The sequence below is a fragment of the Bufo gargarizans genome, chromosome 4 (genome assembly GCF_014858855.1).
Source record: "Bufo gargarizans isolate SCDJY-AF-19 chromosome 4, ASM1485885v1, whole genome shotgun sequence".
Classification (NCBI taxonomy): Eukaryota; Metazoa; Chordata; class Amphibia; order Anura; family Bufonidae; genus Bufo; species Bufo gargarizans.
The window spans coordinates 514,195,643-514,339,821 of NC_058083.1; the positions used below are offsets into that span (position 1 = coordinate 514,195,643).

At 45.5% G+C, this 144,179-nt stretch overlaps 1 protein-coding gene and 1 long non-coding RNA gene across 7 annotated transcripts; both read left to right on the plus strand.

Moving 5' to 3' along the window:
• Positions 1 to 15,999: 15,999 nt before the first annotated feature.
• LOC122934328 (gastrula zinc finger protein XlCGF57.1-like) lies at positions 16,000 to 117,373 on the plus strand. Of its 6 annotated transcripts, none has more exons than XM_044289713.1 (7): positions 16,000 to 16,069; positions 25,074 to 25,223; positions 86,180 to 86,359; positions 86,429 to 86,552; positions 86,636 to 86,718; positions 88,658 to 88,760; positions 114,738 to 117,373. In XM_044289713.1, the coding sequence occupies exons 2-7, from the start codon at positions 25,146 to 25,148 to the stop codon at positions 116,609 to 116,611; spliced, it is 2,442 nt and encodes an 813-aa protein (XP_044145648.1). In that variant the 5' UTR covers positions 16,000 to 16,069; positions 25,074 to 25,145; the 3' UTR covers positions 116,612 to 117,373. The 6 variants fall into 6 exon arrangements, with proteins under 6 accessions (XP_044145648.1, XP_044145647.1, XP_044145649.1 ...); XM_044289712.1 differs by lacking the exon at positions 16,000 to 16,069 and adding an exon at positions 18,553 to 18,698; XM_044289714.1 differs by lacking the exons at positions 16,000 to 16,069; positions 25,074 to 25,223 and adding exons at positions 81,862 to 81,949; positions 85,920 to 86,069 and having other exon boundaries at positions 86,429 to 86,547; positions 86,634 to 86,718.
• LOC122934347 lies at positions 25,695 to 55,372 on the plus strand. Its single transcript, XR_006388657.1, has 3 exons — positions 25,695 to 25,706; positions 25,790 to 25,872; positions 52,543 to 55,372. It is a non-coding gene; the product is annotated as an uncharacterized LOC122934347 (long non-coding RNA).
• Positions 117,374 to 144,179: the final 26,806 nt, after the last annotated feature.

A 144,179-nucleotide genomic window follows, 5' to 3' on the forward strand; every position in this document is an offset into this window, starting at 1 on the left:
CCCCAGCTGTTGAGTGGGCATCTGCGACTCCTTGCTGCCTTGTGGTTCTCCAGCTTGGAGCTGTAGGTACTTGGTGGGCAGAGGCCGACTGCGCTCTGCCCAGATGCCAGCTCTTCCGCGGGGGTAGCCTGTGGAAAGTCCGGCTCTGAAGAAGAGGGTAGGGGAGGGCAGAGGCCGACTACGCTCTGCCCAGATGCCAGCTCTTCCGCTGGGGTAGCCGGTGGGGAGTCCGGCTCTGGAGAAGAGGATAGGGGAGGGCAGAGGCCGACTGCACTCTGCCCAGATGCCAGCACTTCCGCTGGGGTAGCCTGTGGGATGTCCGGCTCTGGAGAAGAGGATAGAGGAGGGCAGAGGCCGACTGCACTCTTCCCTGATGCCAGCTCTTCTGCTGGGAAGAAATCAGTGGGTAGCGCAGGCTCATCTCCTGCCCCCAGAACTCTGTTGGGAAGTAGCTGGGAAGGGGAGGGCTCGCTTACCTCCTCCTCCTGGTATCCCTGCGGAGATGGATGGGGATCTGGACCGACTGTCCAGCATCCCTGTAGGACTGGCACCGAGCCCCCGGTCTCATCTGCGCCCATGCAGAGGGGCTTGTGTTCCCCTTTTCCCGGTATCTCCGGCTGCTGGTGGAAGGTGAGGCCGGTTGCCTCTCCTCCCCAGGACTCTGGTTGCTGTAAGGCAGAGGGACCCCGCATCTCCTCCCCCTGGAACTCAGGTTGCCGCTGGGGAGAGAGACCGGTTGTCTCCTCTCCCTGTGATATGCACTGCCGCTGGAGATCTGGGCAGGCGGCCCAGCATCCCTGTAGGGCCAGTAGAGAGACCTCGGTCCCATCTCCACCTGCCATCTGTGGGTCCTCCCAGGACCAGTCTGTGAGGTCCCTCAACATTTGCGAGTCAGGATCACCTGCGTCCGCACCTGGCAACTCCGGCTGCTGCTGAGGGTCTGGGCCAGCATCCCGGTGGAGAGCCCTCGGTCCCGTCTCCACCTGCCTTTTGTGGTTCCTCACAGGACCAGTCTATGAGGACCCCTACCTCTGTAGCTGGTACTGAAGCAGGGGATACTTCAGTCGGGTCTTCCCAGCTGTAGGGTTGTAGGTCTGGGACTGCCACCCAGCTCTCTGGCAGTGTATATTGGGACCGAATTGAGCTGAAGAAGTATTGGTAGTCCTGCTCCAGCTCCCACTCCTTTGTCACTAGAGATGCCAGGTCTTGTCTCACCTCTCTCGCTGTAGCCCAATCATGCATAGCCTCTCTGTAGTCATAGATATCCCAGAACCGGGACCCTCCAGCATCTCCGAACTCCGGTTCTGCGAAGGCCTCAAACAACAGGCCAGGGCCATCATAATCCTCACCCTCGGGTCTGTCGTGCTCAGCCATCCAGGGAGAGTGCCGAATCACATACCACCAGAGTGCCTGGTAGGCGTCATCTAGCCAAAGCTCCTTCCATACCAGGCTCTCCAGTTCTGTCACCCACTCATTCAGGGGCTCCTCTCCCAGAAGGGGCATTCGCAGGGCCACTCGCATCCGCAACTGCTGCTCCTCACTGGGGAGACACTCGCCCCGCCGACGCTGTACATCTTCCAGGGCCTCGTGCCAGACGCCTTTCCGGACTGCATCCCTCCAGTCCGGGTCATCATCCTCCTCGTAGTGGAACGCTGTTCGAAGACTAGCCGATTCCATCCTGCTGTAGCCAAGGGAGCTGTACGGATACTAGCGTTGCCCTCAATATACTCCACGAACGGTGTCTCTGAGCTGCTTCTCCTCACACTAGGACGCCATCCCACTGCTGCCACCAATGTAACGGAACGCCTAGCACCCCGACCGGGTACCTCCGTCGCTAGATGCTCCTAGTGCTTTCCGAGGACTCCAAGCACTCCACTTGACACCGTACGCCCTGCAGACCCCACGAACCGCCGCAGCTTGGTTGGGGTCTCACCGTCCTCCACCCACGCTGGACCTACGACAAGGCTCCAGGCTCCAGTGGGTGAACCTCTCCTACAGCCAGAGAGCAGGAACAGCTCTTACAAGAGCTAGTAGTTATGCCAGGGGAGTATAGCAAATCTTCAGCGTATAGCAATCCCCCAGTTTGATCAGTTATCCAAACACCAGTCTCAACATGATGAAGGACAAAACAGGAACACTTTATTGAGGGCTACCCGCCTGTATTTATGCAGGTCTCCATCTGGTGGACACGCCCCCAGGGGACCAGAATGGAGACTGCGACACACCGAACAGATCCCCACAATGCATCATGGTTTCCTCCTCTCTGCCCCAGAGACAACCGAGGGATAATCCAATTATCTCTCAGGACAAAGGGGAGATCGCCAATACACACGTGGGGACAACAGGACAGAAATCACCATTTAAACACACAATGTCACACCCTCCCAGCAACCACAGACATTTAACATATTCCCAGATAGCTCAAGTCTGAGTGCATATCATTAGGCGAATGGCACTCAGACCACACGAATACAATTAAACTAGCCATCTGGGTACCCTCACATAACAAAATACAATTCCAAAGGCAGATTTAAGCTGTGCGGCCGGCCTGTCTTCTTTAAAGTTAGTATGGGCCATAATCCTGAGGCAGGAGGCTGGCAACCAGCCCCCTCCAAAACACCGTGACGAGGTTGGTTTCGTCACAGTTTCTATTATGTAAGCCTCACAAAGTGACTTCAGAGCTGTAGTGGTCCCTAAAAATTGGGTTTTTGTAAATTTCTGAAAAATTTCAATATTTGCTTCTAAAGTTCTAAACCTTGTAACATCCCCAAAAAATAAAATATCATTCCCAAAATAATTCAAACATGAAGTAGACATATGGGGAATGTAAAGTCATCACAATTTTTGGGGGTATTACTATGTATTACAGAAGTAGAGAAACTGAAACTTTGAAATTTGCAAATTTTTGGTAAATTAGGTATTTTTTTCTGCAAAAAAAAATATATTTTTGACTTCATTTTACCAGTGTCATGAAGTACAATATGTGACGAAAAAACGATCTCAGAATGGCGTGGATAAGTCAAAGCGTTTTAAAGTTATGAGCACTTAAAGTGACACTGGTCAGATTTGCAAAAAAAGGCCAAGTCCTTAAGGTGAAATAGGGCTGAGTCCTTAAGGGGTTAACCCAGAAGTAATTCACCTTGCTAGCACAGCTCACAGATCAGAGTCAATTAGCACCTCTGTGCCAAAAAAATCTTCCTGGACAGAGGAGCACCCCCTGCCAGGTTATACATCCATCACTCTGATATCATCTATCTCCGGGCTTTTCCAAAGAAAGATTCTGGGATTTGAAGAGGAAGGGTTCTAAAGAGGTAGAGGAGCTTGGGTAGGAGCAGCATTTTGTATGCTGCCACCCTACCAAACCAAGAGATCAAGCATGGCTTCATGTCCGTGATATCTTTCTGCAATTCTTCTAGCAGGATGGGGGGGGGGGGGGGTGGATTGGTGTGGAACGTCTTTGACGTGGGGTAGGTTAATTGGATACCTAGATATGATATGCTTTCCTGTTGCCAGTCTAGAGGGAAGAGGCTATTGAGTTGTAATAGTTGGTCAGGAGGGATATTTATAGGTAGGCTCTATGATAGTTCAGTTTATAGTATGAGACAAAGCCAAATGCTTCCAATAAGTTAAATACTTTTTGGAGAGAAGTCCTGGGATTTGTGCAGACGACAATAATGTCGTCCGCAAAAAGCGCAAGCTTGTGTTCTGTGGGTCCCATTCTGAGGCCAGTTATATCCGCGTCCCGACGAATCACCTCCGCCAGGGGTTCAATAGATAGTACGAAAAATAAGGGAGACAATGGGCACCTGTCACGGAAGGTGTACAGGAAACAAGACAATGCAAAATGAATATATGACTCACTGGATCCAAAACTAAGAAACAAAAGGGAGACCCCTGCATAAGACCTGGCACTCTCCCTGTCTGCTCAGCCTATGCGAAAATCCTAATGGTGGATGATCGCATATCCACGTACCTCGACTATATACCACCTGAACACCCTACAATAGTGAGGGGACACGACCACCGGCTCCCTACACTAGACACGGAGGGAGTCAGGGTCACCTGGGATCCAGCAAACAGAAAATCACAAATAAACGTACAGCACTTATCTTGTAGAAGGCTGGAAAATAGGATCAGCATGCACACACACTCCAGGAAGTTGTATAAGCCGCACACTAATGCATTATGGGGAGGAATTTAAAGGGATGCAATCAGTCCAACTACATGACAGCTGAGAGAGGCTAACGAGATGAGGAACTGAAATTCAAAACAAAGAAAACTCAAGGAAGAGGTTCTGAAAGGCTTCTGTCAGAGCTTCTCAGCTGTCTGGTTGTGACAGTACCCCTCCCTCTACGAGTGGACTCCGGACACTCAGAGCCCACCTTCTCAGGATGGGACCTATGGAAAGCCCTGATGAGACGAGTGGCCTTAATGTCCGTCACTGGGACCCACATTCTCTCCTCAGGACCATAACCCTCCCAATGAACGAGATACTGGAGAGAACCGCGGACAACACGAGAATCCACAATCCTAGAGACCTGAAATTCAAGATTCCCATCAACCATAATCGGAGGAGGAGGCAAAGGCGAGGGGTACAATGGGTTGAACATAAGGTTTCAATAAGGACTTATGAAAAACATTATGGATCTTCCAAGTCTGAGGAAGATCAAGACGGTAGGCAACAGGATTGATGACAGACAGGATTTTGTAAGGCCCAATAAACCTAGGACCCAACTTCCAGGAGGGAACCTTCAATTTGATATTCTTGGTAGACAACCACACCAGATCAACAACATTCAGGTCCGGACCAGGCACACATCTCTTATCTGCCACACGCTTATATCTCTCACTCATGCTCTTTAGATTATCCTGAATCTTTTGCCAAATAGAAGACAAAGACGAGGAGAATCTGTCCTCATCAGGTAAACCAGAAGACCCCTCTCCCGAGAAAGTCCCAAACTGCGTATGAAACCCATATGCACCAAAAAATGGTGACTTATCAGAGGACTCCTGACGACGGTTATTTAAAGCAAACTCCGCAAGGGACAAAAAAGAACACCAATCCTCCTGATTCTCCGCCACAAAACAGCGCAGATATGTCTCCAGATTCTGATTGACGCGCTCTGTCTGGCCATTCGACTGCGGGTGGAAAGCAGAAGAGAATGACAACCGAACCCCTAAGCGAGAACAGAAAGCCTTCCAGAATCTGGAAACAAACTGCGTGCCCCTATCAGAGACTATGTCTGAAGGAATACCATGCAATTTGGAAAATGTGATCAATAAATGCCTGCGCCAGCGTCTTAGCATTGGGCAAACCAGGAAAAGGGATGAAATGCACCATTTTGCTAAAACGGTCCACCACCACCAGAATCACAGTCTTCCCCGAGGAACGAGGCAGGTCCGTTATGAAGTCCATGGACAGATGTGTCCAAGGACAGGAAGGAATGGGTAAGGGAAGGAGAGGCCGTGAATGAGGGACTTTGGCACGAGCGCAAGTCTCGCAGGCTGCCACAAAACCCTCAACCGACTTACGAAGCGCAGGCCACCAGAATCTCCGAGCGATGAGATCCACTGTGGCTCTTGCCCCCGGGTGCCCAGCAAGGACCGTATCGTGGTGTTCCTTAAAAATCTTGTGTCTTAAAGCGAGAGGCACAAACAACCTCCCAGGAGGACAAAGATCAGGAGCCTCTGACTGGGCTGCCTGCACCTCTGCCTCCAATTCAGGAAAAGGAGCAGAGACCACCACACCTTCAGCCAAAATGGGACCCGGGTCTTCAAAATTCCCACCTCCCGGAAAACAACGTGACAGGGCATCTGCCTTCACATTCTTAACCCCAGGGCGGAACGTGACAACAAAATTAAACCTTGAAAAGAACAAAGACCATCTGGCCTGTCTCGGGTTCAGACGCTTGGCTGACTCCAAGTAGGCCAGATTTTTAAGGTCAGTAAACACGGTAATAGGGTGTCTGGCTCCCTCTAGCCAATGGCGCCATTCCTCAAAAGCCAACTTGATGGCCAACAATTCCTTATCTCCCACATCGTAATTTCTCTCTGCGGAGGAGAGTTTCTTCGAGAAAAAGGCACACGGTCGCCATTTGGCAGGAGAGGAACCCTGAGACAAGACCGCACCCACACCCACCTCAGAAGCATCAACCTCAACTATGAAGGGTAGAGAAATATCAGGTTGTACCAAGATGGGAGCGGAAGCAAAACTCTCCTTGATATTAGAAAAGGCCTTACGCACCTCTACCGACCAGGAAGAAAAATCTACCCCCTTTCTGGTCATATCAGTGAGTGGTTTAACAATAGAGGAATAATTCAAAATAAACTTCCTGTAATAATTGGCAAAGCCCAAAAAACGCATCAGCGCCTTCTGATTCTCAGGAAGCTCCCACTCAAGCACAGTGCGGACCTTCTCGGGGTCCATGCGAAAACCAGAAGCGGAGAGAAGAAACCCCAGAAATTGAATTTCTGGAACCGCAAACACACATTTTTCCAGTTTCGCGTATAATTTATTCTCCCGCAGGATGAGCAAGACCTGACGTAAGTGTTCCTTATGAGTTTTGAAATCAGGAGAAAAAAATCTAAATGTCATCCAAATACACTAATACAAATTTTCCCATTAAATGATAAAAAATGCTGTTCACGAAATGCTGAAAAACGGCTGGGGCATTCATCAAACCAAAAGGCATAACCAAATTCTCAAAATGGCCCTCAGGGGTATTGAAGGCCGTCTTCCATTCGTCTCCTTCTCTGACCCTGACCAGGTTGTATGCCCCTCTTAGATCTAATTTGGAAAAGACTTTAGCCCCAACAATCTAGTTAAACAGGTCCGGGATCAGAGGAAGCGGATAAGGGTCACGAATAGTGATACTGTTCAGCTCCCTGAAATCCAGACAAGGTCTTAAAGAACCATCTTTTTTCTTAACAAAGAAAAAAACTGCGGCAACAGGTGACTTCGAGGGTCGTATGTGTCCTTTTCTCAGACTCTCCGAGATATAAGCACGCATAGCGACCCTTTCAGGTTGGGAAAGATTGTATAAACGAGATTTAGGGAGCTTGGCGCCTGGGATGAGATTAATAGGGCAATCGTACTCCTTGTGCGGGGGCAAATCCTGAACTCCACTCTCAGAGAAGACATCCGAAAATTCAGAGAGAAAAGGTGGTACAGTCTTAGTAGAAACCTCAGAAACAGATGTCGTGAGGCAATTCTCTCTGCAAAAGTCACTCCAACCATTTATTTGCCACGCTTGCCAATCAATGGTGGGGTTATGTTTAGTGAGCCAGGGTAGCCCCAACACAAGAGGAGTAGGTAATCTGCTAAGGACGAAACATGACACATCCTCAACATGAGCATCACTCACAATTAAACGAATATTGTGAACTATGCCCTTTAATGATTTCTGAGAAAGTGGAGCGGAATCAATAGCAAAAACCGGAATATCCTTTCCCAAAGTGCACACCTGGAAACCATGAGTTATCGCAAAATGATTATCAATGAGATTGACAGCTGCTCCACTATCTACAAAAATCTCACAAAAAATGTTCTTGCTCTCTAGCGCAGGACAAAACGGGAACTACAAGCAAATGGAAAACCTTCAATTTCCGCCTCAACCCTGGCAATAGTAACAGATGGAACATTTTTAAAAGATTTTTTCCTTTTTGTTTCTTTATTGCTCCCAGAAAACTGCCTGAATCTCCTAGAGGGACAAACATTTGCCAAATGATTTATACCTCCACAACAAAAACAAACCCTCCCATGCGAGCTGAATCTTCTATTGTCAGAGGCAATCAACCCCAGCTGCATGGGCTCCTGCTCAGAAGGGGCTGACAGCGACTGAGACCCCTGCGCATAGAATGAGACCGCTGCACTGTCCTGGGACTGAGTATGACAGGAAGGAGAGATCTCTCCTCTCTCTCTAAGACGCCTGTCAATACGAACAGCCTGAGACATAGCACAGTCCAAGGAGATAGGCCTCTCATGAAAGGCAAATGCATCTTTCAATCCCTCTGAAAGACCATGGCAAAATTGACTTCGGAGTGCAGCATCATTCCAACCAGTATCAGCTGCCCATCTCCGAAATTCTGAGCAGTATAGCTCTGCGGATTGTTTACCCTGGCATAACAGACGTAGTCTAGACTCAGCCAAAGCAACACGATCCGGATCATCATATATCTGACCCAGGGCTAAAAAGAAATCATCCACTGAACGGAGGGGCCGTGCCCCCACCAGCAGCGAAAAGGCCCACGACTGAGCGTTACCCCTGAGCAGCGATATAATGATCCCCACCCTCCGTGCCTCATCACCAGAGGAATGGGGAAGAAGGCGAAAATTGAGTTTGCAAGCCTCTCTGAAACGCACAAAATTCTCACTACCCCCGGAGAACGTATCCGGGAGCGAGATCTTAGGCTCAGAACAAACTCCATGAACGCCAGCAGAACCGGTCACTAGAAACTGAGAAAGAGTCTTACGGAGATCAGCTACCTCCAATGAAAGACCCTGGAAGCGTTCAGTTAAAAGTGAAACCGGATCCATGCTTGAGACGGTTTTGGCGGCTTATAATGTCACGGAAGGTGTACAGGAAACAAGACAATGCAAAATGAATATATGACTCACTGGATCCAAAACTAAGGAACAAAAGGGAGACCCCTGCATAAGACCTGGCACTCTCCCTGTCTGCTCAGCCTATGCGAAAATCCCAATGGTGGATGATCGCATATCCACGTACTTCGACTATATACCACCTGAACACCCTACAATAGTGAGGGGACACGACCACCGGCTCCCTACACTAGACACGGAGGGAGTCAGGGTCACCTGGGATCCAGCAAACAGAAAATCACAAATAAATGTACAGCACTTATCTTGTAGAAGGCTGGAAAATAGGATCAGCATGCACACACACTCCAGGAAGTTGTATAAGCCGCACACTAATGCATTATGGGGAGGAATTTAAAGGGATGCAATCAGTCCAACTACATGACAGCTGAGAGAGGCTAACGAGATGAGGAACTGAAATTCAAAACAAAGAAAACTCAAGGAAGAGGTTCTGAAAGGCTTCTGTCAGAGCTTCTCAGCTGTCTGGTTGTGACAGCACCCTTGCCTAGTGCCATTTGTCAAGTGGAAAGCAGTAGATAGGGCTCTGTTGGCAAAGACTTTGGCACAGGGGTTGGAATATAGTGCGGAAATGGCCAGTAAATTCGAACTTTCTCAGTACTTTGAAGGTGTAAAGGCAGTTGATGAGATCAAACGCCTTCTCGGCGTCCAGTGTCAAGAATGTGGTCGGAATGCCTGAGGATTCTGCTGTTTGCAGAAGTGACCAAGAGTCTCCTTGTCTGGAGCTTGTCTTCCTGATACAAACCCAGTCTGATCTATTGAAATTAAAGAGGGGATAATTGATAAGAGCCTATTCGCTAGTATCTTTGCATAGATCTTTACATCTCAGTTCAACAGCGAGATTGATCGATAACTGGTTTTTAAAGGGTTTCTACCACTTTGATTTCACATAATTAGGTGTCAGACACTAGCGATCCGCTAGTGTCTGCTCTGCCAAACAATCCTGCTATAATAGCTTTTGGGGCAGCCGTTTACCTAAAAAAAGAACTTATATTGATATGTTAATGACCCTCTAGGCGCTATGGGGGCGTCATTAGCACCTAGAGGATCGGTCTACCTTCTCAAGATGCCGCAGCCCAGCGCCTCCCTCCAGCCCGCCCATCTCATCCGGAATGCGATCAAACGGACGACTTCACGCGCATGCATTCGGCGCATGCGGAGTGAATGTCCGACCGCTTCCCTGCTCAGACATCTCCACTGCGCCTGCGCCGATGGAGCACTATGACGTCATCGGCGCAGGCACAGTGGAGATGTCTGAGCAGGGAAGCGGTCGGACATTCACTGCGCATGCGCCGAATACAGCCGCGCACGGCGCATGCGCGTGAAGTCGTCCGTTTGATCGCATTCCGGAGGAGATGGGCGGGCTGGAGGGAGGCGCTGGGCGGCGGCATCTTGAGAAGGTAGACCGATCCTCTAGGTGCTAATGACGCCCCCATAGCACCTAGAGGGTCATTAACATATCAATATAAGTTCTTTTTTTAGGTAAACGGCTGCCCCAAAAGCTATTATAGCAGGATTGTTTGGCAGAGCAGACACTAGCGGATCGCTAGTGTCTGAAAGCTAATTATGTGAAATCAAAGTGGTAGAAACCCTTTAAGGGTGATTTACCTGATTTTGGAATAGTCACTATGAGAGCCTCCAGCATTTCTGGCGGGAAGGAGACAGTTTCCATAGCTGTGGAGTACACTGGAAGGAGAAATTTAATGAAAAGGGACATATTTTTGTAATATAGGGAGGAGAATCCGTCGGGACTCGGGGCATTATTTAGGGGGAGTGAGCAGATCACTGCAGTTATTTCTTCAGGGGATATTAGTTTGTTGAGGGCTTCCAATTGGTCTGGAAGCAGTTTTGAAAGGCTAATCTGTTCCTGTTGGGTGGGGTGGGCAGTATTTTTATCCTCTCTTAAGCAGGGCCGCCTTTAATATTGATTGGACCCTGGACCAGAGGAAGAACACAAGTGCCGCTGCAGCATTCATGGGTCCATACTTTATTAACTAAGTAGCAGGACATGTAGGGCATACATGGGGGATGTGTCACGGAAGGTGTACAGAAAACTAGAAGACACAAAATGAACATCCGACTGACTGGATCCAAAATTAAGGAACCAAAGGGAGAGCCCTGCAACAGACCTGGCTCTCTCCCTAACTGCTCAGCCTATGCAAAAATCTCAATGGTAGATGATCGCATATCCTCGTTCCTCGACTGTATAACACCTGAACACCCTATAATAGTGAGGGGACACGACCACCGGCTCCCTACACTTGATACGGAGGGAGTCAGGGTCACCTGGGATCCAGCAAACAGGAAAACACAAATGAATGATCAAAACTTATCTGTAGAAGACTCAGTAGTAGCATCCAGCATGCACACACTCCAGGAAGTTGTATAAACCGCAAAGTGATGCAGTATGGGAAGAGATTTAAAGGGATGCAATCAGTGCAACTACATGACAGCTGAGAGAGGCTAACGAGATGAGAAAACGAAAGCAAAACAAAAGGAACCTCAAGCAGGAGGTTCTGAAGAACGTCTGACAGAGCTTCTCAGATGTCTGGTGGTGACAGGATGTCCCTGCACTTACTATTATTTCTGGGCGCCGTGCCGCTGTGGCCCCTGTTACATTCCCCCGCGCTGTATGCTAAGTAACAGCAACGGAACACCAGGGAGGAGACATCAGCTTTTCTTCCTGGGCGTTCCCTGGCTGTAGCTCTGTCGCTGTAGCGCTTTTTTCTCCCTGGCTGTGACGTTCTGCGCTGCGAATAGACATTGCTATTAGAAGGAACTCCCAGGGAGAAAAGCTGATGTCTCCTCCCTCGTTTTCTGATGCTGTTACTTAGCATACAGCGCGGGAGACTGTAACAGGGGCCACAGCGGCGCCCAGAAATAATAGTAAGTGCAGGGACATCCCCCATGTATGCCCTACAGTGTGTCCTGCTACTTAGTTAATAAAGTCTGGATCATGAAAGGTCCTCCAGTGGCCAGCGGGTCTCAAGAGGCAGTTGCCTTAGGCCCGCCAGGAGCAACTGGGCCCGGGCCAGCTGCCTCTTTTTCTCCGCATTAAAGACAGCCCTGCGCTTAAAGGGAACCTGTCACCGGGATTTTGTGTATAGAGCTGAGGACATGGGTTGCTAGATGGCCGCTAGCACGTCCGCAATACCCAGTCCCCATAGCTCTGTGTGCTTTTATTGTGTAAAAAAACTGATTTGATATATATGCAAATGAACCTGAGATGAGTCCTGTCCCTGACTCATCTCACATACAGGACTCATCTCAGGTTCATTTGCATATGTATCAAATCAGTTTTTTTACACAATAAAAGCACACAGAGCTATGGGGACTGGATATTGCGGATGGGCTAGCGGCCATCTAGCAACCCATGTCCTCAGCTCTATACACAAAATCCCAGTGACAGGTTCCCTTTAAGTTATATAGATGAGAGTAGTAATCTCGAAAGGCATTAGCTATGTCTCTAGGAGCGAAGACTGAGTTCCCTGTTGTGGGGTGGTGGAGACATTGTATTCTCGATTTTAACGTTAGGTACTTGAGCCGTTTCGCCAGAAGACAAAAAATATTTTTTTATATGTTAAAAAAATAAAAATGCAATACAACCTAGCCCCTGTTGACGTTGATGTGGATATCACAGTTATGGGGGCCACTGTGGATGTCACTGTTATGGGAGCACTGTTTATGACTCTGTTATGAGGGGGCTGTGTATTAGAGATGTCCCGAACTATTTGTCGGCGAACAGTTCCCAACGAACATCGCTTGTTCGCCGCGGCGGGCAAACATATGCAATGTATGATCCGCCCCCTATACGTCATCATTGAGCAAACTTTGACCCTGTACCTCACAGTCAGCAGACACATTCCAGCCAATCAGCAGCAGACCCTCCCACCTCCTATCAAAAAGCAAGGACAGCATCCATCTTAGATTCATTCGGAAGCTGCAGTGTTAGTGAGAGCAGGGACAGTGCTGCTGCTGCTGATTTAATAGGGAAATCGATGGCTATGCCAGTGTTCTGTGTCCACTCCAGTCCTCAAAGACTCATCTGATCTGACCTTTTTAGGGCTAGTACATCAGTCTGCTTTTTTTTTTTTTCTTTCTCTGTAATATAATTGAAGTTGCCTGCCAGCGTGTGTGTCAGGCCCACAGTGTATACTGTGCCCAGTGCCACCACTCATGTCTGGTGTCACAGTAGCTTGCATTTAAAACAGTAAAACAATTTTTTCACTGTAATATTATTGCAGTTGTATAATTGGTGTTGTACGTGGCTGGGTGGAGGAAGAGACCTTCAATGACGTCAGTGAGGACAAGGAACGGCACATGGCTAGCTTGGTATCCAACCTTGTGCAAATGGGGAGTTTGCGGTTGTTTGCGGTCCGTTAAACGGGGAGTTTGGTCTGTCACTGTGAAGCGGGCGTAACCCTTACACTACCAGATAGATACCTGATCGTATACACACACTGGATGTTTTAAAGCACGTTATTCCAAACAATTTAGGAATGTAAGGTGATTTATGCTCTTTATGGATTAAAACCTAACTCTGCGTCAACTACGTAATTTTCCATGGGAGTTTTGCCATGGATCCCCCTCCGGCATGCCACAGTCCAGGTGCTAGTCCCCTTGAAACAACTTTTCCTTCACTATTGTGGCCAGAAAGAATCCCTGTGGGTTTTAAAATTTGCCTGCCTATAGAAGTCAATGGCGGTTCGCAAACATTTGCGGAAATTCGCGTTCGCCGTTCGTGAATGGAAAATTTTATGTTCGCGACATCTCTACTGTGTATGTGACAGTTATGGAGTCAGCTGTGTATATCACTGTTATGGGGGTTGCTGTGGATGTCACTGGTATGGGGGGGCTGTGGATGTCACTGGTATGGGGGCGCTGTGGATGTCACTGGTATGGGGGTTGCTGTGGATGTCACTGGTATGGGGGCGCTGTGGATGTCACTGGTATGGGGGTTGCTGTGGGTGTCACTGGTATGAGGGCGCTGTGGATGTCACTAGTATGGGGGCGCTGTGGATGTCACTGGTATGGGGGCGCTGTGGAGGTCACTGGTATGGGGGCGCTGTGGATGTCACTGGTATGGGGGCGCTGTGGATGTCACTGGTATAGGGGGCGCTGTGGATGTCACTGGTATAGGGGGCGCTGTGGATGTCACTGGTATGGGGGCGCTGTGGATGTCACTGGTATGGGGGCGCTGTGGATGTCACTGGTATGGGGGCACTGTGGATGTCACTGGTATGGGGTTGCTGTGGGTGTCACTGGTATGAGGGCGCTGTGGATGTCACTGGTATGGGGACGCTGTGGATGTCACTGGTATGGGGGCGCTGTGGATGTCACTGGTATGGGGGCGCTGTGGATGTCACTGGTATAGGGGGCGCTGTGGATGTCACTGGTATAGGGGGCGCTGTGGATGTCACTGGTATAGGGGGCGCTGTGGATGTCACTGGTATAGGGGGCGCTGTGGATGTCACTGGTATGGGGGCGCTGTGGATGTCACTGGTATGGGGGCGCTGTGGATGTCACTGGTATGGGGGCGCTGTGGATGTCACTGGTATAGGGGGCGCTGTGGATGTCACTGGTATGGGGGCGCTGTGGATGTCACTGGTATGGGGGCACTGTGGATGTCACTGGTATGGGGGCGCTGTGGATGTCACTGGTATAGGGGGCGCTGTGGATGTCACTGGTATGGGGGCGCTGTGGATGTCACTGGTATGGGGGCGCTGTGGATGTCACTGGTATGGGGGCACTGTGGATGTCACTGGTATGGGGGCGCTGTGGATGTCACTGGTATGGGGGCGCTGTGGATGTCACTGGTATGGGGGCGCTGTGGATGTCACTGGTATAGGGGGCGCTGTGGATGTCACTTTTAGATACACACTTCAGCAGGTAGTATCACACAGGATAGGGTTAGATTATGATACACAGTTTATCAGGCAGTATAAGGGTACATGCACACGTTCAGGATTCATGTGCGGAGAATCCGCACTGAAATCCGCAGGTGTTCACAGGCAAATCCGTGCGGTCAATCCGCATTAATTGGTGCGGATTTGCATGCGGATTTGCATGCAGATTTTTTCAACATCTCTCTAGAACAAAAATACACCCTTTTTTAACATCATTTCCTGTGACATCATTTGAGAATCGGATTTGAGAATTAATGTACGTTGAAATCGTGATGCGATTAATTTAACACGAAATAATCGCATGGCGATTTCAACTTAAGCACTGTTATGTTCCATATTCGTTAATTCTAGCCTACTATGGAATATAGCAGTGCTAAGTAGAAATCGCCATGCGATTATTTCGTGTTATATTAATCGCATCGCGATTTCAACGTTTCAAATCCGACAGTACATTCTAGTATATGGAGACGTTCCCATGGTGATGGGGACGCTCCATTAGTACTGCTATATTCCATATTCGGCGAATATGGAATATAGCAGTACTAAGTTGAAATCGCCATGCGATTATTTTGTGTTAAATTAATCGCATCGCGATTTCAACGTACAGTAATTCTCAAATCCGACAGTACATTCTAGTATACGGAGACGTATATTGCGTCTCCATATACTATATGTAGTATATTGCTTCCTTCTCTTGCTGCAATGAACAGACACAAAATGGTGGCTGATTCCCCTTCCTATTACATACATGCGGATTTTGATGCGGATCCGCATCAAAATCCGCACTGTGTGCGTGTACCATCCGGATTTTAGCCTCTCCATTGAAGTGAATGGAGAAAATCCGCAAGATATCCGGACAGGAAAAAAAAAATTAATTGACATGTCGCGGATTTTAAAATCCGCACGCAGGTCAAAATCCGCGCGCGGAAAAATCCGCATCGTGTGCATTGAGAATTTCAAATTCTCATAGAATACAATGGACATGACCTACGGTGCGGATTTACCGCACGCAAATCCGCGCGGAAAATCCGCACGCAATCCTGATCGTGTGCAGGGGGCCTAACAAGGTCAGATTAGATACACACTTCAGCAGGTAGTATCACACAGGATAGGATTAGATACACAGCTCAGCAGGCAGGATCACACATCCTTGATACAGGAACAGTAGACTGTAGATGATAGATTTAGATACAGAGACACAGTAGACCGTATATGACTTCAGTGGTGTAAGCTGCTTCGGGGCCCGGGCTGACAAGGGGCCCAGCACCCGGCAGAATGCCCTGTCTATCCCTGCAGAGCTCAACAGTCACAGACAACATATGGGGGTCCCTCAGCTCCGCACCCCCCTCCCAGTATACCAGACATAGGGGCTACGTGGCCGTGCCCTGCCGCTCAATGTAGATGCTAGATCCTTCTAAGCTACAGGACCTTTGATGATGTCATGACCATGTGACCAGTCATGTGGGTGGGAGGAGCCAGGCTGTGGGCTGGTAGTGCCACTGCCTTTATGATCCACAGCCGCTCCTGACTTGGGCTTGAACATGAGGTGAGCACCCTAAGACTTCGAATTCCGGGTACTTAGAGGTTAATGCCGGGTTGTGTAGAGGACTGTATGGCCTCATTCACACATTGCAGATTTAGTCAAATCTGCAAACAACATGTACAGCGGATAGCGTGTGTGTCTGCTTACCTAGAGCAGCTGTGTGTGGAGTGCATTCAGCAGTGCTGAGGTTGCTTCATGTGTATAATGCAGCAAAGAAGTGTGTGTGGTGTATGTAGCAGAGCTATATGCGACAGAGGAATGTATAATGTGCACAGCGGTGTATGTAAAATGTGAAACAGTGATATATAATGTGCCACTCGGAGCTGTGTGTGCGTGTGCGCGCGCATGTAGCAGAGTTGTGTATGTAAAATGTGCAAAAACCCTGATGCTCTCAAAAAGAGCAAGTAATATAAAACATTGTAGTTTGATACCTTTTACCCCTTAAAGACCGGGCCCATTTTCATTTTTACATTAGCCATAACCTTTTTATTTTTCCATTCACATAGTCAAATGAGGGCTTTTTTTGTGTGGGACAAGATGCATTTTTTAAAGGTCGCCACTTAATTTACCATGTCTAGTATCAGAAAGCAGGAAAAAAATTAATTCTTTGTGGGTTAAAAAACAAACAAAAGAAAAAACACACACAATTCCGCCAAGGTTTTTGAGGTTTTGACATAACGGCGTTCACTAAAAATGACGTATTTATTCTGCGGCTCAATACGATACAAAACTTGTATACCGTATTTTTCGCCCTATAAGACGCACCGGCCCATAAGACGCACCTAGGTTTTTGGGGAGAAAAATAAGAAAAAAAATATTTTTAACCAAAAGGTGTGCTGTGTGTTTGGTGGGTTTGGAACTAATGGTGGTCTGTGGATGGCACTATTACTGGGGATCTGTGGATGACGGACACTGTTATGGGGGATCTGTGGATGACGGACACTGTTATGGGGATCTGTGGATGACGGACACTGTTATGGGGGGATCTGTGGATGACGGACACTGTTATGGGGGGATCTGTGGATGACGGACACTGTTATGGGGGGGATCTGTGGATGACGGACACTGTTATGGGGGGGATCTGTGGATGACGGACACTGTTATGGGGGGGATCTGTGGATGACGGACACTGTTATGGGGGGATCTGTGGATAACTGACACTGTTATGGGGGTGGGATCTGTGGCTTGCACTGTTACAGGGGGGGGGGGGTCTGTGGCTGACACTGTTACAGGGGGGATCTGTGAATGGCACTGTTATGGCCTGGGGGGGTCTGTGCATGGCACTGTTATGGACTGGGGGGGGTCTGTGGGTGGCACTGTTATATATGTGCCATCCACAGACCCCCCAGCCCATAACAGTGCCATGCACAGACCCCCCCAGGCCATAACAGTGCCATCCACAGATCCCCCCCCCCCCCCTGTAACAGTGCCATCCACAGATCGCAATCCGAACCGCCCCCCCTCCTCCCGCCCGCCCGCCGCACAAAATATAAGTTGTCATATTGAATTAATAGTTATTAAACATGCCCCCCAACTCCTATTACTACCTTTCATCCTAATCGCTTCTGTAGAAATCAGGCAGGCAGGACGGCCGGCCGGCGCGTCTCACTGACGTCACTTGCCTGCGCCGCCTACTACATTCATAAAGAAGGCGGCGCAGGCACGTGACACGAGTTACGCTGCCGCCCGCCCGCCTGGCCTGAATTCTACAGCAGCGATTAGGAGTTAAGGTAGTAATAGCAGTTGGGGGGCATGTTTAATAACTATTACTTCAATATGAGATCTTATATTAGCATACCGTAGCGGCGGGGCGGTGCTATACTACAGTGACTGCACCGCCCCGCCGCTATTGCCGGCCCCCAGCTCCTCCCAGTCCCTCCCCGAGTCCCCGCTCTGCTCATACATCGCTGCCAGCGATGTAAAAGTGGCAGCATTCGCCCCATAAGACGCAGGGGCATTTCTCCCCCATTTTGGGGGAAGAAAAAGTGCGTCTTATGGGGCGAAAAATACGGTAGTTTTTATTTGGTTTAATTACCTAAAAAATTACTTTTCTATATTTCTGTCTATGTGAGGGCTTGTTTTTGTGTAACGATCAGTAGTTTTCTTGGGGGGGGGAGAGGGGGCCCCATACAAAAATTGCTTTGGGGCCCAGTCACTTCTAGTTGCGCCCCTGTATGACTTAATAAGCTTAGATACAAAGCACAGCAGACAGTATCATACAAGATGGAATTAGAGCCACATATCAGCAGGCAATATCGCACACAGGAGCTTGTGTTTAGGCTAAGCAGGCTGTAAATGATAGGATTAGATACACATGTGATTGGATGTGCATAGGATTAGATACACATGTGATTGGAGGTGCTTGCTGATTCACGTGGACGGTCAGTGATGGGAAGTACATTCCTGTCTGGCTGTAGTAACATGGACACAGGGGTTGTAGTGGGAGCAGCTGCTGCAGGCAGAGCAGTGGGGGGCGTGGCCAGCCTGTGACTCATCACTCTGCAGTGCACACAGGCTTCTGTATCAATAAAGTTATGTATTCAACAAAAACAAGAAGGGGAGAAAGTGAAGGGATCTGCCAGGATAATGTGATGTCTTCCAGTGCAGAAGGAAAGCTCCGACAAGAAACCAGGTATTGGGGCTTATGTCTGCATGGTGAGGGGGGTTAGGAGCACGGAAAAAGGATTTTGGGATCAGACAACCTCTTTAAAGGGGTTCTCCGAGCACAGACCTCCTGGGAGTATTGTCTCTACGGTGTACAGTGGGATGACTTTTATATCGCAGCCGTGATCTATGTGCTATATGGCGGTATTATTCCTGTACTGTGTGATGGACTTATATAAGGGGCCACATGACCCTGAGGCTGGTCCTGCTCCTGTGTGTGTCCTCCTGCCCCTTTCCCCATCCTAGTGGTGGTCCCAGCCCTTCTGTACCTTGCTGCCTCCATTGCAGCACCTGCGTTTCAGTGTGTCAGCACGCTGAGAGCCACGCGCAAAACCTGCTGACTGTCTTCATCTAACATAAGCTTTCCCAGGTCCTTCTTTCAGCCAGATGTTCTCCATGATTTCTGGGATCTGTCTACAGACGAGCTGTCGGGGCCGTAATCCGTGAGAAACTGCTCCTTTCTGATCAGTGGTAATAGGACTTTTCCTACCCAAAATGTCCTGGGAAAAGGGTTGACGTGGGCGCCTTATGTATGCAGCACTACTCATGTATTACCCCAGATAATAGTCCAGGATTCTGGAAACAGATTCCCTTTAGCACTATAGGACATATCTGTACGTCCTATGTATTCAGAGGGTTTCTATGGAGTGGGCAACGCTCGGAGCGCCCTCCATACTCGGCAGGTGCCAACTGTATAATGCAGCATCTTAAGTGACTGGGAGCAGAGATGACTCTGATCCCGCTCATTTAACTCCTCAGATGCCATGATTAATAGGGGTTTAAACAGTAGGAAGGGGATCCCTCTTTCCTCGGATCGGAGACCCACCGGGAAATAGCGGCGCTCCGATCTTTGACAGACTGGGGCCTTGTGAAGACACTTAGGACTGTCATAGGGAGCTGCCTGAAAAGCCCTGACAGGCAGCCTGTGAAAATCCCATATTTCATTAAAGACAGAGGCCACATAGCTCAATGTAGATTTTCCATTAAAGGGGTTATCCAGGAAATGATAACGATGACCTAGAGCAGTGATGGCGAACCTATGGCACGGGTGCCAGAGGCGGCACTCAGAGACCTCTCTGTGGGCACCCGTACCCTGGAGAAAGTCTATGGTGTACTAATATGCCTTAGACTTTTCCTGCCATTCATCAGTGCAGGACGTGCTATGAACAGCACAGGCAGCGCACTGAATGTAGGCAGGTTTTTATAGCTAAATGATAAAGTACATGGAAGATATATGATATTGGTGTTCAGGTTAAATTGCCCTGTTGGCACTTTGCGATAAATAAGTGGGTTTTGGGTTGCAGTTTGGGCACTCGGTCTCTAAGAGGTTCTCCATCACTGACCTAGAGTGAAGCAAGCTTTGGATCATAGATCCGAAGTCACTTTGTTTGAATGCTGTACAGGGACCTGTCCCCATACAGCATTCAAATGTATGGGCTTCGCAGAGGTGAAGTTCGTTATCTCCAAAGTCTCGTGAGACTTCATTACATAACTTTGGACTTATTCTACTTGATAACTATTTTAAAACTGGGATCCGAAGTTGGCTTTGGTACCCAGGTATTACCCGGTACCGAAGCTGTCTTTGAATCCCAGTTTTAAAATGGTTTCGAAGTTGAATAATCAAAGTCTGACGTTTTTCACCGAAGTCTCGCAAGACTTTAAAGATAACGAATTTCACCTCCGCGAAGCCCATAATTTCAGTTTACCTGGTCCTTGATTACGGCCTAAGTAAATATATAGAAATATATAGAAACAAAATAAAATAAAATAATATTCTGAGGATTAGATATAATGTTATGTTACCTTGTGTTACCAAATTCCCTTACTGGGCCAGCGCTGTGCTCCTCTGTCTAAACAATTTGTGGGCATTTCCCGGATCCGGTGCTGTACATTCGGCACGTGATCTTAGCCCGGTTACAACCCGGGTTGTGTATGTGCAGTCCGGCAGCTTTGGGTGCTGACTGCTCATGGCGCCTGAGTCTGCCTGACTTTGCATGCACAACGCAAGTACATTGCAGGTTGTAACCAGGTTAGGATTATGTGCCGAATGTGTGGCACGTGATCCTGGAAGTGCCCACAAACTGTTTAGGCCGGGGAGCGCAGTGCTGGCCTGGTAAAGAAATTCTCATCATCAATGGGGTAGATGTGGAAGAGGTTGGTAGTATGGAGGATCAGGAAGGTGAGGTAGCTAGCTGGGTAACAGTTAAAAAGCGGAGTAGAGGGAAAAGTGCCAGGGAGGCTAGCCCTGATCGGACACACCCCAACAAGTTTGCAGGGTTGGCAGATGAGGGGGATGTCAGTTCAGGGAGAGCACTGCTGCAGCCGGACACTTCCTCTGCCAGTCAGGGGAATGTCGGCTCCAGTAAGCAGGGGACCAGGAAAGCAGGGCAGGACAGACAGGTGCTGGTAGTGGAAGACTCAATTATTAGGGGTACAGATAGGGCAATCTGTCACAAAAACCGGAATCGTCGAATGGTCTTAATGGCGCTCGAGTTCGACACATCGTGGATCTGGTTGACAGATTACTGGGAGGGGCTGGAGAAGATCCAGCGGTCATGGTCCATATCGGAACCAATGACAAAGTTAGAGGTAGGTGGAGTGCCCTTAAAAATTATTTTAGGGATTTAGGTCACAAGCTTAGGGCAAGGACCTCAAAGGCAGTGTTTTTCGAAATACTGCCTGTACCACGGGCCACACAAGAAAGGCAGCGGGAAATTAGGGAGGTTAACAAGTGGCTCAAGAACTGGTGTAGGAAGGAGGGGTTTGGGTTCCTGGAGAACTGGGCCGACTTCTCTGTCGGCTACAGGGAATATCGTAGGGATGGGCTGCACCTCAATGGGGAAGGGGCAGCTGTTTTGGGGGAGAAGATGGCTAGAAGGTTGGAGGAGTGTTTAAACTGGGGTGGGGGGGGGGGGGGCAGGCAAATTACATTATAGGATGAGAAGATAGCGCAGATAGAGACCAGGGGCAAGGTAATGGGATTGGGGGAGGAATGGAAGGAGGGACTAGAACAGTTCAGAAGGAAAGATGTAGAGTAAAAAATATACATAAACGTCTTAATTGTATGTATACTAATGCCAGAAGCCTGACTAATAAAACTGGGGAACTGGAAGTACTGATGTGTGAGGAGGACTATGACATAGTGGGAATAACAGACATGGCTGGATGATGGCTATGACATAGTGGGAGTAACTGCTACATGGCTGGATGATGGCTATGACAGTGGGAATAACTGAGACATGGCTGGATGATAGCTATGACTGGGCAGTTAATGTACAGCAAGCATGTCAAACTCAAAGGCTAACATGGGCCAAAAAAACAAAATTTAAGTTTATGTGGGCCGCATCAAAAAAATGGAGAATCGCGCAGTTTTTATTTATTTTTTTCTGTTCCGGCGTTCACCACCTAGATTTTTTTTATATTTTAATAGTTTGGACTTTTCTGACGTGGCGATATGTAATATGTTTATTATTTATATATTTTATATATGTGAAATTGGGAAAAAGGGGTGATTTATACTTCATATTTTGGTGGGGGTTTTTTTTACTTTTTTTTTTTTTACACTTTTTATTTAATAACTATTTCCCCCCTTAGGCTACTTTCACACTAGCGTTCGGGTGTCCGCTTGTGAGCTCCGTTTGAAGGGGCTCACAAGCGGCCCCGAACGCATCCGTCCAGCCCTAATGCATTCTGAGTGGATGCGGATCCGCTCAGAATGCATCAGTCTGGCGGCGTTCAGCCTCCGCTCAGCAGGCGGACACCCGAACGCTGCTTGCAGCGTTCGGGTGTCCGCCTGGCCGTGCGGAGGCAAGCGGATCCGTCCAGACTTACAATGGAAGTCAATGGGGACGGATCCGTTTGAAGATGACACAATATGGCTCAATCTTCAAACGGATCCGTCCCCCATTGACTTTCAATGTAAAAGTCTGGACGGATCCGTCTCAGGCTACTTTCACAGTTAGAATTTTTTTTACAATATAATGCAGACGGATCCGTTCTGAACGGATCCACCGTCTGCATTATATGAGCGGATCCGTCTCAGACGGATCCGCTCTGAACGCAAGTGTGAAAGTAGCCTTAGGGGCGAGAACCTGGGATCTTTCATCCCTTGTCCTATTCAGCTCTATCAGGGTGAATAGGACTTCACACTGTCCCTGCTGCTCTGTGCCTTGTGCACACAGCATCAGGGATGTTACCATGGCAACCAGGGCTTCTGTAGCGTCCTGGCTGCCATGGTAACTGATCGGAGCCCCAGGCTTACACAGCTGGGGCTCCGATCAGAAGCTGCCACTGCACCACCAATGAGGGGGAGGGGAGAGGTCCCTGTGGCCACTGCCACCAATGATTTTAATACTGGGGGGGGTTGAGAGGGGCTGGCGCACTGTGCCACCAATGATTTTAATGGGATGGGGGGGTTGAGGGGGGGGGGCACACTGCACCACCAATGATAAATTACCCCTTTATACAGGAGGCTGGTACTGGCAGATCAGCAGTTAACCCCTCAGGTGCGGCACCTAAGGGGTTAACTGCCTCTGATCGCAGCTCCCTGTCAGCGGCAGGGTGCCGGCAATGCGATTCTGCTGCCGGCACCCGCCTCCTGTATTGTGTTAAACTTCTTTCACTATCAGGCCACACAGAGCGGCGCCCAGCGATGTCTCAGCACTCACCATTAGTCCTGGGCGCCGCTCCGTTCGCCCTGCAGTGCTCCATTACTGTCTCTCCTGCTCCACATGCTGCTGATTACTATCGGAGCGATGGGAGGAGACATCAGCTTCACTAGTGGGCGTTCCTTCTTCCTGGCTGTAGCGCTGTCCAATCGCAGCGCAGGGAGAAGGAACGCCCACTAGTGAAGCTGATGTCTCCTCCCATCGCTCCGATAGTAATCAGCAGCATGTGGAGCAGGAGAGGAGACAGTAATGGGGCACTGCGGGCGAACGGAGCGGCGCCCAGGACTAATGGTGAGTGCTGGGACATCGCTGGGCGCCGCTCTGTGTGGAAATAGTCCTATCATTGGTGGCTCAGTGCGCCCGCCCCTCCTCCCCCCCCTCTATCCTCATTGGTGGCGCAGTGCGCCCGCCCCTCCTCCCCCCCCTCTCTTCTCATTGGTGGCAGCGGCAGCAGCACAGGGGGAGGGAGGACAGCTTCCTTCTCCCTGTGCTGCTGAGAGAACATGAGCGCGCCGATAGCAGCGCGCTCATGTTCAGAGATACTTGCCGGGCCGCAAAGATATTCATTGCGGGCCGCATGCGGCCCGCGGGCCGCATGTTTGACACCCATGATGTACAGGGTTACAGTCTGTTTAGAAAGGATCGTCAAAACCGGAGAGGGGGAGGGGGGGGGGTCTGCTTGTATGTAAAGTTCTGTCTAAAGCCCACAGTCCGAGAAGATATAAGTGAGGGACATGAACATGTGGAGTCACTGTGGGTAGAAATACATGGAGGAAAAAACAATAATAAAATACTAATTGGAGTTTATTATAAACCACCTAATATACCAGAGTCCACAGAAAATCTACTTCTAAGGCTACTTTCACACTAGCGTTCGTCGGTCCGCTCGTGAGTTCCGTTTGAAGGAGCTCACGAGCGGACCCGAACGCAGCCGTCCAGCCCTGATGCAGTCTGAATGGAGCGGATCCGCTCAGACTGCATCAGTCTGGCGGCGTTCAGCCTCCGCTCCGCTCGCCTCCGCACGGACAGGCGGACAGCTGAACGCTGCAGCGTTCGGGTGTCCGCCTGGCCGTGCGGATCCGTGCGGATCCGTCCAGACTTACAATGTAAGTCAATGGGGACGGATCCGTTTGAAGATGCCACAATATGGCTCAATCTTCAGGCGGATCCGTCCCCCATTGACTTTACATTGAAAGTCTGGACGGATCCGTACGAGGCTATTTTCACACTTAGCTGTTTTTATGCTAAAATAATGCAGACGGATCCGTACTGAACGCTAGTGTGAAAGTAGCCTTAACAAGATAGACGAGGCGGGAAATCATAATGAGGTCATCATTATGGGGACTTCAACTACCCAGATATAGACTAGGAAACTGAAACCTGTACATCTCATAAAGGAAACAGGTTCTTGGCAATAACCAAATTCAATTACTTTTCCCAACTGGTTCAGGACCCGACTAGTATTAACAGACCTGACAGAACAACAGACGTGCAGGTTGGGGGACACCTGGGAAATAGTGACCATAAAGTAATACTCTTTTGAATGACAATTGGAAGGTTGTTTCTTCTTCTTCTTTACACTTTATTATCTTCTGTAATGTTTCCTTTTATTGCCAGTAGTTGTATTATATAGTATTTTATATGATTTTACATTGGCTCATCTTCTCTCCATTCAGGTTGCTACAATATAGGATCTGCCAAGTTGATATATTCTATATAAGGTTGTGGTCCTGATTGACCCATCAAGGATGGATAGGGATGGGGACAAGATAGCAGAGAGTATAATAAATCTTACCCTAGAGATCCTTTTCCAGGTTACTGGAGAGGTGAGATATTCTGATGTCACATTAAGTCATCTCTATGTTACAAACTGGAGAGGTGAGGGACTCTGGAAATGTGTAGAGTGATATTTATTACTGTATTTGTCCATAACCAGGAATACACAGTAGTGAAGAAGACCTCTAGTGAGCGCTGTCAGGCCCGTGTGTTTGAAGGATGGGGAAGAACCTGGGACACAATCTCTGGGAGAACACATCACCTCTTGATACATGAGAAACTCAAAAATGAGAAGATCCTAGAATTCACCAAGAAGATATTTGCGCTTCTGACTGGAGAGGTGACATTACCGGTACATTATACTATAACACTGATGTTGCCTTGGTAATTACTGTCATTGTGTTGTCAGGTTCCTATAAGATGTCAGGATGTCGCCGTCTATTTCTCCATGGAGGAGTGGGAGTATTTAGAAGGACACAAAGATCTGTACAAGGATGTCATGATGGAGGATCACCAGCCCCTCACATCATCAGGTAATAGACATGACTAAATACACACAACCTCTCATTATTTGTATGTAAAGAATAATTTTAGTCACTGTACGTGTTTCCTACAGTTAAAGAAGAGAGAACAACACTGGAGAGATGTCCTAGTCCTCTTGTTCCACAGGATGGTTTAGAAGAACATCACAATGATCAGGTAGATGGAGATAAGGTCTCCTTAAATGTTCCCTATGATCTGTAGAAGGGCTGTGAAGGTCTTGTGTTAGTCTTGTTTTATCCAACAGTAGGGATCGACCGATTATCGGATTTACCGATATTATCGGCCGATATTCAGGATTTTGAACACTATCGGTATCGGCATTTATTTTGCCGATATTCCGATAGTGTATGGGGAACACAGATCGCGCTGCTGACAGCGCTCTCCGTGTTCCCTCAGCAGCAGCACAGGGGAGAAGGAAGCAGTGTCTCCTCCCCCTGTGCTGCTCCTGCCGCTGCAGCCAATGAAAGTACAGGGGACAGGAGGAGGGGAGGAGCTATGGCCACTGCTCCACCAATGAAGATTAATCTATCATTCATTCATATACAGGAGGCGGGAGCTGCAGGATCACATAGCCGGCTCCCGGCCTCTATGAGCTGTAGCTGCGATCTGCGGTAGTTAACTCCTCAGGTGCCGCGGATCGCAGCTACCGCTCATAGAGGTCGGGAGCCGGCTATGTGATCCTGCAGCCAGCTCCCGCCTCCTGTATATGAATAAATTAGAGATTAAGCTTCATTGGTGGCGCAGTGCGCCCCCCCTCCCCCCCAGTATTAAGCAGTGGTGGCGCATAGGGCCCCCCACCCCAGTCGCAGTGCGCCCCCCCACAGGATCCCCTCTCCCCTGCTCCTCCGATCGGAGCCCCAGCAGTGTAATGCTGGGGTTCCGATCGGTTACCATGGCAGCCAGGACGCTATTGAAGCCCTGGCTGCCATGATAAGCTCCATGCTGCTGTGTGCACAAAGCACACAGCAGCAGGGACAGTGTGAGCTCCTATTCACCCTGATAGAGCTCTATCAGGGTGAATAGGACAAGGGTTCTAGTCCCTAAGGGGGCTAAAAGTTAGTTAAAAAAAAAAGTTACAAAAATAATAATAAAAACTCCAAAATATTAAATATAAATGAAAAAGAAAGATTTACAAAAAAAAAATACACATTAACAATAAACATTAATTTTCAGCAGATTTGTGGGAATTTTTTTTTTTTTTTTCAAGAATGAAAATTCCCAGAATATCGGTATAAATTATCGGCTATCGGCCTGAAAGTTCACAAATTATCGGTATCGGCCCTAAAAAATCAATATCGGTCGATCCCTATCCAACAGTATTATATTTTTTATAATTGTATAATTAGAAAGGTGGAGATAGTAGGAATACAGCTGACCATAGACCTTACATGTTGTCTGTATCGTCTTACAGTTTTCTGGCTGTAGAGAATGCTGGTTGGAATAAGGAACTAAAAGGTTGGATGTATACAAGAGACCAGCAGATATTTGAGTCAGATAATGAAATATAGTAGATGTGGATCCACTATGTCTTTTGAACAGATTCGACTTGGTGCTACTCCTGAGGGCATTATATAAATGTCTTTAACCGTTATCCTCCATATATGGATCTAGACTATGCTGCAGGGAATCAACCAGGCCGCTACCTCTTGTAGTTGTTTCTGTACGAGTGTCAAGAGACACCAAGTGATCAGGCAGAACTGTAGGCAGAACAAGGTCAGGACAGGCAGAGTACAGTCCGATGTGACTACAGGCACCTCTGGGTCAAAACGGTGGTCAGGTAGCAAAGAGTCAAATCCAGAAGTCATGCAAAAGTTTATACACAGAACAGGCAAACAAGCTAATTGAACACCTTTGCATGAGACTGGCATTCTAGAATCTATTGCTCAGGCACTTTCCCAAGGCTGGGAGAGATTAAGGGGCATGAAGACCCTTTAGAGCTGGAGAGTGTGTTGCCCTACAGGCAAAGTGAGCCATTGTCAGCTGGAAGCAAGCCTCAGCCTATATGGGAGGACCGCATTATTCCAGCAGCCGGGACCACTGGGAAGGGAGTGAGGTACACCAGGTGAACCAGGCAGGCAGCGTGCACACCAGCAGGAAGGAGAAAAGCTGGAGGCACAGATCCCCGCCATAGCAGACTGTTATCGAACCTTAATTAGGTTCCACTGATTATCATGTGAAATTCAAATTAGTAGAAAGTTACCGAGCTCGGAGAATGATTTGAGACACAAACAGTATGTGTCCAACAAGATCATTCCACTTTAAAGGGGTTGTCTCACTTCAGCAAGTGGCATTCATCATGTAAAGAAAGTTTATACAAGGCACTAACTAATGTATTGTGATTGTCCATATTGTCTCCTCTGCTGGCTAGATTCATTTTTCCATCACATTATACACTGATCGTTTCTTTGGTTATGACCAACCTGCAATCCATCAGTGGTGTTTGTGCTTGCACACTATAGGAAAAAGCGTCGGCCTCCCTGGTGGCTGGCACTGCAGGATTGCACATAGGCTGGTGCTTTTGTCCTATACTGTCCAAGCACGACCACCACTAATGGATTACAGGGCGGTCGTAACCATGGAAATGAGCAGTGTATAATGCGATGGAAAAATTAATCCAGCCAGCAAGGAAAGCAATATGGACAATCACAATACATTAGTAAGTGCCTTGTAATAACTTCCTGTACACGATAAAGGCCATTTGCTAAAATGAGAGGACCCCTTTAATGAAACAGTGTGCAAGATTATATACTAGTTACAGATAATGTGGCGGATACATGCCAAACTTCATAAACATAACATTTGACATTTACACTGATTGGTATAGAAGAGGGATGATCTATGCTTATCTATGTTGTCTGTTTATTTACTCTTTGGCTGCACGCCCAGAAATGGCGCTCTTTCCAGAATCATGACTAGATAGTCTGCCGAGCATCTGCAGACTATCTCAAGGCCAAAGAAGACAGTTGAATATAATTCTAGAAGGAAGTTAATACTAACACAACATATAATGTAATGCACTTATAATGCATTGCAATAACATTGTTGCACTCACACAGATAACTCTGCGGCCATTTCATCACTTTTTGTCATGGTAAATAATGGCCACATGGCCTCTCTGTCAGTCTGCTGACTTTTACAATATTTTTTTCATAGCCTTTAAATCCAGGTAAAGATCTGACCAATATTAAGGCTGAAGATACATATGTGAGGAGTGATGAGCAGATCATAGAGGACATTCCTACAGATAACCACCCAGGTGAGTAGTAACCACTACATAAAGCAGAGAAGACTCACAGATTCTTCAACCTTCACTGGCTACTAATTACTCATCCCATAGTCAGGTAGTGGTGGGGGTTTGCTGGGCACTTGCTTTCTGACAGGTTTTCCTTTACTAGCACACAGTTGTTGCCATTATTTGGTGTCCCACAGTATTGATCAGAAGCTTGGGGTTATCGCCTATGTTTCTATCTTCTATAAACGTTTTTTAGTAATACTAAGAGGCTTCAGTTACATTTGCCAACTTGTATGAGGGCACTTTGAGTCTGGAGTTTCTTGACGAAAACCAGACGTTGTCCCCAAGAGAAAATTGCGGTGAAGCCCTGTGCTTGTGATCGGCGAAATTCTTCATGCGAATGGAAGCCTGTAGTAGAGATGTTTTTGTTTTCTGCCAGATGTGGCTGACACTACTGACAGCAGAGTAAGCCAGAGGGGACAGGTAAAAAAAAACAGCCATAAACTATGAAAAAAGGGGTCTGAACGGAGGAATCACTAGAAAATTTGTAAGCAAAGTGATTCAATGATAATGATGTGCAGACATGAAATGTCGCAGGTAGTTGACCAGGATCTGATTGATACACTCCACCTGATGACTGGACTGTGGGTAACATGCTGAGGAAAAATCCAGTTTGATTTCCAATAGTTTGCTGTCACGGATGAGAGTGGGGGAAACCCTCATCTGTACGATGTTAAGGAATAAGGAAGCTGCTCGGCCAGGACAACAGAATCAGGGAGCAAGTCACTTCCTACAGCGTCCCTAACTCTGACCCTGACTCCTAACTGTATGAGCCAACCCAGATGGTTGGAGGGCTCATACTCAGGAACCTCGGGTCCCTACTAGCCCTCAAGAGATCCCTGAGCTAGTAACAGGGTAAGACGACCTGTTCCTCCTAGACACGGACGAACAGGAGTCTAAACTGGTCAAGCTGCAAGGAAAGGGAAACATAAACAGCCTATGGATATGGCAGGTGAGTGAAAACGACTTCCACACCTACCTGCCACAGACACACTGACTGGAACCCGTGCTCAAATGCTGAATGTCCACACCAAACATAGAAAGGACACAGCATACACACACAGGAAAGCAGATCCATAGCTGCAGTGAGGTTAAACACCACACAAACATAAAATATTACATCACGCATAACTTTTATGACCACAAGGGTGGCCCTCACTGGCAGATGGTATAAGAGACCAGGAGGATGACTCCAGCATACAACAAGGCTGGAGTACCCCTCGGCTTCAGATCTCAGCAGAGGCTAAATAGCCCAACTAGCCACACCCACACAGACACACACTGGAAAGGGAATTAACCCTTCCAACACCAGACAGGGTAGTGAAGCCACTTAAAGGGGAAGTGCACACACACATAAACCCCATGCACACCAAACAGGGAAAGTGCACACATACATAGACAGGTTGCCAGGTGCAACTGCATGCACTTGACAGCAAGCTGCCTAGCAACAGCTCAGGCTGCTATACTGCCAATAACATCATGTTGCCAGCGGCAACCACATGTGAGGCAACATACTTCAGCCCTCACCTGTGATTGACAACAAGACCAGACCGCGGGCAACTGCATGCGGGTCCAGGAGTCACAACCATGACCATGGTCGTGACACTCCCACCCCTCAAAGCCCCCTCCCACCAAAAAAAAAAGGGGGCAATTAGAAGGAACTCAAAACAGGGATGGGAGAAGGGAAAAAGTAGGGGAATCAGCGTCAGTGCATGCGAGTCTCCCCAGGACTGCTGCCAGCCCCTGGAGCAACACACAGGAACCAGGGCGTCGACAGCCTGGAGAGACCGCACTGTCACTGCGTCCACTCTCTACTCACGTTCCCACTCCAGTCGCTGCCAACAGCCACTCCAAACCAGCACACAGCCGGAACACCAACGGAATGCTGCCAGCAGACGACCAGAGATAAGAACATAGAGAGGGACAAGGGATCACCAACACGGACACGGAAGTCAAGGTGGCGGGGAATAAGCCACCAACCGCGCCGTTAACGGTGAACCCCATAACGCTCTCCCTCCGGAGAACGCGCATGCATCCCATCAACAGATGGCGATACATGCTGCACCCTCTTTCGAAGGTCACCACGTAAGGAGCCATTGTGGTCATACTGTCACGGATGAGAGTGGGGGAACCCCTCATCCGTGCGATGTTAAAGGATAAGGGAAGCTGCTAGGCCAGGACAACAGAATCAGGGAGCAGGTCACCTCCTAAAGCGTCCCTAACTCTGACCCTGACTCCTAACTGTATGAGCCTACCCAGATGGTAGGAGGGCTCATACTCAGGAGCCTCGGGTCCCTACTAGCCCTCAAGAGATCCCTGGACTAGGAGCAGAGTAAGACGACCTGTTCCTCCTAGACACAGACGAACAGGAGTCTAACCTGGCCAAGCTGCAAGGAAAGGGGAACATCAACAGCATATTGATATGGCAGGCGCGTGAAACCACTTCCAACACCAGTACCTGCCATAGACACACTGACTGGAATCCGTGCTCAAATGCAGTTGTCCACACCAAACACAAAAGGACACAGCACACAACATAACTGACACAGGAAACCAGATCCACAACTGCAATAAGGTGAGACATCACAGGAACATAAACTTAACATCACAACATTTGTTTATGACCACAAGGGTGGCCCTCACTGGACAGATGGTATATAAGAGCAGGAGGATGGCTCCAGCAAGGCATGGCTGGAGTACCCCTCAGCTACAGGGAACCAGCAGAGGCTAAATAGCCCAAGTAGCCACAGACACACCCAGTGTTCACACACTAAGAAGGGAGTTAACCCTTCCTACACCAGGCAAGGAACGGAAACCACTTAAAGGGAAATACACCCATAAACATCACACTCCACCTGTTACCGCCGGCAATGGCATGCGTGGCAACCATGTCCTGGGAATCAGCTAGAAGGCTGAGACACTGCCACCACATGTACACAAACAACACGTTGCCTCAGGCAACCGCAAGTGAAGGGAAAATGTCACAGTGCACACCATAGGCCGTGACACTTGCAGTTGGTTCTCCAAACCTTAGAGGTGAACTGTACTCCCCAGTCAAAAACAATGGGCAAGGGCAACCCATGAAGCTTGATAAATGTGTTCCAGAAATTACTTGGCCAGTTGACTGGCAAAATGGAGAACAGGCATAGGCACGAAGTGGGCCATTTTTGAAGATCAATCATCTACCATCCATTACCACGAACCCAGAGGAAGAAGGCAGTTCAGTGATAAAATCCTTGACAATATGCTGCCACAGAACCTCAGGCTCAGACAGCGGAAGAAATAGTCTTGCAGGCTTTTGTTTCAGAGACTTGTCCTGGACTTGTAGGCTACCAGTAATTTTCAAGAATCAGATTAATAGTATTGTGAAAACCACAGTGACCAGTAACTTTGGACCGATGTCCCTTGAGTAGGACCTTGTTCCTCTTGGCCACAGGGAAAAAAAGACTTGCCTGGCGGAATGTCTTTAAGCTGTACAGTAGTGACTAGTATGATGCTGATGGGATCTATGATGTGCTGGGGCTCCTCTGCTCAATCATTAGTGTCAAAAAAGCAGGATAGGCAATCTGCCTTGGTGTTTTTGTCAGATGAGAGTTTGCGCTGACTGGAAATAAGTTAGGTTCTTGAAGTTGGTGTAAATGATGACAGGGTGGCAAGCACTGTCCAGCAGATGCCATTTTTCAAGGACTAACTTAAATGTGAGCAACTCCCTGTCATTAAAGGAATAATTTTGTTCAGCCGATGAGGAGGCTTTCGAGAAGGAGGTACTGTAAGCATCTTGGCGGAAATTCCATTTTGAGTAAAGACGCACCAAGTCCGACTTGAATTTGGGGAGATATGGCTAAAAAAGTTCAGATTGGATTGTCGGTAATAATTTACAAAACCCAGGAATTGTTGAATAGCCTGCAGACTTGTAGGAGAAGACCAATCCAGCACAGCAGACAACTTCTGGGGATCCATCTCTATGTCTCTTTAAGATAAAACGTAGCCCAGGAAGGAAATTTTCTTCAAAGATGCACCTTTCAAACTTAGAGTAAAGTCAGTTCTCTCTCAGGGGCTGGATGACTGTGTATACATATCTCCAGTGTGAAGTCTGGTCAAGAGAAAAGATCAAGATGTCATCCAAGGAGGCCAATACCCAGGTGTAGAGAAATGAACATACCTGAAGGCCTAATGAGTCCCTTCTACTCTCTACGGAGTCTGTGATATCTTTGACAGATAAATAGCAGTCTTATTTTCACTCTAATGCAATGTTTCCCCCAGGTACTAAGAGAGGCTCATAAAACGTATGTAAGAGGTGAGCTTATAGCACTGGGTGCACATGTACATAAACAACGATCTAAGCAGATCTCCTCCCTGCTTTCTCAAATGCAGATACAAATGGTTCCTGGCTCTTCAAGACCAGAACAGACTGGCCACTTTAAGATATGATCTTCAGGCCGTGCCAAACGTTAATGCAGCACAATCTTTCTTACATATTAGGCATAAATATTTCACTCATGTAGATAAATGTGGGAGGGTCATGTCCAATTTTGTCAAGAAAGCCAGGGACAGGGCTTGGATAACCAACATTTGTGGTGCCAAACACAAGATCCACACGCACATTGGTTCTATTGCCAAAGCTTTTTCAGCCTTTTTTAGGGATCTTTATAATATTTGTCCCACTGAAAATACGAGCCTTTTTGGATAAATTAACACTCCCCTTTCTGACGGCAGATGAGAACCTTTCTCTCTTACAACCAGTCACTTTGGGGGAGATAAAATGTGTTATTAAAACAATAACTGTAGGGAAATGTCCAGGGCCTGATGTATTTCCAGTTGCCCATTATAAGAAATTCTTACTTGATGTCCCTGTTTAATACCTTGCTCACTGGCAGTAGTCCAGAATTTCACACTCTAGAAGCTCACATAACATCACTGTCGTTCAGGAAGAGGGCAAAGAACCCTCAGCAGGTAGCAGCTACGGGATAATTGCATTACTCAACACAGACATAAAGCTCTGGGCAAAGATTGGCCAACTTTATTCCCAAATTAGAGAGAAGAAAGAGACAACTTTATAAGAATCCTACAAATTATACAATATGCAGTCACTAATAAGATTGAAGAATCGACTATTTATGAAGCATGACCTTATGAAATTCGGACTCTCGCCACAACTTATCGAAGCAATACACTGTACACTTACAAAATGCCAGGGTCTGGGTTAATGGAACATTGTCTCCCACCTTTAGGATTTACAATGGTACCCACCCAGGATATCCCTTTTTCCAAAGTCTTTATCCTTGTTTTGGAGTTGCTTATCCAGGCAATCAGACAGAACCCCCCATATTATAGAAGTGCTTATTCAAGGCAGAGACCATTGTGTGCTTCCTCTATTAGACAATGCCAGTAATCCTTTCCCGGAGCTATTGGTGTTATTGAAAACCTTTTGGGGATCTGTCTAATTTTAAAATAAACTATACCAAATGCGAGGCCCTTGGTGTTTTAATATTCCTCACAACTCCAAATTGGCCCTGCAAGGAGTTTATCGCTTTGGCAGGGCTCAGGACCATAATACATATCTAGGAGTTAAAATAAGTGTTAGGGCAAGCAATATCTTTACCCTCAGTTATACTCCTCAAAGAGATACAAACCCAACTCAAAAAGTTCAATTTACTGGTGGTTTCTTGTATAAGCAGGAAAAACTTCTTAAAATCATATATCCTGCTGAAATTTTATGCTTAATACAAACCGCTCCTATTTTCATAACATTGAGTGACTGTTGGCTGTTGGAGTGACTCGCAGACTAATTTCTGCCTTTCTGTAAAAGATGCAGGCCCAAGCTCTCGCCCTCTTGAAGGAACTAGGTAGTTTTTGTTTACCTGATCTTGCACGGTATTATCATTCTGTGCACTAAGCACTAAGGTCTGGAAGCAGATAGCTCTGCAAGATCTATCAGGGTCTGAACTGGCTGGTTTATGGGGAGCTCTGCATGTCACTACTAGGAGTCCAGGTACTAATCCCTTGCTGTAAGCAATTCCACATGTTGCTGTCTATCAGTATATTTCCTTCTTCTAGAATGTCTGTTAACCTATTCCCCGACTGTCTTCAGAGACAGTTGCAAACCACACCGGAAGCAGGACTGAAGGATGTCAAGATAAGGACCTTTTTGGCAACTTGCCTTGACTTACTGATCTTAGGGATACATATACATCACAAAATTGGACAATATTAAACTATGCTTGCTTTACTAAATTATCCCAGGAGTTTTTAAAGATTTTACGTACATGGTTGCAACAGTGGTTACACTCTTAGGCAGGGCGGCGATGACAGATTCTCATTGCTTTATTCTTTTATAACACTCCAGCAATACAGGCAGACCCAGTTATAACTCACTGGGTAAAGTGAAGGTCCAGCACCACAAAACATAAACCAAACCAAAATAAACACCTGCCCGTCTGGGCTCTGGCTAATACAGTGAAGATCCTAGCTCACCTATTGAACACAGGTCACACAGAGAATTCGGCTTCTCTAGCCAGCAGCGCAGCCATCTTCCCAGACTTTCTCCAGGCATCACTCTCCCCAGACTGACAGCCTGGACTGTGCTTTATATCCCCTTTACAAACCCAGCTGGCTTCAGCTGGGGATCCCTCAGACTAGGGGAAAACCTGCCCCGGAATAGGGTGGACTGGGGAGGTCCCTCTACCAAGCCTACCTTCTCCCAGTCCAATAAAATCCAGCCCATAAACTTAACAAAACTGTCTCAGCAACCTACACATTGCTGAGACCATTTTAACCTTCTGGATTTTATTTACCTCACCCAGTTGAGGAAGCTGGGTGAGATGTACACTCCTTCCAGGACTTTACCATACACTTTTCTGTTCACCTTACCACACTAGTTTCAAAACCCCCATACCTCTCTGCATGAGAAACAGATTTTGAAATATCGCCTAGATCAGAGGAGATCAAATGTATTTTATACACATCCCATGGCATTTCCAGATGTGTTAGAATCCAAGAGAATGACTTTAAGCTTTTAAGACAATGGTACCGATCACCAGATGTGGTCTCCACACTGTATCCCCTCTCCCCAAATGTGTTTTGAAGGTTTGACGATCCCCTTGATCTCTGTTCCATATCTGGTGAGATTGTCCCCAGATCTCCTATTGGAAAGAGATCTAGTTGCATGTCAATAAAATCTGCTCATTGAATGTCGTGTCCACTCCTAAATTCTGAACCTCTCTGTACCAGGCCTCACATTTTCTAAACGTAACCTTCAGTCCATCTTAATTACCGCAGCCAAATTGTTGATACGTTTGAACTGTTTAAACATATACATATACAGACTGAAAGAAGTATCTATCTAGGAATCTAGAACTCATGAAAAGTTTGAAAAACTGTGGGCACCATGGAGGGTCTGGGTGTTGTCTACACCAACTGATACCAAAACTATCCTTTGCTAGTGTTATTTTTTTAGCTTTTCCTAATATTAGCCTAGCTCTTGTGCCCCCAAAGATATGTCCAGTAGCTTTTCGGCTTAATTAGATGACCCATGGTCTCCTATCTACTAGTTGGAAGCATACACTGCTCAAAAAAAAAATATCTCAATACAATGACTTTCCTAAAATTCAGTGAGTAAGCTAATATGAACTTGATCGAGTGTGGTTCTTCAAATTTTTCATGATAGACGTTTTATATTTCTCCTGGCTCCACATTTAAAATATAGACTTATAATAGAGATTGTTTTGATTGACAGGGCCAGGGTCCCCTAATTGCACCAGAGGAGTAAATTGTCATATTAAGAAAAAGTATCATAACTTGGGAACATAGCCTTGGATCAACAGAAGAAAAGCTGCGTTTTAGACTACTTTCACACTTGTGTTAGCCTTTTCCAGCAGGGCACCAGCCTGCTGGATCCGTGCTACTGCTAGTCCACCGTGTCGGCAAAAGTCTGCTCCGACCCCATTCACTGTAATGGGGGTGGGCCGGAGGTCTGGCTGTAGCAATGCAAATAAGCCGAGAGGCGGCCAGACAAAAACCGCAGCATGTTGTAGTTTTTGTCCGGCCAGCTCTTGCCGGACCTCCGGCCTGCCCCCATTATAGTGAATGGTGCCGGAACGGAGTTCCAGCGGCACGGTGGACTAGCGATAGCACGGATCCGGCAGGCTGTTCCGCCGCCGGAACAGCCTGCCAGAAAAGGCTACCACAAGTGTGAAAGTGGCATTAATCAGGCGAACCACAGCTACGTGTCCGTGTAAACAGTTAGATAGGGAGGTCACTGGTGACAGATTTATTTTTTAGATAAAAAATAAATCATGGAATAATTTTGTTTGACAAAATTGAATCTAGATTTTTGACTCTGCAATTGAATTCAAGGTACTTTGCTTTCACACTTCTTTTCAGTTAATCCCAAACAAGCCCAGTGGGGTTTAGGTCTGGAGGCTTTGCAGACCATTCCATTCTTTGAAGCCTACTGCCTTGTTCCTGTAATCTAAGACAGTTCTGAATTAACGTAGAAGTATGTTTTGGGTCTTTGTCTTGCTGTAATATGGACCCCTAACAACTAGGCTAAACCAGAGGTTATTACATGGAGCTTCAAAATGATGGTGTAACCCTTTTTGTCCAGTGTGTCAAGATGCCAACTCTGGATCCAGCAAAAGAGCCCCAAACCATCACCCTTCCTCCTCCATGTTTGACAATTGGCATCACACAGTTTCATCTTCTTAATGCCACACAAAAACACTGCATAATTTACCGGATATGTTAAATTTTCATTTATCATTTCAATAGACCTTCTTCCAATCTTTAATAGTCTTCTGGAGGTGCTGCTTGGCCCAGACAAACCTTTTATATTTTGCAATGCTAGCAGTGGTTTTCTTACTTCTACTCAACATGTCAAACCTGCAGCTTGAAGTCTTCTCTTCATAGTTGAAATGGAAATTTCGACCTGCATTAAGTTGTGCACGCAAACTGTTGACTCTCAAAAACTTGTCTTTTGATTTTGTGTGGCCTTTGGTCTATCAGACCTCTTCTCTCTGACACCATGGTTTTCTTTGCAATTTCTCAATAGTATAGACTACATGCCTAAGGGTTATAATAGTCTGTCTTATTTTGTCAATTGCCTTTTTCTTGCCATTATGATAGCATAGGACATTCCAACCTCATTCGGCTGGCAATTTGACAACCTGTCGGACACAAACCGCTGCATCTTGCCAATCCTCCGCTTGCCTGCAGGAACAGTGTGCTGGATTGTAACTTCAAGAAAATTTCCAAAACCCACTTTTTAAAAGACTAATTCAGTTATGAAGTCACTTTAACCACTTTACAACCGCCCAATGACTATAAACGTCCTATGGGCGGTCGTTTATATCTGAATGGACTTTCTGGAACGTCCATTCAGAGATGGCAGCTGCACGCTAATCGTGCAGCTGCCGAGCGGGTGGGCCCACTGTCAGTGACAGCAGGGCATCCCAGAGAGAAAGCAGAGACCGTTCCTCAATGTCCCTTCCTTCTAGATCGCTGTATACACAGTGCCCAACGAGCGCTGTGTATACAGATCAGAAGCGCTATGCGCTTCTTGTCCCGGCCCAGTGGTCATATGACCGCCGGGCCGGGAGAGTGCAGGAGCTCACGGATCTTCCACATACCTCGATCAGCCCTGCACTGAGGCTGTACAGGACTGTACAGCCTCTTTGTGGGGTCTATTTACCCTGTAACTGGGGCTACTATGTCAGCCCCAGTTACAGGAGAAATCAATAGTGAAAAAAAAAAAAACATTCAAGTTAAATGCCCCCCAGAGGTCTTGTATGACCTTTATCGGGGTCGCAAAGTGTAAAATAGAAAATACAAAAATAAAGTGTTTTATAAAAAAAAGTTCCCCAATTAAGTAATATATTTTTTTTTTAAATGGATAAAATAAATAAAATAGACATGTTTGGTATTGCCGCGTCCCTGACAGCCGACAAGTGATCAAAAAGGAGTATGTCCCACAAAATGGTACCAATAAAACCGTCACCTCATCCTGCTACATAAGACAATCGGTGAAAAATAAAAAGAAACTATGACTCTCAGACAATGGAGACACTAAAATATGATTATAGGTATTGCCACGTCCGTAACAACGTGCTCTATAAAAATATCACATGACCTAACCCCTCAGATAAACGCTGTAAAAATAAATAAATAAAAACTGTGTTAAAATAACCAATTATCTGGTAACCTTGCTCCATAAAGTGTAATAATGAATAATAAAAAAAAAATCATATGTACCCAAAAATGGTACAATAAAAAACGTAAACTCTTCCTGCAAAAAACGAGCCCCTTCAAAAGACGATTGGCGGAAAAATATGGCGTTCAGAAAATGGAGACACAAAAGCATAATTTATTTTCAAAAGAGTTTTATGTAAAACTGAAACAAACAAAGAAAGTAGACATATTTGATATCATTGCATCCGTAACAACCTGCTCTATAAAAATAGCACATGATGTACCCTGTTAGATGAATGTTGTAAAAAACTGTGGCAAAGCAGCCATTTTTTGGTTACCTTGCCTCACAAAAAACGTAATATAGAGCAACATAAAATCATATGTACCCCAAAATAGTACCAATAAAACTGGCACCTTATCCCCTAGTTTCCAAAATGGGGTGACTTTTTGGAAGTTTCTACTGTAAGGGTGCATCAGGGGGGCTTCAAATGGGACATGGCATCTAAAAAGCAGTCCAGCAAAATCTGCCTTCCAAAAACTATATGGCACTCCTTTTCTTCTGCGCCCTACTGTGTGCCCTTGCATCAGTTTACGACCACATGTGGGGTGTTAATGTAAACTGCAGAATCATGGTAATAAATATAAAGTTTTGTTTGGCTGTTTAACCCTCGATGTATTAAAGATAAAAATGGATTAAAATGGGAAATCTGCCAAAAAAGTTAAATTTTGAAATTTCATCTCCATTTTCCTTTAATTCTTGTGAAACACCTAAAGGTTTAACAAAGTTTGTAAAATGAGTTTTGAGTAACTTGAGGGGTGTAGTTTCTACAATGTGGTCATTTATGGAGGGTGTCCACTATGTAAGCCCCACAAAGTGACTTCAGAGCTGAAATGGTCCTTAAAAAATGTCTTAAAAATGTCAAACATTTATTAAAAAATTTGAAACGTCTTAAAAAAAAATAATAATTACATTACCGAAATGATGCCCACATAAAGAAGATACAGGTAAAACTCAAAAAATGTGAATATCGTGCAAAGTTAATTTATTTCAGTAATGCAACTGAAAAGGTGAAACTAATATAGGAGATAGACTCATTACATGCAAAGCAAGATATTTCAAGCCTTTATTTGTTATAATTTGGATGATTATGGTTTACAGCTTATGAAACCCCAAATTCACAATCCCAGAATGAGAATATTGTGAAAAGGTTCAATATTCTAGGCTCAGTATCACACTCTAGTCAGCTAAATAATCCATAACACCTGCAAAGGGTTCCTGAGCCTTTTAAATTGTCTCAGTATTTCAGTTGCATTAGGCCTCCTGCACACGAACGTTTTTTTACACGGTCCGCAAAAACGGGGTCCGTGGGTCCGTGATCCGTGACCGTTTTTTCGTCCGTGGGTCTTCCTTGATTTTTGGAGGATCCACGGACATGAAAAAAAAGTCGTTTTGGTGTCCGCCTGGCCGTGCGGAGCCAAACGGATCCGTCCTGAATTACAATGCAAGTCAATGGGGACGGATCCGTTTGATGTTGACACAATATGGTGCCATTTCAAACGGATCCGTCCCCATTGACTTTCAATGTAAAGTCTGGAGTTCTTTTATACCATCGGATTGGAGTTTTCTCCAATCCGATGGTATATTTTAACTTGAAGCGTCCCCATCACCATGGGAACGCCTCTATGTTAGAATATACTGTCGGATATGAGCTACTTCGTGAACCTCAGATCCGACAGTATATTCTAACACAGAGGCGTTCCCATGGTGATGGGGACGCTTCAGGTTAGAATACACTACAAACTTTGTACAAGACTGCCCCCTGCTGCCTGGCAGCACCCGATCTCTTACTGGGGGATATGATAGCACAATTAACCCCTTTAGGTGCGGCATATTCCCCTGTAAGAGATCAGGGCTGCCAGGCAGCAGGGGGCAGCCCCCCCCCTCCCCAGTTTGAATATCGTTGGTGGCACAGTGTGCCAACCACCATCGGCCCCCCCTCCCTCCCTCTATTGTATTAAATCGTTGGTGGCACAGTGTGCCAACCACCATCGGCCCCCCTCCCTCCCTCTATTGTATTAAATCGTTGGTGGCACAGTGTGCCAACCACCATCGCCCCCCCCCCTCCCTCTATAGCAGTAACATTGGTGGCAGTGTGCGGTCTCAACAGTAGAAGATTCATACTTACCGGCTTGCTGCTGCGATGTCTGTGTCCGGCCGGGAGCTCCTCCTACTGGTAAGTGAAAGGTCTGTGCGGCGCATTGCTAAAGAACTGTCACTTACCAGTAGGAGGAGCTCCCGGCCGTTCACAGACATCGCAGCAGCAAGCAGGTAAGTATGAATCTTCTACTGTTGAGACCGCACACTGCCACCAATGTTACTGCTATAGAGGGAGAGGGGGGTGGCGGGGGGGGGGGCGATGGTGGTTGGCACACTGTGCCACCAACGATTTAATACAATAGAGGGAGGGAGGGGGGCCGATGGTGGTTGGCACACTGTGCCACCAACGATTTAATACAATAGAGGGAGGGAGGGGGGGGGGCGATGGTGGTTGGCACACTGTGCCACCAACGATATTCAAACTGGGGAGGGGGGGGGGGTCTGCCCCCTGCTGCCTGGCAGCCCTGATCTCTTACAGGGGAATATGATAGTACAATTAACCCCTTTAGGTGCCACACCTGAAGGGGTTAATTGTGCTATCATATCCCCCTGTAAGAGATCGGGTGCTGCCAGGCAGCAGGGGGCAGTCTTGTACAAAGTTTGCAGTGTATTCTAACTAGAAGCGTCCCCATCACCATGGGAACGCTTCTGTGTTAGAATATACTGTCGGAAATGAGTTTTCACGAAGTGAAAACTTAGATCAGAAAAAGCTTTTATGCAGACGGATCTTCGGATCAGTCTGTATGAAAGCAACCTACGGCCACGGATCACGGACACGGATGCCAATCTTGTGTGCATCCGTGTTCTTTCACGGACCCATTGACTTGAATGGGCCCGTGAACCGTTGGCCGTGAAAAAAATAGGACAGGTTATATTTTTTTCACGGCCTCGAAACACGGGTCACGGGCGCGGTGTAAAAACGGTGCACAAGCCGAGTTTTCTACGGCCCCATTGAAAGTCAATGGAGCCGCAGAAAAAAACGGAAAACGGCACAACGGCCACGGGTGCACACAACGGTCGTGTGCATGAGGCCTTACTGAAAGTAAATGAACTTTTGCAGAATATTCTAATTTTTCGAGTTTCGCCTGTATATGGGGAATGTTAATGAATTTTTTGAGGCATCACTATCTGTTTTAAAAGCAGATAGATTCAAATTTAGAAAACACTGAATTTTGTTTTCAAATTTTCATTAACTTTTGGAGTTTTTTTAAATAAATAAAGGTAAAACATATTGACTCAAATTTACCATTAACATGAAGTATAATGTGTCATGAGGAGACAGGCTCAGAATGGCTTGGATAAGTAAAAGCGTTCCAAAGTTATTACCACATAAAGTGACACATGTCAGATTTGCAAAATTAGGCCTGGTCAGGAAGGGGGTAAATGGCCCGGTGTGGAAGTGGTTAAGGGGCTTACGTAATAGAAACCACCCATAAAGTACCCCCATTTTGGAAACCACACCCTTAAAATTATTTAAAACTGATTTTACAAACTTTTTAACACTCTAGGTGTTCCACAAGAGTTAAAGAAAAATGGAAGTGAAATTTCAAAATGGCACTTTTTTTTTTAAGATTTTTCATTTTAATCAATTATTGAAAGGCTTAACAGCCAAAGAAACCTCAATTTTTATTACGCTAATTCTGCAGTTTACAGAAACACCCAATATGTGGTCATAAATGGAGATGGCCTTGCGGTTTGCCCGGCGGTCGTTTCACGGCAAACTTTGCTTGTTTCGCGATTCGCCGAACTGGCGAACATATGGGATTGTACGCCGGCGCCAAATTCTTTTACATTGTGAAGAACTTTGACCCATGACAAATCCATCAGGTGGTACAGGACAGCCAATTGAGACGTTTCAGCACATGGACATACCCCCTACCTTATAAATAAACCTGATCTGGCAGCCATTTTACATTCAGTCTTTTGCCAGTGTAGGGAGAGGTTGCTGTGTGGAGCAGGGACAGGCTGTTAGGGACACCAAACGCTAGCTAATAGGGCCACAAAAGTCCTTTTAAGGACTGGTATAGGTGTGCTATCGATAGGTGTGACTTAGTGAGGGGTGTAATATACTTATAATATACTTTCTAACATAGAAAGTATATTATAGTGCATTTGTATTGTACAGCAGTTGGGTGCGGTTCTGCTGCGATACTGCAGCTATATAGAGTGCCAAACGCTATTGGAACAAATAATTTCTACTGGTGTTATATACCAGTTGCCCCCCGAAAAAACTGATTGAAGCAGGGGTGTTATATACTAATTGTATACTTTCTATATAGTGCAGTTGGGTAGTGCAGCATTTGTTTGCGGTTTAGCTGCGTTACCTCAGCTACACAGAGTGACAAACGACATTGGAACAAATCATTTCTACTGGTGTAATATACCAGTTACCCCCCCAAAAAAGTGATTGAAGCAGGGGTATGATATACCTTCTTCCACAAATACTGCTCTTCTATAGGGACTTTTGTCACAAGGTCATTTTGAAAATGACAGGCAGAGGAAGAGGTAGGACATTCCACAGAGGTGGTAGGGGTCAGGCAGGTACACCAGGCCGGAGCCTATGTGGGAAGTTGCAGAAGGTGCGTGCGATTACATCAAAGGACGCACCAGACTTGGTTAAGTGACTCACTCAGCCTTTCGCTTCTGCACCCTCCTCATCCTCTCTATCTGCCCCTCTTCACTCTCTGCTGTGTGCATCCCCAAAGACTCCACCACCATATTTTCCCATCCATTACAATACCTTACCCATACACAGCCATTCTTGGCATCTGATCAGAAAGAGGAGGTAGCAACGGTCACCACCCAGCAGTTTGACGACAGTACCCAGATCAGCCCAAGAAGGGTGGTCCCTGCCGTTGCTGGCTACTCCGAGATCTGTCAGTGATGGTGAAGGGGACGATGATGACGTGTCTATCGACATCACGTGGGTGCCCACAAGAGAGGAAGAGGAGGGGAGTTCAGAGGGAGAGACGGAGCAGCAGATAGGGAGAAGAAGGAGGAAAAACAGGCAGAATTTGCCTTTTGCCTCCTGTGCACTGTAAACTGCTAATGTATCTGAATCTGGCTCCGCAGTGTAGGCTTTTTTTTTAACGTGTCAGCTGCTGACAATAGTGTTGCCATCTGCAGTCTGTGCTGTCAATGCATAAGTCACGGTAAGCACAACACTCACCTAGGGACGACTGCCTTAAGAGGCACCTGGCCTCCCATCACCGAGCCCAGTGGGAGGAACACCGTGAGAACCCACAAAGACACACTCCTGCTGCTCGACGTCCTGCCTCTTCCCCTTCTCCTCTCTCCTCCCATTTGTCGTCCACTCCACCTTTCACTGTGCTGTTGTCGCGTTCATCTGGCAAAAGGCAGGCTTCCGTGGCCCAAATGTTTGAGCGTAAAAAGAAAATGAAGCTGGATAACCCTCTTGCCCAAAAGCTGACCGCTGGCTTATCCGAACTGCTAGCCCGCCAACTACTGCCATATAAACTGGTGGACTCGGAGAAAATTTGTGGCCATTGGCACACCGCAATGGAAGGTACCCGGAAGGAAATATTTCTCCCAGAAAGGCATCCCGGAGCTATATGGCCACGTTCAGCGGCAAGTTAATGTATCTCTGGCACACAGTGTCGGTGCCAAGATACATCTGACCACAGACACGTGGGTCTAGCAACACACAGGCAGGGAAGGTACATAACTTTTACTGCCCACTGGGTGAACCTTCTTACTGCCGTCAAGCAAGCAAACCCGTGGCACCCATGTGGATTTGGTGTTACCGCCACAGATTGCATGCAGGCCTGCCTCTTCTTCTCCTGATCCTACTCCATCCTCCACCTTGGCTGACTTATCCTTTTTCACTGCTACTGCCTCTTCAGCTGCGCCCCCCAAGCTCCCCAGAATCTATTCGACGTGCCAGGTGAGACGTTGCCATGCTGTGCTGCGGCTGTTGTGCCTGGAAGCCAAGAGCCACACTGTTCCTGCACTCCTTTCAGCTTTGCGGTCACAGACTGATCAGTGGCTAACCCCGCTTAATTTGACAGTTGGTAAAGTGGTGTGTGACAACAGTGCCAATCTGCTGAGCACGCTGAAACAGGGCAAAATGACACACGTGCCGTACATGGCACACATCCTGAACTTTGTCGTACAGCGATTCGTGATTCGAGAAGATCTTACACGGCCATGGCTCGCATTGCTGATGTTTAGCGGCGACAACATCTGCATGTCAGACGTCTGATTTATGACTCCCTGATGCGCTGGAACTCCACCTTGTATATGCTTGATAGGCTGCTCCAGCAGAAACGTGCAGTTAACGACTACCTGTACGAACTCTGCGGCAGGACAGGTTCTGGGGAGCTTCTGCGGCCATTTGATGAGATCACCAAACTGGTCAGTCGCAGCCAGGGCTTCATCAGTGACATCGTACCTTATGCCTTTTTTCTGGAGCATGCATTGCGTCGTGTCATTGAAGCAGGAGCAGGAAGATGAGGAAGTCGCAATGCTGGATAAATTCCCAGGGTGGGCTACTCCATCTGAGACAAGTCAACAGGAGTCTGAAGAGGAATCGGAGGAGGATGGTGCCGGGGCGGAGGAGGAGCAAGAAGAGCATGCTTTAAACGTTTCTGGGATCCCTGGTGTTGTCCGTAGCTAGGGGGAGGAGACAGAGGACGACATTATCCTGGACGATGAGCAGGAACCAGGCCACTCCACCTCTTCCAGTTTAGTTCAAATGGGGGCCTTCATGTTCCAGTGTTTTGAAGAGGGACCCCCGTATAAAAAGCTTAAAGGCCAAGGACCAGTACTGGGTGGCAACGTACTTAAATCCCCAGTAAAAACACAAAATGGCGGACATGTTACCACCATCACAGAGGGCTGTCAGAATGCAGCACTTCCAGGCCTTGCTTCGAGAAATGCTGCATTCTGCTTTTGCGGGCGCTGGCAGAGGAATTTCCACTCACAGAGAAACAGTTGCGGGTGTGTTGGTCACTTCGGATATGAGATCATTCTTGCAGCCAACCCATCGACAGCTGCCCTCCGAATCCAGCCTCACGGAAAGCCTAGACCGACAGGTGTCAAACTACCTCGGGTTAATGGCCGATGTGGACGCTCTGAGAAGCGCGGAACCTTTGGACTACCGGGTGAGCTGGCAGAATTTGCCATGGAACTGTTGGCTTGCCCCTGGTCCTGTCCGAAAGGACGTTCAGCACAGCAGGTGGGATCGTGACCGATAAGCGCACTCGCCTGGCTCACGACTCAAATGAATGAGGCATGGATCTCGAAGGAATTCAACACCTGTGACGACCATGTTTAATTGAATTTCCTCATGCCAGCCCACAAATATCTGCCACCACCCAGAACAAATATTGGTCCCTGTCTTAGGTAAATGCAGCCGCATAAAAAGCCTTTTCTGTCCGTTAAATGCCTAATGTTTTGGGCCTCGGAGGAATTCAACAGCTGTGACGACCACGTGTTTCAACTATTATCATTAGGAGTTTTTTCAAGAGGGGGGATTTTGTTGGCCATGTTTTTAATCCAATTTTATATTTTTAGTTTTTTTAAACATATGTATTTGACCTGTATTTGTACTGGCCTTTAGTAAAATTGATATCCTTTGACCATCTAATAGACCTCCAGCCACATACTTGCTTGTTCTTTTATGTACGCTGAATGCATACATTTTGGGGCCTGTAGTACACTGGCCTGCTGGAAAATTGATATCCAATGACCGTGTAATCTACCTTCAGCCACTTACTTGATCTTTTATGTCCGCTGAATGCATAATTTTTGGGGCCTGTAGTACACTGGCCAGCAGGAAAACTGATATCCAATGACTGATTAATCTACCTCCAGCCACATACTTATTGTTCTTTTATGTACGCTGAATGCATCATTTTTAGAACCTGTAGTACACTGGCCTGCAGGAAAATTGATATCCAATGACTGATTAATCTACCTCCAGCCACATGCTTACTTGTTCTTTTATGTACGCTGAATGAATAATTGTTTCAGCCTTGGAGGAATTCAACACCAGTGACGACCACGTGTTATCGAATTTCAACTATTATCATTAGTTTTTTTTTTTCAAGAGGGGGGATTTCGTTAGCCATGTTTTTAATCCAATTATTTTGTTTTTGTTCTTTTAAACATATGTATTTGACCTGTATTTGTACTGGCCTGCAGTAAAATTGATATCCATTGACCATGTAATGTACCTCATAATCACATAATCACATAATCACTTGATCTTTTCTGTCATGTGAATTGCCTAATGTTTGGGGCCTGTAGTCCAGTGGCCTACAGTAAAATTTGTATCCATTGACTGCATAATGTACCTTGAGTCACATAATCAGAATTTCTTTTATGTAAGGTGAATGCCTAATTTTTAAGGCCTGTACTCCTGTGGGCTAAAATAAAAAAATTCTAGTCTCCAAGAGGGCACATTTCAGAGAATTTCCCTTGAGGACGCATTAAAATGTCCCCTGATTAAGATACATATTTTTTGTTGGCATTTTTGTCATTGATCCCCCTCTAGTATATCACTGTCCATGTCGTGGTACTATTTGTACACTTCTACTAAGTATTTGGTGGCTGCAAATATGAGCTGAAGGTTTTTCAGGTTCACCTGCCATTAAAGTGAATGAGGCCCGCCGCGAACTTGCGGTTCGCAAACATTTGATCGCGTTTGCGAACCGTACAGGCCGATGTTCGTCCATCACTGGTCATAAACTGTTGTATGGTCACATGGCAAGGGTCAGAAGGAAAGGAGCACCATATGGTGTTTGAAGGGTAGACTTTGCTGGAATGGTTTTCGAGAGCCATTCTGCATTTGAAGAGACACCAAGATACCCCTGCAGTGGACCCCCCCAATATGTGACCCCATTTTGGAACTATACCCTTTATGTAATTTTTTGAGGGGTGTAGTGAGTGCTTTGATCCCACAGTTGTTTCATCCAATTTAGCAACACCTGGCCGTACAAAATTACATATTTTACAAGAAAATGTCACTTAAGATCACTTAAGAAAAAGTACCCCACATTTTGTTACCCATTTTCTCCTGAATTTGGCAACACACCACATATGGTGTAATAAACAGATTTTTTGGCACATGGCAGAGTTCAGAAGAAGCACCAAATGGCTTTTGTTACGAGGGTGTCACGACCTATCGCTGACCCTGTGGTGCCTGGGGTCAGAAGGTCGTAGCGGGTGGCTACTCGCTCGATTTCAAGGGATCGCTCCATGACCTAGTTGTGGGAATGGATTCCGGTCCAGGTTTTCCTGTTTTGGTTTGCGATCAGTTTTGTCCTATCTTAGGTATCCGTAGTTTTCCTTTCAGCTGTTCTTTGTCTGCCACTCCCAGCTACTATATATTCTCTCTTCCTACTTCCCTTGCTCCCATATATAGACCTTTCTTCCAGGTTATCTATTCTGACCTCTGGTGGTGTTGGAGTTGCTGTGGGGCTGCTGGAGCAGTTGGAACTGATGCTGTCGGATCTCCGGTTCTCTCCAGTTTGTTGTCTACTGTTTGTTGTCTCCCTTTGGGTATTATATGTTGTGTTTGTGTTGTTTGTCCACTCCCTGTTGTTACCCTGTGTGTCAGTGGTGAGGACTAGTGCTCCCACCGCCCTACTCACTACGTAGAGCTTCATTCAGGGTAAGCCGGGGACGAGGCACGTGATCGCGTATGGATTAGCAACCCGTCTACGGACGTCAGGGCATTCCAGGTGCCAGTGCTAGGTGAGTTAGGGGTCACCACTCCTCCCTCTCCCTTGCGAAAGGGCACCCTCCTTCCCTCATCTGTGCGCCGCACGTCTGTTACCTGCCATAGCAGACGTGATAGCTTTTGGAGTGCAGATATCACTGTAATAATTTTCAGGTGCCATGTTGTGTTTGTAGAGACTGTGGTACCCTTACAGTGGACCCATCATTTTGGGAACTGCACCCCTTAAGGATTTTCTTAAAGGGGTGTAATGAGCACCTTGGTCCAACAGGCGTTTCATAGAAGTTAGAAAACCTTGGCTGTGAAAATGGAAAGTCCCACGTTTTTCACTCTACAATTGGTAATCACCCCATAATCTGTTACCCATTTTCTCTAGAATATGACAACACCTCCATATGGGGTCAGAAAGTGCTGTATAGGCACACTGCAAGGCTCAGAAGGGAATGAGCATTTTAGGACTAGTTTGGTGATTTTTTAAAAATATTTTTTACAGCATTGATGCAGAGGCTTTGACGTTAAATGAAAAAAAGAACATTTTTTAGAATCCACACCCTTCACAGTATTTACCAATGGTCCTAGTGAGTATTATGACACAACATTTGTTTTGCTAAATTAATTCACAGTAGATGGTGCAAAGTGAAAAATTGAAATTTTTTCACAGATTTTAGTGCCCAATATGTTGTGCCCAGTGTATGCCAGTGAAGCCGTGCTTTCTGGTTTTATAAACACCCTTCATGTGACCCTAATCTTTTGCCTATACATACAACAGGGCACAGGAGTAAAATAGCATCATGCACATTTGAGGCCCAATGTAGTGATTTATGCATCTTTTGCTGTAGAGGCTCTGGGGTGAAATAAAAAATTTAATCCCCTGAGAAGTGACCGTATATCAGAAGCTACACCCCCAACGTATTTTATTGAGAAGTGGGGTGTGCATTTTGACCCCACAGGTGTTTTGCAAAAGTTATGCAGTTTTTTTTATTTATGACTTTTGCACAATGTATATTTGTAAACAAAAATCATGTTTTTGCATCACCATGTTCTGAAAACCATAATTATTTTATTTTTCTGGCAATGGTCTTGTTTGAGGGCTTGTTTTTGCGCGATGAGGCGACAGTTTGATTGGTACAATTTTGGAGTACATACGACTTTTTTGATTTGTCACAGTTTCATTTCATATTTTTACAGCATTCACTTGAGAAGATGTACCATGTGATATTTTTATAAAGCAGGTTGCTACAAATGCGACAATACCTACTATGTGTATTTATTTTATTTTTTTCTACACAGTAAAAGCATTTTTTTTTTTATCTTGTTTTTGTGTTGCCATTTTCTGAAGGTCATATTTTTTTTTTTTTCGGTGATTGTCTTATGGATGTATTGATCCCCAATACGGGACAGGAGCTTTTTTTTACTTAAAACTTTTACATTTTTAGTATTTAAAAAAAATATATTCCCCTTTTTCACTAGTTTTTTTTTGTTCCACTATGAGACTTAAAGGGCTTCTGTCAGCCCACTAAACCGTTTTTTTTTTTTTTTTTGGTTAATAATAATCCCTACACTGCAAGCTCCCTATACATAAGCTAAATATTCATTTTTGTTCAGTAGATTTTGTTAAAAAGCAATTTTTATAATATGTAAATTACCTTGCTACCAGCAAGTAGGGCGGCTACTTGCTGGTAGCAGCCGCATCCTCCTCTCATAATGACGCCCCCTCTGCTGTGTGATTGACAGGGCCATGGAACGGGATCGTTCTCTGCTGGCCCTGTTTGAATTCAAAATATCGCGCCTGCGCCGTACCTGTCTTTAATCGGCGCAGGCGCACTGAGAGGCGGCCGCTCTGTCGGCCGCTCCATCCTCAATGCGTCTGCGCCGGGTGTAGATGTGACGTCATCGGCGCAGGTGCATTGAGGATGGAGCGGCCGACAGAGCGGCCGCCTCTCAGTGCGCCTGCGCCGATTAAAGACGGGTACGGCGCAGGCGCGATATTTTGAATTCAAACCGGGCTAGCAGAGAATGATCCCGTTCCCTGGCCCTGTCAATCACACAGCGGAGGGGGCGTCATTATGAGAGGAGGATGCGGCTGCTACCAGCAAGTAGCCGCCCTACTTGCTGGTAGCAAGGTAATTTACATATTATAAAAATTGCTTTTTAACAAAATCAACTGAACAAAAATGAATATTTAGCTTATGTATAGGGAGCTCGCAGTGTAGGGATTATTATTAACCAAAAAAAAAAAAATGGTTTAGTGGGCTGACAGAAGCCCTTTCAGCTTTTGAGGTGTCTGATCCTTTTATAATGCATTACAATACATTGTGTATTGTGATGCATTGCCTGTCAGCTTTTACACTGACAATATGCCTATGAGACCCAGCCGGCTGGATCTCATAGGCTTCTGTAGCAGGCAGGCTCCGATGCCTGTGCAAGGCATCGGCTGCCATAGTAGCCATCTGGTCCCCATGACCACAGAGCGGGGACCCAATTAGGTCAGAGAGGGTGCCTGTACCTCTTCAAACTCTGTGCATGCCGCGTTGACCTTGCATACAATAGGTTAATATACCGACATTGATGTATTCATCGATGCTGGTGTATACAGCGGGGTCTCTGACACCGATTAAGCTGGCTCAGCTCCTGCACCCCCCTGATCAGAGGCTGTTCCCCCGTCTGGATCCGTGCTAACGCTAGCCCACTGTGCCACCAGAAGTCCGCTCCGGCCCCATTCACTATAATGGGGACAAGCCAGGGTCCGGCCACAGTACGGCAAACAAGCCGAGAGGCGGGCGGACAAAACCTGCAGCATGCTGTACATGTACAACAGGTATATACTACATGTATACTGTATACAGTATATGTATGTAATTTATGTATCTGTCATGTAGATGTGTCTGTCTATATAGCAAGTATTGACATGTTTTAAATGTATGTGTTATGATGTATCTTTGTGTGAATAAACATATTATTATATAGATTGGTTTTGAATCATGTTTGGTATTTATGGTATTTTTCGTTTTATAAGACGCATTTTATTCCCCCCCCAAAAGTGTGGGGGTGTGTGGTAATGGCAGTGTGCCTTATGAAGCGAATACTAGTGAGTGCTTCAGTTATGGAAGCGCTCACTAATATGCAGTAGGTGTGGGGAGTGAATCGCTGCCAGTACTCACCCTTGATGGTCTTCCTTCCTGGGGCTGCGCTGCACTGTCCTGAGTGCGTATAGCGTTTTTTTAAATTATTTTCCTCCTCTAAAACCTGGAGGTGCATCTTATCAGGTGCGTCTAATAAATTTAAACTGATGGCATGTTTAGCATGAACTTATTGATCTACTGGTCTACTGTTGGATTGTGATCTGTTTTCACTCCACAGTCAATAATTTAATTTTTCTCCATGTCATCTTCATTTATTAGGAATTTTTAAAAGACATGGTACAAAACATCAATAAAGTGCTATGTTTATATTATAAAAAAAAATAATAATCTGATTTATTCTTGGCAGATGACTGTACCAGGAGCTCAGAGGAACATCTAATATATTCAGATTTTAAAACAGATGAGTCTGGTGTCACAGAAGATACACGTGAAGAGCATGGCATTATCTCAGATGTATCCTCAGCCTTTCACAGCAAAGATCTGTCATCTGATCTTCTGGATGGATTTAAATCTTCTGATTTATCACAGATTGTTAAGCAAAATAAAAGTCACAGGAGAAGTGTTCAACATGAAAAAACTCACACAGGAAAGAAGACCTTTTCGTGCTCAGAATGTGGGAAATATTTTAAATGTGAATCAGCTCTTGTTAACCATCAAAGAGTTCACACAGGGGAGAAGCCATTTTCATGTTCAGAATGTGGGAAAAGTTTTAGAACTAAAGCACAGCTTGTTCTGCATGAGAACATTCACAAAGAGGAGAAGCCATTTTCATGCTCAGTATGTGGGAAATGTTTTAAACATAAATCATATCTTGTTCTGCATGAGAGAATTCACACAGGGGAGAAGCCATTTTCATGTTCAGAATGTGGGAAATGTTCTAGCACTAAATCAGAACTTGTTACACATCAACGAATCCACACAGGGGTGAAGCCATTCTCATGTTCAGAATGTGGGAAATGTTTTAGAACTAAATCGCAGCTTGTGCTGCATAACAGAACTCACACAGGGGAGAAGCCATTTTCATGTTCAGAATGTGGGAAATGTTCTAGAACTAAATCGGAACTTGTTACACATCAACGAATCCACACAGGGAAGAAGCCATTCTCATGTTCAGAATGTGAAAAATGTTTTAACTATAAAACAGAACTTGTTAAACATGAGATAATTCACACAGGTGAGAAGCCATTTTCATGTTCAGAATGTGGAAAATGTTTTAATCGTAAATCACATCTTATTAGACATGAGAGAATTCACACAGGGAAGACACAATTGTCATGTTCAGGAAGTCAGCTCTGAGAATGTACCTTTACTTCTTTACTGACAGCCAGGCAAGATGAGTATGCAGGAATCTGGCCCTGTTAATCAAAGAGGAGAGGGAAGGGCTGACAAAGGAAGCAGGGGAAGCAAGAATGCACAGAATATTTACGCCCCTCCCTCACTGCACTTAGAGTCCCATTTTCTCTCTATTTGGCCCCACAGATTGGAAAAGAAATCCAACGTACAGGATTGCTGAGTGAGCGTAAATGAACTGCCTTACCTATGACATGGCAGCTCCCTATCTGATAGAACGTGGCAGCCTTCGATGTTCAGGCTAAAGGAGGCACTTAGAGATTTATATATATATATATATAGGCTAGAGCCATGTGACCACTGACATCACACCTCCTAACTCCATTCTACATTAACCCTCCTGATAGGCACTCCATTCAGCAACTCCATTCTAGCATTCTCACCAATGATCTCTGTACGGTGGAGCTGCTGCACTACCACCAGCAACTCTATTCTAGATGTAACTATGCTGATTGTGATCGATGCTGAATGATCTCTAGTCTTTGTGTAGCAGAGCTGGTACTGTGTGATGTGTATTCAGCAGATCTGTCTGATGTGTATGTAGCAGAGCTGTGTCTGTTGGTGTGTATGGAGCAGTGCTGAATGTGTAGCAGGTGTGGTCACTTTTTTTTTTCTCTTCCACCACTGTTTCCCCCCCCTGATCCACCCTCTGTGGTTCTGGAGATCCCATGTTCCTGACCCTCTTCAGCTCGGAACTATTCTTAAGGCGGACTTACACGGCCTGATTATCGGGAATAAACGTTATTACAGATGTATTAATATGTAGAGGAAACGGTCAGCACTACTGTAGGTGTGGGATTTAATTTGGTGCTGCACTGATCGAATGTGAGTAGTGGTGGTGCTCAGCATAAAAAACAAGTAGTATTTGCAACAAAGGAGAGAAAAGAAAAAAGAATGCGGCACTCATCAAAAAATACTCTTTGCGTGCAGTACTTTTTATCCGGGCGCCTCTCGGCGTGTGCTGCCGTGCTGCCACCGGAACTCTGCCCCCACCCCCATTATAGTCAATGGGGACAGAGCGGCAGTCCGGGGGCACACATGAACTAGCGTCAGGACGGATCTGACAGGCTGTTCACCCGCCGGAACAGTCTGCCGGACTCCCCTGCCGCTAGTGTGAAACTAGTCTTAGCGAATTGATTTAACCTGAATTAGTGTAAAAAACTAAAAAAAAATCATAGCTCCTCTATTTGCTCGCGACTGGCCGCCAGCCGTCACCTCTGCGTGGTGACGTAAGCAAGATGGCAGCGGCCGGCCTGTCGCAAGCAAATGGAGGCGGTAAATTTGATTATCTTTTTTTCAATGTCAATTTTACACTGTTTGTACACTCAGATGCCGCTATCGCAGCTCCGTGTAATTGCAGCCGCTACTTACAAAACTAATGCGCTTCGTGACGAAGTAATTCGTCACAAAGCAATTTTTTTTTATTCGGCGAATCAGCCGAATCAGACTTTTCAAAAAATCTGCTCATCTCTAGTAGCCGCCATAAGGATCCACATTCATGCTATGTGTTACATCACAGTAAACTCATCCCTGTATATGAACATGTAAAGCCTCATTCACACATCAATGTTCCACACGAGGGTGCTGTACGTGTTCTCCACAGACAGCACACGTCCCCATTCATTTTAATGTTTGTATTCAGACATCAGTGTTTTAGCATGGTCCGTGGGTCTGTGTTTTTAGCATGGATGCATGCTCTATTTTGTCTGTGTTGGGGGAGCAGGAAAGTACGTTTACCTTTGGAAGTCTACTTGGGCGGGGGGTTGGCCATTGACAAAAAGTCCCCTTTAATGATGACATCAATTAAAAAAACTTTTAAGTTTTAATGCATGGTTTGCTGGAATACCATCCTAAGTCAAGAACGAAGCAGGACTGGTGCATGAGAATCCAACGGTATATTGTAAAACAAACTATAGGAATAAGATGGATGGAAAGAGACTCCTTCGCCTGCCTCAGTGGTGTAATATGGTTAATATGAAAGAATCGTCCTAAAACAAATTCCACAAGTTTGGAATCCATGGTGGAATCCCCCCCTCCCCATTTATACACACAGTGGGGCACATTTATCGAGAAATTAGACTCTGTATTTGATTCAGCTGTCAGTCTTTTTCCACTCAAAACTGTCGAATAAAAATAAGCCAGCCATGGATGGGAGTGTTGTTTCGCCTGAATTATGCATAAAAAAAGGTGCACCAACATAAATAGATTGAAAAGAAAAAGAGACAACTCCTAAATAAGTCGAATACTTCAAAATAGTCAAACAAGGTGCAAAAGCCTCCAAAGCAGAAGCAATTTCAGTATTAAATGCCACTAATAAAATGTGACTGTCTAAAACAGCATTTTTGAACGAAAAAAGGATGCGAACACTATAGTAAATGTACCCCAGTGACTACCAGCTCTCTCTTAACTCTGTAGGTTCTGGCAATGTCTTATCAGCTAAAGCAGTGATGCCCAACCTACCAAATGCGGCCCGCGAAGCCGTGTTATGCGACCCGCGCAGTGATCGGACTTTATCAGCGCACTAGCGCAGGACACGCTGCGAACGGCACAGGCAGCAAAGCGATGCTGCCTGTACCTGCAATCTCCCTGCCCAGCGCCGCCTCCTAGCTAATTTATTCACTGCACTTGCCTCTGTGAAATTGAAGAGAAGCGCTGTAATCTCGCACAGGCGCAATGGCAGAGGCATCGAAGTGCACGTGCACTGTCTTCCTGGCCTCTGCCAGTGCAAGATTACGGCGCTGTGCAGTGAATAAATTAGCTAGGAAGCGGCTCTGGGTGGGGGGGGATATCTGTGGACGACACTGAAGGGGGGGATATCTGTGGACGACACTGAAGGGGGGGATATCTGTGGACGACACTGAAGGGGGGGATATCTGTGGACGACACTGAAGGGGGGGATATCTGTGGACGACACTGAAGGGGGGGATATCTGTGGACGACACTGAAGGGGGGGATATCTGTGGACGACACCGAAGGGGGATCTAGGGAGGGATGTTGGGATGTGAGGTCCTGGAGGGGTGTTTGAGTGGGAACTCTGGAAGGGGTGGGAGGTCCGGGAGGGGGGGCCCATAAATTTTTGGGCTATGGGGCCCAGTCATTTCTAGCTACGCCCCTGATTGTTAAGATTGGGCGGGCACTGGAGCGATAGAGCGCCAGGCTGTAGGAGAGGCCGGTGGGAGATGAAAGGAGGAAGGGCCAGCTTCTGGTGGTGTCGGGCACACAGCGCAAGCATGTTGGTGGAGGATCTGACTGAAGCCTAAAGACCAGACATCAAGGTAGACCTGCAGAAGAAGGTGACAGCGCAGTATGTGATGTATACATGTGTGTAATGTATGTAGTGCAGTGTGATCATCATATACTTCACTACATACATTACACACATGTATACATCACATGCCCCCTCACAGTAATAATGCCAAGATATGTGCCCTCTTCACAGACGTAATGCTCACACATGCCTCCTCACAGTAGTTATGCCCAGATATGTGCCCCCTCACAGTAATAATGCCAAGATATGTGCCCTCTTCACAGACGTAAAGCTCAAACATGCCCCCTCACAGTAGTTATGCCCAGATATGTGCCAAAAACTCACAAATAAAAGTGGCCTAAGTGGGTGGAAATGCTCCAAACCCAGACACTGTAGCGCGTCTATAGCTCTGCATGCGGTCCGCAGACAACAGCAATCCCCAGCAAAAAATGCATACAATGGAGGATGCCGATGCAGACCGCATGCACCACAAGAACATCTTTACACAAAATGATACATTGTGCAGATGAAAAAATATATATACACACAAATCACTGAGGAAATGCACCAAAATCATACGCAACTGACAATACTAGCTAATTCCTGTGTGCCCCCTCACAGTTGTTATGCCCAGATATGTGCCCTCTTCACAGTAGTTATGCCTGATATGTGCCCTCCTCACAGTAGTTATACCCTGATATGTGCCCCCTCACAGTAGTTATGCCCAGATATGTGCCCCCTCACAAGTAGTTATGCCAGATATGTGCCCTCTTCACAGTAGTTATGCTCACTCGTGCCCCCTCACAGTAGTTATGCCTGGATATGTGCCCTCCTCACAGTAGTTATACCCTGATATGTGCCCCTCACAGTAGTTATGCCAGATATGTGCCCTCTTCACAGTAGTAATGCTCACATGTGCCCCCTCACAGTAGTTATACCCTGATATGTGCCCCTCACAGTAGTTATGACAGATATGTGCCCTCCTCACAGTAGTAATGCTCACACGTGCCCCCTCACAGTGTTTGCATTTCTTTCTGGCAAAGCTACCTGGTTCCGGCCCGCAAAATTTATACCAAGTCTAGTGCGGCCCTCAGACGAAAAATGGTTGGGCACCACTGAGCTAAAGAATAAGGTGACATAGGATCAAAATGCAAATATTTATTAATGACTGGAATCTACATGTTTCACAGAAACTTATATAAACGTTGTGAACTAGTGACATCCCATGATTACAGCACAGGGTCATTTACTTTGTTTCAAGCAGTAGTTTTTTTTTTATAACTTAGAACCCAAGAACACATGCATTACATTTAGGCCAAGCACAGATAAGCGACTTCACTGCAAGAAACAAGCTCTGTGCGAGAGCGTGATTTCCCATCCTGGACTCTGCTCTTGTAACAGGACCTCGTGGTATTATAATGATCTATAAGGGCTCTTTCACACGAGCAGATCCTGTGCGGGTAATCCGCTGCGTGAAAGACAACCAAGCCCTGTTCTGGACAGCAGAGACACGGAGCATTAACATGATTGATAATGCTCTGTGCCGCTCTGTGATCTTTTTACTACAAAAATCACGATGACAACTTTATCTCACTGTGATTTTGTAGTAAAAAGATCACAGAGAGGCACAGAGCATTATCAATCATATTAATGCTCTGTGTCTCTGCTGTCTGGAACGGGGCTTGGCTGTCTTTCACGCAGCGGATTACCCGCACGGGATCCGCTCGTGTGAAAGAGCCCTAATGCTGTGTGTCTTTGCCCGAGATCAGCTGTAATGAATCGTACTGACATAATGCTGTCAGTACAAATCATTGCAGCTCATGCCAGGCAGAGACACGCAGCATTATAAATCATTATAATGCCAAGAGGTTCTGTTACAAGAACAGAGTCCAGGATGAGAAATCACATTCCCACATGGCAGTGGCGTACATAGAGAAGTAAGGGCCCCATAGCAAGGATCAAACTGGGCCCCCCACACAGGGCAGAAGCGTTTCCACCTAAACCCCTTTCAATGACTCTTGGGCCATTTTTTCCACTGCCTCGTTTGCTGAAAGTTGTTCCTTTAGACTTAGAGAGTAGAGTCCTGACCAAGTTTTCACCTCCAGTAGAAGAGGAGATAATGCAAACTAGGACTGGGCCCCCTCTTGCCCTGGGCCCCATAGCAGTCCCACAGTCTGCCGCTATGGTAGTTACGCCCATGTCACACAGAGCTTGTTTTTCCACAATGAACTCGGTCATGTGAAACTGGCCTTAGTGGAAGAGCTTGTAAATGAATGACAGAATAGCTATAAACCTGGATTCTTTATTAACCCCTTAAGGACCCATGACGTACATGGCCGTGACTTAAGGACCAGAGAAGTACATGTATGTCATGGTGATCGGGCGGGTGCAGGAGCTGCGCACGCTTGATCCGCGGCAGGGGTCCGGCAGTCGCTGATAGTTGGACCCCTGCTGCATGTGCCGGCATCAGTGAAATCACCAATACCGGCGCATTAACCCCTGCAGAGCCGTGGTCAGCGTTGACCGCGGCACGTGCGATGTCCGTGCAGGGAGGAAGCAGCCGAGTCCCCATGCTGCTGTGACGAGGACCTGATGGCATGGAAGGCCGCACAATGCCTTCCTTAGGCATCGTGGTTGCCTTCCGTAACAGGAAGCTGTAAGTGTATTACAGTGTGTAATACACTTAAAGCCAATGCATGACAATACAGAAGTATTGCCATGCATTGTAAAGGGGATCAGACCCCCAAAAGTTGAAGTCCCAGAGTGGGACAAAAAAATAAAGTGAAAAAAGTTACAAAAATAAAGTTTTCCCCCCAAAAAGTAAAAGTTTCAAGTAAAAAAATTAATAAAAATATCCTTTTGCCAAAATAAAGGGGGAAAAAATTAGGGGAAAAAAGAAAAGCAGACATATTAGGTATCGCCGTGTCCATATCGACCGGCGCTATAAAAATATCACATGACCTAATCCCTCAGTTGAACACCATCAAATTTTTTTATAAAAACTGCTGAATAAACTATTTTTTTGTCACCTTACATCACTAAACGAGCAACACCAAGCGATCAAAAAGACATATACCCCCCAAAATAGTAACAATCTAACCGTCACCTCATATCGCACAAATGAGCCCCTACCTAAGACAATCACCCAAAAAATATAAAAAAATTATATTATTGTGTAAAACTTACATAAATAAAAATAAGTAGACATATAAGGTATCGCCGCGTCCGTAAGAACCTGCTCTATAAAAATATCACGTGATCTAACCTCTCAGGTGAATACCGTAAAAAAAAAAAAAAAACTGTGTAAAAAAAGCCATGTTTTGTCACCTTACATCACAAAAAGTGTGATAGCAAGCAAACAAAAAGTCATACGCACCCCAAAATAGTGCCAATCAAACCGTCATCTCATCCCACAAAAATGATACCCTACCCAAGACAATCACCCAAAAACTGAAAAAACTATGGCCCTCAGACTATGGAGACGCTAAAACATGATTTTTTTTGTTTAAAAAATAATATAATTGTGTAAAACTTACATAAATAAAAAAGTTTACATATTAGGTATTGCCGCATCCGTAATAACCTGCTGTATAAAAATATCACATGACCTAAACCCCCCAGGTGAATACCTTAAAAACAATCAAAGAAAACCGGTGTCAAAAAAGCAATTGTGTAATAGCAAGCGATCAAAAAGTCATATGCACCCTATAATAGTACCAATCAAACCGTCATCTCATCCCGAAAGAAATGAGCCCCTACACAAGACAGTCACCCCAAAAAAAAAATACGGCTTTCAGAATGTAGACACTAAAAATAATTTTTTGTTTCAAAAATGCTTTATGTAAAACTGAAACAAACAACCCAAAAAAGTAGTCATATTTAGTATTGTCGCGTCCGTAAAAACCTGCTCTATAAAAATACCACATGATCTAACCTGTCAGATGAATGTTGTAAATAACAAAAAATATAAAACTGGCCAAAACAGCTATTTTTTGTTACCTTGACTCACAAAAAGTGTAATATAGAGCAACCAAAAATCATATGTACCCTAAAATAGTACCAAAAAAACTGCCACCTTACCCCGTAGTTTCCAAAATTGGGTCACTTTTTTGGAGTTTCTACTCTAGGGGTGCATCAGGGGGGCTTCAAATGGGACATGGTGTAAAAAAACAGTCCAGCAAAATCTGCCTTCCAAAAACCATATGGCGTTCCTTTCCTCCTGCGCAATGCCGTGTACCTGTACAGCAGTTTATGACCACATATGGGGTGTTTCTGTAAACTACAGAATCATGTGTTTTGTTTGGCTGTTAACCTTGCTTTGTAACTGGAAAAAAATTTAAATCTGCCAAAAAAGTGAAATTCTGAAATTTCATCTCTATTTTCCATTAATTCTTGTTGAACACCTAAAGAGTTAACAAAGTTTGTAAAGTCAGTTTTGTATACCTTGAGGGGTGTAGTTTCTAAAATGGGGTCACTTTTTGGGGAGTTTCTACTCTAGCAGTGCATTAGGGGGTCATCAAATGTGATATGGCAGCTTAAAATTATCCCAGTGAAATCTGCTTTCCAAAAACCATATGGCGTTCCTTTCCTTCTGCGCAATGCCGTGTGCCCGTACAGCAGTTTCCGACCACATATAGCGTGTTTCTGTAAACTACAGAATCAGGGCAATAAATATTGAGTTTTGTTTGGCTGTTAACCATTGCTTTGGTAGTGGAAAAAAATTGCTTAAAATTGAAAATCTGCCCAAAAAGTGAAATTCTGAAATTTCATCTCCATTTTCCATTAATTCTTATGGAACACCTAAAGGGTTAACTAAGTTTGTAAAATCAGTTTTTAATACCTTAAGGGGTGTAGTTTCTAAAATGGGGTCATTTTTGGGTGGTTTCTATTATGTAAGCCTCACAAAGTGACTTCAGACCTGAACTGGTCCTTAAAAAGTGGGTTTTGGAAATTTTCAGAAAAATTTCAAGATTTGCTTCTAAACAAACTCCTAAGCTAACGTCCCCCAAAAAATAAAATGGCATTAACAAAATGATCCAAACATGTAGTAGACATATGGGAAATGTAAAGTAATAACTATTTTTGGAGGTATTACTATCTATTATAAAAGTAGAGAAATTGAAATTTGAAAATTTGCTAATTTTTCCAAATGTTTTGTCAATTTGGTATTTTTTTTATAAATAAAAATATTTGTTTTGACTCAATTTTACCACTGTCGTGAAGTACAATACGTGAAGAGAAAACAATCTCAGAATGGCCTGGATAAGTAAAAGCGTTTTGAAGTTATCACCACATAAAGTGACATATGTCAGATTTGCAAAAAATGGCCTGGTCCTTAAATATCAAAACAGGACTGAATCTCAGCCCTGTAACACCGGCACTTCCATTATTTTAATTGTTCTCCTATAACGGACGGTTTTGTGTTAATTGTAATTTAATATGTGCCATCAAATTTTTTGCACTCACCAAAAAATATAAAATGATATTTCTACTATATATGAATACATACTATGAGGGAACAGTCTACTCAGCTTTTTTACTGGAAAACATTTCCCATCTTTAAATGTGAAGCTCTATTACTCAGTGTGACGACCACCCGCCAATCCCGTCGTACTATGCCACAGTTGCCATACAGGTCTCGTCAACTAGAGACTCCTGGAGGCGAATCCACTGTGAGCACAGAAGACGTTTAAGATTGGTTGGTGGGCCCAGAAAGGATGCAATCACGATTGTATGTACAATCGGTAAAAATAAAATGACTGATTTCACGCTGGAAATCAAATTAATTTGCTGCCACCACTCTTCGTATTGAATCGGGGCGAAGAGACCCCGGCTAGCTAATCCTAAAGGGACGAAACGGTTATTTGCAACCTAGCTAGTACATTAACAATTTATAAAAATAACACAATTTGGTAGTATGTCTTCTGAGGACAGAGCTCTTAGCATAGATCAGGTCATCAAGTAACAAGGGCAAAACTGGAACGATGAAATCGTTAGTTTTTATTCTAAAACTACACACAAAATATATATATTAAAGCTGACAGATAAATATACCTGCCAGGTGAACAGATTGGTTTGGATAGAAATAGTTAGAGGTGGAAGGGAATAGAATGTCTGTAAGTTCAGAATTACCGTGGTAGTGTCCAGTAATAGGCAAAGTCTTTGAAATAATAATCCAAGATGGTGGGGTGCCCGTGTCCCTGCGGGCGGTCGAGATGTTAGACGACGTCAGATGGTAGGTGAAGGACCCAGGACCTGAGTGTGTCACTGTTTTTACCTACTCTGAAGCGGGGAGTGGTTATGACACGTTCAGGTCCAGCCTTGGGTAATTGGAACAGGGGCAGTCCTTTGCCCCATAGGGAGAAAACCTGGCAGCATCTTTGCTTTGCCCATTTCTCCATATCCCGTAAGTCCAATCAAGAAATATAGTAGATATTGATAATCAGTACAATTTTACGCATCATCTGATAACAAATACGACTAGAAGATAATACCGGGTGCCCGAGAACCTTTATATCTCAGAGCGGGAATCTCTGATTTGTCCGCGGGTTTCCTAGAAGGTGGGTTAGGAGATCCAAAACCATCTCTGAAAAGATGGTTCCTTTCCCATTTCCATAACCCATGAAATATTAGGAAAATATGGGAAGAATATGAAGTTTATGGATTGGAGGTGACTTTCAGGTCATTTTCCCTCCTGTACCAGCCAGCTGTGTGATAAGGATCTGTCCTTTTCTTCTGAAGCTCGCTGCCCAGGCTAAAGGTGTGAGACCCCTGCTGGTATTGGAGACACTATGGCTGCAGAGAGACAGTTTTTATGAGGTTCTGTCAAGAGAATACCAGATTGATGGGTACCTAAACCTGGCATGGGGCAGGAAGATTCTTTGGCAAGAAGGTGCTAATTGTACCTCTGATCTGTGAGTTACTCCTTTAGTGAAAGAGAAGATTCTTAGTGAAGGCTCTTTTGTCTTTGTGATTGAGAAATATGGCGCATTTGTGATTTCCTAGTATCGCTGTGGATCGCAAAGCGTCACACCTCCCCCCTTTGGAAGATTGGGGAAGGAGTGGTCAGCAAGACTGGGACTGAAGCAATCCCAACTCCCTATTTGAGCTAGTTACAGCGGGAAAGTCCGTCAGCATTCTGATGGCGACTTCCCGGTTTGTGCTGAATCGTGAAATCGTACTGTTGGAGCGCTAAGCTCCAGCGGAGAAGTTTTCCGTTGGTACCAGAAGTACGTTTCAGCCAGCTGAGAGGGTTGTGATCTGTGATGACCATGAAGGATCGTCCGTATAGGTACGATTGAAGTTTCTGTAGGGCCCATACGATCGCTAGGCACTCTTTCTCAGTGGTGCAGTATGCGGTTTCCCGCGGGAGTAGTTTTCGGCTCAGGTAGAGGACAGGGTGCTCATGCCCGGTTGCGTCCACCTGACTAAGGACGGCTCCCAGACCGTGGTCTGAGGCGTCAGTTTGTACTAGGAACTGACGGGAGAAGTCGGGAGCTTGAAGGACAGGAGCGCTAGCTAGCGCTTCCTTCAGGGCCCGAAATGCCTGTTCTAGTTCCGAGTTCCATGTGACCGTGTTGGGTTGTTTTTTGCCCGTTGCATCGGTCAGCGGTTTAGCCAGAGTACTATAGGATGGAACAAACTTCCTATAGTACCCTGCCGTTCCCAGAAATGCCTGTATTTGTTTTTTGGTGTTAGGCCGTGGCCATGCTACAATGGCATCGACCTTCCCTATCTGAGGTTTCAGGGTCTGGCTGCCTACTCTGTGTCCTAAGTACTGAACCTCTGTCATGGCAATCTGACATTTGTTGGGCTTAATGGTCAGATTGGCAGCGGACAGTCTTCCCAATACCTGTGACAGATGATCAAGGTGATCTTCCCAGGTTGGACTATATATGGCTATATCGTCCAGATAGGCTAGGGCATAACCTTGCATTCCTTCCAACAGTTCATTCATGGCCCGCTGAAAGGTGGCGGGCGCATTCTTCATCCCAAAGGGCATACGAGTAAACTCATAGAGGCCAAAAGGGGTGATGAATGCGGATTTCGCTCTCGCCTCTGGCGCAAGCGGAATCTGCCAGTATCCACGGCTCAAGTCCATGATTGTTAGATAGCTGGCGGACGCCAGCTGATCCAGCAATTCATCAATTCGAGGCATGGGATACGCATCGGTTATGGTGATGTCATTCAGTCTCCGATAGTCGACACAGAACCGGGTTGTCTTGTCCTTTTTGGGGACTAAAACAACCGGGGCGGCCCATGGACTAGAGGATTTCTGGATGACCATTAACTGTAGCATCTCATCAATCTCTCGTTTGATTTCAGCCTGCACTTCGGGTGAGGTGCGATAGGGGCCCTGCCGTAAGGGCTTGTGGGTCCCTGTATCAACTCGGTGAGCTGCTAGGTTGGTTTGGCCAGGGATGCCTGAGAATGTGGCGCTGTGCGCACTCAGGAGAGTGGTGAGCTGAAGCTTCTGTGGGTACGAGAGGTGGGGGTTGATGTTCCAATCATCTGCCACGTCTCGTAGCTCTGCTAGCAAGTCTATCAGTGGATCTGGCTCTTCGGGTTCTAGCTGGCTACACACTGCTAATACATACTGCTCCCTTTCCTCGTGTGCTTTTAACATGTTCACGTGGAACAGTTTCTGTCGCTTACCCCCGAGACTCACTAGGTAAGTGACTGGGTTCACCTGTTTCAGAATGGTGTATGGCCCGTCCCAGGCAGCCTGCAATTTGTTCTGCCTGACAGGGAGTAGGGCGTATACCTTCTGACCTGCTGCGTATGACCGCTCTCTGGCATGCTGATCATACCAAGCCTTCTGTTTGGCCTGTGCCTTTGCAAGGTTTCCCGTCACTATGGTCATGAGGGACTCCATCTTGTCCCGAAATTTTAGGACATATTCAACCACAGAGACTTCTGAGGGGTCACCTTTTCCCTCCCAGGTCTCCCGAATCAGTTTTAAGGGCCCTCGGACGTCTCGTCCATATAGGAGTTCAAAGGGCGAGAACCCAGTGGACTCCTGTGGCACTTCTCTGTAAGCGAACAGCAAATGAGGCAGGTGCCGCTCCCAGTCCTTCCCCTGCGATTCCACGAACGTGGCCAGCATTTGCTTTAACGTTCCGTTGAAACGTTCGCAAAGGCCGTTGGTTTGCGGGTGATACGCACTGGAAGTGGTGTGCTTGATTTGCATCCTCTCACAGAGGGCTTCCATTAGCTCCGACATGAAGCAGGAGCCCTGATCAGAGATCATCTCGGCGGGGAAACCTACACGCGAGAAAATCCCGATCAAGGCGTCCTGCCACCGTGGCCGACCTAAGGGAAGACAGTGCTACTGCCTCTGGGTAACGGGTGGCATAGTCCACGACCGTTAAGATGTAGCGCTTGCCAGAACTGCTAGGAATGGGAAGGGGACCAATTATATCCACTGCCACTCGCCTGGAAGGGCTCTGTGATCACGGGCAGTGGCTGCAAAGGAGCTTTGCGGGGTCCTCCAGCCTTCTTAACCCTCTGGCAAGTGGTACACGATCGGCAGTACTTCGTTATGTCCGTTCCCATCGTGGGCCAGTAAAAATGGTTCTGAACACGTTTGTGGGTCTTTCTGATACCCAAATGTCCTGCAAGTGGAATGTCGTGGGCTGCTTTGAGCACCTGTGCCCGAAATTCCCTAGGGAGTACCAGCTGTCTCGTGTTCTCACCTGCGCCACCTTTTGTAGGCTGTACAGCTTCACAGTACAGTCGGTCGTTCTCCCAATAGATTTTATATGGAGTGCCCTCACCTGGAGGCTGGCCAGGCTCGGGCCCTAAGTGCCCCCAGACTAGGGTCACCCTTTAAGGCCTGCACGAATGCAGCGCCACCGGTCTCCTCCAGCTGACCAGTGACGTATGAGGTCAGCTGTGGAGAGTTACCTTCAATGCTGGGGTCAGAGGTGGGTGGAGGGACGGCTGGTTCTGTCCCCGCAGCCCCATCTGAGCCCAGGTTACTGGCGACACTGGAAGCGTCTACCAGCGCAGTGACACAATCATCATCATCATCACATGAAAAGGTCTTTCTCGCATTGTTATCCACCTGAGGGTCAGAATCGCCCGAGGGGGTCCCTTCGGTCGGTTCTGAGTTCAGGCGGCTGGCCATAGAACGTGTAATGGCCAGAACAGGTACAGCATCATTTATATCACCATTGCTAACACTAACACACGCATTCGGATCAACAATGACAGGTGCAGAAGTAGGCAAATGACATTCGGTTGCTTGTACATTTAAATCTGATACCTCCCTAGGTGCGTTAGGGACAGTAGAAATAGCAGGCAAGGTGTCCCCGTCTCCCTGTTTCCCCAAAGGGCTGTACAGTACCTGGTTTTGGTCAGGGAGTCCTGCTTGGGCCTCCTGCGCGCTTGCAGGGTATTCGTAATGGGAAACAAGGGTGCCCAAATCAGTGCCAAGCACTGTGGCAACGGGAATATCATCCAGGACCCCAACAACTCGCTTTTGCCGTCCCATTCCCCAATCAATGGTGACTTGGGCTTGGGCCACATGAGTGCGAGTGCCCCCAACTCCGGTCAGAGCGAGGTACTTTCCTGGAAGGATATCCTTCTCCGTAACAAGATGTGAACGGACCAAGGTTACATCTGCACCGGTATCACGGAATCCGATGACAGTCTGGCCGTTCACAGTGACAGGCTGGTGATTCTGGGATCCGCGGTGCACCTCGGGTCCTCCGACCAGCAATACAGCAGATGAGGTAGGTGAGGAAGCGTTGGCCCCCTTAGGGCTTGGCGTCGTCGCGATGCTAGGAGGTTGGGCCGGCTTCCCTGCGTAACAGGTTTGCTTGGTGTGACCGGGCCTGCGACACAGCTCACACCAGGGCCTGGTTGTCTCACGGTTCACAGGGCCAGTGGGCCTGCCTTCTCTCCAGTTCTGGGACATGGCTCTGTCCTGGTTGGGTACTGGAGTTTTGCGGCTGTCAGGTACCAGGGGTTTGCGGATGTCTGATACCACCGGCCTGCGGATGTCCGTCATCACAGGTTTGCGAATGTCCGGTACCCGGGTTGCGACAAACATGTCTGCCAGCTCAGCAGCTTCTTTCACAGACTGGGGCTTGCGCTCCAGCACAAACTGTCTCACATCTGTAGGGCATATCGCAAGGAGTTGGTCATGGATCATCAAATCCTCAAGGGTAGCATAAGTCTTTTCTTTAAGAATTCTAGTCCATTGGCGGAATGTGGTGCATAAGCGGCTAGCCACATCCGCGTAAGAGTCTGTGGATCCTTTCAGGATGGCACGGAACTTTCTCCGGTAAACCTCAGGGGTTAACTGGAACTTAGCAATTATGGCATCCTTGATAGTCTGATAATCGCAATCTTGGTCTGTGGGTAGTTCCGCAAAAGCATCCAGCGCTTTACCAGTCAGCTGAGGCGTCAGGTGTAGAGCCCACTGATCCTCAGGGATGCAGAACTGGCGGCACGCTCTCTCAAACGAGCGTAAATATAAATCAATGTCCCCGTTTTTCTCCATAACTGGAAACCTTGCTTTGGGGACCCCGGGTAGAGGAATGCCTCCTGCAGCAGGAGTGTTAGGAGAGGCAGACCGCTCGGCCTGTCTCACTTGGGCCAGTTCTAGTGCACGCTGGTGCTGCAGCACTTCTCTCTGAAGCTGGAACTGCCGCTCCTCTCTTTGCTGCTGTTGCTGTATCTCCAGGTAAAAACGTAAATCCGCGCCAGTCAGGCCTGGTATCAACTGCTGGCTCATAGGGCCCAAGGCAGTGAAGTTCAGTCCAGAGCTGCTTGTTCCTTGCTGAGGGTTAGCAGGAGCTGTGGACATAGCGTAATCCAGGGTATCCACATCACCCGGAGCTAAAGTAGCAACATCAGCACTCCCATAGCTGGCGATGCTGGGTGACGTTGAACGAAGGGGCAGCGAAGCCTCCCGCACGGGATTGGAATCCTCCATCGCTTGGCCGTCTCTCTCCGTCAAAGCTTTGATCAGCTGTGATCGATTTTTGTTCAGAATGGCAATGCCTTGCGACTCACACACGGCTTGTAAGTCGGCGACAGACCAACTTAGGTAATTTGGAACTGAATCAGACATTCAGAAAAGAAGAGAAAAAGAATAGGATATAGCAAGGAAAAGGTGGAAAATGTAAACCAATCTATTCCTATCAATGTGTACCGTTTTGCACCCGGAACTCAAGTTCCGCAGGACAGGATACTAAGTAACCACTGTCCTATTGTTATGATTGCGCAAAAAGCTGCACTTGTCAGTTCTTTGTGCTCTGATCTCCCAAAAGCTGACTTCTGCCTGGTTTTGGGTTCTGCTATCCCACTAGCTGCCAACAATGTGACGACCACCCGCCAATCCCGTCGTACTATGCCACAGTTGCCATACAGGTCTCGTCAACTAGAGACTCCTGGAGGCGAATCCACTGTGAGCACAGAAGACGTTTAAGATTGGTTGGTGGGCCCAGAAAGGATGCAATCACGATTGTATGTACAATCGGTAAAAATAAAATGACTGATTTCACGCTGGAAATCAAATTAATTTGCTGCCACCACTCTTCGTATTGAATCGGGGCGAAGAGACCCCGGCTAGCTAATCCTAAAGGGACGAAACGGTTATTTGCAACCTAGCTAGTACATTAACAATTTATAAAAATAACACAATTTGGTAGTATGTCTTCTGAGGACAGAGCTCTTAGCATAGATCAGGTCATCAAGTAACAAGGGCAAAACTGGAACGATGAAATCGTTAGTTTTTATTCTAAAACTACACACAAAAATATATATATTAAAGCTGACAGATAAATATACCTGCCAGGTGAACAGATTGGTTTGGATAGAAATAGTTAGAGGTGGAAGGGAATAGAATGTCTGTAAGTTCAGAATTACCGTGGTAGTGTCCAGTAATAGGCAAAGTCTTTGAAATAATAATCCAAGATGGTGGGGTGCCCGTGTCCCTGCGGGCGGTCGAGATGTTAGACGACGTCAGATGGTAGGTGAAGGACCCAGGACCTGAGTGTGTCACTGTTTTTACCTACTCTGAAGCGGGGAGTGGTTATGACACGTTCAGGTCCAGCCTTGGGTAATTGGAACAGGGGCAGTCCTTTGCCCCATAGGGAGAAAACCTGGCAGCATCTTTGCTTTGCCCATTTCTCCATATCCCGTAAGTCCAATCAAGAAATATAGTAGATATTGATAATCAGTACAATTTTACGCATCATCTGATAACAAATACGACTAGAAGATAATACAGGGTGCCCGAGAACCTTTATATCTCAGAGCGGGAATCTCTGATTTGTCCGCGGGTTTCCTAGAAGGTGGGTTAGGAGAACCAAAACCATCTCTGAAAAGATGGTTCCTTTCCCATTTCCATAACCCATGAAATATTAGGAAAATATGGGAAGAATATGAAGTTTATGGATTGGAGGTGACTTTCAGGTCATTTTCCCTCCTGTACCAGCCAGCTGTGTGATAAGGATCTGTCCTTTTCTTCTGAAGCTCGCTGCCCAGGCTAAAGGTGTGAGACCCCTGCTGGTATTGGAGACACTATGGCTGCAGAGAGACAGTTTTTATGAGGTTCTGTCAAGAGAATACCAGATTGATGGGTACCTAAACCTGGCATGGGGCAGGAAGATTCTTTGGCAAGAAGGTGCTAATTGTACCTCTGATCTGTGAGTTACTCCTTTAGTGAAAGAGAAGATTCTTAGTGAAGGCTCTTTTGTCTTTGTGATTGAGAAATATGGCGCATTTGTGATTTCCTAGTATCGCTGTGGATCGCAAAGCGTCACACTCAGCGGTTAGAGAACTGACTTATTATACAGATGGTTATAGGTTTACGTCCCCACAAAAAATATATTTTTAAACCAAGAAGTTTTTTTTATTGTTTTTCAATAAAGCAGTTACAATCATCCATCAGTTTCATACCAGTACATCAGCAGAGTAATCCAGATCACACAGGTGTTGCATTACAGGGTGAAGTTACATTTAGGCTCCATTCACACGTCCGCAACGGATCTGCAAAACACGGACAGCTGCAATGTGCATTCCACATTTTGCAGGCGGCACATTGCCGGCACTATAGAATATGCCTATTCTTGTACGCAATTGCGGACAAGAATAGAGGACATGTTCTATTTTTTTCGTGCTGCCCCATAGGAATGAATGGGTCCGCAACGGACGTGTGAATGGACCCTTATATGTTTACTCCAGGATCAGGCAGTGATGTATAAAGTCAACACTGAGGTAGTGGGTGAACCAAGACCCACAGTGTGGATTCTGTTAAATATGTAAATAAGAACAGAAACAGAAACAAAAGTAAAGGGTGTCCAAGTAAATGATAACAGCTCCCAAATATATAGAGTACCAATGTATAAGATCTTGCTGGCAATCAGCGTAAGGGCCTCCAGGGGGTTGGTTTCCCATTAATGGGTTAGCTAGGTCACATACCAGCAGCTAGACATCCATACTGTCCATATAGCGTGGAATTTTAACATGGAGGGTTGTTGTGTGTAGATTCAGAAAAAAATTTCATACATATAGGTGGAATTCACCAGGGCAATCACTTTGGGCAGAGTAGGAGTTGCCGTTGCCATAAGTATATGAGTGGCCACTATTCTACGCGAGCACACTATATAATTAATACCAATGAAGAGAAGTGTCACCTCTGGGGTTAATACTAAGCTGTTGGGGATAAAAACAGCTATCAGATTCTGGACGCTGCTCCACAAAGGAGAGATCTTAGGACATGACCATAATGTGTGAAGGAGAGACCCCCTGCCTCCACAACTTCTCCAGCAGTCAGGAGATGAGGTAGGAAACATTATGTGAAGTCTGGTGGGTGTGTAATACCATCGTAGACTGGTTTAAATATCGCTTCCTGATGTGTTACACAACGGAAAGCCGTGGTAACAGTGCGGAAGGCAGTATGCCATTGGTCCGCTGAGAAGGATTGTTGAAGGTCTCCCACTTTATCAAGGGAGGTGGCTTGTTCCACTCCTTGCCCTGGACTAGGAGGTTGTAAAAAAGGGATATACCTCCTCTTTTGGGAAATCCTTCATGGAGCTATCTTAATGCTATTTTGGGAATGTGTAGTGAGGTTCCCTATTTTCTTCTCAGTAAGGATCTAATCTGCAGGAATTTGTAAAATTCCTTATGGGAAATTTGGTAGGTTTCATGTACAGGTCCTTCTAAAAAAATTAGCATATTGTGATAAAGTTCATTATTTTCTGTAATGTACTGATAAACATTAGACTTTCATATATTTTAGATTCATTACACACCAACTGAAGTAGTTCAAGCCTTTTATTGTTTTAATATTGATGATTTTGGCATACAGCTCATGAAAACCCCAAATTCCTATCTCAAAAAATTAGCATATTTCATCCGACCAATAAAAGAAAAGTGTTTTTAATACAAAAAAAGTCAACCTTCAAATAATTATGTTCAGTTATGCACTCAATACTTGGTCGGGAATCCTTTTGCAGAAATGACTGCTTCAATGCGGCGTGGCATGGAGGCAATCAGCCTGTGGCACTGCTGAGGTGTTATGGAGGCCCAGGATGCTTCGATAGCGGCCTTAAGCTCATCCAGAGTGTTGGGTCTTGCGTCTCTCAACTTTCTCTTCCCAATATCCCACAGATTCTCTATGGGCTTCAGGTCAGGAGAGTTGTCAGGCCAATTGAGCACAGTAATACCATGGTCAGTAAACCATTTACCAGTGGTTTTGGCACTGTGAGCAGGTGCCAGGTCGTGCTGAAAAATGAAATCTTCATCTCCATAAAGCTTTTCAGCAGATGGAAGCATGAAGTGCTCCAAAATCTCCTGATAGCGGCTGCATTGACCCTGCCCTTGATAAAACACAGTGGACCAACACCAGCAGCTGACATGGCACCCCAGACCATCACTGACTGTGGGTACTTGACACTGGACTTCAGGCATTTTGGCATTTCCCTCTCCCCAGTCTTCCTCCAGACTCTGGCACCTTATTTCCAAATGACATGCAAAATTTGCTTTCATCCGAAAAAAGTACTTTGGACCACTGAGCAACAGTCCAGTGCTGCTTCTCTGTAGCCCAGGTCAGGCGCTCCTGCCGCTGTTTCTGGTTCAAAAGTGGCTTGACCTGGGGAATGCGGCACCTGTAGCCCATTTCCTGCACTCGCCTGTACACGGTGGCTCTGGATGTTTCTACTCCAGACTCAGTCCACTGCTTCCGCAGGTCCCCCAAGGTCTGGAATCGGTCCTTCTCCACAATCTTCCTCAGGGTCCGGTCACCTCTTCTCGTTGTGCAGCGTTTTCTGCCACACTTTTTCCTTCCCACAGACTTCCCACTGAGGTGCCTTGATACAGCACTCTGGGAACAGCCTATTCGTTCAGAAATTTCTTTCTGTGTCTTACCCTCTTGCTTGAGGGTGTCAATGATGGCCTTCTGGACAGCAGTCAGGTCGGCAGTCTTACCCATGATTGCGGTTTTGAGTAATGAACCAGGCTGGGAGTTTTTAAAAGCCTCAGGAATCTTTTGCAGGTGTTTAGAGTTAATTAGTTGATTCAGATGATTAGGTTAATAGCTCATTTAGAGAACCTTTTCATGATATGCTAATTTTTTGAGATAGGAATTTGGGGTTTTCATGAGCTGTATGCCAAAATCATCAATATTTAAACAATAAAAGGCTTTAACTACTTCAGTTGGTGTGCAATGAATCTAAAATATATGAAAGTCTAATGTTTATCTGTACATATAAAAAATAATGATAAACACATGTTAAAAGCATATAAATAACAATACGGATGTAATAATTATAAGAAACGCACAAAAAACGCATATGCGGTCACATGCGTTTTTGATGTTTTTTTTTTTTTAAATGCTAAAATCCTCCTTTTAGGAGGTCCAGATAGCATACCAGGGAGTTTACCTTCATTTTATCAAGATTTTTGACATACATTTTTGCCAGATTTCTACTACAGCCTAGCAAGAAGGAAGATAACCTTAAAGTCACCTCCAATCCATAGACTTCATATTTTACAGAAAATAATGAACTTTATCACAATATGCAATTTTTTTTAGAAGGACCTGTATATGGAAGAAAGACAGTATGTTGTCCGGGCCCATCATATCCCATGCTTCTCCTATGCCCCGGGCAGTCCAGGTCTGGAGAGCCAGCCTGGGATGTGGTCAGTAAGACAAGCTGCGGATATAGTGGAGGCAGGTATAGTGCCTTTTGTCATTTGACATCCCTAAGTAGTTCTTCCAGGCTGTGATAGATACTTGCACTGCGGATAAGGGGGATACATATAGACCTAGTTGCGTCACTTCACAATCTCAGCAATACGAAGAAATCGCGAATGCGTCCGGTTTTAAAATCACAAGAGCCCTCTCCTGCACACAAAGAGTTAAAATCTTTTTTTTTTTTTAAACCCAGAAGTAATTCACCTTGCTAGCACAGCTCACAGATCAGAGTCATTAGCACCTCCGTGCCCAAAAAATCTTCCTGGACAGAGGAGCACCCCCTGCCAGGTTATACATCCATCACTCTGATATTATCATGACAAAACCTCATAAAAAGTGCATCTTCCCAGTTTGTGTGGCTCCTGGGCAGCGAACTTCAGAAGAAAAGGACAGATCCTTTTCACACAGCTGGTTGGTACAAGAAGGAAGATAAATAAGAAGAACCAGTGTAAACAAGTGACTCGACCTATAGACCGAATGGATAAGGGTGCTCCCCTCTCGGTCCACCCAGACCGCACGAATAGACCAGAGAAAATAGTAGATAAATGAGGGGCACGCCGTATAAGGGAATACAAACAGCAAATGAATAATGGCTAAGTTTTATTAATCCTATTATAAAAAGCCAATGCATCAAACAACCACAATGTTAAAAACATCCATAAAATATAATAAAATTAAATGAATACCCAATAGAAAAGGGCCCTGAAAAAATTAGCCAGACAATCGTGAAAGTCCAAAAATTCGTATTCGCGAATAATCAGCAGTCCCCACAATAAGAATAATTGCACCGGGTCTTTATACACTTGGAAAGTTCGTTCTTAACTCAGGCCTGTATCAGGCTCCAAATGAATCGCATACACGATCTGACTGTATCAGAAAAATCGTATTGTGTACTGTCCGATTTAAATCCTCCAGTAAATTCGAATAGTCAGATATATTAACAATCGTGAAGGGAATCTCTTACCCTGTTCCGTCACTGGCTCGATATAATGGATCGCAAACACAGCCGATCTTACCCAAACGCGGCGTCCCACGTGGTATGGAGTTTTGAACGTCACGTCTGATGTGACTCCTCGGCTGAAGTAGTAGTGAGATAATCGATCCTTCTTAAAAATGCAGCCTCTAGTTCGAGACAGGGTAGTGCTCCAGATGCGAAAGTCACCCCGATTGTAGTTGTTTCCTCCTCGTAAATTCAGATTTCTTGGGGAACGGCTCACTGTCCCAACTGGCACAGACGCGTTTCAGGGTATACACCCCTTCCTCAGTGGTAAAGACAGTGAGTACTTTGCAACATTTTATACCTTCCCAAGAGACCAGCCATGTGTGGGACTGATCTAATTGGAACATCATGAAAACCCGATATGGCATCCTATTGTCCTTTATATCTCTATAGGAGCCATATAAAACCCTATTCTTAAAGCAAAAGTCACTTTCAGCTCCTGAATTATATCATCAATCCATAGAGTATTCAAATATGCAATATAACACCATATAAAAAATAATTATAAACACATGTTAAAAGCATATAAATAACAATACGGATGTAATAATTATAAGAAACGCACAAAAAACGCATATGTGGTCACATGCGGTCACATGCGTTTTTGATGGGGTTTTTTCAAAAATGCTAAAATCCTCCTTCTAGGAGGTCCAGATAGCATACCAGGGAGTTTACCTTCATTTTATCAAGATTTTTGACATACATTTTTGCCAGATTTCTTCTACAGCCTAGCAAGAAGGAAGATAACCTTAAAGTCACCTCCAATCCATAGACTTCATATTTTTCCCATATTTTCCTCATATTTTATGGGTTAGAAAAATATGAAAGGAACCATCTCTTCAGAGGTTGTTCGAGTTAGAGTCCATTCACGCATTCGCATGTGTTTTGCGGATCCGCAAAACACGGACACCGGCAATGTGCGTTCCGCATTTTGCGGACCGCACATCACCGTCACTATAGTAGAAAATGCCTAATCTTGTCCACAATTGTGGACAAGAATAGGACATTGTCTATTTTTTTCGGGAACTGAATTGCGGACCCAGAAGTGCGGATCTGCATTTCCGGATCTGGACAGCACATCGTGTGGCCCCATAGAAATGAATGGGTCCTCCATTCCGTTCCACAAAATGCGGAACAGAATTGCGGACGTGTGAATCGAGCCTTATTCTAACACACCTTCCTGGAATTCCACAAACAAATCGGAAATTCCCTCTCTGAGATATGATGGCTTTCAGGCACACTGTATTGTCTTCCAGTCATATGTGATATCAGATGATGCGCAAAATTGTCCTGATTATAAATATGAACTTTATTTCCTAATTTGACCGACAGGTACGGAGAAACTGGCAAAGCAATGATGCTGCCAGATTTTCTCCCTCTCAGGGCAAGGACTGCCCCTCTTCCAATTACACAAGGCTGGACTTGTGCGTGTCACAGCCACTCCCAGCTCCAGAGTGGCTAAAACAGAGTGACCCACGCAGATCCTAGTCCTTCATCTACCATCTGACGTCGACTAACATCACGACCACCCGCTGGACACGGGCACCCCGCCATCTTGGATTATTCCTTCAAAGACTTTATCTTTTACTGGACTTTACCACGATAATTCTGAACTTACAGACATTATATTCCCTTCCACCTCTTACCTATTTCTATCCAACCATTCTGTTCAACTGGCAGGTATATTTATCTGTCAGTTTTAATGTATATATATTTTTTGTGTATAGTTTTTAGAATAAAACTAACGATTTAATCGTTCCAGTTTTGCCCTTGTTACTTGATCATCTGGTCTATGCTAAGAACTCTGTCCTCAGAAGAGACATACTACCGCATTGTCCTATTTCTATAAATTGTTAATTGGTTAGCTAGGTTGCAAATAACCGTTTCTTCCCTTTAGGATAAGCTAGCAAGAGTGTCTTCGCCACGATTCAATACGAAGAGTGGTGGCAGCAAATTCATTTTATTTTACCGATTGTACATACAATCGCAATTCTATCCTGTATGGGCACACCAACAAATCTTAAACGTCTACTGTGCTCACAGTGGATTCGCCTCCAGAAGTCTCTAGTGGACAAGACCTGTATAGCAACTGTGGCATAGTACGACGGGATTGGTGGGTAGTTATCACACTAGTCTCCATGCCGTTCCTACCAGTGGGGAGTGAAGGGTAGAGAGGTTAAGCGAGGTCCTCTCCATAGATACCCAGTGTTTGTCTATAGAATCTTTCTTTCCACCAGTGTACTAGTTGGTCTAGCAAGCATGCTGTGTAATAGTGTTTAGGTTTGTGACTCCAAATCCTCCCTTGTTTTTATGCATAGTTAAGATCGAGTATGCTACCCTAGGATGCCTGGAATTCCAAATGAAATTCATCATCTATCTCCTGGCTTTTCCACAGAAAGATTCTGGGATTTGAATGGGAAGGGTTCTAAAGAGGTAGAGGAGCTTGGGTAGGAGCAGCATTTTGTATGCTGCCACCCTACCAAACCAAGAGATCAAGCATGGCTTCATGTCCGTGATATCTTTCTGCATTTCTTCTGGCAGGATGGGGGGTGGGTGATTGGTGTGGAACGTCTTTGACGTGGGGTAGGTTAATTGGATACCTAAATATGATAATGTGACGACCACCCGCCAATCCCGTCGTACTATGCCACAGTTGCCATACAGGTCTCCACTAGAGACTCCTGGAGGCGAATCCACTGTGAGCACAGAAGACGTTTAAGATTGGTTGGTGGGCCCAGACAGGATGCAATCACGATTGTATGTACAATCGGTAAAAATAAAATTACTGATTTCACGCTGGAAATCAAATTAATTTGCTGCCACCACTCTTCGTATTGAATTGGGGCGAAGAGACCCCGGCTAGCTAATCCTTAAGGGATGAAACGGTTATTTGCAACCTAGCTAGTACATTAACAATTTATAAAAAATAAAACAATTTGGTAGTATGTCTTCTGAGGACAGAGTTCTTAGCATAGATCAGGTCATCAAGTAACAAGGGCAAAACTGGAACGATGAAATCGTTAGTTTTTATTCTAAAACTACACACAAAAATATATATATTAAAGCTGACAGATAAATATACCGGCCAGGTGAACAGATTGGTTTGGATAGAAATAGTTAGAGGTGGAAGGGAATAGAATGTCTGTAAGTTCAGAATTACCGTGGTAGGGTCCAGTAATAGGCAAAGTCTTTGAAATAATAATCCAAGATGGTGGGGTGCCCGTGTCCCTGCGGGCGGTCGAGATGTTAGACGACGTCAGATGGTAGGTGAAGGACGCAGGACCTGAGTGTGTCACTGTTTTTACCTACTCTGAAGCGGGGAGTGGTTATGACACGTTCAGGTCCAGCCTTGTGTAATTGGAACAGGGGCAGTCCTTTGCCCCATAGGGAGAAAACCTGGCAGCATCTTTGCTTTGCCCATTTCTCCATATGCCGTAAGTCCAATCAAGAAATATAGTTGATATTGATAATCAGTACAATTTTACGCATCATCTGATAACAAATACGACTAAAAGATAACACAGGGTGCCTGAGAACCTTTATATCTCAGAGCGGGAATCTCTGATTTGTCCGCGGGTTTCCTAGAAGGTGGGTTAGGAGAACCAAAACCATCTCTGAAAAGATGGTTCCTTTCACATTTCCATAACCCATGAAATATTAGGAAAATATGGGAAAAATATGAAGCTTATGGATTGAAGAGGACTTTCAGGTCATCTTCCTTCCTGTACCAACCAGCTGTGTGATAAGGATCTGTCCTTTTCTTCTGAAGCTCGCTGCCCAGGCTAAAGGTGTGAGACCCCTGCTGGTATTGGAGACACTATGGCTGCAGAAAGGAAGTTTTTTATGAGGTTCTGTCAAGAGAATACCAGATTGATGGCTACTCAACCTGGCATGGGGCAGGAAGATTCTTTGGCAAGAAGGTGCTAATTGTACCTCTGATCTGTGAGTTACTCCTTTAGTGAAAGAGAAGATTCTTAGTGAAGGCTCTTTTGTCTTTGTGATTGAGAAATATGGCGCATTTGTGATTTCCTAGTATCGCTGTGGATCGCAAAGCGTCACAGATATGCTTTCCTGTTGCCAGTCTAGTGGGAAGAGGCTGTTCAGTTGTAATAGTTGGTCAGAAGGGATATTTATAGGTAGGCTCTATGATAGTTCAGTTTATAGTATGAGACAAAGCCAAATGCTTCTAATAAGTTAAATGCTTTTTGGAGAGAAGTCCTGGGATTTGTGCAGACAACAATAATGTCGTCCGAAAAAAGCGCAAGCTTGTGTTCTGTGGGTCCCATTGTGAGGCCAGTTATATCCGCGTCCCGACGAATCACCTCCGCCAGGGGTTCAATAGATAGTACGAAAAATAAGGGAGACAATGGGCACCCTTGTCTAGTGCCATTTGTCAAGTGGAAAGCAGTAGATAGGGCTCCGTTGGCAAAGACTTTGGCACAGGGGTTGGAATATAATGCGGAAATGGCTGAGTATATTGGGCCAGTAAATTCGAACTTTCTCAGTATTTTGAAGGCGTAAAGGCAGTTGATGAGATAAAACGCCTTCTCGGCGTCCAGTGTCAAGAATGTGGTCGGAATGCCTGAGGATTCTGTTGTTTGCAGAAGTGACCAAGAGTCTCCTTGTCTGGAGCTTGTCTTCCTGATACAAACCCAGTCTGATCTATTGAAATTAAAGAGGGGATAATTGATAAGAGCTTATTCGCTAGTATCTTTGCATAGATCTTTACATCTCAGTTCAACAGCGAGATTGATCGATAACTGGTTTTTAAGGGTGATTTACCTGATTTTGGAATAGTCACTATAAGAGCCTCCAGCATTTCTGGCGGGAAGGAGACAGTTTCCATGGCTGTGGAGTACACTGGAAGGAGATATTTAATGAAAAGGGGGACATATTTTAGTAATATAGGGAGGAGAATCCGTCGGGACTTGGGGCCTTATTTAGGGGGAGTGAGCGGATCACTGCAGTTATTTCTTCAGGGGATATTAGTTTGTTGAGGGCTTCCAATTGGTCTGGAAGCAGTTTTGAAAGGCTAATCTGTTCCTGTTGGGTGGGGTGGGCTGGGCAGTATTTTTATCCTCGCTTAAGCAGGGCCGCCTTTAATATTGATTGGACCCTGGACCAGAGGAAGAACACAAGTGCCGTTGCAGCATTCATGGGTCCATACTTTATTAACTAAGTAGCAGGACATGTAGGGCATACATGGGGGATGTCCCTGCACTTACTATTATTTCTGGGCGCCGTGCCACTGTGGCCCCTGTTACATTCTCCAGCGCTGTATGCTAAGTAACAGCATCGGAACACCAGGGAGGAGACATCAGCTTTTCTCCCTGGGCGTTCCCTGGCTGTAGCGCTGTCCAATCACAGCGCAGAAGGGAGAAGGTCATTTTTTGTTTCTCCCTGGCTGTGACGTTCTGCGCTGCGAATAGACATCGCTATTAGAAGGAACTCCCAGGGAGAAAAGCTGATGCCTCCTCCCTAGTTTTCTGAGGAGGCAATAAAAATGCAATACAACCTAGCCCCTGTTGACAATAATATCACAGTTATGGGGGCCCACTGTGGATATCACTGTTATGGGAGCACTGTTTATGACTCTGTTATGAGGGGACTGTGTATGTCACAGTTATGGAGTCAGCTGTGGATATCACTGTTATGGGGTGCTGTGGATGTCACTGGTATGGGGGCGCTGTGGATGTCACTGGTATGGGGGCGCTGTGGATGTCACTGGTATGGGGGCGCTGTGGATGTCACTGGTATGGTGGCGCTGTGGATGTCACTGGTATGGGGGCGCTGTGGATGTCACTGGTATAGGGGTTGCTGTGGATGTCACTGGTATGGGGGCGCTGTGGATGTCACTGGTATGGGGGCGCTGTGGATGTCACTGGTATGGGGGCGCTGTGGATGTCACTGGTATGGGGGCGCTGTGGATGTCACTGGTATGAAGGGCGCTGTGGATGTCACTGGTATGGGGGCGCTGTGGATGTCACTGGTAAGGGGGCGCTGTGGATGTCACTGGTAAGGGGGCGCTGTGGATGTCACTGGTATGGGGGCGCTGTGGATGTCACTGGTATGGGGCGCTGTGGATGTCACTGGTATAGGGGTTGCTGTGGATGTCACTGGTATAGGGGTTGCTGTGGATGTCACTGGTATGGGGGCGCTGTGAATGTCACTGGTATGGGGCGCTGTGGATGTCACTGGAATGGGGGCGCTGTGGATGTCACTGGTATGGGGGCGCTGTGGATGTCACTGGTATGGGGGCGCTGTGGATGTCACTTTTAGATACACACTTCAGCAGGTAGTATCACACAGGATAGGGTTAGCTTATGATACACAGCTTATCAGGCAGTATAACAAGGTCGGATTAGATACACACTTCAGCAGGTAGTATCACACATCCTTGATACAGGAACAGTAGACTGAGTGTAGTTGATAGATTTAGATACAGAGGCACAGTAGACCGTATATGACTTAATAAGCTTAGATACAAAGCACAGCAGACAGTATCATACAAGATGGAATTAGATCCACATATCAGCAGGCAATATCGCACACAGGAGCTTGTGTTTAGGCTAAGCAGGCTGTAAATTATAGGATTAGATACACATGTGATTGGATGTGCATAGGATTAGATACACATGTGATTGGAGGTGCTTGCTGATTCAGGCCGTTTATCACACTCCGGAGACGTGGACGGTCAGTGATGGGAAGTACATTCCTGTCTGGCTGTAGTAACATGGACACAGGGGTTGTAGTGGGAGCAGCTGCTGCAGGCAGAGCAGTGGGGGGCGTGGCCAGCCTGTGACTCATCACTCTGCAGTGCACACAGGCTTCTGTATCAATAAAGTTATGTATTCAACAAAAACAAGAAGGGGAGAAAGTAAAGGGATCTGCCAGGATAATGTGATGTCTTCCAGTGCAGAAGGAAAGCTCCGACAAGAAACCAGGTATTGGGGCTTATGTCTGCATGGTGAGGGGGGTTAGGAGCACGGAAAAAGGATTTGGATTTTGGGACCAGACAACCTCTTTAAAGGGGTTCTCCGAGCACAGACCTCCTGGGAGTATTGTCTCTACGGTGTACAGCGGGATGAATTTTATATCGCAGCCGTGATCTATGTGCTATATGGCGGTATTATTCCTGTACTGTGTGATGGACTTATATAAGGGGCCACATGACCCTGAGGCTGGTCCTGCTCCTGTGTGTGTCCTCCTGCCCCTTTCCCCATCCTAGTGGTGGTCCCAGCCCTTCTGTACCTTGCTGCCTCCATTGCAGCGCCTGCGTTACAGTGTGTCAGCACGCTGAGAGCCCCGCGCAAAACCTGCTGACTGTCTTCACCTAACATAAGCTTTCCCAGGTCCTTCTTTCAGCCAGATGTTCTCCATGATTTCTGGGATCTGTCTACAGATGAGCTGTCGGGGCCGTAATCCGTGAGAAACTGCTCCTTTCTGATCAGTGGTAATAGGACTTTTCCTACCCAAAATGTCCAGCAGATTCCTGGGAAAAGGGTTGACGTGGGCGCCTTATGTATGCAGCACTACTCATGTATTACCCCAGATAATAGTCCAGGATTCTGGAAACAGATTCCCTTTAGCACTATAGGACATATCTGTACGTCCTATGTATTCAGAGGGTTTCTATGGAGTGGGCAACGCTCGGAGCGCCCTCCATACTCGGCAGGTGCCAACTGTATAATGCAGCATCTTAAGTGACTGGAAGCAGAGATGACTCTGATCCCGCTCATTTAACTCCTCAGATGCCATGATTAATGAAGTTTAAACAGTAGGAAGGGGATCCCTCTTTTATCGGATCGGAGACCCACCGGGAAATAGCGGCGCTCCGATCTTTGACAGACTGGGGCCTTGTGAAGACACTTAGGACTGTCATAGGGAGCTGCCTGAAAAGCCCTGACAGGCAGCCTGTGAAAATCCCATATTTCATTAAAGACAGAGGCTACATAGCTCAATGTAGATTTTCCATTAAAGGGGTTATCCAGGAAATGATAACGATGACCTAGAGTGAAGCAAGCTTTGGATCATAGATCTGAAGTCACTTTGTTTGAATGCTGTACAGGGACCTGTCCCCATACAGCATTCAAATGTATGGGCTTCGCAGAGGTGAAGTTCGTTATCTCCGAAGTCTCGTGAGACTTCATTACATAACTTTGGACTTATTCTACTTGATAACTATTTTAAAACTGGGATCCGAAGTTGGCTTTGGTACCCAGGTATTACCCGGTACCGAAGCTGACTTTGAATCACAGTTTTAAAATGGTTTTGAAGTTGAATAATCAAAGTCTGAAGTTTTTTACCGAAGTCTCGCAAGACTTTAAAGATAACGAATTTAACCTCCGCGAAGCCCATAATTTCAGTTTACCTGGTCCTTGATTACGGCCTAAGTAAATATATAGAAACAAAATAAAATAAAAATATATACTGAGGATTAGATATAATGTTATGTTACCATGTGTTACCAAGCAGAGGTTAGTAGTCCACATAGAAAACCTCCATGGGATCAACTACGGATTAACTGCAGTAAACGAGAAACTAAAAAGAAAATGCGAACACAAAAATGGCAGTTTTTTAAGGGGTTAATATCCACGCAGGATGGCATCTTGCTTTTACGTTTCCAGCACAAAGCTCATAATGGATGCAGAAGACAGCAATTCTTATCTAACCCCCAGACTGACAGTCCTTTATATACTCACCACGTCCCAATTTACCCGGCCACCTTATGACTCTCCGCTTCTGCTCCTATTTTGATCGAGACTTCCTCCTTTAAATACTTTTCTAGACTGTACGACATCAGAGTTTTAAAGCGATTTTCCATATTTATTTATTTTTTTCAGTTAATATATCTTCTAACGCTATTATATATGATGATGAAAATTCCCTTACTGGGCCAGCGCTGTGCTCCTCTGTCTAAACAATTTGTGGGCATTTCCTGGATCCGGTGCTTTACATTCGGCACGTGATCTTAGCCCGGTTACAACCCGGGTTGTGTATGTGCAGTCCGGCAGCTTTGGGTGCTGACTGCTCATGGCGCCTGAGGCTGCCTGACTTTGCATGCACAACGCAAGTACATTGCAGGTTGTAACCAGGTTAGGATCATGTGCCGAATGTGTGGCACGTGATCCTGGAAGTGCCCACAAACTGTTTAGGCCGGGGAGCGCAGTGCTGGCCTGGTAAAGAAATTCTCATCATCAATGGGGTAGATGTGGAAGAGGGTGGTAGTATTGAGGATCAGGAAGGTGAGGTAGCTAGCTGGGTAACAGTTAAAAAGCAGAGTAGAGGGAAGAGTGCCAGGGAGGCTAGCCCTGATCTGACACACCCCAACAAGTTTGCAGGGTTGGCAGATGAGGGGGATCTCAGTTCAGGGAGAGCGCTGCTGCAGCCAGACACTTCCTCTGCCAGTCAGGGGAATGTCAGCTCCAGTAAGCAGGGGACCAGGAAAGCAGGGCAGGACAGACAGGTGCTGGTAGTGGGAGACTCAATTATTAGGGGTACAGATAGGGCAATCTGTCACAAAAACCGAAATCGTCGAATGGTCTTAGTGGCGCTCGAGTTTGACACATCGTGGATCCGGTTGACAGATTACTGGGAGGGGCTGGAGAAGATCCAGCGGTCATGGTCCATATCGGAACCAATGACAAAGTTAGAGGTAGGTGGAGCGCCCTTAAAAATTATTTTAGGGATTTAGGTCACAAGCTTAGGGCAAGGACCTCAAAGGCAGTGTTTTTCGAAATACTGCCTGTACCACGGGCCACACAAGAAAGGCAGCGGGAAATTAGGGAGGTTAACAAGTGGCTTAAGACCTGGTGTAGGAAGGAGGGGTTTGGGTTCCTGGAGAACTGGGCCGACTTCTCTGTCGGCTACAGGGAATATCGTAGGGATGGGCTGCACCTCAATGGGGAAGGGGCAGCTGTTTTGGGGAGAAGGGACGGGGGGACGGGGTGGCAGGCAAATTACGTTATAGGATGTGAAGATAGTGCAGATAGAGACCAGGGGCAAGGTAATGGGACTGGGGGAGGAATGGAAGGAGGGACTAGAACAGTTCAGAAGGAAAGATGTAGAGTAAAAAATATACATAAACCTCTTAATTGTATGTATACTAATGCCAGAAGCCTGACTAATAAAACTGGGGAACTGGAAGTACTGATGTGTGAGGAGGACTATGACAGTGGGAATAACAGACATGGCTGGATGATAGCTATGACATAGTGGGAGTAACTGCTACATGGCTGGATGATGGCTATGACATAGTGGGAATAACTGAGACATGGCTGGATGATAGCTATGACTGGGCAGTTAATGTACAGGGTTACAGTCTGTTTAGAAAGGATCGTCAAAACCGGAGGGGTCTGCCTTTATGTAAAGTTCTGTCTAAAGCCCACAGTCCGAGAAGATATAAGTCAGGGACATGAACATGTGGAGTCACTGTGGGTAGAAATACATGGAGGAAAAAACAATAATAAAATACTAATTGGAGTTTATTATAAACCACCTAATATACCAGAGTCCACAGAAAATCTACTTCTAAACAAGATAGACGAGGCGGGAAATCATAATGAGGTCATCATTATGGGGACTTCAACTACCCAGATATAGACTGGGAAACTGAAACCTGTACATCTCATAAAGGAAACAGGTTCTTGGCAATAACCAAAGACAATTACTTTTCCCAACTGGTTCAGGACCCGACTAGTATTAACAGACCTGACAGAACAACAGACGTGCAGGTTGGGGGACACCTGGGAAATAGTGACCATAAAGTAATAACCTTCCAATTGTCATTCAAAAGAGTGTTTCTTCTTCTTCTTTACACTTTATTATCTTCTGTAATGTTTCCTTTTATTGCCAGTAGTTGTATTATATAGTATTTTATATGATTTTACATTGGCTCATCTTCTCCCCATTCAGGTTGCTACAATATAGGATCTGCCAAGTGGATATATTCTATATAAGGTTGTGGTCCTGATTGACCCGTCAAGGATGGATAGAGATGGGGACAAGATAGCAGAGAGTATAATAAATATTACCCTTGAGATCCTTTTCCAGGTTACTGGAGAGGTGAGATATTCTGATGTCACATTAAGTCATCTATATGTTACAAACTGGAGAGGTGAGGGACTCTTGAAATGTGTAGAGTGATATTTATTACTGTATTTGTCCATAACCAGGAATACACAGTAGTGAAGAAGACCTCTAGTGAGCGCTGTCAGGCCCGTGTGTTTGAAGGATGGAGAAGAACCTGGGACACAATCTCTGGGCGAACACATCACCTCTTGATACTTGAGAAACTCAACAATGAGAAGATCCTAGAATTCACCAAGAAGATATTTGCGCTTCTGACTGGAGAGGTGACATTACCGGTACATTATACTATAACACTGATGTTGCCTTGGTAATTACTGTCATTGTGTTGTCAGGTTCCTATAAGATGTCAGGATGTCGCCGTCTATTTCTCCATGGAGGAGTGGGAGTATTTAGAAGGACACAAAGATCTGTACAAGGATGTCCTGATGGAGTATCACCAGCCCCTCACATCATCAGGTAATAGACATGACTAAATACACACAACCTCTCATTATTTGTATGTAAAGAATAATTTCAGTCACTGTACGTGTTTCCTACAGTTAAAGAAGAGAGAACAACACTGGAGAGATGTCCTAGTCCTCTTGTTCCACAGGATGGTTTAGAAGAACATCACAATGATCAGGTAGATGGAGATAAGGTCTCCTTAAATGTTCCCTATGATCTGTAGAAGGGCTGTGAAGGTCTTGTGTTAGTCTTGTTTTATCCAACAGTATTATATGTTTTATAATTGTATAATTAGAAAGGTGGAGATAGTAGGAATACAGCTGACCATAGACCTTACATGTTGTCTGTATCGTCTTACAGTTTTCTGGCTGTAGAGAATGCTGGTTGGAATAAGGAACTAAAAGGTTGGATGTATACAAGAGACCAGCAGATATTTGAGTCAGATAATGAAATATAGTAGATGTGGATCCACTATGTCTTTTGAACAGATTCGACTTGGTGCTACTCCTGAGGGCATTATATAAATGTCTTTAACCGTTATCCCCCATATATGGATCTAGACTATGCTGCAGGGAATCAACCAGGCCGCTACCTCTTGTAGTTGTTTCTGTACGAGTGTCAAGAGACACCAAGTGATCAGGCAGAACTGTAGGCAGAACAAGGTCAGGACAGGCAGAGTACAGTCCGATGTGACTACAGGCACCTCTGGGTCAAAACGGTGGTCAGGTAGCAAAGAGTCAAATCCAGAAGTCATGCAAAGGTTTATACACAGAACAGGCAAACAAGCTAATTGAACAGCTTTGCATGAGACTGGCATTCTAGAATCCATTGCTCGGGCACTTTCCCAAGGCTGGGAGAGATTAAGGGGCATGAAGACCCTTTAGAGCTGGAGAGTGTGTGTGCACATGCCCTACAGGCAAAGAGAGCCATTGTCAGCTGGAAGCAAGCCTCAGCCTATATGGGAGGACAGCATTATTCCAGCAGCCGGGACCACTCGGAAGGGAGTGAGGTACACCAGGTGAACCAGGCAGCGGGCGTGCGCACCAGCAGGAAGGAGAAAAGCTGTAGGCACAGATCCCCGCCATAGCAGACTGTTATCGAACCTTAATCAGGTTCCACTGATTATCATGTGAAATTCAAATTAGTAGAAAGTTACCGAGCTCAGAGAATAATTTGAGACACAAACAGTATGTGTCCAACAAGATCATTCCACTTTAAAGGGGTTGTCTCACTTCAGCAAGTGGCATTCATCATGTAAAGAAAGTTTATACAAGGCACTAACTAATGTATTGTGATTGTCCATCTTGTCTTCTCTGCTGGCTAGATTAATTTTTACTATCACATTATACACTGATCATTTCTTTGGTTATGACCAACCTGCAATCCATCAGTGGTGTTTGTGCTTGCACACTATAGGAAAAAGCGTCGGCCTCTCTGGTGGCTGGCACTGCAGGATTGCACATAGGCTGGTGCTTTTGTCCTATACTGTCCAAGCACGACCACCACTAATGGATTACAGGGCGGTCGTAACCATGGAAATGAGCAGTGTATAATGCGATGGAAAAATTAATCCAGCCAGCAAGGAAAGCAATATGGACAATCACAATACATTAGTAAGTGTCTTGTAATAACTTCCTGTACACGATAAAGGCCATTTGCTAAAATGAGAGGACCCCTTTAATGAAACAGTGTGCAAGATTATATACTAGTTACAGATAATGTGGCGGATACATGCCAACCTTCATAAACCATAAACATAACATTTGACATTTACACTGATTGGTATAGAAGAGGGATGATCTATGCTTATCTATGTTGTCTGTTTATTTACTCTTTGGCTGCACGCCCAGAAATGGCGCTCTTTCCAGAATCATGACTAGATAGTCTGCCGAGCATCTGCAGACTATCTCAAGGCCAAAGAAGACAGTTGAATATAATTCTAGAAGGAAGTTAATACTAACACAACATATAATGTAATGCACTTATAATGCATTGCAATAACATTGTTGCACTCACACAGATAACTCTGCGGCCATTTCATCACTTTTTGTCATGGTAAATAATGGCCACATGGTCTCTCTGTCAGTCTGCTGACTTTTACAATATTTTTTTCATAGCCTTTAAATCCAGGTAAAGATCTGAACAATATTAAGGCTGAAGATACATATGTGAGGAGTGATGAGCAGATCATAGAGGACATTCCTACAGATAACCACCCAGGTGAGTAGTAACCACCACATAAAGCAGAGAAGACTCACAGATTCTTCTCCTTCACTGGCTACTGATTACTCATCCCGTAGTCAGGTAGTGGTGGGGGTTTGCTGGGCACTTGCTTTCTGACAGGTTTTCCTTTACTAGCACACAGTTGTTGCCATTATTTGGTGTCCCACAGTATTGATCAGAAGGTTGGGGTTATCGCCTATGTTTCTATCTTCTATAAACGTTTTTTAGTAGTACTAAAAGGCTTCAGTTACATTTGCCAAACTTGCCAACTTGTATGAGGGCACTTTGAGTCTGGAGTTTCTTGACGAAAGCCAGACGTTGTCCCCAAGAGAAAATTGCGGTGAAGCCCTGTGCTTGTGATCAGCGAAATTCTTCATGCGAATGGAGGCCTGTAGTAGAGATGTTTTTGTTTTCTGCCAGATGTGGCTGACACTACTGACAGCAGAGTAAGCCAGAGGGGACAGGTAACAGAAGACAGCCATAAACTATGAAAAAGGGGGTCTGAACGGAGGAATCACTAGAAAATTTGAAAGCAAGTGATTCAATGATAATGATGTGCAGACATGAAATGTCGCAGGTAGTTGACCAGGATCTGATTAATACACTCCACCTGATGACTGGACTGTGGGTAACATGCTGAGGAAAAATCCAGTTTGATTTCCAATAGCTTGCAGTTGGTTCTCCAAACCTCAGAGGTGAACTGTACTCCCCAGTCAAAAACAATGGGCAAGGGCAACCCATGAAGCTTGATAAATGTGTTCTAGAAATTACTTGGCCAGTTAACTGGCAAAATGGAGAACAGGCATAGGCACGAAGTGGGCCATTTTTGAAGATCGATCATCTACCATCCATTACCATGAACCCAGAGGAAGAAGGAAGTTCAGTGATAAAATCCTTGACGATATGCTGCCACAGAACCTCAGGCTCAGACAGCGGAATAAATAGTCTTGTAGTCTTGCAGAGACTTGTCCTGGACTTGTTGGCTACCAGTAATTTTCAAGAATCAGATTAATAGTATTGTGAAAACCACAGTGACCAGTAACTTTGGAACAATGTCCCTTGAGTAGGACCTTGTTCCTCTTGGCCACAGGGAAAAAATACTTGCCCGGCGGAATGTCTTTAAGCTGTACAGTAGTGACTAGTATGATGCTGACGGGATCTATGATGTGCTGGGGCTCCTCCGCTCAATCATTAGTGTTAAAAAAGCAGGATAGGCAATCTGCCTTGGTGTTTTTGTCAGATGAGAGTTTGCGCTGACTGGAAATAAGTTAGGTTCTTGAAGTTGGTGTAAATGATGACAGGGTGGCAAGCACTGTCCAGCAGATGCCATTTTTCAAGGACTAACTTAAATGTGAGAAACTCCCTGTCATTAAAGGGGTAATTTTGTTCAGCCGATGAGGAGGCTTTTGAGAAGGAGGTACTGTAAGCATCTTGGCGGAAATTCCATTTTGAGTAAAGACGCACCCATGGATTCATTCACCTCATGAAAGAACTATTTAGTGACATTAAGGCTAATCTGAGAAGCTCTGACAGATGCCTTTCAGAACCTCCTTCTTGAGCTTCCTTTGTTTTGCTTTCAGTTCCTCATCTCGTTAGCCTCTCTCAGCTGTCATGTAGTTGTACTGATTGCATCCCTTTAAATTCCTCCCCATAGTGCATTAGTGTGCGGTTTATAGTTCTTCCTGGAGTGTGTGTGCATGCTGATCCTACTTCCCAGTCTTCTACAAGATAAGTGTTGTGCATTCATTTGTGATTTTCTGTTTGCTGGATCCCAGGTGACCCTGACTCCCTCCGTATCTAGTGTAGGGAGCCGGTGGTCGTGTCCCCTCACTATTATATGGTGTTCAGGTGTTATACAGCCGAGGTACGAGGATATGCGATCATCTACCATTGGGATTTTCGCATAGGCTGAGCAGTCAGGGAGAGTGCCAGGTCTGATGCAGGGGTCTCCCTTTTTGTTCCTTAGTTTTGGATCCAGTGAGTCGTATATTCATTTTGTGTTGTCTTGTTTCCTGTACACCTTCCGTGACAGGTATATGAGAATACCTGTCTCAGGGACTGGAAGGCAATTTCTGCTTCAGATGTCCACTTGTAGTATTCACCCCCTTCTATTGCCAAAGCTTGCTTTTTCAGCCTTTTTTAGGGATCTTTATAATATTTGTCCCACTGAAAATATCTTGCAACCAGTCACTTTGGGGGAGATAAAATGTGTTATTAAAACAATAACTGTAGGGAAATGTCCAGGGCCTGATGTATTTCCAGTTGCCCATTATAAGAAATTCTTACTTGATGTCCCTGTTTAATACCTTGCTCACTGGCAGTAGTCCAGAATTTCACACTCTAGAAGCTCACATAACATCACTGTCGTTCAGGAAGAGGGCAAAGAACCCTCAGCAGGTAGCAGCTGCAGGATAATTGCATTACTCAACACAGACATAAAGCTCTGGGCAAAGATTGGCCAACTTTATTCCCAAATTAATAAATAGGGCCAGACTGGGTTTGTCAAGGGGAGAGAGGAAAGAGACAACTTTATAAGAATCCTACCAATTATACAATATGCAGTCACTAATAAGATTATAGAATCGACTATTTATGAAGCATGACCTTATGAAATTCGGACTCTCACCACAACTTATCGAAGCAATACATTGTACACTTACAAAATGCCAGGGTCTGGGTTAATTGAACATTGTCTCCCACCTTTAGGATTTACAATGGTACCCACCCAGGATATCCCTTTTTCCAAAGTCTTTATCCTTGTTTTGGAGTTGCTTATCCAGGCAATCAGACAGAACCCCCCATATTATAGAAGTGCTTATTCAAGGCAGAGACCATTGGTGTTATTGAAAACCTTTGGGTTTTTATTTTAAAATAAACTATACCAAATGCGAGGCCCTTGGTGTTTAATATTCCTCACAACTCCAAATTGGCCCTGCAAGGAGTTTATCGCTTTGGCAGGGCTCAGGACCATATTACATATCTAGGAGTTAAAATAAGTGTTAGGACAAGCAATAGCTTTACCCTCAGTTATACTCCTCAAAGAGATACAAACCCAACTCAAAAAGTTCAATTTACTGGTGGTTTCCTGTATAAGCAGGACAAACCTCTTAAAATCAGCTCCTATTTTCATAACATTGAGTGACTGTTGGCTGTTGGAGTGACTCGCAGACTAATTTCTGCCTTTCTGTAAAAGATGCAGGCCTAGGCTCTCGCCCTCTTGAAGGAACTAGGTAGTTTTGGTTTACCTGATCTTGCACGGTATTATCATTCTAAGCACTAAGGTCTGGAAGCAGATAGCTCTGCAAGATCTATCAGGGTCTGAACTGGCTGATTTATGGGGAGCTGTGCATGTCACTACTATGAGTCCAGGTACTAATCCCTTGCTGTAAGCAATTCTACATGTTGCAGTCTATCAGTATATTTCCTTCTTCTAGAATGTCTGTTAACCTATTCCGACTGTCTTCAGAGATAGTTGCAAACCACACCGGAAGCAGGACTGAAGGATGTCAAGATAAGGACCCTTTTGGCAACTTGCCTTCACTTACTGATCTTAGGGATAGATATACATCACAAAATTGGACGATATCAAACTATGCTTGCTTTACTAAATTATCCCAGGAGTTTATAAAGGTTTTACGTACATGGTCGCAACAGTCCTGTTTTGGAATGATCATTATGTTGCCTACCTTTCATGGACATCCTGTAGCACTTATTCAATACAAACTAATGTAAGGGGTTACACTCTCAGGCAGGGCGGCGATGACAGATTCTCGTGCAGACCACAGGGTTAAAGTCCAAACGTTGCTTTATTCTTTTATAACACTCCGGCAATACAGGCAGACCGAGTTATAACTCACTGGGTAAAGTGAAGGTCCAGCACACCAAACCAAAATAAACACCTGCCCGTCTGGGCTCTGGCTAATACAGTGAAGATCCTAGCTCACCTATTGAACACAGAGAATTCGGCTTCTCTATCCAGCAGCGCAGCCATCTTCCCAGACTTTCTCCAGGCATCACTCTCCCCAGACTGACATACCCCGAAATGGGGTGGACTGGGGAGGTCCCTCTAGCAAGCCTACCTTCTCCCAGTCCAATAAAATCCAGCCCATAAACATAACAAAACTGTCTCAGCAACCTACACATTGCTGAGACCATTTTAACCTGGATTTTATTTACCTCACCCAGTTGAGGAAGCTGGGTGGGATATACACCCCTTCCAGGACTTTACCATACACTTTTCTGTTCACCTTACCACACTAGTTTCAAAACCCCCATACCTATCTGCATGAGAAACAGATTTTGGAATATCGCCTAGATCAGAGGAGATCAAATGTATTTTATACACATCCCATGGCATTTCCAGATGTATTAGAATCCAAGAGAATGACTTTAAGCTTTTAAGACGATCACCAGATGTGGTCTCCACACTGTATCCCCTCTCCCCAAATGTGTTTTGAAGGTTTGACGATCCCCTTGATCTCTGTTCCATATCTGGTGAGATTGTCCCTAGATCTCCTATTGGAAAGAGATCTAGTTGCATGTCAATAAAATCTCCTCATCAAATGTTGTGTCCACTCCTAAATTCTGGACCTCTCTGTACCAGGCGTCATATTTTCGAAACGTAACCTTCAGTCCATCTTAATTACCGCAGCCAAATTGTTGATACCTTTGAACTGTTTAAACATATACATATACAGACTGGAAGAAGTATCCATCTAGGAATCTAGAACTCATGAAAAGTTTGAAAAACTGTGGGCACCATGGAGGGTCTGGGTGTTGTCTACACCAACTGATACCACTTAAACTATCCTTTTCTAGTGTTATTTTTTTAGCTTTTCCCTAAAAGTAGCCTAGCTCTTGTGCCCCCAAAGATATGCCCAGTAGCTTTTCGGCTTAATTAGATGACCCATGGTCTCCTATCTACTAGTTGGAAGCATACACTGCTCAAAAATAATATAGCTCAATATGCAGCCAGCCAGTCACAGGGGCAACACGTGAGGTGCACGGTGGACCGATGAGGGGCCAAATAATATAACACACATTTCATCAGCTTACTCACGGTTAGCAGAAAGCCTCCCTGGGCTGGCAGCACAGTGTTGAGGTGGACAGCACGAAATCCTCCGGGGCTCGCTCTGTGTAGGGAAGCATCAGCCAAGATGGTGGTTGAGGTGCCCTTGATGTTAGGGGTGCTTGTTGCGGCTGAGTCCCTTGATGGTTTTTGTCGTGACGCCAGTACCGTTAATGGTGGTACAACCATAAGTAGTAATAATGAGGTAGACAGTGGTGAAATGTCTTTGGTTGCAGCAGTACAAAAATGCAGTTTCTTGATGCTTTCTAGGCTTTTCAGGTTTTTAGTTTTGGGAGCAGTGGGTTAGGTGTACCTGGTTCCTTTTGATGTGTGGGATCCTATTCCTTGTCTTTCCCTACAAGCTGAATATTTAGACAGGAAAACTCAACTGTCTCTCAGAAGTTTGGTGTGGCTGCCTGAAGCTATAAATCCTCCACCATGCAAAGTTGTCTGTGGCCCTCAATAATGGCTCTTTTATCACCGATGATTCCTTAGGAAAGCTTTTTTATTTTCCAGGGAGGCAAACTCTTCTCCTACTGGTCAGGGATGCAAGTTTATAGTCCAGTCACAGAAGGAAAACGCTCTTCTGCGCCTCACATCTGAGTATCACCTCCTAGCATAGTTGGCTCCACTCTCTAATCTGTGTCATGAAGTCTTCACTCTACATTTTCTCCCACTAATCTGATCTGAACTCCTCAGATCTGCTCTCTTCTGAACTACAGTTTCAACTAATCTGTCTCACTAGGCCTGACCTAGGTATATATATATATAAGACCTGAACTATATCCCCATCTAGTGGTGGGATGTATAAATTACACCTAATCTGCCTGGTAACAAGGATTTTGCAGATACAATACACACAAAATCATACATTACAACATAGTACTGTTGACAAGGTAAAAAGTGTTTTTAAGCAGTGCCCACACACATGTAGTGGGACGCTGCAAATACAATGACTTTCCTTAAATTTAGTGAGTAAGCTAATATGAACTTGATCGAGTGTGGTTCTTCAAATTTGTCATGATAGACGTTTTATATTTATCCTCGCTCCACACTTATAATATAGACTTATAATAGAGATTGTTTTGATTGAAAGGGCCAGGGTGCCCTAATTGCACCAGAGGAGTAAATTGGCATATTAAGAAAAGTATCATAACTTGGGAACATAGCCTTGGATCAACAAAAGAAAAACAGCGTTTTAGACTACTTTCACACTTGTGTTAGCCTTTTCCAGCAGGGCACCAGCCTGCTGGATCCGTGCTACTGCTAGTCCACCGTGTGCAAAAGTCTGCTCCGACCCCATTCACTGTAATGGGGGTGGGCCGGAGGTCTGGCCGTAGCACTGTAAATAAGCCGAGAGGCGGCCAGACAAAAACCGCAGCATGTTGTAGTTTTTGTCCGGCCACGTCTTGGCATGTTTGCCGTGCTGCTGCCGGACCTCCGGCCTGCCCCTATTATAGTGAATGGTGCCGGAACAGAGTTCCGGCGGCACGGTGGACTAGAGATAGCACGGATCCGGCAGGCTGTTTCGCCGCCGGAACAGCCTGCCAGAAAAGGCTACTGCAAGTGTGAAAGTGGCATTAATCAGACGAACCACAGCTACGTGTCTGTGTAAACAGTTGGATAGGGAGGTCACTGGTGACAGATTTATTTAAGATCAAAATAAATCATGGAATAATTTTTGTTTGACAAAATTGAATCTAGATTTTTGACTCATAAAAGTAGCCACCTTATGCAGATTGAACAGCAGAACACAATTGAGGCATTCTTTCTGCAATTGAATTCAGGTATTCAGGAAGTTCTTCCCAACATTGTTGCAGAAATTCCCACAAATGTGCTGCACTTGTAGGGTACTTTGCTTTCACACTTCTTTTCAGTTCATCCCAAACAAGCCCAGTGGGGTTTAGGTCTGGAGGCTTTGCAGACCATTCCATTCTTTGAAGCCTACTGCCTTGTTCTTGTAATCTAAGGCACTTCTAAATTAATGTAGAAGTATGTTTTGGGTCTTTGTCTTGCTGTAATATGGACCCCTAACAACTAGGCTAGACCAGAGGTTATTACATCAGGGGCGTCGCTAGGTTAAAACATTCGGGGCCTGGGCCCCGGATGCTTTGTCCCATGCCCCAAATGTCCTGCCTGCATGCTAGATACAACTGTATTGCCGTACGCAGAACGGCAATACAATTGAATCTAATACACTGGGAAGAGCTGAAGGACCTGTGGTGACATCACAGGTCATGTGATCAGCAAAACAGGCTATGATAGGATGACCTGGATGATGTCACCATCATGTGACCAGTGCAGGATTGGACCGGAGTGAAGAGGAGAAGGAGCCTAATGGTGATGTCTGTACATGAGAAAAGGTAGGTGAAGGGAGGGGCAGAGCAATGCTGGGAGTTGTAGTTATTTAACTGGGATGTATGTTAGGGCTGAAGGGAGGGATGTTATTGACATGGAACTGGGTGCTTGAGGTGGCTGGGTGAGGGAGTGATGTTATTTATATGGGACTGTATGTTGAAAGTGGATGGGGGGGGGGGATGATGTTTATGTACATGGGACTTAATGTTTAGGCTACGTTCACACTTGCGTTTGGGGATCCGCTTGTGAGATCTGTTTCAAGGCTCTCACAAGCAGCCCCAAATGCATCTTTTTAACCCCAATGCATTCTGAATGAATGCGGATCCATTCAGAATGCATTCGTTCGGCTCCGTACGGCCCCCCGTTCCGTTTTGAAGGCGGACCCCAAAATGCTGCAAGCAGCATTTTTGTGTCCGTATGGCCTTGCGGAGCCAAACGGATCCGTCCTGACTTACAATGTCAATGGGGACGGATCCCTTTGCATTGACACAAAATGGTGCAATTGTAAACAGATCCGTCCCCCATTGACATTCAATGTAAGTCAGGACGGATCCGTATTGGGACTTAGAAATTCAAATCTAATACAAACGAATCGGTCCTGAACGGATGCATTTGTTTGTATTATCGGTGTGGATCCGTCCTGTACAAGTACAGGACAGATCCGCACGAACGCAAGTGTGAAAGTAGCCTTAGGGGGTGATGTTTACATGGGATTGTGCGTTGGAGGCGGCTGGGGAGGAGGTGATGTTATTTACATGGGACTGTATGGTGGAGGGAGGATTATAACTGCAGGGGGCACTGCAGATCCGGGGGACATTATAGGCAGTCTTATTACTACTGGGGGCTCTATAGGAGAGTCTTATAGATCCGCCTTATTTCTACTAAGCGCACTATGGGGGCCTTATTACTACTGAGGGGTCTGTAGGAGCTTTATTACCACTGGGGGAACAATAGGGGGCCTTATTTCTATTGGGGACTCTGTGAGGTTATTATTAATATGGGAGGGGGGCTTCAAATGGGACATGGCATCTAAAAACCAGTTAAGGGGGGGGCTTGCCAATGGCGGAGTAAGACGTGCCTTGCATCGGCTCCTGACAGACTCCAGCTTTACCGCTAATACAGGACACCCCCGATACCGCTGAATACATGAAAGGTCGCAGGATAGAAATTGGGTGGAAATTGAGCATGAAATGGCTCCACACTTGGCTACCGGAATTTTTTGGCTATCCGTTACCTCCTTAAATGCATTGCCTGACTCGCAATCTCCGATGCTTCTCTGTACTTTAGCTAGTCTTTGGATTAAATTTGCTGTCAAACTCGAACTTATGCAGTCCCCTGGTCCTCTCACAGTACTCACGGGCCACTCAGATCTTCCTGTAGGTTTGAACCAGCTCCCAGCCCTGGGATGCCGTAGCGGGCAGCCTACTAAGTTGATGGACGTATATAAGCAGACTGGCCTACTCCCTCTTGAAGACCTCTCCCATATCATACCATCGTGTCCTGGACGCTGGCTCCTTTATTTCCAGCTACGGAGCTTTATTAATTCCCTGATGCCTGGATTGCAGTCATGTCCTCCCTTAACTGAATTTGAGAGAATGTGTACAGCGAGCTCAGCTCCTGATCATGCTATATCTCTGCTATATGCCATGTTGAACTCTAGGGAGAAGGGGGACCCCTCCGCGGGTATTCACGGAGCTAAGCCTAAATTCATGTCTGACTGGGAATCGGAACTTGGATCTACCTTCTCGGCTGACCAATGGTCTCGATCACTCCTCTTTACTAATAAGTTAACTGTGTCCTGTAATTTACAGGAGCTTAACTACAAAATCCTTACCAGATGGTATAGGACCCCAGTACGATTGCACCAGTTTTACCCCCAGGTGTCAGATGTATTCTGGAGGTGTCTTGCTGCGAAGGGCACAATGGCACATATCTGGTGGGATTGCCCAGGTGTGGCCCCTATGTGGCAAGATGTTTTTATTTTATATAGCCACCTATACAAAGCTACTGTTGTGCCTTCACCAGCGATAGCTCTCTTTATCCATGTTCTCAGGGCGGATCTCTCAGACTAAGAAGGGTGCTCTACGTCTGTTTATTTTAGCTATGAGACAGATAATCCCCGTCAATGGAGGTCTACCGAGAGTCTTTTGAAAGTGACCTGGTCTAATGCTTTAGATGCGCTAGTGCATATAGAGGAGCTGAGTGCCTCAGACACAGAGTCTGCTTTGGCTTTCTGGAGGGTATGGGATCCATGGAACCATTTCCGCACCTTCACGTCTTTTCCTGGTTGGTTGACAACTGGTTACATTCCGGGTAGCGGTTCCTAAAGTGATATCCACGGTAGGGCCAATCCATTTTCTGCCCCTCTTCCCCCCTACCTTTTGTTTGTGTCATGTCTTGGTTTGTCGAGTCTTGTCGTGTTCGTTCTTGTGCCATGTGTTTGTTTGTCTAGAAATTGGGGAATGTATGCCATACTTACTTTTACTCTCAATTCTGGTGGTTCTCATAGGTTTATTATTTGTCAGCCATGTTTTATATGGATATATCTGGATTGTACTACCTCTGAATTGCCTGTGAGGCCAGTTGTTGGCCGTTACATTTCCTTTATATGTGTATTTGGTATGCTTACTATATCATTCATTGATACGCTTCAATAAAATAATGATTGGACCGTAAAAACCAGTCCAGCTAAATCTGCCTTCCAAAAACCATATGGCACTCCTTTTCTTCTGCGCCCTGCCGTGTGCCCTTACATCAGTTTACAACCACATGTGGGGTGTTTATGTAAACTGCAGAATCATGGTAATAAATAAAAAGTTTTGTTTGGCTGTTAACCCTTGATGTATTAAAGAAAAAAATGGATTATATTTTGAAATTTCATCTCCATTTTTCTTTATTTCTTGTGAAACACCTAAAGGGTTAACAAAGTTTGTAAAATCAGTTTTGAGTAACTTCAGGGGTGTAGTTTCTACAATGTGGTCATTTATGGAGGGTTTCCACTATGTAAGCCCCACAAAGTGACTTCAGAACTAAACTGGTCCTTAAAAAATGTCTTAAAAATGTAAAAAATGTATTCAAAAATTCTAAACCTTCTAACGTCCTAAAAAAATAAAAATTACATTACCAAAATGATGCCCACATAAAGAAGATACAGGTAAAACTCGAAAAATTAGAATATCGTGCAAAGTTAATTTATTTCAGTAATGCAACTTAAAAGGTGAAACTAATATATGAGACTCATTACATGCAAAGCGAGATATTTCAAGCCTTTATTTGTTATAATTTGGATGATTATGATTTACAGCTTATGAAACCCCAAATTCACAATCTCAGAATGAGAATATTGTGAAAAGGTTCAATATTCTAGGCTCAGTGTCACACTCTAGTCAGCTAAATAATCCATAACACCTGCAAAGGGTTCCTGAGCCTTTAACTCCTTAACCCCTTAAGGACATAGGACGTACCGGTACGCCCTATTTCCCGAGTCCTTAAGGACCAAGGACGTACCGGTACGTCCTGACTTTAAAATCGGCATTCCGGCGCCGCAGGGGTTAATTTGAACAGGATGCCGGCTGAAATCATTCCGCCGGCATCCTGTTAAAACGCCAGGGGGGGTCATGTGACCCCCCCGTGTCGGCGATCGCAGCAAACCGCAGGTCAATTCAGACCTGCGGTTTGCTGCGCTTTTTGCAGTTTCTGATCCCCGCGGTCCCTGACCGCGGGGATCAGAAACTTTAGAGTGCCTAAAATCAATATAGTACACCCCCCCCTGCACCCCTGCATGAGTTGATGGCGGCGGGTGGTGCAGGGGGGGTGTCGCAGGCGGTGGGGGGCGTTGCGGGAGGCGGGCGGTGCGGCAGGCGGGATCGCGATCCCCCGCCCGCCTCCTATTGCGTAATCGTTGGTGTACAGTGGGTATACCAGGGTGCCAGCACATTGCTGGCACCCTGGTATAAACGGCTGACATCGTTGATGCGATGTCAGCCGTTTAACCCTTTCCATACAGCGGTCCGTACGGACCGCTGTATGGAAAAGGTTAACAGTAAGAGGGAGCTCCCTCCCTCTCCCATCGGGGGGCTGCTGTGCCTTTGCAGCCCCCCGATGGAGAGGGAGAGAGCCCCCAGAGAGCCCCCCGAAGCCCCGTCCTCACCCTTCCCCGTCTGCGAAGTTGTGGCAGACGGGGAAGGTTCCCATGGCAACAGGACGCCTGCTCAGGCGTCCTGCTGTCCATGGTGCTGAACAGATCTGTGCTGAAAGCATAGATCTGTTCAGTGTAAGTAAAATACAGTGCAGTACCCTATATAGAGTACAGTACTGTATTTTACAGACATCAGACCCACTGGATCTTCAAGAACCAAGTGGGTCTGGGTCAAAAAATAAAAAGAATAAGTGAAAAAAGTTAAGATAAAAAAAAAAACATTTATCACTGAATAAAAATTAAAAAAATAAAATAAACTACACATATTAGGTATCGCCGCGTCCGTAACGACCTGATCTATAAAACGGCCATGTTACTTTCCCCGCACAGTGAACGCCATAAAAATAAAAAAATAAAAACTATGAGAAAATTGAAATTTTGCCCACCTTACTTCCCAAAAAAGGTAATAAAAGTGATCAAAAAAGTCGCATGTACGCCAAAATAGTACCAATCAAACCGTCATCTCATCCCGCAAAAAATGAGACCCTACTCAAGATAATCGCCCAAAAACTGAAAAAACTATGGCTCTTAGACTATGGAAACACTAAAACATCATTTTTTTTGTTTCAAAAATAAAATCATTGTGTAAAACCTACATAAATAAAAATAAAGTATACATATTAGGTATTGCCGCGTCCGTATCGACCGGCTCTATATAAATATCACATGACCTAACCCCTCAGATGACCACCGTAAAAAAAAAAAAAAAAAAAAACGGTGTAAAAAAAGCTATTTTTTGCCATCTTACGTCACAAAAAGTGTAATAGCAAGCGATCAAAAAGTCATATGCACCCCAAAATAGTGCCAATCAAACTGTCATCTCATCCCGCAAAAAATTAGACCCTACTCAAGATAATCGCCCAAAAACTGAAAAAACTATGGCTCTCAGACTATGGAGACACTAAACAATTTTTTGGTTTTAAAAATGAAGTTATTGTATAAAACTTACATAAATAAAAAAAAATTGTATACATATTCGGTATCGCCGCGTCCGTGACAACCTGCTCTATAAAATTACCACGTGATCTAACCTGTCAGATGAATGTTGTAAATAACAAAAAAAAAAAGTGCCAAAAAAGCTATTTCTTGTTACCTTGCCGCACAAAAAGTGTAATATAGAGCAACCAAAAATCATATCTACCCTGAACTAGTACCAACAATACTGCCATCCTATCCCGTACTTTCTAAAATGGGGTCACTTTTTTGGAGTTTCTACTCTAGGGGTGCATCAGGGGGGCTTCAAATGGGACATGGTGTCAAAAAACCAGTCCAGCAAAACCTGCCTTCCAAAAACCATGTGGCATTCCTTTCCTTCTGCGCCCTGCCGTTTGCCCGTACAGCGGTCTACAACCACATATGAGGTGTTTCTGTAAACTACAGAATCAGGGCCATAAATAATGAGTTTTGTTTGGCTGTTAACCCTTGCTTTGTAACTGGAAAAAAAATATAAAAATGGAAAATCTGCCAAAAAAGTGAAATTTTGAAATTGTATCTCTATTTTCCATTAAATCTTGTGCAACACCTAAAGGGTTAACAAAGTTTGTAAAATCAGTTTTGAATACCTTGAGGGGTGTAGTTTCTTAGATGGGGTCACTTTTATGGAGTTTCTACTCTAGGGGTGCATCAGGGGGGCTTCAAATGGGACATGGTGTCAAAAAACCAGTCCAGCAAAACCTGCCTTCCAAAAACCATGTGGCATTCCTTTCCTTCTGCGCCCTGCCGTTTGCCCGTACAGCGGTCTACAACCACATATGAGGTGTTTCTGTAAACTACAGAATCAGGGCCATAAATAATGAGTTTTGTTTGGCTGTTAACCCTTGCTTTGTAACTGGAAAAAAAATATAAAAATGGAAAATCTGCCAAAAAAGTGAAATTTTGAAATTGTATCTCTATTTTCCATTAAATCTTGTGCAACACCTAAAGGGTTAACAAAGTTTGTAAAATCAGTTTTGAATACCTTGAGGGGTGTAGTTTCTTAGATGGGGTCACTTTTATGGAGTTTCTACTCTAGGGGTGCATCAGGGGGGCTTCAAATGGGACATGGTGTCAAAAAAACTGTCCAGCAAAATCTGGCTTCCAAAAACCAAACGGCGCACCTTTCCCTCTACGCCCCGCTGTGTGGCCGTACAGTAGTTTACGGCCACATATGGGGTGTTTCTGTAAACGGCAGAATCAGGGCAATAAAGATACAGTCTTGTTTGGCTGTTAACCCTTGCTTTGTTAGTGGAAAAAATGGGTTAAAATTGAAAATTAGGCAAAAAAATGAAATTCTCAAATTTCATCCCCATTTGCCAATAACTCTTGTGCAACACCTAAAGGGTTAACGAAGTTTGTAAAATCAGTTTTGAATACCTTGAGGGGTGTAGTTTCTTAGATGGGGTCACTTTTATGGAGTTTCTACTCTAGGGGTGCATCAGGGGGCTTCAAATGGGACATGGTGTCAAAAAAACTGTCCAGCAAAATCTGGCTTCCAAAAACCAAACGGCGCACCTTTCCCTCTACGCCCCGCTGTGTGGCCGTACAGTAGTTTACGGCCACATATGGGGTGTTTCTGTAAACGGCAGAGTCAGGGCAATAAAGATACAGTCTTGTTTGGCTGTTAACCCTTGCTTTGTTAGTGGAAAAAATGGGTTAAAATGGAAAATTAGGCAAAAAAATGAAATTCTCAAATTTCATCCCCATTTGCCAATAACTCTTGTGCAACACCTAAAGGGTTAACGGAGTTTGTAAAATCAGTTTTGAATACCTTGAGGGGTGTAGTTTATAGAATGGGGTCATTTTTGGGCGGTTTCTATTATGTAAGCCTCGCAAAGTGACTTCAGAGCTGTAGTGGTCCCTAAAAATTGGGTTTTTGTAAATTTCTGAAAAATTTCAAGATTTGCTTCTAAACTTCTAAGCCTTGTAACATCCCCAAAAAATAAAATATCATTCCCAAAATAATTCAAACATGAAGTAGACATATGGGGAATGTTAAGTCATCACAATTTTTGGGGGTATTACTATGTATTACAGAAGTAGAGAAACTGAAACTTTGAAATTTGCAAATTTTTCCAAATTTTGGGTAAATTAGGTATTTTATTATGCAAAAAAATTAATTTTTTTGACTTTATTTTACCAGTGTCATGAAGTACAATATGTGACGAAAAAACAATCTCAGAATGGCCTGTATAAGTAAAAGCGTTTTAAAGTTATCAGCACTTAAAGTGACACTGGTCAGATTTGCAAAAAATGGCCTGGTCCTTAAGGTGAAAATGAGCCTGGTCCTTAAGGGGTTAAAGAGGACCTTTCACCAAAAAAAAAAATGTAAACTAAGACCATAGCTTTACTTACATGCCCCCATGAAGTGTTGATCGTTTTTTCTTTTTTCAAACTGTGTCCCCGTTTGTCCGCTATGCCCCCCCGGAATAATTCCCGCCGTCTATGCTAATGAGCCAGCCTCAAATGGGCTGGCTTTAAAGTTCTCCTCGGCGTGCCTTCTCTCTTCTCCCTGGCACGGAGCGCATCCAATCAGCGCGCTCCGCTCTTAGCCAGGGAGAAGACGCTCCAGTTCTCGCGAGACTTCAGAGAACTGGAGCGATTTCGTCTATCCGGCTAAGAGCGGAGCGCGCTGATTGGATGAGCTCCGTGCCAGGGAGAAGAGAGAAGGCACGCCGAGGAGAACTTTTAAAGCCAGCCCATTTGAGGCTGGCTCATTAGCATAGACGGCGGGAATTATTCCGGGGGGGCATAGCGGACAAACGGGGGCACAGTTTGAAAAAAGAAAAAACGATCAACACTTCATGGGGGCATGTAAGTAAAGCTATGGTCTTAGTTTACATTTTTTTTTTAGGTGAAAGGTCCTCTTTAAGGACACAGCCTTATTTCACCTTAAGGACCAGGCCATTATTTGCAGGGGGCTGGATCTCACAGGCTCGTCACCTGAAGGCAGCGCGGATGCCTTCCGTGCCATCGGGTCCCCCGCACAGCCCCATGGGGACCCGATGGCACCGCCCGCCGCCGCCGCAATAGATAAAAGCCGCAAACCGCAGGTCACGGGACCCCCCCGAGCATTTAGCCGAGGTGCCTGCTCAATGATTTGAGCAGGCACCGGCTTCCGATCACCGCCCGCTACGTGGCGGTGATCGGAAATACACAGGGCGTACAGGTACGCCCTGTGTCCTTAAGTACCAGGACATAAGGGCGTACCTGTACGCCCTGTGTCCTGGAGAGGTTAAATTGTCTCAGTATTTCAGTTGCATTACTGAAAGTAAATTAACTTTTGCACAATATTCAAATTTTTCGAGTTTCACCTGTATATGGGGAATGTTAATTAATGAATATTTTATGAAGCATCACTATCTGTTTTAAAGGGTTTCTACCACCAGAAATACTGTTATGTAGCTGACTGACATTAGCGATGCGCCCATGTCAGCACTACATAACAGTATGTTTCTAATGTTAGTCCCTGCAGCCGTTTTAGTAAAAAAATGCACTTTTATTATATGCTAATGAGCCTCTAGGTGCTATATGGGCGTAAAATCAGCACCTAGAGGCTCCGTCCACTCACCCTGTATTCCGCCCCGGTCCTGTGTTGTGCCCGCCCATCGCCTCTTGATTGATGCCACTGTTCCCTGCATCGTTGGCGAAATACCGCACCTGCGCCGTTTACTTCGGTCTTCAGCGCAGGCGCAGTGAGTGAATGATGCGATCCTGGTGTCGGCTTCCTCACTGCGCCTGCGCCGACCACGTCACAGTGAGGGCCTTTTAAGGGGCTTACGTAATAGAAACCACCCATAAAGTACCCCAAAATGGAAACCACACTCTTAAAATTATTTAAAACAGATTTTTACAAACTTTTTAACCCTCTAGGTCACGGGTGTCAAACACAAGGCCCGCGGGCCGAATCCGGCCCGCCAGACCTTGTCATGTGGCCCGCGTAGCTGCCGCCGGCCGCCAGCCTTCACCTTTTTATTATCATTATCACTTACACTCGATACAGGAGCCGGGAGGATCAGCTGTGAGGGAGGCGGTACTTACATCTACAATCGCTCGCCGAGAGGAGGGAGGAGGCAGGCTGGGAGGATGGGCGCTGGCAGTGTGAGTCATACGTCACACGCCTGCGCCGCCCACTTTATGAATGAAGCAGGCGGCGTGGGCGCATGTTGTATGACTCACACTGCCAGCGCCTGTCCTCCCGGCCTGCCTCCTCCCTCCTCTCGGCGAGCGCTTGTAGATGTAAGTACCGCCTCCCTCACAGCTGATCCTCCCGGCTCCTGTATCGAGTGTAAGTGATAATGATAATAAAAAGGTGAAGGCTGGTGATTGTGAAACTTGAAAGGGGGGAAAGACCGTATGTGAATGGCTACTGGGCTGGCGCTGCTGAAAGGGGTTAATTATAACTACTGTGGGAGCAAAGGGGGGAATAATTAGCTACACTGAAGAGGGGACTGAAAGGGGTTAATAAATACTGTGAATGGGGGACTGCTGAAAAAGGGGTTAATAACTACTGTGAAGCCCCTTCACAGTAGTTAACCCCTTTCAGCAGTCTTCACAGTATTTATTAAACTCAGCAGTCCCCCTTCAGTGAAAAGGGGGAAATAACTATGAAGAGGGGGCTGCTGAAAGGGGTTAATAACTACTGTGAAGGGGGACTGCTGAAAGGGGTTAATAACTACTGTGAAGGGGGCTGCTGAAAGGGGTTAATAACTCTCTTTCAGCAGTCCCTCCTTAACAGTATTTATTAACCCCTTTCAGTCCCCTCTTCAGTGTAGTTATTTATTCCCTCTTTTGCTCCCACAGTAGTTATAATTAACCCCTTTCAGCAGTCCCAGCAGGGGACTGCTAAAAGGGGTTAATAACTACTAGGGGGGGGGGAAGGGTTGGGGGGTGACACCATTTTCTACTGCACCGGGTGACACCAGCCCTAGCAACGCCACTGTCAGCGCTCCTTATGCGATTATATACATACGGTAACCATTAACTATTAGAGATACGATTATACAGTGAGTGGACACATAGTCCTACAGATACAACCGGCCCTTTGAGGGTGACCAAACTGCTGATGCGGCCCCCGATGCATTTGAGTTTGACACCCCTGCTCTAGGTGTTCCACAAGAGTTGGAAATTTCAAAATGTCACTTTTTTTTTCAGATTTTTCATTTTAATCAATTATTAAAAGGCTTACCAGCCAAAGAAACCTCAATTTTTATTATGCTTATTCTGCAGTTTACAGAAACACCCAATATGTGGTCATAAATAGAGATGGCCTTGCGGTTCGCCCGGCGGTCGTTTCTCGGCAAACTTTGCTTGTTCGCGATTCGCCGAACGGGCAAACATATGGCGATGTACGCCAGCACTATATTCTTTTTCATTGTGAAGAACTTTGACCCATGACAAATCCATCAGGTGGTACAGGACAGCCAATTGAGACATTTCAGCATATGGACATACCCCCTACCTTATAAATAAACCTGATCTGGCGCCCATTTTACATTCAGTCTTTTGCCAGTGTAGGGAGAGGTTGCTGTGTGGAGCAGTATATTATAGTGCATTTGTATTGTACAGCAGTTGGGTGCGGTTCTTCTGCGATACTGGAGCTATATAGGGTGCCAAACGCTATTGGAACAAATAATTTTTACTGGTGTGATATACCAGTTGCCCCCCAAAAAACTGATTGAAGCAGGGGTGTTATATACCAATTATATACTTTCTATATAGTGTGGTTGGATAGTGCAGCATTTGTTTGCGGTTTAGCTGCGTTACCTCAGCTACACAGAGTGACAAACGACATTGGAACAAATCATTTCTACTGGTCTGATATACCAGTTACCCCCCCAAAAAAAAGTGATTGAAGAAGGGGTGTGATATACCTTCTTCCACAAATACTGCTCTTCTATAGGGACTTTTGTCACAGGGTCATTTTGAAAATGACAGGCAGAGGAAGAGGCAGGACATTCCACAGTGGTGGTAGGGGTTGGGCAGGTACACCAGGCCAGAGCCTAAGTGGGAAGTTGCAGAAGGTGCGTGCGATTACGTCAAAGGACGCACCAGACTTGGTTAAGTGACTCACTCAGCCTTCCCCTTCTGCACCCTCCTCATCCTCTCTATCTGCACCCTCTTCACTCTCTGCTGTGTGCACCCCCAAAGACTCCACCACCATATCCCCTCCGTTCGAGTCAGAGGAATTATTTTCCCATCCATTACAATACCTTACCGATACACAGCCATTCTTGGCATCGGATCAGAAAGAGGAGGTAGCAACAGTCACCACCCAGCAGTTTGACGACAGTACCCAGATCAGCCCAAGAAGGGTGTTCCCTGCTATTGCTGCCTACTCCGAGATCTCTAATGTCAGTGGTGGTAAAGGGGACGATGATGACGTGTCTCTCGAGATCACGTGGGTGCCCACAAGAGAGGAAGAGGAGGGGAGTTCAGAGGGAGAGACGGAGCAGCAGATAGGGAGAAGAAGGAGGAAAAACAGGCAGAATTTACAGTGCACAGGAGGCAAAAAGCAAACTGCTTATGTATCTGGAACGCGCCATCCACCATGCACGGTCACATCTGGCGCTCCCAGGATGCCGGAACATGACTCCGCAGTGTGGGCTTTTTTTAACGTGTCCGCTGCTGACAATAGTGTTGCCATCTGCAGTCTGTGCTGTCAACGCATATGTCACGGTAAGCCCAACACTCACCTAGGGACGACCGCCTTAAGAAGACACCTGGCCTCCATCACCGAGCCCAGTGGGAGGAACACCGTGAGAACCCACAAAGACACACTCCTGGTGCTCCACATCCTGCCTCTTCTCCTCTCTCCTCCCATTTGTCCTCCACTCCACCTTTCACCGTGCTGTCGTCGCGTTCATCTGGCAAAAGGAAGGCTTCCGTGGCCCAAATGTTCGAGCGTAAAAAGAAAATGACGCTGGCTAACCCTCTTGCCCAAAAGCTGACCGCTGGCTTGTTTGAACTGCTAGCCCGCCAACAACTGCCATATAAATTGGTGGACTCGGAGGCCTTTAGAAAATTTGTGGCCACTGGCACACCGCAATGGAAGGTACCAGGAAGGAAATATTTCTCCCAGAAAGGCATCCCGGAGTTATATGGCCACGTTCAGCGGCAAGTGAATGTATCTCTGGCACACAGTGTCGGTGCCAAGATACATCTGACCACAGACACGTGGTCTAGCAAACACAGGCAGGGACGGTACATAACTTTTACTGCCCACTGGGTGAACCTTCTGACGGCTGTCAAGCATGCAACCCGTGGAACCCGTGTGGATTTGACTGCCTGATGCGCTGGAACTCCACCTTGTATGAAACGTGCAGTTAACGACTACCTGTACGAACTCTGCGGCAGGACAGGTTCTGGGGAGCTTGTTTTTTTTTTCACTGCGCCAGTGGCTGCTCATGCGTGACGCATGGAGACTTCTGCGGCCATTTGATGAGATCACCAAACTGGTCAGTCGCAGCCAGGGCTTCATCAGTGACATCGTACCTTATGCCTTTTTTCTGGAGCATGCATTTCGTTGTGTCATTGATCAAGCCGCCAAGGAGCAGGAGCAGGAAGATGAGGAAGTCGCAATGCTGGATGAATTTCCAGGGTGGACTACTCCATCTGAGACAAGTCAACAGAAGTCTGAAGAGGATGGTGCTGGGACGGAGGAGGAGCAAGAGCATGCTTTAAACGTTTCTGGGATCCCTGCTGTTGTCCGTGGCTAGGGGGAGGAGACTGAGGACGACATTATCCTGGACGATGAGCAGGAACCAGGGCACTCCACCTCTTCCAGTTTAGTAAAATTGGGGCCTTCATGCTCCAATGTTTGAAGAGGGACTCCCCTTATAAAAAGCATAAAGGCCAAGGACCAGTACTGGGTGGCAACGTACTTAGACCCCCAGTACAAACACAAAATGGCGGACATGTTGCCACTATCACTGAGGGCTGCCAGAATGCAGCACTTCCAGGCCTTGCTTCGAGAAATGCAGCATTCTGCTTTTGCGGGCGCTGGCAGAGGAATTTCCACTCACAGAGAAACAGTTGCGGGTGTGTTGGTCACTTTGGATATGAGATCATTCTTGCAGCCAACCCATCGACAGCCGCTCTCCGGATCCAACCTCACGGAAAGCCTAGACCGACAGGTGTCCAACTACATCGGGTTAATGGCCGATGTGGACGCTCTCAGAAGCGAGGAACCCCTGGACTACTGGGTGAGCTGGCACAATTTGCCATGGAACTGTTGGCTTGCCCCTCGTCCAGTGTCCTGTCCGAAAGGACGTTCAGCACAGCAGGTGGGATCGTGACCGATAAGCGCACTCGCCTGGTTCATGACTCAAATGAATGAGGCATGGATCTCGGAGGAATTCAACACCTGTGACGACCATGTTTAATTGAATTTCCTCATGCCAGCCCACAAATATCCGCCACCACCCAGAACAAATATTGGTCCCTGTCTTAGGTAAATACAGTGGCATAAAAGGCCTTTTCTGTCCGTTAAATGCCTAATGTTTTGGGCCTCGGAGGAATTCAACACCTGTGACGACCACGTGTTTCAACTATTATCATTAGGAGTTTTTTCAAGAGGGGGGATTTCGTTAGCCATGTTTTTTATTCAATTTTATATTTTTAGTTCTTTTAAACATATGTATTTGACCTGTATTTGTACTGGCCTTTAGTAAAATTGGTATCCTTTGACCATCTAATAGACCTCCAGCCACATACTTACTTGTTCTTTTATGTACGCTGAATGCATAATTTTTGGGGCCTGTAGTACACTGGCCTGCTGGAAAATTGATATCCAATGACTGTGTAATCTACCTCCAGCCACATACTTACTTGTTCTTTTATGTACGCTGAATGCATAATTTTTAGAACCTGTAGTACACTGGCCTGCTGTAAAATTGATATCCAATGACCGTGTAATGTACCTTCAGCCACTTACTTGTTCTTTTATGTACGTTGAATGCATACATTTTGGGGCCTGTAGTACACTGGCCTGCTAGAAAATTGATATCCAATGACCGTGTAATCTACCTTCAGCCACTTACTTGTTCTTTTATGTATGCTGAATGCATACATTTTGGGGCCTGTAGTACACTGGCCTGCTGGAAAATTGATATCCAATGACCGTGTAATCTACCTTCAGCCACTTACTTACTTGATCTTTTATGTCCGCTGAATGCATAATTTTTGGGGCCTGTAGTACACTGGCCTGCTGGAAAATTGATGTCCAATGACTGTGTAATCTACCTCCAGCCACATACTTACTTGTTCTTTTATGTACGCTGAATGCATAATTTTTAGATCCTGTAGTACACTGGCCTGCTGTAAAATTGTAAAACTCCCCTGCAATGGACCCCCCAATATGTGACCCCATTTTGGAACTATACACTTTATGTAATTTTTTGAGGGGTGTTGTGAGTGCTTTGATCCCACAGTTGTTTCATCAAATTTAGCAACACCTGGCCGTACAAAATTACATATTTTACAAGAAAATGTCGCTTAAGATCCAATTTTTTCATTTTCATAAGGGGTAACAGTAGAAAAAGTACCCCACATTTTGTTACCCATTTTCTTCTGAATTTGGCAGCACACAAAATATGGTATAATAAACAGATTTTTTGGCACATGGCAGAGTTCAGAAGAAGCACCAAATGGATTTTGTTACGAGGGTGTCACGACCTATCGCTGACCCTGTGGTGCCTGGGGTCAGAAGGTTGCAGCGGATGGCTACTCGCTCGCTTTTAAGGGATCGCACCATGACCTAGTTGTGGGAATGGATTCTGTTCCAGGTTTTCCTGTTTTGGTTTGCGATCCTTTTTGTCCTATCTTAGGTATCAGTAGTTTTCCTTTCAGCTGTTCTTTGTCTGCCACTCCCAGCTACTATATATTCTCTCTTCCTACTTCCCTTGCTCCCATATATAGACCTTCCTTCCAAGTTATCTATTCTGACCTCTGGTGGTGTTGGAGTTGCTGTGGGGCTGCTGGAGCAGTTGGAACTGATGCTGTCGGATCTCCGGTTCTCTCCAGTTTGTTGTCTACTGTTTGTTGTCTCCCTTTGGGTATTATATGTTGTGTTTGTGTTGTTTGTCCACTTCCTGTTGTTACCCTGTGTGTCAGTGGTGAGGACTAGTGCTCCCACCGCCCTACTCACTACGTAGGGCTTCTTTCAGAGTAAGCCACGGACGAGGCACGTGATCGCGTATGGATAAGCAACCCGTCTACGGACATCAGGGCAGCCAGGTGCCAGTGCTAGGTGAGTTAGGGGTCACTCCTCCCTCTCCCTTGTGAAAGGGCACCCTCCTTCCCTCATCTGTGCTTTTGGAGTGCAGATATCACTGTAATAATTTTCAGGTGCCATGTTGTGTTTGTAGAGACTGTGGTACCCTTAAGGCTGTTTCACACGAGCGAGTCCATTGCGGGAATCACGCTCCGTGTGTTATTGTGATCCTCCGCTCTGGATTGCAGGAGCGCACGGCATTATAATGATGTATAATGCTATGTGCCTCTGCTTGACCTTATTTCTACAGAATCATACTGACAGCTTTATGTCACTATGATTCTGTGGATAAAAGGCCATGCAGAGGCACATAGCATTATAAATCATGATAATGCCGTGCGCTCCTGAAATCCAGAGCAGAGGATCACACTCACACACGGAGCGTGATTCCTGCAATGGACTCACTCGTGTGAAACCGCCCTTACAGTGGACCCACCATTTTGGGAACTGCACCCCTTAAGGAATGAGCACCTTAATCCAACAGGCGTTTCATAGAATTTAGAAAACCTTGGCTGTGAAAAAGGAAAGTCCCACGTTTTTCACTGTACAATTGGTAATCACCCCATGATGTGTTACCCATTTTCTCTAGAATATGACAACACCCCCATATGTGGTCAGAAAGTGCTGTATAGGCACACTGCAAGGCTCAGAAGGGAATGAGCTCCATGTGCATTTTAGGACTAGTTTGGTGATTTTTTTTTTTTACAGCATTGATTAACAATTGCAGAGGCTTTGACTTTAAATGAAAAAAAGAAATGATAATTTTTTAGAATCCACACCCTTCACAGTATTTACTAATGGTCCTAGTGAGTATTATGACCCAACATTTGTTTTGCAAAATTAATTCACGGTAGATGGTGCAAAGTGAAAAATTGCAATTTTTTCACAGATTTTAGTGCCCAATATGTTGTGCCCAGTGTATGCCAGTCAAGCCGTGCTTTATGGTTTTATAAACACCCTTCGTGTGACCCTAATCTTTTGCCTAGACATACAACAGGGCACAGGAGTAAAATGCACATTTGAGGCCCAAGTGATTTATGCATCTTTTGCTGTAGAGGCTCTAGGGTGAAATAAAAAATGAAACCCCTGAGAAGTGACCGTATATAAGAAGCTACACCCCCAAGGTATTAATTGAGAAGTGGGGTGCGCATTTTGACCCCACAGGTGTTTTATCACTTTTACACAATGTATATTTGTAAACAAAAATCATGTTTTTGCATCACCATGTTCTGAAAACCATAATTATTTTATTTTTCTGGCAATGGTCTTGTGTGAGGGCTTGTTTTTGCGCGATGAGGCGACAGTTTGATTGGTACAATTTTGGAGTACTTATGACTTTTTTGATTGTCACTGTTTTATTTTATATTTTTACAGCATTCACTTGACAAGACGTACCATGTGATATTTTTATAAAGCGGGTTGCTATGAATGCGACAATACCTACTATGTGTATTTTCTACACGGTAAAGGCATTTTTGTTTTTAAATCTTGTTTTTGTGTTGCCATTTTCTGAATGTCATATTTTTTATTTTTTGGGTGATTGTCTTAAGGATGCATTGATACCTAATATGGGACAGGAGTTTTTTTTTTTACTTAAAGTTTTTATATTTTTAGTATTTAAAAAACATTTTTTCACCTTTTTCACTAGGTTTTTTTGTTCCACTATGAGACTTCAGCTTTTGAGGGGTCTGATCCCTTTATAATGCATTACAATACATTGTGTATTGTAATGCATTGCCTGTCAGCTTTTACACTGACAATATGCCTATGAGACCCAGCCGGCTGGATCTCATAGGCTTCTGTAGCTGGCAGGCTCAGATGCCTGTGCAAGGCATCGGCTGCCATAGCAGGCATCTGGTCCCCATGACCACAGAGCGAGGACCCAATGAGGTCAGAGAGTGTGCCTGTACCTCTTCAAACTCTGTGCATGCCGCGTTGACCTTGCATGCAAAGGGTTAAAATACCGATATTGGTGTATTCATTGATGCTGGCTTATACAGCAGGGGCTTTACTATCAGTAATAGCGGGGTCCCTGACACTGATTAAGCTGGCACAGCTCCTGCACCCCCCTGATCAGAGCGATGTAAATGTATGCCGCTGGTCTTTAAGTCATGGCCCGCAGCGCCGTACATGTACAGTTTAGATCACCTACGGGTTAACTGGTTTTATGTGCTGCAGAGCAGCTGTTCATTGTTAAACTTTTATGTATTCCCTGGAAAAAACCTCTTTGGTTTAAGGTTACTTTCACACTTGCAGTAGCAGGGTTCGGCAGGCTGTTCCCCCGTCTGGATCCGTGCTAACGCTAGCCCACCGTGCCACCAGAAGTCCACTCCGGCCCCATTCACTATAATGGGGACAGGCCAGAGGTCCGGCCACAGAACGGCAAACAAGCCGAGAGACGGCCGGACAAAAACTGCAGCATGCTGTACATGTACAACAGGTATATACTACATGTATACTGTATACAGTATATGTGTGTAGTTTATGTATCTGTGTCATGTAGATGTTTCTGTCTATATAGCAAGTATTGACATGTTTTAAATGTATGTGTTATGATGTATCTTTGTGTGAATAAACATATTATTATATAAATTGGTTTTGAATCATGTTTGGGAATTATGGTATTTTTCGTTTTATAAGACACACTTTATTCCCCCCCAAAAGTGTGTGTGTGGGGGTGTGTGGTAATGGCAGTGTGCCTTATAAAGCGAATACTAGTGAGTGCTTCAGTTATGGAAGCGCTCACTAATATGCAGTAGGTGTGGGCAGTGAAGCGCTGCCAGTACTCACCCTTGATGGTCTTCTATCCTGGGGCTGCGCTGCACTGTCCTGAGTGCGTATAGTGTTTTTTTCTTATTTTCCTCCTCTAAAACCTGGAGGTGCATCTTATCAGGTGTGTCTAATAAATTGAAAATGATGGCATGTTTAGCATGAACTTTACTGTTGGATTGTGATCTGTTTTCACTCCACAGTCAATAATTGAATTTTTCTCTATGTCATCTCCATTTATTAGAAATTTTTAAATAGACATGGTACAAAACATCAATAAAGTGCTATGGTTATATTATTTTAAAAAATAAAAATCTGATTTATTCTTGGCAGATGACTGTACCAGGAGCTCAGAGGAACATATAATATATTCAGATTTTAAAACAGATGAGTCTGGTGTCACAGAAGATACACGTGAAGAGCATGGCATTATCTCAGATGTATCCTCAGCCTTTCACAGCAAAGATCTGTCGTCTGATCTTTTGGATGGATTTAAATCTTCTGATTTATCACAGATTGTTAAGCAAAATAAAAGTCACAGAAGAAGTGTTCAACATCAAAAAACTCACACAGGAAAGAAGACCTTTTCATGCTCAGAATGTGGGAAATATTTTAAATGCAAATCAGCTCTTGTTATACATGAGAGAATTCACACAGGGGAAAGGCCATTTTCATGCTCAGAATGTGGGAAATGTTTTTACTGCAAATCAGCTCTTGTTATGCATGAAAGAATTCACACAGGGGACAAGCCATTTTCATGCTCAGAATGTGAAAAACGTTTTAGCTGTAAAGCAGATCTTGTTAACCATCAAAGAGTTCACACAGGGGAGAAGCCATTTTCATGTTCAGAATGTGGGAAAAGTTTTAGAACTAAAGCACAGCTTGTTTTGCATGAGAAAATTCACAAAGAGGAGAAGCCATTTTCATGCTCAGTATGTGGTAAATGTTTTAAACATAAATCATATCTTGTTCTGCATGAGAGAATTCACACAGGGGAGAAGCCATTTTCATGTTCAGAATGTGGGAAATGTTCTAGAACTAAATCAGAACTTGTTACACATCAACGAATCCACACTGGGGTGAAGCCATTCTCATGTTCAGAATGTGAAAAATGTTTTAGCTATAAAACACTACTTGTTAAACATGAGAGAACTCACACAGGGGTGAAGCCATTTTCATGTTCAGAATGTGGGAAATGTTTTAGAACTAAATCACTTCTTGTGCTGCATGACAGAACTCACACAGGGGAGAAGCCATTTTCATGTTCAGAATGTGGGAAATGTTCTAGAACTAAATCAGAACTTGTTACACATCAACGAACTCACACAGGAGAGAAGCCATTCTCATGTTCAGAATGTGAGAAATCTTTCACATATAAAGCAGATCTCGGTAAACATCAGCTAATTCACACAGGGGAGAAGCCATTTTCATGCTCAAAATGTGAAAAACATTTTAGCTATAAATCACTACTTGTTAAACACGAGCGAATTCACACAGGGGTGAAGCCATTTTCATGTTTAGAATGTGGTAAATGTTTTAGAAGTAAATCACATCTTGTTATGCATGACAGAACTCACACAGGGGACAAGCCATTTTCATGCTCTGAATGTGGGAAATGTTCTAGAACTAAATCAGAACTTGTTACACATCAACGAATCCACACAGGGGAGAAGCCATTCTCATGTTCAGAATGTGGAAAATTTTTCACATATAAAGCAGATCTTGGTAAACATCAGCTAATTCACACAGGGGAGAAGCCATTTTCATGCTCAAAATGTGAAAAACGTTTTCGCTATAAATCAAATCTTGTTAGACATGAGAGAATTCACACAGGGGAGAAGCCATTTTCATGTTCAGAATGTGATAAATGTTTTACATATAGATCACATCTTGTTAGACATCAGACAATTCACGCAGGGAAGAAGCCATATTCATGTTCAGAATGTGGAAAATGTTTTAATCGTAAATCACATCTTGTTAAACATGAGAGAATTCACACAGGTGAGAAGCCATTTTCATGTTCAGAATGTGAGAAATGTTTTACATATAGATCCCATCTTGTTATACATCAGACAATTCACACAGGAAAGAAGTCATTTTCATGTTCAGAATGTGGAAAATGTTTTAACCGTAAATCACATCTTTTTAGACATGAGAGAATTCACACAGGGGAGACACAATTGTCATGTTCAGGAAGTCAGCTCTGAGAATGTACCTTTACTTCTTGACTGACAGCCAGGCAAGATGAGTATGCAGGAATCTGGCCCTGTTAATTAAAGAGGAGAGGGAAGGGCTGGCAAAGGAAGCAGGAGAAGCAAGAATGCACAGAGTATCTTCGAACGAAGGAGAAAAACAAAACGAGCAGCACTCACCGATTGTAGAAAGGTACACTTTATTCCATGGCAGGAGGGGGTGCATTTGGTGCAAACACAGCATTAAGCAACAGCCGTTTCGCGCGTGTGTGCGCTTCTTCTGGCTTTCCACTATTGACGGGGTCACGGCACTTTTAAATGTGCACAGGAAGCCGCATCATCGCAGTAATTACTTACTTAATCAACACCTGAAATTCCACAACGGAGGGCAGGGATTCTTGATCGATAGCGGGACCCCTTCAATAGTGTAAAGTGCAAGTGCAACTACATAAACCAATAAAACAATACAAATACGAAAATACAATACATACAGGAATAAATCATTACAGAAATATGCTCATGTCTATTTTTTCATTTAATCCCAAGGGACCCATTGCATCTGTGCGTAGGATCCACTTTGTTTCTCTTCTCAGAAGTTCCCTCTCTGTGTCTCCACCTCTCTCTGTGCGGTTAACTATTTCAAAACCGGCAAAGGTTAATACACTGGGATTTCCATGATGTACCCTGTTCACATGATCTATTAACCGCGGGACCCCCTTTCCTGTTTTTAAGGAATTTAGGTGTTCACGGAATCTTTCAAATAAACAGCAGATGGTTTTACCGATGTAGAAGCGTCTGCATCTACATAGAATTAAATAAACCACAAATTTGCTGCGACAGGTAATAAGTGGAAAAATCTTATGTTCTATCCCTGCAACAGAGATCACATGCAATTGGGAATTAAAGTTGCAGAAGGAACAACTTCTGCATCTCTTATTCCCTATTGGTCTGTGTTCAGACAGCCATGTATAGCGTTTTTTTCTAAAATGGCTAGTTACAGCTTGATCACGTATTGTATGGCACCTTCTAAACGCTATCACTGGTTTTGTATCTTTTAATTGTTGTAGTGATTCATCCCTATTTTTGCATGGCTTGATTTAACAAATCTGGGGGATACCCTCTATGTCTCAGCCTATCACGCAAATCCAGCGCCTGTTTTTCATAGCTCATTGGGGTAGTATTAATACGAGCAAGTCTTCTAAATTGGCCATATGGCACCGATTTTTTCACTGTATTTGGGTGATAGCTAGAGAAATGGAGGAGGGAGTTAGCGGCGGTTGGCTTCCGAAATCCCTCCGTCACCAACTCCCCCTCCACTACAGAGACCACTACATCCAGGAACTCGATTCGGTTGCCCCCAAACTGGTAAATGAACCGCATGTTCATATCATTCTGTACATTCAAATGCTCCACAAAATCCCGAAACTGTTTCTCGTCGCTGGACCATATAATAAAAATATCGTCCACGAACCTGTAATAGACATGTATATGTTTCAAAAATGGATTGGAAATTGAATATACAAAACGATCTTCGAACCGGGCCAAGTACAGATTGGCAAACGTGCACGCTACTGGGGTACCCATCGCGGTACCGACCGTTTGTTTATACCGCGAATCTCCAAACACAAAGGCATTGTTAGTAAGAATTAGTTTCAGGCCCTCTGTGATGAACATCTTGAAGTCCTCACTTCTATCTGTATTTTGTAGGACTTCCATCACTGCCTCAATGCCCTTATCCTGAGGGATCCGGGTGTAGAGACTCTCCACATCGAGGGACACCAGTCGAAACTCCTCCCGCCACTGAAAATCAGTCAGTGACCGGAGGAGGTCCGAAGTGTCCCTCAGATGTGAAGGTATCATCCTTACAATAGGTCTTAAAAGCCAATCTATGTACCTGGACACCGGTTCGGTCACTGACCCAGTCACGGAGACAATAGGTCTCCCTGGGGGCTGGGTCAGAAACTTATGTATTTTTGGTAAAAAAATACCAGGTGGGGCGTCTCGGAAAAGTAGGAAGCAATTTTTCTGCCTGTTTACGTGACAGTACATTTTTCTCTACATATGTATGCAGAAACCTTCTTAAAGTGTTCTGGATTTTCCTGGTGGGGTATGCAGACAATTTCTCGTACACTTCTCTGTCGTCCAATTGTCTTAGTGCTTCAGAGACATAGTAAGACCTGCTCAGTTTCACTATATTACCCCCCTTGTCCGCCAGTTTCACTATTATATCCTCTCTATTTTTAAGCCACTTCAAGGCTTTCTTCTCCACATCCGTGAGATTATTTTCTGCATGAGGGTATATCAAAGCCTTGACCTCCTCCATAACCCTCTGCTGGAAGAGGTCAATGCTAGAGCCGGCGGGCAAGGGGGGACAATAGGTAGACCGGATGCCCCCTGTAAATGTAGAGCATTCATTATCCTGTTTATAATCTCTTAAAGCAGAGTCTGTCATAGCTTCAAGACAGGAAATTTCCTCATCGCTAAAACTTGCATTAATGCTGAAGCCCAAAGGGCCAATGCTCATAGGTCGTTCACCTTCAAACTGATTAGGGGGTCCTCTTGGGGTTGTTGGGTTATCATATATTCTTTTGAGATTAAGTTTTCTAGTGGCTTTAAATAGTTTTATTTTGAATTGAACTGGATCGAATTGCTCCGTTAAACTGTAATTGAGGCCCTTATTGAGCACCCGTTCACAGTCACGGGGTAGCTCGATCCTGGACAAGTTCACCACCAGATTCTCTTCGCTAATAGGTTCCTCCTCTATCGTTTCCAGGATACCTGTTTTCGTTTTCGTTTCCCTATATTTTTGTTTCTTACTATTCCCTCGTCCCCTTCTAATGCCCTGTCTAAAGCCAATAGTGGAAAGCCAGAAGAAGCACACACGCGCGCGAAACGGCTTTTGCTTAATGCTGTGTTTGCACCGAATGCACCCCCCTCCTGCCATGGAATAAAGTGTACCTTTCTACAATCGGTGAGTGCCGCTCGTTTTGTTTTTCTCCTTCGTTCGAAGATATTTTGCATACTCACTGCTGCTACAGGCTGAGCACCACCGTGAGGCATCACTCCTCGGTATCGGCATCCAAAATAATGATAGGTTCGGTGTAGTGCCACTGGTTACCTTCTCTACATTTTGATAAGAATGCACAGAGTGTTTACGCCCCTCCCTCACTGCACTTAGAGAGGACCTTTTCCCTTTTCTGGACATAACAATATTAGTACCCGGCAGTGTAGGGAATGATTAGTAGATATCAGGGCACTTTTTTCAGATCGGCTGCTTCGTTCATCCGCTGAGCCCCCGTTCACTTTTGCCGCCCTGTATGCTAATGAGTAGCATCTGTACAGGGAGGAGGAGATGGCAGCGTTTCTCAAGGGACGTCTCCTTCTCCCTGGCCATGAGCTGTCCAATTGCAGCGAAGAACGTCACAGCCAGGGATAAGGAGACGCCCCTTGAGAAATGCAGCCATCTCCTCGTCCCTGTACCGATGCTAGTAATGAAGCACTGGATCGCTAAGTGAAAGGTATCATTACATTCAGCTGAACTAGCCCTACAAGGCAGTATCTCTGGTTTAACAGTGACTTTCCTTTGTGACAGGCTCCCTTTAAAAAATTCAGGCTTGTAGTAATAGCTATGGGAGGTAAGAGATCTTTATCTGACATTATATTTGGAGCCGATCAGGCACTTTGTCTTCTGAATAACGGTACCGCTGTGTGCATGTCCAGAAGTGACATCACACCAGCATGGGTGCCAGTTTGGACATTAATTCTGTGGGTATATATATAGACGTGCAAGATTACACATGTGCTCGGTTCCCTGAACTATTTATATTAATTGGGGAAACGCGTTGGGAAAGGTTATTAAAGAATCATCAGGGCCACAGAGGTGACAGTAAAGGCTTCAGCCACTGAGAAGTGTGGTCGTCCCCTTTTGGGGAGGGTGCTCTGCTTGTAGGCAGAGGTATCCTCAGGGTCCCAACTGCATGGTCCCAACTTCAAGGTGGCTTCATTTGTTTGAACCTCTATGTAGTGGAATCGTGGGTAGGACAGGACAAATGAATCAGGAAGCATTGGCCGCATCTATCTATGTTTTTTTTACCACAATACTGTCATCTATTTTGGCGATTACTGAGAATCACTTGCAGACAAATACTGTATTTTAGATTGGATGATTATAATTAGACATTTTCAACAACTTTCAGTTGGGGCTTTTTAGTGTTTTATTATTTCCTATTTTTTATGATGAATTAAAAGTTGTTTTATATAGGATATTGGGGTATATGTGTATTTATCTGGTTTCTGTGATAGTGGTATAGTTCCAGATCTGGAGCATTTATGGCATATCTATAGGTGGTAGAAGCTAGAATGGAGGAGGTCCATGTTGCTCCCCCAAGTCCCATTTTCTCTCTATTTGGCCCCACAGATTGGAAAAGAAATCCAACGTACAGGATTGCTGAGTGAGCGTAAATGAACTGCCTTACCTATGACATGGCAGCTCCCTATCTGATAGAACGTGGCAGCCTTCGATGTTCAGGCTAAAGGAGGCACTTAGAGATTTATATATGTAGGCTAGAGCCATGTGACCACTGACATCACACCTCCTAACTCCATTCTACATTAACCCTCCTGATAGGGGGGGCGTGTCCTGACTATGGCGGAGTGAACACGCATCGTTGTGAGCTCCTGCCCTGAGAGAGCCGTAGCAAGCTTTTCCAGCTCACCAGCAACTGCATTTTTGGGCTCCGATGGTTCGGACGAGAAGGGGATCCTCTGCCGGTTCCGTCAATACCCCCACGGACGTGAGGCATAAGAACATTCAGCAGTTTTTCGCCTCGGAGGGCCAGAAGGTAACAGGCCGCGACTTGGGCGCCACGGTGCTCCCGCAAGCGGTGAGTGACCTGAACGTCGCTGCACCCCCATATCAACCTCTGCAGACCCCGAGACAGGTGGAGAAATCAGGGGTACTACGCCGCAGCATGAGCCAGCCCCACTCGCCCGCTGTACATCAGAAGAAGGATTCGCCTCCTCTGGCCGGCGCCATGTTTGGCGGGGACGGCGGGTCAGCGCCATCTTGCCAGGCCCCACGAGACTCTTCGTCGGCTGTACGAGCCACGCAGCCTCCACAGAAACAGGCCGTACCCCAGGCTATCCCTTCGGTGGACTCGGAGGAGCCACCATGGGACTGGAGAGCTCATGTCCGGCAACTGCCGACTAAGCAAGAAATGGAGCAATTTATTGCGCGCCTAGAAGCCTCTTACAAGCAGGAACTTCATACCCTGTCCACGAATCTGCAAGTGGTGGAGGAGAGGGTGGATGATGTGTCTTCCCATCAGGCTGAATTGTCCTCTCGCCTAGACTCGCTGGAGGATAGAGGGGTGCAGAGAGATTTACACATCAGCCAGCTGTATCGCCTACACGAAGATGTGGAAAACCGTAGTAGGCGCAACAATATTAGGATACGGGGCCTCCCTGAAGCTATTCCCTCTGCTGATCTTATCCGTACTCTACAAGAACTGTTTAAGATGATCCTGAATAGGCCGATTTCGGATGACCTAGAGATTGACAGAGCGCACAGGACACTCGGCCCCCCAAATCCGGATCCTGCCAGGCCTAGGGATGTGATATGCCGCCTCCATTACTATTCCATTAAAGAGGAGATTATGCGGAAGGCGCGTAACACCGCTACGATCGAGTTCAGGGGAGCTCATGTCTCTCTTTTGCAGGACCTGGCTCGCTCCACACTACAGCAGAGAAGAGCTCTCCGTCCCTTGTTGGAATGCCTCCGGGAAAGGGACATCCCCTACATGTGGGGTTATCCGTTCCAGCTGGTGGTTAGGAGGGGGGGCAAGCGCTATGAACTGCGAGACCCATCTGAATTAGCCGATTTTTTAGCAGCGCTGGGCCTCCCTGATATTGAACTCCCTGACTGGTCCATTACCCCCCCGATTCCGTCGAGATTCTCGGTCTGGAAGGCTGCCTCTCCAAGACGGGGCAGAGAGGCGGATGACAGGAGACAGCCTTTCTGATTGTGACTCTTATCTATGTTTTGGGGTGGGGGTTGTGCCCTTCTTCATGGTTTCCCTACGAAGCCTTTACTGGCTTAGACCCAGCCCTTATATACCGGTCTCTTCCATATGTTCTAGGGTCGGGGTTCTCCTTCTTTGGATAGAAGCATCCCATCTCACCAAGTACTCCTTCCCCGCAGTCCTATTTTTGGTTACTTCAGGTTTCATGTGTTAGTGCCGGGGTTGTGTGCTTTATTAGGGGACTGCTCTCCCCCTTCCCTGTCCGCCATCTATCTGAGGCGTGCTGGAGTGTAAAGTTAGCCACCTATATTCTCGGGCAGGTCTCAATACCTGCTGTTGGAAGACAGTCCCCTATTTAACGCTTAGTCGTTTCTTTACCTCAGTCCCGAGGTTTTTTGGCACTCTAGGGTGTCTCCCCTGTCTGGGTTTGTCTCTGTCTGTAATTTTTGTCCTTTGTTCTTTCTGTGGTCTTGTCTTGTCTGATTTCCCTTTCCGTTCCCCTCCGTTGTGTACTGTTGTGTCTTTGTGGGACTCTCTGTTGTGTGGTTTTACCGGCGTGTAATTTCCCACCCCCGTTCCTATCCCTCATCCTGTTAGGGTCTCCCTGTAATTTGGACATGGCGCCTCCGACTGACCAGAGAGTGGAGGTCAAATTGGTCTCCCTGAATGTTAGGGGCTTTAATGTTCCGGACAAAAGGGCAATGATCCTGGCTGGGTTACAAAAAGAAAAGGCTCAGATTCTGCTTCTTCAGGAGACACATTTTAGGACGCACCATGTTCCAAATTTCAGATCCAAGACGTATACTACTTGGTTCCATAGTACTAACCCAGAGGCTAAGGCAAAAGGTGTCTCGATAGCGTTGAACAAGAATTTACCATGTTCTGTTTTGGATTCTAGATCTTGCAGTGTCGGCCGATACGTCTTTGTCAAGCTGGTCATACATGGGAGAGTGTACACAGTAGGTAATATTTATCTCCCGAATTCGGGTCAAGGTAAGGCATTTGCCGCTATTATGTCAAAGTTGGAACCTTTCTTGGATGGTATTGTACTGCTGGGAGGGGACTTTAACTTACCTCTTGATCCGTTGATGGACACCTCTGTAGGTAGATCACTAATTCCGCATTCGACCCTTACTAGGGTCCGCTCTGTATTGCGATCCAATAGGTTGGTGGATGTATGGAGGGTGCTAAACCCGTCGAGCCGCGATTACACTTACTACTCTCCAGCTCATGACTCCTATAGTAGGATTGATCTGTTTGTCATCTCCCACCACGCTTTGTCCTATCAGCCGAAGGTGGATATGGGATCGATATTGTGGTCAGATCATGCCCCAGTTTTTCTTACCCTGGCTCTACCTGATTTAGTAGCTAAAGAGTGGACTTGGCGGCTCAATGCACATTTGTTGAAGGATATGGTTTGTAGACAAGCCATAGAGAAATCCATTTCAGACTTCATGGTCACTCATGCCAATGACTCCACAGCTCCTCCTCTGCAGTGGGAAGCACTTAAGTGTGTGTTAAGGGGGGTTTTCATCCAGCACGGCTCGAGACTAAAAAAAGAAAGGGAGTCACGCATCAGGAGCTTATCGGACGAGTTACTTCGCCTTGAGTCCCTTCATAAGGGTTCTCGCACTCCAGATCTGTTGTCAGAATTGTCCTCAGTGAGAGATAAATTGAGGGAGGAGATCAGCAGGAGACATGCGCACGCTAAGGAACGATATCAGGGTTTCTTGTTTGAGAATGCCGATAAATGTGGTTCGGCCCTTGCCAAACTTCTCCATCCTAAATCATTGCAATCCTATATCCCTGAGATTAAAGACTCGCATGGTAAGATATTGCATCATCCTCTTCATATTGCTGAAGCTTTCAGAGAATACTATGCATCTCTATATAATATCAGAGGCCAGTTCGCGGACATGCGGCCCTCGGACCTGGATGGTCGTATATCTTCCTATCTAGCTGAGACGGCCCTGCCCGTGATCACGCCTGAACAGCAAGCTGATCTAGATCTACCCTTCTCTGAGGCTGAGGTAAAGCTGGTGATTAAATCTCTTAAAGGTCATAAGAGCCCGGGGCCGGATGGATTTACTGGTGCTTTCTATAAAAGATTCCTTGATCTACTTAGCCCTCTAATGGCAAAGGCGTTTAATTGCATCTCTCCTGCTTGTCCCTTCCCTAAGCAATCCTTAGAGGCTCATGTCGTTGTCATTCCCAAGCCCAATAAAGATAGTACGGTCTGTGGTAACTATAGGCCGATATCTTTGATAAATTGCGACATTAAGGTTTATTCCAAGATTCTGGCTAATAGGTTGCGGCGTATTCTACCGCAATGTATTAGCCTGGATCAGGTGGGCTTTGTCCCAGGCAGAGAAGCCAGGGACAATACCATACGCACTATCACATTGATCCACCATGTCCAAGAGCATCGGATCCCTGTTGGTTTGATGTCTGTAGATGCCGAAAAGGCATTTGACAGGGTCCATTGGCGTTTTATGCTAGCCTCCTTGCGGCATCTTGGATTGGGAGACAGATTCATGGAGTATGTGTCAGCCTTATACACTAACCCCACAGCTAGAGTTAGGGTTAATGGGGTTCTAGCACCTCCTTTCGAGATCCATAACGGTACTCGTCAGGGCTGTCCACTCTCCCCTCTCTTATACGTACTGCAAATGGAACACCTTGCTCAAGCTATTCGCCTCAATCCCGACATCCCAGGTGTTACTGTTGGGAACAGGCATCAGAAACTGGCGTTGTATGCGGACGATTTGCTCCTGTATGTGTCATCCCCTCATATCTCAATCCCATCTTTGCTTAGGGAGTTTGATAGATTTGGCCACCTGAGCAATTTTAAGGTGAATCTCTCCAAAACGGAGCTACTTAACATTTCTCTGTCTGATGCGGATGTAAGCGCCCTTAGAACTAACTTTTCTTTCAAATGGAAAGAGCAGAGTTTGGTGTATCTGGGTGTCCAGATCCCTGCGCAGTTACATTTGCTTTTTACTCTCAATTACTTACCTCTGCAGAGGAGAACGCTGGAGGATATGCAGAAATACTCCCTCAAAAGGCTATCATGGTTTGGCCGCATGTCTGCCTTCAAGATGGATATCCTACCGAGGTTTCTTTACCTCTTTCAAACTGTCCCGATTTATGTGCCACGGTCGTACTTCCATGAGTTGCAGAAGGGTTTGAATAAGTTCATCTGGCAAGCTAGCAAGCCTAGGTTGGGGAGACAAGTCCTGACTAAACAGAAATCCCTTGGAGGGTTTGGCCTTCCAGACATACTCATCTATCATAGTGCCTCTGTGCTGACCAGACTTAAGGACTGGCTACATAAGGGTTCTCAGAAGTTGTGGATAGGTTTGGAGCAGTCCTTGTCTCCTCTCCCTCTTCAAGCGCTGCCTTGGCTTGAACTAGATAAACGTCCGCCCCCTGAGGATTGGCCATACCTGGTGAGACACGCTTTATCCATCTGGGATAAATGGATCTCCATGGCACAGGTGTCAGCTAGACCGGGCCCCATGACCCCACTGCATGGCAATCCTGCATTTTTACCGGGTCTTCGACCGTCTGCTTTTCTCATTAAGACTGTAGGGGATGGGATCCTGAGAGTTAGGGACTTAGTTACCTCGGGGCTCTTGTCCTCCATTGATTGCCTTAGACAGAATGTGGCGTTTGCACAAGTTTCATGGTTAGGGTATGCGCAGGTTAGATCTTATATGGCTCAGACGTTTCAGGGCAGAGCAGTGAGTCAGTTGTCTGATTTCGATAAACTTTACCTGGCCTCCATCGACGTTCGCGGTACAATATCATCCATGTATCAGGTTTTGCTGCAATCCCAAAATGGTGACAGAGCCCCCTGCTTCGCAAAATGGGAAAGCGATTTGCAGGTTACTTTCTCGGCGGAGGAGGTGGAGAAGATATGTACACTCTCCCACGGGATGTCCATGGCATCTCAAATTAAAGAGAAGAATTACAAAATTGTATCTAGGTGGTACTACTGCCCAACTACTCTGCACCAGATGTTTCCGTCGGTTCCCGATCACTGCTGGCGATGTGAAAGGGAGAGAGGTTCCATGCTGCACATCTGGTGGGACTGCCAGTTGATAAAACCGTTCTGGGAGAAGGTTTTGAGTATCTATACCAGCTTTTCGAACCAGTCTGTAGCTAATACACCCCAGACTACATTGCTGTCTTTACTTCCTGGCTCTATCTCGCAGGTTAAGAAAGGTGCTCTACGCCTATTCTTGGCAGCGGCGCGCATGGTGATTCCAAGGCACTGGAAATCCACTGCCCCGCCTACGTTGTCTGAATGGGCCAAGGAATTAAAGCATATCCTTAGGATGGAAGAGTTGATTGCAGATAGTCAGGAAAGAGGTGGGATTTATCAGAAAAGATACAATTCTCTGATTCTCTTTCTAGACTCTCAGAGATTTGGTGACTTGGTGCGTCCCTGAATAGTTCCCAAGTAGGGTTTTTGTCAATCGTTTCCCCCTTAGTACCCTTCCCTTTCCCTTTCCTTTTCCTCTTCCCTTTTGTGTCCTTTATGTCTAATGTGTGGTTGGGTCCCCCATTCAAGTTTACTTTCTTTGGGCGTTCACTTGCCCTTTCCGGAGTTAGAACGTGGGTAATTCGTTTGCATAATGTTAGCTCTCCCTGAATGGGGTCTTTATTTGGTGGGGACGTTTGAGTCCCGCTACTGATCAATACCATTATGATGTTACAACTGCTTTTGTTAGGGTCCTGCGTGTCCCTGTGTTGGACTTTGTCCACATTACTTGTCTCACCGCTTGTGATGTAATGAGTCATTTGCTTATGAAACACAAAAATGAATAAAATAAGATTACACATAACCCTCCTGATAGGCACTCCGTTCAGCAACTCCATTCTAGCATTCTCACCAATGATCTCTGTACGGTGGAGCTGCTGCACTACCACCAGCAACTCTATTCTAGATGTAACTATGCTGATTGTGATCGATGCTGAATGATCTCTAGTCTTTGCGTAGCAGAGCTGGCACTGTGTGATGTGTATTCAGCAGATCTGTCTGATGTGTATGTAGCAGAGCTGTGTCTGTTGGTGTGTATGGAGCAGTGCTGAATGTGTAGCAGGTGTGGTCACTTTTTTTCTCCTCCACCACTGTTCCCCCCCCCCCTCCCTGATCCACCCTCTCTGGTTCTGGAGATCCTATGTTCCTGACTGTAGGTGTGGGATTTAATTTGGTGCTGCACTGATCGAATGTGAGTAGTGGTGGTGCTCAGCATAAAAAACAAGTAGTATTTGCAACAAAGGAGAGAAAAGAAAAAAGAATGCGGCACTCATCAAAAAATACCTTTGCGTGCCGTACTTTTAGTCCAGGCGCCTCTCGTGTGTGCTGCCGTGCTGCCATCGGAACTCTGCCTCCGCCCCCATTATAGTCAATGGGGACAGAGCGGCAGTCCGGGGGCACACATGAACTAGCGGCAGGACGGATCGGACAGGCTGTTCACCCGCCGGAACAGTCTGCCGGACTCCCCTGCCGCTAGTGTGAAACTAGTCTTAGCGAATTGATTTAACCTGAAATAGTGTAAAAAAACTAAAATAAATCATAGCTCCTCTATTTGCTCGCGACTGGCCACCAGCCGTCACCTTGATTGAAGGTCTCGGCCAAAATCCTGTGCGTGGTGACGTGAGCAAGATGGCGGCGGCCGGCCTGTCGCAAGCAAATGGAGGCGGTAAATTTGATTTGCTTTTTTTCAATGTAAATTTTACACTGTTTGTACACTCAGATGCCGCAATCATGTATGAACGCGACATCTGAGGGGTACAATGACGGGGGTGGCGCTATCGCAGCTCTGTGTAATTGCACCCGCTACTTACAAAACAAATGCGCTTCGTGACGAAGTAATTAAAGGGGTTGGCCACCTTTGTATTTTTTTTAGAAACCCCCTCCCCCTCCACCAATTCTAGGCAGAATTGCAAAGGGAAGCATACTTACCTGCTCCTCGTCGCTGGCACGCGGCTCCTTTGTGTCATGGCCTTGGCTGTCTTGCTTGGGTCCCCCGCTGTCAACATCCACTGCAGCCAGTCGCTAGCTGCAGTAGTGACCTGCTTCCCCTGCAACACGTGACCAAGGTCACAGCAGGTCACCACTGCGTTTGGCAATTGGCTGCAGCTGTGTCAAAGTGGATGGTGACAGTGGAGGACCTGAGCGAGGAGGCCGAGGCTCCGGGATCCAGCACTGGGGAGCAGGAAAGTATGCTTATATTTGGAAGTCTTCTTGGGCGGGGGGTTGGCCATTGACAAAAAGTCCCCTTTAATGATGACATCAATTAAAAAAACTTTTAAGTTTTAATGCATGGTTTGCTGGAATACCATCCTAAGTCAAGAACGAAGCAGGACTGGTGCATGAGAATCCAACGGTATATTGTAAAATAGGAATAAGATGGATGGAAGCAGACTCCTTCGCCTGCCTCAGTGGTGTATTATGGTTAATATGAAAAAATCGTCCTAAAACTAATTGCACAAGTCTGGAATCCATGGTGGAATCCCCCCCCCCCCCCCCCTCCCCATTTATACACACAGTGGGGCACATTTATCGAGAAATTAGACTCCGTATTTGATTCAGCTGTCAGTCTTTTGCCACTCAAAACTGTTGAATAAAAATAAGCCAGCCATGGATGGGAGTGTTGTTTCGCCTAAATTATGCATTAAAAAAAGGTGCACCAACATAAATAGATTGAAAAGAAAGTTGCAAAAAATAGACAACTCCTGAATAAGTCTAAAACTTCAAAATAGTCAAACAAGGTGCAAAAGCCTCCAAAGCAGAAGCACTTTCAGTATTAAATGGCACTAATAAAATTAGACTGTCTAAAACAGCATTTTTCAACAAAAAAAGGATGCGAACACTATAGTAAATGTACCCCAGTGACTACCAGCTCTCCCTTAACTCCGTAGGTTCTGGCAATGTCTTATCAGCTAAAGCAGTGATGTCCAACCTACGGCCCGTGTCATGCGGCCCGTGCAGTGATCAGCGCACTAGCGCAGGATGCGCTGCGAACGGCACAGGCAGCAAAGCGATGCTGCCTGTACCTGCAATCTCCCCACCCAGCGCCGCCTCCTAGCTAATTTATTTACTGCACTTGCCTCTGTGAAATTGAAGAGAAGCGCTGTAATCTCGCACAGGCGCAATGGCAGAGGCATCGAAGTGCGCATGCGCCATCTTCCTGGCCTCTGCCAGTGCGCCTGTGCGAGATTACGGCACTTCTCTTCAATTTCACAGAGGCAAGTGCAGTAAATAAATTAGCTAGGAAGCGGCTCTGGGTGGGGGGGATATCTGTGGACGACACTGAAGGGGGGGATATCTGTGAACGACACTGAAGGGGGGGATATCTGTGGACGACACTGAAGGGGGGGATATCTGTGGACGACACTGAAGGGGGGGATATCTGTGAACGACACTGAAGGGGGGGGATATCTGTGGACGACACTGAAGGGGGGATATCTGTGGACGACACTGAAGGGGGGGATATCTGTGGACGACACTGAAGGGGCATCTAGGGAGGGCCGTGGGGTTGTTGGGGTGTGAGGTCCTGGAGGGGTGTTTGGCTGGGAGCTCTGGAAGCGGTGGAAGATCCAAGAGGTATGTGGGGGTGGGAGATCCGGGAGTGGGGGCCCATACATTTTTTTTTGCTATGGGGCCCAGTCATTTCTAGCTACGCCCCTGATTGTTAAGATTGGGCGGGCACTGGCGCGATAGAGCGCCAGGCTGTAGGAGAAGGGCACACGGCGCAAGCATGGCGGTGGAGGATCTGACTGAAGCCTAAAGACCAGACATCAAGGTAGACCTGCAGAAGAAGGTGACAGCGCAGTATGTGATGTATACATGTGTGTAATGTATGTAGTGCAGTGTGATCATCATATACTGCACTACATACATTACACACATGTATACATCACATGCCCCCTCACAGTAATAATGCCAAGATATGTGCCCTCTTCACAGACGTAATGCTCACACACACATGCCCCCTCACAGTAGTAATGCCATGATATGTGCCCTCCTCACAGTAGTTATGCTCTGATATGTGCCCTCCTCACAGTAGTTATACCCTGATATGTGATATATTCCTTTCTCTTTTGACATACTTTTAATAAAATTAAATAAATGTTAAGTTTTAACACCGTCCATAAACAGGAATTATCTACCCTAAGGCCTCATGCACACGGCCGAGAGCGGTCCGTGGTAACCCAGCCGGGATTCCTGCTGACAGCAGGAGCGCACAGTGTCATTGGTTGCTATGACGCCGTGCGCTTCATGCCGCCGCTGCACTACAGTAATACACCCGTTTAGATCATACAAGTGTATTACTGTAGTGCAGCGGCGGTATGAAGCGCACAACCAATGACGCTGTGCGCTCCTGCTGTCAGCAGGAATCCCGGCCTGGTTACCACGGACCGCTCTCGGCCTGCATGAGGCCTAAGGCTACTGAACCTAATAATTATTATTCTCCCGGGTCCAAAAGCGTCTTTGATGTGAATAAGTGAAAGCTGTGACCCAACAAGTGTTTCATAGAATTTAGAAACACATGGCTGTGAAAATGAAAAATTTACTTTTATTTCTAATATAATGTTGCTTTAGCCCCAATTTTTCATTTTCACAAGGGGTAGAAGGAGAAAATGCACCCCGCAATTTGTTATGCATTTTTTCCTGAATACAGAAACACCATATATGTGTGGTCATAAACCGCTATATAGGTGCACTACATCACTCAGAAGGGAAGGAGCGGCATTTTCTAACACGTAATTTGCTGAAAATGTTTAGTAGGGGCCATAACATTAAAAAAATGTCACCAATGTAGCTGCGTGAGAGTTTGTTTTTTTGCTGGACAAGCTTTAGATTTTATGGCTATTATTTTGGGGTTCAGATGACTTTTTGATCACAATTGAAAAGAGGTGGATGCGCTAGAACATGTCCTCTTATTGCCTGCAAATCAGGTCCCGTGGCTCCATTCAAGTTAATGGATCCGCAAAAAATACGGAACACATACAGAGCTGCATCCGTATGTCTTCCGTATCCGTTCTGTTTTTTGCGGAGAAAATCTATTGAAAATATTATGCCCAGCCCAATTTTTTCTATGTAATTACTGTATACTGTATATGCCATACGGAAAAACGCAATGGAAAAACGGAACTGAAACAAAAAACAGAACAACGGATCCGGAAAAAATGGCCCGCAAAACACCGAAAAAGCCATACGGTCGTGTGAAAGAGGCCTTAGAATCCAAAACAAGTGAAAGAAGTCAAGCTTCCAATAAAAAGCATTGCATTCTTTATTCTTCAACTATGAATAATAAAATCAAAGTGTGACATCATACAGACAGAACAGCGTTATAGTCTATGCGTTTCAGATACCACAATACGATCATTATGCAGCATCCCACTAGCTTATGTGGGAACTGCAAAAGCTTTTTGTTGTCTTTTGTAATGTCATGCTGCATTGTATTACCATGTGAAATCCCTTTTTACCAGGCTGTCAGGTGCACCACATACATCACACCACTAGGTGGGGGTAGCACCAAAGTATAAATAGTTCAGTTCAGGCCTAGTTAAGGTTGTTGAGAGTTGGAAATGTGAAGAAGGAGATGGAGTGAGGAGCTAAGGGGGAAGGAGAGGTCCCCTCTCAGCTCTCTCTCTGGGGCTCCGCGGCCCAGAGAAGCCATCGTGCACCTCAGTATCAAAGCCAGGAAGACAGGCAGAGGTCTACATTCTACTATGCAGTAACAAGTGAATTTCTGGTCAAGTTTATTATTGGATAAAGACAAAGGAAGGACAAAGCCATTATTCTAGGCTCTAGGCGCCTTTGTATCTAGGTGAAGGACTTATAGCTTCTGGCAGCCTTTCCATTATTCTAAGGACAGATAAGGGTTCTGTTGTATCACTTGTGTAGAAGATCAAGACCTCAACTACCTCAATGAATATCAGTGAGTACCTAACTACCCTACCCTGACACATTACTACCAGCACAGCCTGTTAATGGGATTCATCACATCCAACTTGCATGTATACCAGAGACTGTTTAATTGCTGGATGTAAACCGTTATAAAAAACCTGGTTATAGTAAAGTTTAGTTAGATTTAAACCTGCCTCATTCTTCTAACTCCATACTACTACAACTCTTAACTTTTTGTACCATCAAGGTGCTGGCGTCACGACAATACCTAAACCAGGGGCCCAGCCGCACAAGCACTCAGCACCCATTCACCATCAAGGGCACCTTAATCACCACCTGGCCGGTGTCCCCTGTAACCGAGTGTGCCCGGAGAATCTAGTTCTGTTCTCCCCTTCACTGCTGGCCCAGGGAGGAGTCTGCTAAACTGTGAGTAACCAATGAACTGTATGTACATTCCGGCCAACCGTGAACCTCATGTGTTGTACCCCTGCGGACTGGCACGCTGCACTTACTCATGACATATGCATATCTTGTATAACCATTCTTCTTTGCAGGTGCCATCAATTGATGAATGGGGGTTGGCTATATGCCTTTCTGTATTACATAGCTTATGTCATGAGTTTACCACGCAGAGCAGCCTTAATTTCTTCTAGAGGCCATACTCTGAAGACATATAGGTCCATGTTCTAATACGTGTCACAATGTGATTGGCTGATTTGTACTTCTAGGCTGTAAGGGTAACGCCTCTCATTTCCTTAACCATAGAGGAAATTTTTGGCCACATCCAAAATGCAGCACAGCCACGATATGTGGCAGCACCCTTATTGAATGGTATTATTTATCTGATCTAGCCCTACAATCATTGTGCCTGGTGTGACACAGTGAAGGGTATGGTCTGGGAGGACAGGTATTTTCCTCCCAGTGTGTGCTGCTGGGCTGATTTGCAGCCAGGTGGGGTCAAACACCGGACTGAATTTTAGTGCCGGTCCGGGTTTTGACAACACCTAGCTGTCCTTAAAAGACAGCTGGGCTCTGTTTTGGGATCTGAGGCATGGTGCTGTGCTAGAGGGATGATAGCCGTACGCTGGGGAAACAGGCCTCCTAAAGCCTGTTGTGGATCGCTGGAGATTGTACCGCCAACAAGGTGATTTTGTTGTTCTGTGGACTTTCCTTTGTGTGAACTAACACGAAGACTGAAAAATGTGGATTTATTTTTGCTGTGTGTGTGAATAAACACGGAAGTTTTGTTTTACAAACAGTTTTTTTTGCCTCTGTTCTGCATCCGCTTACCCTGCCTACCAGAGCGAATCCCCACAATTGGTGGAGGATGCGGACAGTGAGGCTGGACTGAAGGCTGAACATTTTTTGTTTTTTCCGGGCACGGGTGTATGTCCTATATCAAGCCGGCAAGGTTACGACCCGTGTCGTCTGACAAAATGGAGGCGGTCGTGAAAGCCCTCATGGAGGCTAACTTGCAGCAGCGGGAGGCTAACAAGCAGCAGCAGGAAACCAACCAGCTGCTATTTGTCACGGATGTAGTAGGGGAGAACACCAAAAGACAACAAGAAGGAAGGGGAAAGACACTAGGCCTCTCCTCTAGCGAAGGAAAAGGGTTACCACCTATAAAAACCCTGCTCCTGGCCCTAAATCCTATCCGTATGGGCACCTCTGGACGGTAGAGATACCCATACACAAGAACCTAGAAAACTCTGGTGACCCTCAGATGCCCTAAAGATAATGACAGGGCAGAGACCATCCGTTCCTTCCCTGGTGAAGGAACTAGCGTCTCACTGAGGCCTAGTAAACAACAAGGGGGGGGAATACAAAACACAACAAGCAGAACACTTAACTTCTGAGGATGATGGACAAACAGGACTTCAACATGAACCACACTCCAGCTCTTCCAAGACCAAATGAAGCTATCCCAAGCAAGGAGTGATGGGAAAAGTCAGACTAAATAGGGCGAGGTAAAAGTCACATGATCCACACCTAAACAGGAGGTGTGGAGATACTAGCAACACACAGACAAAGTGAAACAGAAAAAGGCTGTCAGATCACTAATGCGTAGATAATCTTTCAGACCTTCTGAGACCTGTCACAGATGTGACACTATTACAGCATGTGATGGCATTACAAGCGGCAGGAACGTGCCAGAATGTCCACGATGCCCGGAAAGCTGTCCGTGTGGCAATCCCTAAGATGACCCCCTCGGACGACGTCGAGACCTTTCTGGTGGTATTCAAAAAGGTGGCCGTGAGGGAGAAGTTACCCCGAGACCAATGGGCTGAGGTCGTCGCTCCATTCCTGGCATCTGGACCTTTGCAGGTGTTTTTAGATTTACCAGATGGTCAACCGGCCGACTACCTGACCGTAAAGGGTGAGATTCTGGTTAGACTGGGGGTGAATGTACTGGTCCGGGCCCAGCGGGTGCATCATTGGGAATTTAACCTGGCTGAACCTGCCAGACCGCAGTATTATGATCTGCTACACTGGTTGCAAAAATGGTTGCAGCCTGACGTACTGAGTCCCACTGCTATGCTGGACCGTCTGTTGGATGATGTGTTCTGGAGGGCTTTGCCGTACCCTCTCCAGCACTGGATCGGCCAGGTGTCCCCTGGTAATGCCCTAGAGATGGTCGACCTGGTAGAGCGCTATGAGGCCACCAGAAATCTACAGGGGGGTTCGTTTTGGGAAGGGGGCCAGTTAAACCCCGGAAATCCCCACCCTCGACCAGGCGGCCAGTGCCAGCAAAACCCCCTTGAGATATACTCTCTACAGACCCAGCTCCGATGGTCTGTTGGCGGTGTCAAGAGCCTGGTCACATAAGGGCAGACTGTCCTCATCGGGGGGAACCCATGGACACTAACTATGGCTACCGCCCCTAAATGTATGCCAGGAGGCTGTGTGCAACCCGAGACAATAGACAATAGTCACCTGTGCCAGGTGCAAGTGGGAGATACCCTGGCAGTGGCGCTGCTGGACTCAGGGAGCCTGGGGGCCCTGGTAAGAGCTGCCCTGGTGCGGCCCGCCAAGTATACTGGCCGAAAAGTCAGCGTCGTGTGCATCCATGGAGACTTAAAGGACTATCCCACCACCCTTGTCTCTATCCACGGTGGCCGGCAGGTGGACTGATGAGGTGGCCATCGCCACAAAGCTATATTATGAACTAATAATTGGGAGACTTCCCCAGGTTCCCATCACTGTGGCCTGAGACGAGAGTCACCGATACCCATGGGGCAGGAGTAGCCCCAATAGAATGGCCTTGCTCAGGAGGGAAATCGGAACCCTGGGAACCTGAGGCCGAAGGGCCAGCAGTAGGGGTGGCCGCCACTGCGGTGGAAGGGGGGTTACCAACCCCACTGAATGTAATGGGAGATGTGGAGGATTTGCCGCCAGGTCTGGAGTTGGCAGACCTCAACGTCTCTGGAGACAATTTTGGTAAAGCACAGCACCAGGACCCGACTCTATCTCAGGCCTTGGAAAATGTGGTAGTAGTTGAGGGGGAGCCGCAACAAACAGGGGCCGAGTCTATGTTCCCTCGTTTTGTGGTTCAACAGAAGTTGCTGTACTGCTTAAATCAACTATGGGGTGTGCATATTGAACAGTTGGTGGTGCCCAAGGCGTATAGCAAGCTCGTGTTGGAGTTAGCCCACCAACATGTTCTTGGGGGAAACCTGGGCCAGCAGAAAACGCAGGACTGCATTCTACAGCGGTTTTACTGGCCCAGTGTGTTCAGAGCGGTGGAAGAGTATTGCAAGTTTTGCCCAACCTGCCAGATAACCAGCCCCCAGCCACATTTCCGTAGTCCCCTGGTCCCTCTCCCGATTATTGAAGTTCCATTTAAACAGATCGCTATTGATCTCATAGGCCCAGTACCGAAGTCCACTAGAGGGCACCAACACATCTTGGTAGTCCTGGACTATGCCACTTGGTACCCGGAGGCGGTGCTGCTGCGACATACCTCTGCCAAACTCATAGCCAAAGAGTTAATGGAGATGTTTTCCTGAGTGGGCCTACCTTAAGAGATTATTTTGTCCCTTCTTAGGTTTCCCTTTACTCCACCGTACTCTCTGACATCCAGCGTGCTAGGCCCGTTGCTCAATTACAGCTTGCGCTCCACGGCCGGACGTATTTCTGACCTGTGGAACGCAACCTCCGGTCCCGATGCGTTCCACTGCCCGGCCAACTTCTGGTGTGTGGAACACACGGCATCCAGCATGCTCTCCAGGTTAGTGCTGCCCCTGGAAACCACTCTTTTCAAATTTTTCTATATATAGCATGTACTGGGCGGGTGGCAGCACACACCCTCCTACCACTGGTGCAATTAAGCACCTCTTCCTTCGGTGTGCTACTACTTTTCTCCCCTGATACCTACTGCGGCACAGGTAAGTCCAACATAGGAGATTATGGCCTCTACATTCTATTGTATACAGTATATAACATGGAGTGTTCATTGGTCCATAGAGAGGATCTACTGGTCAGCTATATTAAGCAATTTTCGCAAACCTGATTCATTTTATCCATTATCTTCTCCTGCGGACCTATGATACCTTTGTACCTTTTTCCTCATGGACCAGGACACTATTTATTATATCCAGAGTCATCTTTGACAATGTTATTTTGTCTATAATGTTACCATAATTCTTTATCAGATGCACCGAGAAATGTAACCAGTGTCCAGGTCCTTTTGTTATAGTTTTCCCATAATTTTCCAGTGGTAGCTACTAAGACAATTTGTATTAAGCATAACACTTGTGGAAACCATTATGATACTCTTAGGACAATTGTATTCAGCATTATGACACTACTAGGACAATTTGTATTCAGCATAGAACTTGTGGTAATTAGGATCATAGTCTTTTTTGGTATATAAAGCCTTCTTTTGTGTTATGTCTGTCATTGTATTGTCATTTTTCTTTGTTTGTTGTATGATTGTATTTGTTTCACTGCACTTTCATCGTCTGATGAAGGCCTGCATGGCGAAAAACGTTAACACATGTACTGCCGCATGATTCCTCTGTACTCGGCATTAAAAGCATCTTTGGTTCAAGATAAACTGCCGTGATCGGTTATTATCTGTAACTGGGGTGGGAACCCTATACACAGCAAACATCAAGGAGTGTGCGACAAAGCTTTGAGAACCTGAGCCAGGCCAAAGACAGAAATGCCCAGGTCACCCGATGGTTCCTCTCCCTACAGAACTTTAAATTTACAGTGGAACACAGGGCAGGCCGGTTACAGGGAAACGTGGATGCCCTGTCCCGGGTACAGTCTGGCGTGTGTTCAACCCCTCAGGGTTGAACAAAGGGGGGGGTAGGGTATGTGACATAGTGAAGGGGTATGGGCTGGGAGGACAGGTATTTTCCTCCCAGTGTGTGCTGCTGGGCTGATTTGCAGCCAGGTGGGGTCAAACACAAGACTGGATTTTAGTGCCGGTCCGGGTTTTGATAACACCTAGCTGTCCTTAAAAGACATCTGGGCTCAGCAGCAAAGTGTCTCTGTTTTGGGATCTGAGGCTTTGTGCCGTGCTGGAGGGCTGAGAGCTGCACGCTGGGAAACAGGCCTCCTAAAGCCTGTTGTGGATCGCTGGAGATTGTACCGCCAACAAGGTGATTTTGTTGTTCTGTGTACTTTCCTTTGTGTGAACTAACACTAAGACTGAAAAATGTCACTTTGTTTTTGCCGTGTGTGTGAATAAACACTGAAGTTTTGTTTTACAAACTGTTTTTTGCCTCTGTTATGAGTCCACTTACCCTGCCTACCAGAGCGAATCCCCATAATGGTTTACCAGTGTATGTCTTGGTGACAGGCGCCCTTTAATGTTTAAGAAGATGTAATGTGTGAATAAAACATTTCCAACATTGGGAACATGAAAATATTTTCTCTCTGATGTATAAGATCTGCTTCATGAATAACACATTTACAACATTCCAAATATTAAAATTACAGTACTTCCCTGTGTGAATTCTCTGTTGTGTAACAAGATTTGGCTTCTCTGTAAAACACCACATTATGAGCAGGAAAACTGCTTCTACACTGTATAAATTCTCTGATGATGGCCCTGGGCATTTTTCAGTCTTATGCATTTTTCACTCCCTGCCATCCTGGAGTCATACATTTTTCACATATACACCACTCACAAAAAGATAGGGATATTTAGATTGTGGGTGAAATTTCAAGATGAACCTAAAATATACTCTAACCTTTACAGGTGAACTTAATGTGACCTTCTCTAAACTTTTGAATGCCCATGTCCAACTGTTCAATGTTTCAATACTTTTTACACAACTTGCTGTTCTCTAACAAGGAGCTTAATAGCAAAATTCACAACAGGTATTTGATCCATGAATCGCCCAATACATTTTCTGGTTCAATTACAATTGGTATTCAAACAGTCCTCATCATGCTGTTCACATTTTCACATCATTATAATAATGATTAGGACCTAACCTGGGTAAGGTTTATTAACAAATAATTTTACAAATGCCTAGGAAGGCAATATGACCTATCTTGACCCAGGTGAAATTTAATACTTCACTTTTATTATTATGTATATTAAAATCTGAATTACTAAGTGGGTGCTCATTTTATTTACCTTTATTAACTATTTTACAAACCAAAAACATACTATATTAAAAATACAGTCAGCACTCCACTAGAGATTTGAGATGTTGAATGGCAATGACGGGGTGTGGAGGGGTGCACTACCTCCCACCCTATTACTTGTAATGCAGGGCAATGCCGTATTACTTAGTGCAGGACTGTTGCCAACTGAATATTTTTGTCAGTATGGCAGTGTAAAGCAGTGGGGAACAGGCGACATCAACCCACTGTCAGAGGAATACTAATGACCCCCTTATACACATGAGGTCAGCTTGATGCCAGACCACAGATAGCCCTACAAGCTATAGTACACACCATGAGCTTGTGTTTGAACTGAATAGCTTGATTGTTCTCTCTATTGAGATGTAGTCCGGCCGGACTGAACACAGTTGGATCACAATGGAGTGGAAGACTGAATCTAAAACTGCAAACTACAACTGCCCCCCCGACATGTTTTACCATTATTCTGGCTTCATCATGGGAAATGGGCAGCAATCAGCAAATTGCTGCCCATTTCCCCTGATGAAGCCAGAATACTGGTGGTGTTAGTGTGGGCAGGTGTGTCTAGTCAATACAGAACTGCCCTAAACTATGTGAATGGTACAATGACAAGCCCATACTACTTGAATAACATCATTAATCCAGTCATTGTGCCTCTGCATTAACTACAAAGGCCTAATTTCATTTTCATGGACGGCTATGCGCCAGTTCATCGAGGTCGCATCATTAGGGAACGGCTGCTGGAGGCTGGGATACTTCAAATAGAATGGCCTGCACTTTCTCTAGATCTAAATCCTATTGAAAACCTATGGGATCAGCTGAGTCGCCGTGTAGAGAGTTGTAACTCTGTACCCCAGAACCACAATAACCTGAGGGCGCCTTTCAAGAAGAGTGGGATGCCATGTCTCAGCAGCCAATAAGTCGACTTGTGAACAGCATGATACGTTGTTCTCAAGCTATAGTTGATGCTCAAGGCCACACGACAAGTTTTTGAGACTGACATTTTTGTGGATGTATACCCACCACTGGTGTTGGCTTTTGTTTCAATAAATAGTTTGAGAGGAGGAAATCATTATTGCTGCTTCTACTTAAATGCTCGACTTTTATGATATAATATCACTGGAGCGTGAACTTATTATGTTTTCCATAAATTTCACCTAAAAGCCAAATATCCCTAACTTTTTGTGAGTAGTGTATATGAGGGTCTGTTTTTTGTGGGACAAGCTGTACTTTCTAATGATACCATTTACCTTTGCATACAATAAAGTGGAAAGCTGGGAAATTTCCAATCGGGTGTAATTGGGGGAAAAAATCAGCCACAGTTTTATGAATTTTGTTTATACGGTGTTCCCTATATGTAAAACTTAGCATAAGGCCGGATCCGGATCAATGCCTTTCAATGGGCATTAATTCCGGATCCGGCCTTGCGGCAAGTCTTCAGGATTTTTGGCCGGAGCAAAAAGCGCAGCATGCTGCGGTATTTTCTCCGGCCAAAAAACGCTCCGTTCCGGAACTGAAGACATCCTGATGCATCCTGGACGGATTTCTCTCCATTCAGAATGCATTAGGATAAAACTGATCAAGATACTTCCGGCATAGAGCCCCGACGACGGAACTCTATGCCGGAACAAAAGAACGCAGATGTGAAAGAGCCCTTAGTTAGGCCTTAGGGAATTATGAATAGTTCCAAATACCAGTCAATATTGGCACAAAACCTTCAGGCTTCTGCTAGAAAGCTGAACATGAAGAGGAACCAGAATGACAACGACCCAAAGCATACATCCAAATCAACAAAGAAATGGCTTCACCAGAAGAAGATTAAAGTTTTGGAATGGCCCAGCCAGAGCCAAGACCTTAATCCGATAGAAAATCTGTTAGGTAATCTGAAGAGGGCTGTGCACAGGAGATGCCCTCGCAATCTGACAGATTTTGAGTGTTTTTGCCAAGAAGAGTGGACAAATCTTGCCAAGTCACCATGTGCCATGCTGATAGACTCATACCCAAAAAGACTGAGTGCTGTAATAAAATCAAAAAGGTGCTTCAACAAAGTATTAGTTTAAGGGTGTGCACTCATTATGCAACCATATAATTTTATTTTTATATTTTTCTTCCCTCTACCTAAAAGATTTCAGTTTGCTTGAGTTGTACAGTTTATAAGTCACATTAAAAGGTGGAAAAGTTCGGAAAAAATGTATCTTTGTCTCATTTTTTAACATCATTTTACACCTTTTAACAGGGGTGTGTAGACTTTTTATATCCACTGTAGCTTCTGTTTTAATATTGAAAAAATAAAATAAAATTGGGAAAATTTTTTTTTGCCTATCCACATTGTGTGCCCTACATGTTTTATAGTTATGTCTATGGAGCTGTGTGTGGCGCATTTTGTGGAGGGATTTCTACATTTTAGTGATACCATTTTGGACACTATTAATTAATTTTTTTCAAGGTAAAATGAAGAAAACACAGCAAATATGCTATTATTTTTAATATGGGGAAAGCGGGTGATTTAAATTTTAATATTTAATTAAACCCTCTAGGGGACTTTAACATGCAATCATTAGATCACTTCTCCCATACACTGCATTTATTTATATATTCTTATGGAGCATTGCCACCTGCAGGACTCTACAGGAATATACCTGTGGGATGCATGAGGCTACCACCACCAATGAATGGCTTACCCACACCAAGATCAGGGAAGCCATTCAGGCCACAGGAGCAAAGTGCTTCCAGGGAAAGCCTCCTCAGCTGCTGAGGTAACAACTGACCAGGGCTGTGGAGTCGGTAAGCCAAAGTTCTGACTCCAACTTCAACCCTGCATCTTATCACAGTCTGACTATGGCTCCAGCTCCGACTCCTTCATAAATGGCCAATAATTTAGTACTAAAAATTTACTGTGGTAAAATAGTAACATTGAGCTTTTTCTCATCATTATGTAAGCAATTAGGCTACTTAGATAGAACATAAACCATATTTATTGAGATACAATTTCTTAAATACCTGACATTTTCTAAATTCCTGTAGGTAAGTATTTAATAAATGCACTATGCATTTAATAACTGTACACTTAATTTTAAGAAATCTTAGAAAAGCTCTATATGTATGTCCTGAAGATGAAGTGCAAGTCTAAATGGGAATAAAAGAAACATTTAAAAAGTGCAGCTGCTGTTTTAGTGCGTGTCTTAAAGGGTTGACTGGGACCAACTTTTGAAAGGAGCCTGCAGCCTCCGCCATGAAAAGATTCTCCGGCATGATCACCTGCTCCTCTGCAGTCAAATAACTGGATTCACGCTGGGTTCACACCTGAGCGTTTTACAGCGCGTTCAAACGCGCTGTAAAACGCTCAACACATGAAAACCAATGCTTCCCTATGGGCCTGGTTCACACTTGAGCGTTTTACAGCGCGTTTGAACGCGCTGAAAAACGCCCTACGCTCAAAAAAGTTCTTGAGCTTCTTTGGGGCGTTTTGTCGCGCGTTCCCGTACATAGACTTTCGGGAACGCGCGACAATGGACGTTCGCTTGTCTCTGTATGCGCGATTGTAAACGCCGGTACAATCGCACATACAGAGCGCTCCTTTCAGAACACTCAGGTGTGAACCCAGGGTTAGCATTGATGTGCCCACAAGAGACACATCAGTGCTGAAGTGAGTCAACGGTTGCAGCAGAGCAGGTGACCATGCCCATGCTGGGAAGGAAGTAAACATTTACCCTGGGTTCACACCTGAGCGTTTCTGAGACGCGCGTTTTCCGCGCGTATTTGTCGCGCGTTTTTATGCACGTTTTTTGCAATAGTAAACGCGCGTTTGGTGCGCGCTTGTGTGATTGAGTGCAGTGTTGTCCAATGAGTCTATGGGCCAAAACGCGCGACAAACGCCCCGAAAAAAGCTCAAGAACTTGTTTATGCGTCGGGCGTTTTACAGCGCGTTCAAACGCGCTGTAAAACGCTCAAGTGTGAACCAGGGCCATAGGGAAGCATTGGTTTTCACACGTTGAGCGTTTTACAGCGCGTTTGAACGCGCTGTAAAACGCTCAGGTGTGAACTTGGGGTTACTGGAAGATGGACACACAGGAGCCAACATGCAAAACCGGAGCTGGGGGTAGCAGGTAATTATGAATCTTTCCATAGTGGGGGCAGGCTGCAGGCATCTGTCAAGAGTTACTTATTCCCAGACAACCCCTTTAATGCTGTCTTCCTCACTAGAGAACCCTGCTGATCACTGTTTTTGATAAATAGGAGCCATATGGCGGATTTACACCGCACAATTGTGGGCTCAATTATCGAGAACAAATGTTACTACAAACGTTTGTTCCTGACAACAAGCCAGCGTTGATGTGCTGTTGATTGAACAGATGAATGAGCAAAACGTTCATTAATTGGGTTATTCATTCATGTACAACATTAAATCATTGTTTCTGGGCAGCAAATTTAGCTGTGCGAACAGCAATGTGTTCCCCAGAAAAAATGAATCTGTATGAGGAGGAGCAATAGCTGTAGCCATATTGCTACATGAAAAATGCAGCTTTTCAGCTCCACTGATGAGCAGGCAACTATAAGGCTGGTTTCACATGGGCGTTGCGGATTGGGGCCGGATGCGTTCAGAGTGCGTTCAGTGAAACTCGCACTATTTTGCAAGCAAGTTCAGTCAGTTTTGTCTGCGATTGCGTTTAGTTGTTCAGTTTTTTCCACGCGGGTGCAATGCGTTTTGATGCGTTTTTCACGCGCGTGATAAAAAACTGAATGCTTACAAACATCTCTACGCAACCATCAGTGAAAAACGCATCGCACCAGCACTTGCTTGCGGATGCAATGCGTTTTTCACGCAGCCCCATTCACTTCTATGAGGCCAGGGCTGCGTGAAAAACGCAGAATATAGAACATGCTGCAATTTTCACGCAACGCAGAACTGATGCATGAAAAACAACGCTCATGTACAAACCGGATTCCAAAAAAGTTGGGACACTATACAAATCGTGAATAAAAACTGAATGCAATGATGTGGAGGTGCCAACTTCTAATATTTTATTCAGAA

Coding starts and splice junctions, on each gene's coding strand:
- LOC122934328 (XM_044289713.1), top strand. CDS start 25,146: ATGGATAGGGATGGGGACAAGATAGCAGAGAGTATAATAAATCTTACC. Junction 86,719..88,657: donor AAGAACATCACAATGATCAG/GTAGATGGAGAT, acceptor TTTTTTTCATAG/CCTTTAAATCCAGGTAAAGA. Junction 88,761..114,737: donor TCCTACAGATAACCACCCAG/GTGAGTAGTAAC, acceptor TATTCTTGGCAG/ATGACTGTACCAGGAGCTCA.